This window comes from Sturnira hondurensis, unplaced genomic scaffold (genome assembly GCF_014824575.4).
Source record: "Sturnira hondurensis isolate 20B ecotype Veracruz unplaced genomic scaffold, ASM1482457v3 Scaffold0013511, whole genome shotgun sequence".
Taxonomy (NCBI): domain Eukaryota; kingdom Metazoa; phylum Chordata; class Mammalia; order Chiroptera; family Phyllostomidae; genus Sturnira; species Sturnira hondurensis.
Genome location: NW_028086142.1, coordinates 816,793 through 960,971, shown reverse-complemented (window position 1 = coordinate 960,971; position 144,179 = coordinate 816,793). Strand labels below are relative to the sequence as shown.

At 43.6% G+C, this 144,179-nt stretch overlaps 3 protein-coding genes and 4 pseudogenes across 4 annotated transcripts; 3 read left to right on the top strand and 4 right to left on the bottom strand.

Moving 5' to 3' along the window:
* Window positions 1-10,980: 10,980 nt before the first annotated feature.
* Window positions 10,981-11,491, bottom strand: LOC118997799 (nucleoside diphosphate kinase B-like; annotated as a pseudogene).
* A 22,559-nt stretch (window positions 11,492-34,050) lies between these two features.
* On the bottom strand, window positions 34,051-34,174 carry LOC118997805 (uncharacterized; annotated as a pseudogene).
* Window positions 34,175-40,738: 6,564 nt separating this feature from the next.
* LOC118997795 (guanine nucleotide-binding protein-like 3-like protein) lies at window positions 40,739-58,291 on the top strand. 2 transcript variants are annotated; one of them, XM_037061664.1, is made up of 6 exons: window positions 40,739-40,949; window positions 43,036-43,101; window positions 55,535-55,575; window positions 56,474-56,569; window positions 57,275-57,391; window positions 58,183-58,291. In XM_037061664.1, exons 2-6 carry the CDS (start codon window positions 43,083-43,085, stop codon window positions 58,285-58,287), a joined length of 378 nt encoding a protein of 125 aa, XP_036917559.1. In that variant the 5' UTR covers window positions 40,739-40,949; window positions 43,036-43,082; the 3' UTR covers window positions 58,288-58,291. The 2 variants fall into 2 exon arrangements, with proteins under 2 accessions (XP_036917559.1, XP_036917560.1); XM_037061665.1 differs by having other exon boundaries at window positions 40,758-40,841.
* A 1,910-nt stretch (window positions 58,292-60,201) lies between these two features.
* Window positions 60,202-79,630, bottom strand: LOC118997798 (DNA (cytosine-5)-methyltransferase 3B-like; annotated as a pseudogene).
* LOC118997803 (uncharacterized) lies at window positions 65,953-66,076 on the top strand (annotated as a pseudogene).
* FGD1 (FYVE, RhoGEF and PH domain containing 1) lies at window positions 78,859-118,195 on the top strand. The gene is made up of 18 exons (XM_037061662.1): window positions 78,859-79,935; window positions 96,812-96,985; window positions 97,297-97,474; window positions 97,587-98,028; window positions 99,318-99,407; window positions 100,095-100,243; window positions 101,760-101,916; window positions 102,017-102,155; window positions 108,769-108,827; window positions 108,955-109,101; window positions 109,493-109,585; window positions 109,754-109,833; window positions 113,786-113,816; window positions 114,536-114,637; window positions 114,981-115,106; window positions 115,283-115,444; window positions 116,505-116,648; window positions 117,187-118,195. Exons 1-18 carry the CDS (start codon window positions 79,629-79,631, stop codon window positions 117,490-117,492), a joined length of 2,886 nt encoding a protein of 961 aa, XP_036917557.1. The 5' UTR covers window positions 78,859-79,628; the 3' UTR covers window positions 117,493-118,195.
* Window positions 118,196-118,274: 79 nt separating this feature from the next.
* Window positions 118,275-123,237, bottom strand: TSR2 (TSR2 ribosome maturation factor). The gene is made up of 5 exons (XM_037061663.1): window positions 123,115-123,237; window positions 122,846-122,936; window positions 120,067-120,158; window positions 119,379-119,546; window positions 118,275-119,144 (listed from the first exon to the last, which is right to left on the bottom strand). The coding sequence occupies exons 1-5, from the start codon at window positions 123,196-123,198 to the stop codon at window positions 119,010-119,012; spliced, it is 570 nt and encodes a 189-aa protein (XP_036917558.1). The 5' UTR covers window positions 123,199-123,237; the 3' UTR covers window positions 118,275-119,009.
* Between the last annotated feature and the right edge of the window lie 20,942 nt (window positions 123,238-144,179).

Sequence of the window (144,179 nt, the reverse complement as noted above, 5' to 3'; positions counted from 1 at the left end):
AAATGAGTGTTTTGGGTTTCTTTGCATATATTCCTAGAATTGGAATACTGGGTCATAAGGGAGTTCCATTTTTAATATTTTGAGGTAACCCCATACTGCTTTCCACACTGGCTGCACCAATCTGCATTCCCTATTTCCTCCATGCCTAATCTTTCTTTGCAAAGAAATTTTCCTGAATACAGATTGTGGAAGGAGGCCTCAAGCATCTGACCACAGGTCTTGGAACCAGTGCTAGACACATATCCCAACCTAAGCCAATTAGGTTATTCTGAGAACTGGAAATGGCATTCTGAGGGACTGGTCAGGAAGACAGCTCTAGGCATTTTGAACAGAGAGGTCATATAGAAGCCATGCGGACTCAGGTTGGGAGACCCTAGCATTGTAAACCTGCAAACTGAAACTATGGTGGAGCAGTGGGGCTCTGAGAGAGAGGAAGAAACTGATTTGCAGAAAGAAGCAGGAGAATGGAGTATATCCAGAAGAAGAAGGAAAGAAAAACAATGATGTATTTTCCTGTTCTTGATTATCTAAAGAGGCTGCCTGTTGTTTTTGTTTTATAAGACCCCCTTTTTGAGGGAGGCGGGGAGCATGGGGTGGGGGGCGGGCAGGGTTGGGATTATAAGACAGAAACCTGTACTTGAACAAGAATTAAATAAAAATTATATTTAAAAAAAAAGACCCCCTTTTTAATCATTTTTGTGTGTTTTTTCTGTATTAGTTCATATATTTTTTGGTTGCAAGTAGCAGAAACAAACTCAGATTAGCTTATGCAAGAAGCAGAATGTTTTATGAAGATATGAGTGGCTTGAAAAATCCAAAGGCAGGAAGAAACTGGGCCTCAGGAAGGAATCAAAGTCTCAAACACCCAGGAAGTCCTCTCTTTCCATATCTAATCTCTGTTTCTCAACATACATTTGCTGCATTCCTTTCTCTCTTACTGAGCATTGATTCTTGCTGCTTCCTGGTCCACAGGGTGAAAAATGATTACCAACAGCTGTAGAGTTTCCATCTCCTCCTTTGTTTAAGAGAGCTGTTAAACTGAGACTGGAAAGAGTCTCAATTCCAAGAGCTACAGAGAAAAGGCTTATTAGTTCTGTGAGGATCAGATGACCACTCTCAGTCCAATTATCTGTGTCCAGAGAACAGGGTCATAATTACAAACTTCGTGTCTGGAATCTCACACTTGTATATCCAGCATGGTTCCCAAAGTCCTCCTAAAAGATGTCTATCGACAATTTAAATTACAAAAATAAGTTCATTGGACAATAACAAATGTTGGTGAGGACATGGAGAAATCAGAGCCATCATACATTACTAGTGGGAATGTAAATGGTGCAACTGCTTTGGAAAAAATTTGTCAATTCCTTCAATAGTGAAACATAGAGTTACCATATGACCCAGCAATTCCACACCTAGGAATAAGCTCAAAAAAATTAAAACATGTCCACGTAATTGCTTGTATGCAGATATTCATAGCAACATTATTTATAATAGCTCCAAAGTAGAAACAACTAAAATGTTTGTCAATTAATGAGTTTATAAACAAATTGTGGTGTATCCATACAGTTGAATATTACTCACCCATAAAAAAGAATGAAGTACTGATATACGGCACAACTTGGATAAATCTTGGAAAGTGCTAAGTAAAAGAAGCCAATATGCAAAGCCAAGGCAACCCTAGTACACTGTTGGTAGAAAGAAGACTAGTACAGCCACTGTGGAAAACAGTATGGAATTTCCTCAAAAAACTAAAGGTGAAACTGCCTTTCAATCCAGTGATCCCACTGCTGGGACTATACCCTAACAATCCTGAATCACCAATTCAAAAGAACCTATCCACCCCAATGTTCATAGCAGTATTATTTTCAATAGCCAAGTGCTAGAAATAGCCTAAGTGCCCATCAGTAAATGGGTAAAAAAACTTGGTACATTTACACAATGGAATATTACGCAGGAGAAAGAAAGAAGGAGCTTCTACACTTCGTGACAGCATGGATGGAACTGGAGAGCATTATGCTAAGTGAAATAAGCCAGATGGTAAAAAATAAACACCATATGATCTCACCTATAAGTGGAACATAATCACCAAAACAAACAAGCAAGCAAAATAAAACCAGAGACTTGGAAATAAAGAACAAACTGACAGTAACCAGAGGGGAGGTGGGGGAAGGGTAATGGGGAAAAACAGGGGAAGGGTCATCAAGGAACTTGTGTAAAGGACTCATCGACAAAGCCAAAGGGAGTAGGATTGAGAGCGGGAGGCAGGTATGAGTGAGATGGGGAGGAGTGACAGGGGGAAATGGAGACAACTGTACTTGAACAACAATAAAAATAAATAAATGAAAAATTAAAATAAAAAAAGTTTAAAAAAGAAGACATGCTATCCCCCAAATCTACATAATAAAAACTCCATAAAGCAAAGTGTGAAAGCAGTTTTCTGGTCACATCTAAGGAATAACTATTAATTGATTGCTGTATGTTTTTCCAGAGCCTTTTTATGCATATAAAATATATATTCACTCTTTATAAATAGATTTGGTGAGTTTTCTTTTCCACAAAGATCAAATAAATGGAATCATCAGATATGCTGATTTGAACCTTGCATGAGTATTATGTTAACCATAATACTGTACTCAGTACTTGCTGCTGAACAGAGTGCATTTGTAGGTAGTCTTCTATAAGGTATATTCCTTCTATAAGGAAGGTAGGAGAATTCCTTGCCTTCCAAGAGCCCTTGCTTCTGCAGTCCAAGGACTTCTCACACAGCTGCCTTTGTTTCATCCTTCAAATAATCACCCTTGGCTATCTTGCTACAAGTTTCTATTATCTCTACTCTTGGAATACTCCCTCCTCCAAGAGGATTTAAACTTTTGTAGCTTTTTTTATTGCTTGCTTGTGTGATTCAAGGTTTGGTTTCCTTTATCCTTCCAGTCACATTTGTCTTTCCTCTTCCACAGAGAATTCCTCATAATTCTAGATCTATTGAAAGTACCTCTTCTAGTTTTCAAGCAACATACTTATTTCTTTTTTGCTATTTGTAATGGCTATTCTTTCATTAAAAATTGTTGTTCTATTACAGTTGTCCCAACTTTCCCCCATCGCTTTCTCCTTCCCCATGCACCCGTAGCTATTTCTTTTAAAAATAGATCATTTTGGGGGGCGGGGGGCGGGCAGGGTTGAGAATATAAGACAGAAACCTGTACTTGAACAAGAATTAAATAAAAATTATATTAAAAAAATAAATAAAATAAAATAAAATAAAATTACTGAAACAGAAAAAAAATAAAAATAGATCATTTTTGTGATTTTCAAATATTTAAAGTAGAAGCAGGATGCTGGAGCATGTACTCAGTCCTGTACTCTCCATACTGTTTTGTGACTTGTTTTATTCATTAAGCAGTATATGAGGTATCAGTCAGGGTCCCTTAATTGCAAGCAATGAAATCTGATTTACTCTAACAAAAGAATAAAAGAAATTTACTGGAAGAAGAATGATAGAATTCATAGAATCAAGGAAAAAACTGAACATAACCTCAGAAAAGACAAGAATCAGGTCAACTTCTAAGATCTAGGTAATCACTTGGACAGGATGCCATTGTTGAGATTTTTTCCAGCAATATTTTTCTGTTATTATACTAAAAAAAAAACCCTCATAGACACAGACAAAAGTATGGTGATTACCAGAGAGAAAGGGGGTTAAGGAGGGAGATAGAAGAGGGTAAAGGGAGGATAAATGATGATGAAAGGAGACTTGACTTTTGTGGAGAACACACAATACAATATACAGATAATGTATTATGAAATTGTGCATCTGAAACCTATATAATTTTATGAACGAATGTCATTAAAATCAATTCAATAAAATATAAAAATATTTATAGAGTCCTGGCTGGTGTAGCTCAGTGGATTGAGCGCAGACCTGAGAAACACATGATCGAGGTTCAATTCCCAGTCAGGGCACATGCCTCGGTTGCTGGCCAGTTCCCAGCAGGGGACGCACAAGAGGCAACCATACATTGATATTTCTCTCCTTCTCTCCTTCCCTTCCCCTCTAAAGATAAATAAATAAAATCTTTAAAAAATATTTATAGATATACATACATGTGTGTAACATATAAAGCAAGGATGTGCAAATGGAAATCTTTACTTCTACAACCAATCAGAAGACTGTGACTGGTATTTATTTTTGTTTGTTTGTTTGTTGTTGTTTATTATTAATTTTTATTGCATTTTCTATTATCATTTATCCCTCTTATGCCTCCTTCCCCACCCCTCAGTTACCACACTGTTGTCTGTGTCCATGAGTCTTTATTCCTTTTATCTGGATCCCTCTACCCCTTAACCACCCACCAAACGCTGTCATCTGCTCTCTATGAGTTGGTCTCTATTTTGCTTGTTAGTTTACAGTTTGTTCATTTGATTCCATATGTGAATGAAATCATATGGTATTTGTCTTCTCTGATTGGCTTATTTTGCTTAGCATAATGTTCTCCGAGTCCATCTATGCTGTTGTAAAGGTAAATTTTTTTATGGCCAAGTAGTATTCCATTGTGCAAATGTCCTGTAGTTGTTTTATCCATTCATCTACTGATGGACACTTTATCCATTCATCTACTGATGGACACTATGCTGCTTTCATATCTTGGAAATTGTAAATGACTCTGCAATGAACATAGGGGTGCTTATGTTCTTTCAAATTGGTGTTTCTAATCAGTGATATCTCCTTCCAGTTTTTTAATTTTTTAAAAATATTTTATTTATTTATCTTTAGAGGGGAAGGAAAGGAGAGAGGGAGAGAAATATCAATGTATGGTTGCCTCTCATGTGTCCCCTCCTGGAAATTGGCCTGCAACCCAGGCATGTGCCCTGACTGGAAATCAAACCACAATCCTTTGGTTCACAGGCCTGCACTCAATCCACTGAGCTACACCAGCCAGGGCTCCTTGCAGTTTTAATTTGCATTTTCCTGGTGATTAATGACGTTGAGCATCTTTTTACATGTCTGTATGTCCTCTTTGGAAAAGTGATTATTCAGGTCCTTTGCCCATTTTTAAATTGGATTGTTTGGGGGTTTTTTGGTATTGAGTTTTGTAAGTTCTTTATAAATTTTGGATATTAACCCCTTATCAGATGTATCGGTGAATATGTTTTCCCATTCAGTGGGTTGTCTTTTTATTTTGTCGATGGTTTCTTTTGCTGTGCAAAATGTGCAAAAACTTTTGAGTTTAATGTAGTCTCATTTGTTTATTTTTTCTTTTGTTTCCCTTGCCTGGGGAGATCCATCAGGAAAAATATTGCTATGAGCAATGTCTGAGATTTTATTGCCTATGTTTTCTTCTAGGATTTTTATAGTTTTGGGTCTAACATTTAAGACTTTGATCCATTTTGAATTTATTGTTGTGTGTGGCATAAGATGGTGGACTGGTTTCATTTTTCTGCATGTATCTGTCCAATTTTCCCAATACCATTTATTCAATAAACTATCTTTAGCCCACTGTATGTGCTTGTTTCCTCTGTCAAATATTAATTTACTATAAAGATGAGGGTTTACTTCTGGCTCTCTATTCTGTTCCATTAATCTATGTGTTTGTTTTTATGCCACTACCAGGCTATTTTAATTACTATGGCCTTGTAATATAGTTTGATATTAGGCAGCATGATTCCTCCAACTTTGTTCTTCTTTCTCAGGATTACTGTTGCTATGCAGGGCCTTTTGTGGTTCCATATACATTTTTGAAATATTTGTTCTAGTTCTGCGAAATATGTCATTAGAATCTTGATAGGAATTACATTGAATCTATAGATTTCTTGGGGTAGTATGGACATTTTCATGATGCTAATTATTCCTATCCGTGAACATGGTATGTGCTTCCACTTATTTGTATCTTCTTCAATATCTTATAATATTCTTGTGACTGAGCCATTGGTGGTCCTGCCTTCATGGAGTTCCCTTAGTCTTCCACTACCTTTTACTTCTGAACATGGTGGTATCAGGAAGTGCCCAGGAGATGGTACCATCCACACTCACCTCTGCCCCACTGGGCAGCAGCAGCTCTATTTCCCCTGGCTAGAGTCAATCATGCCAGCCTAATCAGTAACTCCCTCCCTTTTTTCTGGCTTGTCTCTTCAATGGAATGAGAAGCTTGATATGGTAAAATAGTTGTCCAATAATACCTCAGGGGAAACATTCTTCTCTTCAGTATTAAAAACTTTAAACTGGAAGAGTTCAGAGTCACAAAGAAAGGAAGCAATATGTTTACAAGTGATTCATTATGTGTAATTGTGAGACAAGCCAGTCCTCTTTCCATCCCTTGATTCCTGGATCCATGTGTTCTAGCTATGCAATAAAAGCATCACATATTTATCAGTTACTGTAGAATGGTAACCCAATCTAGCAAGGTGGTGTCTCCCAACTGGTACCACTATTACCCTTCCCATTCTATAAGGCTAGTTTCCCTGGGTAATGGAATATGTGGTAAAACCTGTGAATACCAGGTCATTGACTGAGTTTTTCTGTTGTAAGATGAGTTTCTTGGTCAGAACAGTAATCTATGTGATATCATAATGGTAAGTGAGGTGTTCAATAAGTGAGATTTGCAGAAGTATAGTTGACAAAGAAGGTAAATCCATTTCCATAACAGACATTAGAGAGATAGTAAGCCACTGCCTCCTCCACAAGTGAGGGGGCAGAGTATAATCAACATGCCACTGTGTAGTTGGTTTGTCCTCTTGAGCCATAATGCTTCACTGGGAGCTTATGACAAGCAATCAGGTTTAATAAAATGTCAATCAGCAAAGACCAATTCAGTCTTATGAGGAGGAGTTGGTCCTTTGTTCATGAGTCTTCTGAGCAAGCTCTGGGTGACTGGGAAGGGAAGTTGACTGATAGTCATGGGATGAGTCATCTTATCCACCTGAATATTTAGAGCCCCTTCTGTAGTTGGGGCCTTTGGTGAGCATTCTTGGGTTGTATAAATAGTCCAATACTCTGGTACCATTTTGAGAGTTATATGTGCATGCTTCTTCCCCAGATCTCTATGCCATTATACTACCAATCTTGCTCCTTTCCAGTTCCCAACCCTCCAACTAAACTATTAGAAATTGCTTATGACTTAGTGTAGATGCACACTTCTATCTTTCCTTCCTAACAAAATGTACTACCAGTTTTATTGTTTAAAGTTCTGCTCACTGATAAGATGTTGCTTCACCACTGCCCTCCCTGAGTAGAACTATAACACTGTAGCAGTCTATTTCTAACTGGTTATAGCAACCACATCATAGAACAATCAGTAAACTAGGCCAAATAGTTTTTTTTTATTCCTCTATAATTTTGCCATAAGTAATTCTTCATAATCCCATAGGTATAGGATCCAGGGCATGTTAGCCACCTGCTCACAAAACTTACCTCTGCCCCTAGTACCTGCTTGAGTGAAATCTTGTATTTACTTTCCTTTCATTATAGAATACTTGTGGGAACACCATATTTTATTGCTTGGTAGATCAGAAATAAAAATTAATGATAAGCATCTAAGGTTGTATGCTTAGGGCTATTGTATGCTTAGGGTAATGCACTCAGTCTCTGCCAGAACAAAGCAAGATGTACTATTCAAAAGGAGATCAGTGCTTAATGAAGGGGTACAGATTTATTTCAATCTCCTAAAAATCTCAGTTATGAGTCCCCCATCAGAATCTTCCATAGGACCCCTTTCCATTGCAGATTAACCTGTTTGTTTTGAGATACGGGGAAAAGTCTGAATGAATTTTGGATTTTGTGATGTCTACAGTTCCCCTCCCCCAGTCAGTACCTAAGAGAGAAAAGGAGCTTTCCCCCAATTCTTTTGTGATAGCCTGAGGTGGAGGGATTCCTGGAGAGAAATGCAGTAATCAGTTGAGAATGTCCTTATCGCTATAGTTCCCAGGAGATCCATACTCTCGAGATAGCGCATACTTCAACAATTGCCTCCAGCAATCCATCAAAATTTCTAGTTTAAAGTTCTTACTCTCTTATATGGTATCTAGCAGTACCTGCCCCAGGGAAGCAAATGCTCAGGTCCTGTTTGTCCCTGTGGAGCTTGTCTCCCTCTAGGTCATTTGACTTGTGACTTTAAGTCTCTGAAGGGTTCATGGAGTTCTTAATTTTCACTCTGTTCAGTGTTTTTTTTTCTCATCAGGGCAGGAGTGACATCTTTCTAGCTCTTTACTTCTTCAAGTCGAAAATTGAAGGTCTTAACCCAGCAATGCCACTGCTGGGATTATATCCTAAGAACCCTAAAACACCAATCCAAAGAAGCTCTGCGCCCCAATGTTCATAGCAGCACAATTTACAATAGCCAAGAGCTGGAAGCAACCTAGATGCCCATCAGTAAATGAATGGATAAAAAAATTATGGTACATATACACAATGGAATTCTATGCAGCAGAGAGAATGAAGGAGCTACTACCCTTTGCAACAGCATGGATGGAATGGGAAAGCATTATTCTGAGTGAAATAAACCAGGTGGTGAAAGACAAATACCATATGATCTCACCTTTAACAGGAAGCTAGCAACAAAACAAACAAGCAAGCAAAATAAAAACAGACATTGAAATAGAGAATGGGGGACAGTGACTAGAGAGGAGGGAATTTCAGGGGAAAAGGGGGAAGGATTTACAGGAATAAGTATAAAGGACACATGGACAACAACTAAGGAGGGTGGAAATGAGAGGGAGGTGGAGAACACTGGAAGGGTGGGCTGGGATGAGAGTAAAGGACAGAAAACTGTACTTGAACAATAATTAAATTTTAAAAAAAGAAAATTAAAGGTCTTAAGACATTGAAATTTGAATTTCACATAATTTTCACATGTCGCAAAATATTATTCTTCTTTTGACTTTTCTATTTCTTTAAAAATGTAAAAACCATTGTTACCTCACTGGCTGTACTAAAGCAGGCAACAGGCTAGATTTGGCTCACTGGTGCTTGTATGTCAACATTTGACCTACGGGATTTAATGCTAGTTTATGAATTGTCATGTCTTATGGGAAAAAGTCTGTGGAGGCTCTTCCAAAAAAGGTTTTCTCACTCTGAGAGATACATAGAAAAGACAGTTTAGATTTTTCACTTTGATGGTGCATGTCTAAACACGATACACAAAACTTCAGCAGCCACCCTGCAACTCTGAGAGGGACTAGCCTGAAGGTAATGCCAGGAGGCTGAGGATGGCAGAGCAGAACGATGAAAAGAATTTGGTTTCTTGAGGATACTATCAAGCACCTAAATTAACAAACACTATAGCCATAGTACTTCAGAACTTTTTGTCTTTTAATTAAAAAAATTATTCATTGATTTTGAGAGAAAGAGAGAAACAACTTGTTATTCCACTTATTTATGCATTCATTAATTGATTCTTATATGTGCCCTGACTGGAGACCAAAACCACAACCTTGGCATATCTGGACAACTCTCAAAAAAACTGAGCTATCTGCCCAGGGCTCATAAATTTTTATGTGAGATAATAAAATGTCCTTATCTTTAATTATTGTTTTCTTACCAAGTTATAGTTTCTAATAGGCATCCTAACTAAAACAATGAGTCAAATATTCTAGTTTCTTTTTACATCATGAAAATAAGTATTCTGGCCATTGACAAGTACTGTTACAAGAATGAAAATACAGCCACAGAATGGGAGAAAATATTTGCAAATCATATATTTGATAAAGGACTTGAGTCCAGAATCTATAAAGAGCTCTCAAAACTCAATAATAAGAAACAAACACCATTAAAATAAATAACAGGCAAAAGATTTGAGCAGACACCTTACCACAGGAAATATATGGATTGTAATAAACAAAAAGATTCTCAACATCATTAATCATTGGGGAAATGCAAACCACAATGACATACCACCACTCCTTATTAAAATGTCTAAAATTAAAAAGGCTAACCAAACCAACTGTTGGAGACTATAAAGGAACTGGAACTCTCATACATTGCTTGTGAAATACAAAATGGTACGACCACTATGAAAAACAGTATGGAGGTTCCTCAAAGAATTGGCAGCCCCTCTTCTGCATATCTGCACAAAATATTTGAAAACATTTATTCACAAATATATGTGAACCTTAATGTTCATTACATCATTATTCATAATGGCCAAGACACGGAAATAACTGAAGTGTTCCTCAATAGATGATTGGATAGAAATGTGGTACAGATATACAATGGAATACTACTCAGCAATAAGAAAAGATAAAGCAATGCCATTTACGACAACATGGATGGATCTTGAGAATATCATGCTAAGTAAAATAAGTCATACAGAAAAAAGTCAAGAACCATATGATTTCATTCATGTGGAACATAAAACTGAAAGCAACAAATGAACAACCAAGACAAACAAAAACTTGTAGACACAGACAACAATATAGTGGTTACAAGAGGAAAAAAGAGGTGGTTAGGTTAATAAAGGGTAAATGGGGTCAAATATATGGTAAGGAAGGAGATCTGACTTTGGGTGGTAGACACACAATGCAATATACAGATGGTACATCATAGAATTGTATTTGACATGGGGTGTTGAACACACAATACAGTGTACAGATGATGTGTTGTGGAATTGTGCATCTGAAACCTGTGTAATTTTTGCTAATCAGTGGCACCCCGATGAATTCAAGAAAAGGATGAAAAGAATTGTACACTTAAAAGCTATGTAGTTTTATTAACCAATGTCACTCCAGTAAATTTAATTTTAAAATGTCAAATATATATATATATATATATATATATATATATATATATATATATATATATATGAAATGTGATTGAACCATTTTTCTTCTAGGAATTTACCCAAGAGAAATCAAAGCACATTTTTACAAAAAGACTTGTACAAGAATATTTATAGCCTTTTTTTGTTTGTTTCCAAAGGCTCGATGGTAAATATGCTTTAGAAAATAAAGATCGATCTTATTGCTTCCAAGTCAATGAATGAAGAGCTGTGTCTAGGGACACATTCTAGTTGAGTGGAAGGTGGCTGATGCTTTGTCTACCTCTTGTTCATAGATCCAGTCAAAAGAACAAGACTTATAGTCAATTAATTCTTTGGGCTTAAACCATAGCTTGAGTTCTCTCTCAGCATTTTTTACTGAATTGCTGCTGTGAATGATGTTCCTGCCAACCTGAATGCAAAAACCTCCCTGAATGGTACCTGGCTTAGAATCTGCTGGATTGGTCTCCCAAGCACCATTCTCTTTGTCTCCACCACATTCAGACCATGGCCACTGCAGGCCCTGAGTTCATGTACTTCACATTCATGTACTTCACCAGCTTGGGATAGAATAGGTGGTCTTTCAGGTCAGTGTAGTGCTGCTTAAGGAGTACCTCAAAGGCCTGAAGAAACTTCATGACCACAAGGCTGAATGCCTTCTGCTTGAAGCGGTTGAGGATGTTGCCCACTAGGCTTCACTGCATGCTATCCTTGATGGCAATGAAAGTACGCTCCAAGTTGGGCATGGTTGGAGGAGCTAGCTGGGGGTTAGGGGGATTGAGAAAGGCGACTGAAGAGACTGCTGGAGCCAGGAGTCACCCCAATAGCCACTTTTTTCTTGCTTTGTTCCCAATATCCATGCTATTTTGATATCTATCTAGATTCTTCTTTCTCTCCCCTATCCCCCTTTGGCTTGGGAATTGTGATCTCTTTCAACACTGACTTTTTTGTTCAGATAAAAATATTCTCCCATAACCAAGAATCTAGTATGTAGCATTCTCTGACATTTAAGAAACAAATATTTCTGTGTATATAGAATCCTACATAAATAATTACATATATATGTTACATACACTGAGTGTTGTCTTTTAGAATCTAGCCTGGGTAGATGGTGATATCACTAACAGAAATTAAGAGCATAGATGCCCAGGTCCATGTGTCCACACAAAAAAAAATTAAAAACACAGGAAAACCCATGTCTTTATGACCCGTTACTATTTGATAAAGGAGTCAAGAGCATAAAATGGAGCAAAGACAGTCTTTTCAATAAGTGGTGTTAGGAGAATTGGACTGGTACGTACAGAAAAAAAAAAGAATGAAACTGGGCCAGCAACTTATAACATACACAAGAATAAACTCAAAATGGATAAAAGACTGAAATATAAGTCCTGATACCATAAAAATTCTGGAGGAAAATATAGACAGTAAAATTTCAGATATTTCACATAGGAATATTTTTGCAGATACATCTCCTAGGGCAAGGGAAATAAAGGAAACATAAACAAATGGGGTGACATCAAATTAAAAAAAGCTAAAGAAACCATCATCAAAATGAAACAGAACTGACCATATTGGAGAACATATTTGCCAATGATACCTCAGACAAGGGTTTAATCTCCAAAATATATAAAGAACTCAACCCCAGGAAGACAAACACTCCAATAAAAAAATGGGCAATGGATCTGAAGAGACACTTCTCTAAGGAGGACATACAGATGGTCCACAGACATATGAAAAGATGCTCAACATCACTAGCCATAAAAAGAGATGCAAATTAAAACCACAATGAGATATCACCTCCCACAGGCCAGAATGGCTATCATTAATAAATCAACAAACAACAAGTGTTGGTGAGGATACGGAGAAAAGGGAACCCTGGTACCCTGATGGTGGGAATGCAGACTTGGACAGCTACTGTGGAAAGCAGTATGGAATTTCCTCAAAAAAACTAAAAATGTAACTACCTTTTGATCCAGCTATTTATTTTTACCAATAACTTTATTGATTTGGATATTTTGAATATGTTGGCTATCTCCTGTGTGGTATAACATTGATTGTTCTCAATTAATGTCTCATTTTGATTGTTATCAACTTCATCTGTTCTACCCAACCATGGAGCATCATCATCCAGCGAGAAATCTCCAGCACAAAACTTTGCAAACCACTTTTGACATGTTCAATTCGTCACGGCACCTTCTCATACACTGCACAAATCTCTTTTTTCACAATTCAGTTTCATTTTTACCTTTCTTGAAAAATAAGCATAATATGCTGAAAATGTTGCATATTTTCCTCCACCTTCAATATTTAAATGGCTATACAAAAATTCAATTTTGATAAGTTTTTTAAGTGCATACTGATATGCAACTTACAATACATTCTAATAATACATTCTAACAAATTGTTTCAAATGAAGTTAAAGACAATTAAGCACTGCTAGAGCCACCTTACAGAAAAAAAGCCAAATGAAATTTTTGGTCAACACAATACAATAGCCAATATTTGAAAACAACCTAGGTACCCATCAGTAGATGAGTGGATAAAAATGCTGTGGTACATCTGCACAATGGAATACTGCACAGCAGAGAGAAAGAAGGAATTCCTATGTTCTACAACAGCATGGATCGGAATGGAGACTAGTATGCTAAGTGAAATAAGCCAGTCAGTGAAAGTCAAATACCATATGATCTTACTTATAAGAAAAATGTAATAAACAAAATAAAATAATGAGCAAAATAGAACCATAGGCATAGAATCATAGAACAGAAGGACAACTGTAAGAGGGGATGGGAGGAGAGGGCTGATTGAAAGAAAGTGAAGGGATTAGTCAAAAAACACATATAAAGGACTCGTGGACATGAACAACAGTGAAGGGGCTGATTATGAAAGAGAGGGTGGGTGGAGAGGAACAAGGGGGGAAAAGTGGGATAACTGTAATAGTATAAACAAAATATAAAAAGAGCACAGGAAAAACAGTAGGTTTGGGACTTATCTACTGATAGCCACAAAAACACTGAAGCACTGTCCCAATATCTTCTCAAAACTTTTTTTTTCCATTACAGGACAGGACAGAATTCACATGTTAAGGAGAGTTGTTTTCATTGACAGCAAATTCAATGTGTGTCAATACTGAGATGTAATTGGCAAAAATAATTTTTTGCAGATTTTATTTATTTATTTCTATAGAGGGGGGAAGGAAGGGAGAAAGAGAGGGAGAGAAACATCAGTGTGTGGTTGCCTCTCTTGTGTTCCCCACTGGGGCCCTGACCCACAACCCAGGCATGTGCCCTGAATGGGAATTGAAGCAGCAGTCCTTTGGTTTACAGCCCACACTCAATCCGGCGAGCGATACCAGCCAGGGCTGCCAAAAATAATTATAAGGTTATAATCATTTTATTTGTAATAGTCTCAAAATGGTAACAATCCAAAAGTCCATCAACAAGTGAATGGATAAGCAAATTGAGATATAGCCATACAATGTAATTCTACTCAGCAATAAAGATGAGTGAACAACTGATACAACAGCATGGACGAATCTCAAAATACAGTGTGCTGTGTAGAAGAAGCCAGACCACACACCCCCCAAAAAGACTATATACTGCATGACTCCATTTATGTAGAGTTCATATGTAAAATTGATGTAGAAATTTCAAATTAATCTATAGTGATAAAAAGAAGAGCAGTGGTTGCATGGGGGGGTGTGCAGGGGGGCAAGGGTAGGTGGGAGGGATTACAAAGAGTCAAAGGGAAATTCTGAGTAGTGATGAATATATTCACTACATTGATTGAAGTGATAGTTTTACTGAATATATATATACATATATATGTATACATATATATATTCAATGAAACTATGTTCAATTTATTACATATTAATTGCACCTCAGCAAAACTCTTAAAATAAAAAATCTTTGTTTATGCAAGTTTAGGTGGGGTTTCTATTATTTCAGCTAAAATTTTTAACTGATATGGCCATCAGAGTTAGGCAAATTATGTCTAAATGATACATTTAACTGATCTCCAATTTACTTGAACAGTGGTAGAACAAAAACCAGATCATTGAAATTGAAACTAGATGAAAAGAAAAGAAAATAGCGTGCAACAATCCTTATGAGTTCAAAGTCTAGACTCTACTGGGGTAGCAAAGATTCCCTTCCCTGCTATCAGTCCTTGATCAACCAATCTATCTGCTCTTACCTGTGTGTCTGTCTTGGGAGAGTTTCTTTGGCTTGTTGTCCTCCTTGGCACCATAGAAGATACTTATTGGGGAAAACTCTTTTTCTTGGGGCTGTATCAGTTTAGTGGCCCACTTCCTATTGCCAGGTTCAGTAGGTTCAGTATTTCTGAAAGCATGTTATGTAATCTGACCAGATTAGAATCACCTATTTAAAATGCAGAGTCCTGGGCCTTACCCTTGAACTACTGAATCAGAATTACTCGGACCAGGCCTAGGAACCTACATTTTACCAAACATTCTAGGTGATTCTTAGGTATACTGTAGTTAAAAAACATTGGATTAAGTCTTTAATTGTCACCCTTATGTTATAAAAAGAAAAGTCTAATTTAGGTTTCAATATTATTTCTTTTCATATTGATAATTTCTTCTGAGACTGTCAGAAACTAATGTTTCTCAAACTAGGGTCCATGGTCTGTGAGGGGTCCAAACGTGTATTCTCAGTTGTCCATAAATTCTTCATAAAATATTTTAATTTTGTGTTTTCTTTTGGTGATAATCTAAGTACAACAATTATAATTCTAGATTTGAATGACTGCCTTACAGTGAAGTCCAGTTATATGTTATATAATTTTAGAACCCATGTTACCACTGCTTTTTATAGTAAAGTTGATACCAAGGCATATTATTTCAGTTGTCAGGTGTGTCTATCAGTATCTATGCCCCCTCTGTCCATAGCAACTGATGTGTTAACATGTCTCATTCTTGTCTCAACGTGAAGTAATAGGAGCTCCTCTCTGACACCAGTAGATGTCCAGAGTGATCTGAAAGCATACCTTTAAGTACCATTGCTAAGGGTCCTCAGACATTGGCTAGATGACTGTGGTACAAGGTCTCAGGGCCCAGACAGGATCTTATTTCCATTCCTGTTACAGGAGGGCAGTGAGAAGGTGAGGTCCTGGGATACAGGCAGGATAACTGTTCTCAGATAGATGCTTATGTGGCAAGATCTCCAAGCAAAAATAAGGCAATGCTTTCATTCATGGGATGAACACTCTTGAGACTTAGCCCCTGGCCATGATTCTGGGTTCTGCTCCAAATCGGTGCTTCTTGTGACAATACTGATCCATTGACCTACCTGGCCCTTCTCAGGCCAGTGACCATCTATGTAACTACGCCTAGTGGCTGCTCTCCATTACCTTGAAAGACAGGTAAATGTTTTCATTTTTCAAGATTTCAGCATACCCCTTAGAAGGACTTCTTGCTACAGAGTGTGTGTCACAACCTGAGCTTTCATATTTTCCCAGTTAAACAAACAAACAAACAAACAAAAAACCTTGTTCCTTCACAAGGAAAACTCACTCCCTATCCCACAGCCCTCTCCAAGAGAAAAAAGAGTGGGTCACTTTCTAGAACTGGTTCAAAAATTCCTATGTGGTAGTTTCAGGGTTGATTTGATCACTCATCAGATGACATCATCAAAGGCACAGAGGCTTCTTCTTTTACTAATCTTTTTTTTAAAATCTTCTTCTACTGACAGCAGATCTTTCTTCCTGGTTCCTGACTATAGCAGTTCTAGCACTGCATGCAGGCACAGCAACATCCTATTAAGAGGGGAGTTTCCCTCTATACATCTTTTATTACTGAGGAAAATATTCCCAAAAGTAGCCCCAGTAGACTTCCTCTCAGACCCTAGGACTGGGTCACATATCTGTACCTAAACTACTCTCTAACAGGAGAATAAACCCATCAATGATGGGCATTAACTATCCAAGATCCCACCATCACCTCAACACAGGGCTGGGGTAGAGCCCCTTTCCTAAACACGTGACTACTTCAGGACCATGCCAGAAAGGAAAAAAGGGGGAGAAATAGATTTGGGCAAACAAGTAACATTGTCTTCTTTACCCACCTACTTCCAGATTCCCCACATATGGACAGTTTGGTTCAGAAGGTGCTGCACAGGATTCCCCAGGACTATTAAATAGGTGGGCAGCTTGATAAGCTGTCTCCATCTTCCTTGATGGACTGTCGCATCTCCCTACTCAAAGTCACCACTCAAATCCCTCATTCTCTGATGGTTAGGTGTTGTTTTCCTCAATTTCATACAAAACTGAATCCCTCAAAGGATTTGTTCTTGCCTTCTATTCTGGGTATGGAGAAATTGTACACTGTCTACACTGGGGTATGTGAGGGTAGTATTCCTAACCAATTCCTTTATGAGAAACAAATTATTTTAATAGACCACTTTCTCTAGACTTGCCCTACTTCTGACTGTACTTTGTACAAAGTATAGAGGGACTCAAATTTCTTTACCACATGCTAGGACTAGCTGTCTAGTGATGGTTCACTTGGCAGCCCCAAATTTCACAGCAGTATCTGGGCCCCTTATCCTGTCTTTTTTCTCTTCTTATGCTGTGAAGCATTAGTGGTTACCTTAGCAGCCTCTAATAAGAATACTAATGGTGGGAAAAGGCAGAAAACTGTACTTGAACAACAATCAAACTTAAAAGTATTTTTAAAAAGAATACTAACGGTAGGCGAACACTGAATGGAGTTTCCTGGAGTCTTTCCTCCCTTGCCCATTCCAAATCAGAGATCAGTGAGCAGCCAAGTGTATTGCAAACAACAAAAAGCAGTGGTAAAACCTACTGCATTAATTCATCCTGGTGGCATTCATTCATCCTGGTGGAATTTCAGACCTGTGCCAAGAATGCCTCATATTGGTTTCACTGTCTTTTCTAACAAGGCCTGAGCATCCCAAATATACTTAATAAAAGTCAATTAAACCCCTCTGGTTGTGGGTGTCCCCAGGGACAGTGCTCAGCCCTGAACTTCTAATTGAAGTCCTGTTGTCAGCAAATGTAAAACTAGGGGAGAGTTTATATGCTGAGAATTTTAGAGCAGAAATTCCCTAGAGTTGTTATACATAGACTTCATATCTTTGGAATCCAATAGCTGCAATCAGAAAATACACTATGGTGCCTGATTTTGTCCCCAGGTATGTCCAGGTGCATGCCATCGAGGGATCAAAGGAAATGGCTAGTTGAGAAAAATTCTCTAAATGATCTCCCTCTACCTACTACAACGACCCACTTGCTCCTAGATCACCCAAGTCATCATGCCAGCGTCTCTAGACGAGGAAAGTACATTCTGAGGAGAACACCTACTGCTTTCTCTGCCTTGAACAAGGCTCTGAAGTTCCCAGCACAGCCCCACCCCCAACCATTAGGCAGTTCTCCTTCCCTCAAATTTTGCAGCAAAATGTTCGGGCCCTGAGGGAAAGAGCCCTTGTTTCTCTCTTTGATCACTTTCCTAAGCTCAGAGTCCTCTATTCTGTCCCCAAATGAAGTAGCAAAGACTAACTTTGTGCCATGTGATACCAAGTAGCCCTCAACCGTCAGCCTGTGTTGGGTCTTTTGCTACTCTTTTTGGGTGTGCATTTGAACCCACTTCCTCTGGTTAGGGACTTCCCCATCTCATGATTCTTGGAAGGAGACAGAGCCCGCCTACCTCTACAGACTTAAGAATGCCACATTTAGCCTCACTCCTAGGGTGTTGGCACAATAACTTAGACCAGTCTTCCTATACTTTGTCTCAGGAGTTAGAGACAAATAATTAGGGACCCAGGCAGTCTCTCTCTCTCTCTCTCTCTCTCTCTCTCTCTCTCTCCCCCTCTCTCTCTCTCTCTCTCTCTCTCTCTCTCTCTTTCTCTCTCTCTCTCTCTCTCTCTTCCTCTCTCTCCCCCACCCCCCTCTCTCTCTCTGCCCCTCAGGCAGCACTGCCATTCATATTAAGATAGAGGTCTCTGCAGGGCAGGGCCACAATGGTGAAAGCTGCATCGGAGGAGTACTGCAGTAGGCTCCTCACCAGACCAGTTCTGCGACGTGCTTTGAGTTTTGTTCCTGCCTGCAAACCTGTCTCTTCAACCCTCCTGCTGATTCTGGGAGCTGCCCAATATCCTTTTTTTTTTCCAATATCCTTTTAATGAATTGTTTTCTACCTAATTCATCCAGAGTCCAATTCTATTGCTTGCAATCAAGGATCTGGACTGATACACAGCTGTATCTCCTTCAGGAATTTGTCCTACTTCTGAGAAATTCCAAAGGGCTTTCTTTGCCTTGAGGGACAGTTGAAGGGGATTCTTTGTAAATGTCCACTCTGTTATGCATACTAAAATTAGAAACAGTAGGTCTACCCACCATTGTCACCAGTATCTAGTTTAGTATCAGTGAGCACTTATGTTCTGAGCAATGCTGGAAAGCCCCTTGTGAAGAGATTTTGCCCTGGCAAAAAGACTTCATAATGTTTCCAGAAATAATTAGTTTCATGGTGTCCTTTATATAGTAGACCTGATCTCTGTGAACGTATTATTTTGAAATTGGGGTTTTAAATGAGTCTTGGCAAGAGTTGAATATTCAAATGTAAAAAGTTTAATTGATTGTAAGAGTGTGTCTTTTGAGATGATGCAATGTGCGCCTCATATTGAGTCTGCTGCTTTGCTGTGTGCTGGCAGGAAGGCTTTCAGAGTTTATCTTGGTACATTTGAAATCTGGTAGGCTATTGGTTCTCTCTAGGCTCTGGTTACAGACTCTAGCCTTAAATGATAAGCACTAGCAATGCCCCAAAGCCTGACGAAGATAAGGCCACCCCTTGCTGAAACTTTGAATTTCAGCCATGTGGATCTGTCTGGGAAGACCATGGGGCCATCCTCCCTCTGATGGCTGCCAGGACTCACATTTTCCTCTTATCTCCATCTGCTGTGCCTGGTTCAGGAGGGCCAAAAGTGGACTGCATTGGGGTTATGCCAAAAATGTCCACAGAGGTCCTAAGCTTCTGGGGCTTGTGGAGATAGATGAAGAATGTCTGCATGTCAGGCATGTATGTGCTGGTAAGGGGATTTGGGAGTGTGATAAAACTATTCTATATCTTGATTGTAGTGGTGACTGTATGACTCTACGCTCTATCTAGACCCATAGAACTACATACACTAGTAATAGTGATTTTTATTGTATGTAAATTAAAAATCAATTTTACAAAATGTGAAGAACTTTGGTGCTGTAATATCTATTTCCCCTGAAGGAACTGTAGCTGCGCAGTGGTGTGACACGTAGGCACAGGACAGTGTCTCCAGCTAATCTAAAAGCACAATGTGCCGGTCAGGTGACATTTCAATAGCCACCTCAAATATGAAAGTCTAAACTTTGTGAGTGACTGCCCATTTTAAGGGCCAGAAATTCAAATTTGTAAGGAAGTTATTGGGTGTGGCTTTCTTTTAGGTTCCTGCTGAAGGCCGAAAGAATCTGTTCCCCTTTTATCTTGATACAGTATGATTTATTTCCAGACACTAAAAACTGGCATTTGCGTGCATAATAGTAGAATCACTAAATGATGAGAAAGCAATTTACACTGTATAGTCAATGGGGTCCAAATTCCCAGTAATAGGACCAACTTTCCCTAAAAGTTTTGCAGGGTGGCTGGATACTTACAATTCCCCTGCTTTGTTGGTGAAGCCCTGGTATCAATTATCTTCAGCTGCTATACCACACAACTCTTTTCTTAAAAAGATTTTATTTATTTATCTTTACAGGGGAAGGGAAGGAGAAAAGGAGAGAAATATCAGTGTGTGGTTGCCTCTTGTGTGTCCCCTGCTGGGAACTGGCCTTCAACCCAGGCATGTGCTCTGACTGGGAATCGAACCACAATCGTGTAGTTTGCAGGCCCGTGCTCAATCCACTGAGCTACACCAGCCAGGGCATATACCACACAACTCTTGAATAATCTCCTATCCCAGCAGTTCTCAACCTTGGTTATACTTTAAAATCACCTGATACCCAGGTCACAACCCAGACCAATTGGATAAGAGTCTCTGGGGTGTGGGGCCCAAACATCAGTATTTACTTAAAACCCCTCAGGTGATGTCTATAATTCTAAAAGGGGCAATGTTTCTACTTTATAGACAAGCAGGAACACAGGAAGTGGGATGCATTAGTCTTCTTAGGCTGCCATAACAAAATGCCAGAGTGAGGGGCTTAAACAATAGAAATTAATTTTTTCACAGTTCTGGAGGCTGAAAGTCCAACATCAAGGTGTCTTCAGAGTCAGTTTCCTGAGGCCTCTCTCCCTGGCTTGCACGTAGATACCCGCTTGATACCTCTTCACAGTTAGCCCTCTGGGAAAACAGGCCCTTGATGTCTTTTTCTCTGTCTTACTCTCCTCTACTTGTATAGACACTAGTCAGATTAGAGTAGAGCCCCTTTAACAGCCTCATTTTATTTAATCTCCTCTTGAAATTCCCTATCTCCAAATACAGTCACCTTCTGAGGTACTGAGGGTTAGGGGTTCAACATATGAAGAAGGGAGAACACAATTCAGCCCATAACAAAGACGATTAAGTTGCCTCTAACACTCCTCAACAGTTTTGTCATCTTAACCTATTGGGTTTAACAGCTAACCTCATGGTCTTTTGGGAGTGTGGCTGTCCGAATTAGAGGTAGGAGATAAGAGTTCAAAGGGGCAGTCCAGGTTCCACCTTCAGGAGACCATTCACTGGCACCACTGTTCCTCTTAGGACCAACCTCGGGCACTTCTGGTTTGTCTCCAGAGGGCTCTGAGTGCATCAGAGCAGAACACCAATCAACTCAGCTCCAAGTTTCCTGCTGCATCCTAGGCTATACAGTCTATCCATATTGTATTTCCCATCGTAAAGTATGCTTGGCCACGTTGTCCAATCATGGTTGACCAGAAGTTGCATGTTCAGCCCAAATTATAGCATAAAATGTCCCAAATAATGTACATATGTCCAAAATATGAACAATGTGAAATTCTTTGGAGGAAAATAAATCCCAAAACTCCGAAGAAATTTAAGTTCAGAAGTATTTCCTCCCTCATTTGTTTCTGCTGACTCTCAGTTATAAGGGTCTCACTCTGAGGTAGCAACTGGAACCTGGACTGGTGTTACTGAAACAGGTGAAGTTCATGCATGACCTCCAGAAAAGAATTAATCCAACTCTAAGATTCTCATATGTCCCACTGTCTAAGAGTTCAAGTTAACTGGACACAAGATTTCCCTGGCACCAATGCCACATGGACAAAAGTTTAGAAGAAAATACTGCAAAGAAAGAAGCAGACAAATCCATTAAGTGCAATATTCTGCAGGACTATTGGCCCGGTATCTTCAGCAAATCAATATCATTAAAAATGGTGTCTGTGCTAGATTAAGAGACTTAAGGGACATAAGAACCAGATGCAATGCATGGTCTGGATTGAGTACTGCTTCAGATGAAGCAACTGCAAGGGCCATTTTTAGGTCATTTGGGGAAATATGAATATGATCTGGGTGTTAAATGAGTGAAAATTTTACTGAAATAGCAAAATAGAGGTTGACGACGGAGAAAAAACAGGCTACAGAACAGTATGGGTAGTAAGATCTCAGTTTGGTAATGAAACAAAATCATGTATAGACAGATGGGGTCGGGGGAGAAAGAGAGATCCTACCGGTTATGCAATAGGATCTTACAGTGGTGATTTCTGGGTAGTAGAAATTTTACTTGTTTAATTATTTATTGTATTTCCACTGTTTATATTGTTTAATTTTTTACAATGCTTCTGTATTGATATAAAGTTATTTAAAAGAATATTTTTCCTGTTATTTTATAACACCAAAGTACTACTTTATTACATGAGTTATTTTAAGTAATATGAACATCAATATAATCACATATACATAATTTTTAAAAATATATTTCATTGATTATGCCATTACATTTGTCCCATTCCCCCCTTTCATTCCCCTCTACTCTGAACACCCCCTCCCCCCACATTCCCCTCCTTTAGTTCATGTCCATGTGTCATAAGTTCTTTAGCTTCTACATTTCCCACACTACTCTTGCCCTCCCCCATTTTCTCCCCACCATCTATACTACTTATACTCCGCACCTTCTCCTCCACTCTCCTCCTCTCACTACACTGTTGCTAACCCTCCATATGTTCTTCATTTCTATGGTTCCGCTTCTGATCTAGCTGTCCTTTTGGTTTGCTTTTGTTTTAGGTGTGGTTGTTGATAACTGTGAGTTTGCTGTCCTTTCACTGTTCATATTTTTTATCTTCTTTTTCTTAGATAAGTCCCTTTAACATTTCATAGAATAAAGGCTTGGTGATGATGGACTCCTTGAACTTGACCGTATCTGAGAAGTGCTTTATCTGCCCTTCCATTCTAAATGAAAGCTTTGCTGGATAGAGCAATCTTGGATGTAGGTCCTTGCTTTTCGTGACTTGGAATACTTCTTTCCAGCCCCTTCTTGCCTGTAAGGTCGCTTTTAAGAAATCAACTTGTCCAACTTGCTTTTTGGCATTTTCTGCTGAGACTGAATCTCCTGCTGCCCAGGAGCCATATCCAGGCCTGGGCTGTTTTTTTGTCTAGTATTGGAGGTTACATGCAGTGTGAAGGTGGCGGGGGCAGGGGTGAGGAAGGGGAGAGTGTGCCCAGCACCACTTAAGCTTCCTCCACCCACCACAGAGGGGAAAGAGGAAAAAGAAAAAATTCTTAGTCACTATCAAACCTCAACCCTAAAGCAATTATCCCAAGCAAAATCATGTGGCTAGAAACTAGTATGTAATACAGTCCAGCCTCACACTGCCATCAGAATGCAGAGCTTATACCAGAGACAACAATATTTGGTGGAAAGAAAAGTAAACATAGAAAACGTGAGAGAAAGAGGAAATCACCTTTCATGCAGCTTCAACGGTAGGCAAGTTAGATGGTGCTGGTTGTCTATGGCCCATAACTTCTCAGTTTAAACTCTACTGCCTCTTGCTCTGGAGTTTCTTGGTTGTATGAAGCCTGTCTCTTCAGGTGGTTTTCTCTCTCTCTCTCTCTCTCATTTATTTTTTTCATGAATTACCCTCAGTAGTTTCCTAAAACAGGCATTCAGAAGCTTGTCTTCTTGGGTGCTGATGAGGAAAAATCCATCTTCCCTGGGTTTGTTACCCTTAAGAAAACCCTATGACTTTTCCAGGCCTTAAATACCACTTTACCCATGCAGAAAGAGTTCTTTCTCTCTACTCTTATGGCTTGCTTTCTCTGAGGCAGACTCAACTGAGTTTCTTCTTTTTTTAATTGTGAGAAATGCAAAACCTATACAAAAGAAGTACAAAGAATATTGTAACAAAATCCACATTCCTCTCACCCAGAATTGTAGATATTTTGCCATATCTGCTTCCTGCAATTAAAAGACATTAGAGATATAGCTGATTTTCCTTTTAAACATCACCTGCATTGCCATTCCCCTCTGAGGCAACCACTGCAGTCTGAAGTGTATTCTTATCCATTTTCATGCTTTATAAGCATATTTACACCCATAAACTGTATATGGCATTTTTGTACCTATCCACTTATATAATTGTTTCATTTTTAGTTAGTATTATATTTTTTGAGACTCATATTGCTATGTGGAGGTCTAGCACCATTTCTGTGCAGTATTCCATTGTATAACATCACCACATTTTATTTTTCGGACAGCATTTTGATGTATTGCTCTCCAAATTTGTTGAAGCAGTTGATGTTCCCACCAGCAGTGTAGGATTAAGCCTATTTCCCCACATTTTCCCAACATTTGAAATAGCCAGATTTTAAAGTATTTGTCTGCCTAATGGTAAGAAACAATACCTCATTTTTCTTTTTATGCTCCTCTATGAAGTGCTGCTTGCTCTAGGCTGATTTCCTGACTCAGGTAGGGCTAACTTGGCTTCTCAGCTTCACCAGGAACTGATACTCTAGCCCCTACAGCCTGTGTCAGTCCTGGCTCCCTTGTAACATACAGGCATGTCCATCTCACCTTTAGGGAGTCTCACTCTGTTTCTGGCTCCTGGAGAGCTCCTTATTTGTTTGTTTTTTTGTTCGTTTGTTTGCTTCCTTGCTTGTTTTCAAGCTCAGATGTCCATTTTTAACTTTAAAAATATTTTATGAAAACATGCAACAACTGTTTCAAATTCAAACAAACTAAACACATGAAGTACGATGCATAAAACTTAACTGAATAATGGCTATTTTAAATATTTTCTTTATTTATTTTTAGAGAGAGAGGAAGAGAGGGAGAAAGACAGGGAGAGAAACATCAATGTGCAAGAGAAACAGCAATCGGCTACCTCTTCCATGGACCCCAACTGGGGACCAAACCTGAAACCCAGGCATATGCCCTAACTGGGAATTAAACCAGTGACTTTTCACTTTGAAGGATGACGCCCAATACCAACTGAGTCACACAGGTCAGGGCTGAATCCTAAATTTTTAAAATGCTTTGAAAAGACATTTTAAGCACAGCTAGGGAAATCTTAATATGGCCTGATATTAGATGACATTAAAGTGTTATTGCAAGAATATTATTGTTCATTTCCTTAGGTGTGGTAAAGGCTTTGTAATTAAGTAGGAGCATGTCTTTTTAAGATGTGCATTGAAGTTTAGGGATGATGTAAGACAACTCACTTTCAGATGAATAGATAAATAGACAGGTAGACAGATAGACAGATGATAGACAAAGCAAATATAGAGAAATGTTAACAGTTGAAACTGAGTGGGGGGCATAATGATATTCATTGTACTAATTTGAACTTTCTATATATTTGAGATTTTTTACAATAAGAAGACTGGAAATATTTTACACTAGGTTTCTAGGTATTTGAGACAGGGATAATGGCAGGTTTTAACAAATGCTTAAGTCACCATCTTGATCTAGAAGCTCAGCTAAATTTTTCACATTTTAATCTGCTTCATAAGAGACTTCTGGCCAAGATGGAGGCATAGGTGGAATTACTTGCATAGCTCAGTGGATTGAGCGCGGGCCTGTGAACCACACGATCGCGGTTCAATTCCCAGTCAGGGCACATGCCTGGATTGCAGGTCAGTTCCCAGCAGGGGACTCACAGGAGGCAACCATACATTGAGACTTCTCTCCTTCTCTCCTTCCCTTCCCCTCTAAAGATAAATAAATTTAAAAACCTTAAAAAAAAGATTTAGAAACAAAAACACAACCAGAAGAGACAGAAAACTGAACTGTACCGAAGTCCGACAACAACAAATCATTCATCCAGACTGGTAAGAGGGGTGGAATCAGTGGCCAGAAGAGAGAGGTCCCGGTAGGAAAAGGTGGTGGTTGGTGACCCGGGTGTGGGGAGAAAACCAGCAAACCCAGTAAGGTACACAAGGAGGTTGGCTGACTGTGGACACACATTTGCACACAGATAAACCAGGCAGGTTTAAAAACAGTCAGTGAGATAGACTGTACAACCCAGGGCCCCAGTGATGGGAAATAAAGCCTAAAAGCACCAATTGAGAAGGTGTCGGCTTCCGGGAAGTAGCAGAGGGGACTGAAATCTGAGAGAGCACAGAACAAACGCCACCCCCACATATATTGTCACAGCCCAGCCACGTGCATAGCCCCACCCTTGTGAACACCTAAGGCTCCACCTCTCAATGTAACAGGTGCGACCTGACCAAAAATGGCTCAATCAGAAGGACAAATCAAAGCCCCAGAGCCAATACTGCTAAGCCACAAAGAGGTAGCTAAAGTATCAGATGCATAGTTCAAAACACTGGTGATCAGGATTCTCAAAGAACTGGTTGATTTTCGTCGCAAATTAGATTTAAAAAAATGAAGGCTACATTAAGTGAAATAAAGGGAAATGCACAGGGAACCAATAGTGATGGAAAGAAAATTGGGACTCAAATCAATGGAGTAGACCAGAAGGAAGAAGGAAACAACCAAACAGAAAAGAATGAAGAAACAAGAATCTAAAACAATGAGGAGAGGCTTAGGAACCTCCAGGACATCTTTAAATGTTCCGACATCCGAATTATAGGGGTACCAGAAAGGGAAGAGCAAGAGCAACAAGTGGAAAACTTATTTGAACAAATAATAAAGGAGAACTTCCCTACTCTGACAAAGGAAATAGATTTCCAGGAAGTGCAGGAAGCTCAGAGAGTCCCAAAGAAGTTGGACCCAAGAAGGAACACACCAAGGCACATCATAATTACATTAGCCAAGATTAAAATGAAGGAGAGAGTTCTAGAAACAGCAAGATATAAGGGGACAGTCACCTACAAAGGACTTCCCATCAGACTGTCGGCTGATTTCTCAAAAGAGACCTTACAGGCAAGAAGGGGCTGGAAAGAAGTATTCCAAGTCATGAAATCCAAAGACCTACATCTGAGATTGCTCTATCCAGCAAAGCTTTCATTTAGAATGGAAGGACAGATAAAGCACCTTTCCAAGGTCAAGTTCAAAAAGTTCATCATCACCAAGGCCTTACTATACGAAATGTTAAAGGGACTTATCTAAGAAAAAGAAGATAAAAATATGAACAGTGAATGGACAGCAAACTCAGTTATTAACAACCACACCTAAAACAAAAGCAAACTAAGTGGACTCCTAAAACAGGAGCAGAGCCACAGAAATGGAGATCATATGGAAGGTTAGAAACAGGGGAGTGGGAGGAGGAGAAGGGGGGAGAAGGTACAGAGAATACGTAGCATAGATGGTGGGGAGAAAATAGGGGGAGGGCAAGAGTAGTTTGAGAAATGTAGGAGCTAAAGAACTTATGACACATGGACATGAACTAAAGGAAGGGAATGTGGGGGGAGGGGGTGTTCAGGGTAGACGGGGGAAAGGGGGGAAATGGAACAACTGTAATGGCATGATCACTAAAATATATTTTAAAAAACATACTGCATAGAAACCAGAAAAAAAATCTGCTTCATAGGTTGGTTACCTTTCTTTTTCTAATGCATGCATGGCTATATTAGTTAGGATATAGGTCTAGCTTCTTGTAACAGAGACCTAAATTAACAGAGGCTTAAATAAAGCAAAATGTATTTCCCTCCGATGTAATAGACCAGAAGAAAGCAGTCCAGGACTGTATGGTAGCTGTTCTATGAGGTTATTCAGAAATTCAATTTCCTTGTCATCACCAGAATGGTGCTCCCATCCATGTGCTACAAAATAGCTACCATTTTAGCCAGTAGGGTGGAGAAGAAAAGGGCTTTCATGTTAAGGACTGGATCTAAAAGTTGTACACATCCTTTTCAGTCACATTTCATTGACTAATATTTAGTCACACCTAGCTGCAATGGTGAATGGGAAATGCAATCTTTAGCTGGGCAGGTATGTGCATACCTAAAAATGTAATTATTTTGAAAGAAGGTTAGAACATATATTAAAGGACAATTAGCAGTGTCTGATACAATGGTTACTACTTTTTAAATTGCAGTGTGTTCCTTCCTTTTTCTTTGATTTTGTTTTCAGATGCAGCCACTTCTTTTTGTAACAACCTCTTCAGTATTTTGTCTTGTGAGGTCCATCATATGGAAAAAGATACACTCAAAAAAATCTAGTTAATTAAACCTATATGGTGATTATTTTGTAATATATACATATATCAAATTGTTATGATGTACACCTTAGGCTAATACGATATTATATGTCAATTATATCTAAATAAGACTGGGGAAGGACAGAAATTCTAGATCTGGCAAAAGCATCCATGGTTCAACAATTCTTGTCTACTTTGACCTCATAGAATTGGGTCATTTCACCAGAAGGCATTCTCCTATTAAAATCACTATCTAGTCTAGGCTTAACTCAATCTATTATTGTCTTACCTGATTCTCCTGTTGTTTGTCTCATCTTCCCTGATTTCTTTTTCTTGGAGTCTTAATCCCATACCTATTCTGAGCATGTGCCCATGAGAACATGTCCTACCAGCTTCCACACCCATAATTGTGTTGCCTAGGAGCACACCTTAAATACCTGAAGTATTTTACAATCGTCTTTTTAGTCTCCCTTTTATAAATCTGTCCAAATTTTTGTACCCACTTTAGATCATGGCATATAGTAGTTTTCTACTGCCTTTTTAAAAAAAAAAAACAAGTTACCACAAATTCCAAGACTGAACAATACAAATTTCTTATCTCACTGTTCTGTGGACCAACAGTCCAGATTGGCTGAACTGGTTTCTCTGCTCCCAGTTTCCCAAGGCTATAATCAAGGTATCAGCCAGCTAGGCTCCTATTGGGAGGCTCCAATTCTTTTAGGTTGCTGTTACAATCTAGTTACTTCCATGAATAGACCTGAGGACTGTGTTTTCTTATTGGCTGTCAGTTGGGGGTTGCCCCTACATCTTACACTTGGAATCCCTCTGACTTCTTCTGCCATATCTCTCTTGCTGCCAGCCAGGGTAGGTTCTCTGCTTTTAAGGGCTCATGCTATTAGATTGGGCCTATCTGGAAAATCCAGAATAATCCCCTTATTTTTAAGTCTGTACCCTTAAGTTATACCTGCAAAGTTGCTTTTTGTCATGTAATATATCATATTCATAGGTTCTAAGGATTAGAGGATGAACATCTTTGGCAGGGTATTGAATTTTGCCTACTATGTTTTTTTTTTTCATTTGCTCTAAATACAGACTCTCTAAAATAAGCTTTCTGAAAACACCTTTATATTTGAATACCTGCTCTGAGCATTGTAGTTCTGGATTCTCACTGGTAGAGTAATTGCAGTGCACTTTAATTTCTCTTATCCCTTGATTTCTTTGGAATCCAGACAACCTTGCTGACCTAGTAACAATGAAAATATCTCCCTGTGTTTAGTAATGTTTTTTAAAAATCTTTTTAATGCTGTTTTTTTAAAATTATTGATTGATTTTAGAGAGAGAGAGGAAGGTGAGAGAGAAACATCAACTTGTTGTTCCACTTATTTAGGCATTCATTGGTTGTTTCTTGCATGTGCCATGACTAGAGATTGGACCAGCAACGCTGGTGTATCCAGGTGAAGTTCTAACCAACCGAGCTACCTGGCCAGGACCATTCTAAAGAATCTTTATATTTGAGCATATCTTCTTTTTCCCTTTTATCTGTTTAATTAGTTCTCCAAGAGCACATTTTCCTAAGAGAAGCCCTCTTTCTCCAGCTTAAGTATCGTATCTTCTTGGATATTTTTCTTTTTTAAAAAAATTTTTGTTCAAGTACACCTGCCTCCATTTTCCCACCACCACTTTCCCCTTCCCCACCCACCCCCACTCTCAATCCTTCCCCACTTTAGTTTTGTCCATGGGTCCTTTATACATGTTCCTCGATGACTCTTCCCCTTCTTTCTCCCATCCCCCCTTCCAGTTACTGTCAGTTTGTTCTTTATTTCAGTGTCTCTGGTTATATTTTGCTTGCTTGTTTGTTTTGTTGATTAGGTTCCACTTACAGGTGAAATCATATAGTGTTTGTGTTTCACTGTCTGGTTTATTTCACTTAGCATAATGCTTTCCAGTTCCATCCATGCTGTTGCAAAAGGTAGGAGTTCCTTCTTTCTTTCTGCTGCCCAGTACCCCATTGTATAAATGTACCATGGTTTTTTGATCCACTCATTTACTGATGAGCACTTAGGCTGTTTCCAGCACTTGGCTATTGTAAGTAAAGCCAAAGCTTATTTTTATTTTTCATGTGTTATTATGGGAATCTTCAAACATACACAAAATCAGAAAGAACACTATAGCAAACCCCTATGAATAATATAATTAATTACTCAGCTTCAACAATTATCAACACTTTGCCAATTTTAACTTCTCTATTCATACATTTTTCTGGAATATATTTTAGCAAATCTCAGACATCATGTCATATCACTCACAAATAAATTAGTATGAAGCATTATTTTGAAAGAAATCCTGTACCTCCTTTATTATGTGAGCAAACCATTCTCATAGAAGGTGGCCTTTAAAGCTTTGTTCTTTAGCTTTAGAATTTTAATAATTTTAAGATATTTCTCCACTGTAATACAAGAAGATGCTATGTCCTATATATGATGATGGCTACCATTTCTCTATCTGTATCTTGACAAATATCACCTGCCTTCCTAGGTTAAACTCATAGTCTGGGTCTTTAAAATCCAAAATCATAATTATATCTTGTATAATTAATAAATCCAGAGCAAGCCTGAGACCATGAAAAGACAGCGATTGGAGCAGAGGAGGAGTGAGTCTAGGAGTCTGTGGATGTACCACAAAAATTCAAGAGGGCTCTTCCATAGTTTTTTCCTTGTCTCTGGAACAGGATGCAATTCAAATCCAGGTAGAACAGCAATGAGAGAATGCTACCTACTAAATATAAAAGATATCATCACACTCTGTAGGAATTTGTGGTTCGCATGGAATTTAGCTACTATTGCAGTTAAAAGCCCCAACTTATAGTCCTGGCTGAGAAATAGGAAAAGTGGAGCAAACATTTTTCTGTCCTCTAGTATTGAAAAAGCCTGATTATTGAAGCTGTTTTGAGGTAAACCTTAACCAGGACCAAAATATTATTTTTCTGATACTCTGACCCCTGTCTCAGCCACAGAATCATGCGCTGTCTGTTTTTACTAGGGCCCACTTGGGTCCACCAGCTTTTAAAGACCAGCCACAGCTGTAAAGTCAAAAATGTACGAGGCCTGTACTTTCTAAGGCTGCTGTCTATTAAAAGCAATTGAGTGCAACAGACACCCATCATAATATAAACTGCTGCAAACTTCCAAAGTCAATGATGCACATGTCCAGTGCTTTTTAAGATATGCCCTTATGGAGAAAAAAGGCAGCTGCAATACCTGTGCATACCCGCCACCACTTTCCCATAAAGAGAACTGACTCCCTCAAATGTTACTTCAGATGGCAAATGTTAGTCATTGTTTCCATTTCTCAAGGTTTCTCAACCCATATACCATGGGGGTCTCTCTAAAGGTCATATAATCACACCACTATCTCCCTTAAATTCTGAACTAATTAAGATTTACACACAGGAGACAAAGAGTGATCAGAATATGGAGATTTATTGTTGACAAGATTGGTTTAAAGAATGGGTCTGTGGTCTGCAGCCTGAATCAGGTTTTCAAATTTTTGTTCCCAAGCCTAGAGTTCTGCACCTTCCTGAGGGAACAGATGGGTTTGCACGGCAGCCCCTCACCCAGCTGAGCTCTCTCTAGTGGGACTGACCACATGGAGGACCAAAGAGGAAGACATAAACATGCAAGGGAGCTCTTAAAAGTGAAAAGCAGGTACCTCAAAGGGGTTAAGCAATAAGCCCTCAATTACCTTTTGGAATCTCACCAATCAGTCCCTATAGGGAGGAGGTAATGAGTGAAAGGGGGCTGGGTGGTGGTGGTGATGGGAAATTCTTTCTTTTTAAAAAAAATGTTTTATTGATTGATTTTGGGGACAGAGAGAGGAAAGAGGAGAAAGAGAAACGTCAATTTTGTTGTTCCATTTATGTATGCATTCATTGGTTGATTCTTGTATGTGCCCTGAGTGGGGATTGAACCCGCAACCTTGGCATATCATGATGATGCTCTAATCAAAGGTATCTGGGGTATCTGGGATACTGAGGTATCTGGCCAGGCCTTAACAGTATTTCTTTACATTAATAATAAACAACTAGAAAAAAGTAATAAAAAGATACCTAAAATTAATCACTAGACCAAATTAAAAACTTTCTAAATGTCAGGATAACTAAAAACAAACAGAACAGACTGCATAGTAAACTGCTTTTGATATGTAAATATATAACTAAAAAAGAAAAATACTTAAAATAATATGACTATATGAACACCAAAATATCTTTTGTATTAGTAAGTATAAATAGCTAAAGAAAAACATTTTCCATTGGATCACTGAGCAAAGCCCAACTGCTGTATTCAAGAGAGTCAACTAAAACAAATCTATTCAGAAATGTTAAAAATATAAGGAAGGGCAAAGGTACACTAGTCAAATGCCGACAAATAAAGCAGGGGTTGCAGTCTTAATGATCAGACAAGTTGAAACCTCAGAATGAAAGGCATCAGTTAACTGTCAAGGTCCTTATAAACAAGGAAAGACTGAGGAACTGTCACAGATGGGAGTAGATGTGATGACTAAATGCAATGTGGGATCCTAGGTTGGATCTTGAAACAGAAAAAAGAAAGCAAAAATCTGAATAAAGTCTGGTGTTTAGTTAATAGCAATGTACCAATGTTAATCTGTTAGGTTTTTAAAAAATATTTTACTTATTTATTTTTAGAGAGAGAGGAAGGGAGGGAGAAAGAGAGGGAAACATCAATGTGTGGCTGCCTCTTGCACACCCACTGCTGGGGGCCTGGCCCACAACCCAGGCATGTGCCCTGACTAGAAATTGAACCAGTGACCCTTTGGTTCACAGGCCGGCACACAATTCACTGGGCCACACCAGCCAGCGCCTAGTCTCTTAGTTTTGAAAATGAAGTTACATATTTACATGATGGGCAACTAGGTGATGGGTATCTTTGCAACTGTTCTGTAAATCTAAGATTATTCCAAAATAAAAAGATTATTGAAAAAGCATTAATCAAAAAAAAAAAGAAAAAAAGAAGAAAAAGCATTAATTGAGGCAAAAAGGCCACGATTCACAATGAGAATATAGAGTTATGCCTTTTTTTGTACCAAATAACATCAGTCTTACAAATCTGAAATGTTAAAAGGTATGAGGAAAAATAGAGAATGGATTGAAATAAACTAAAAACAGGAGAAATTTAACTCATCTTTCTCATTCCAGGACAGGTCCAATCAACAACAAGAACAAACCAGTGAGAATGTAGAAAACCCAAACAACAAAATCAACATTAAGAAGTAAATCTCAGTAAATTTCAAAAGTGGAACTAATACAATGTTTTCTGATGACAATTGGATAAACCTAGAAATCAATGTGAAATGGATCTTCCATCTGAATATGTTCAAAACTCTATCAAACAACTCTTGGGTCAATAGGGAAACTCAAACCAAAGTTGCTGAATTTCTAGACAATAATGATAATGATAATTAATAATAATTTCTAGACACTACATAGCAGAATCTGTGGATACACTAGTGGTCAGAGGAAAGTCCAGAGCCTTAAAACACTTACATTAAAAATGAGGGGAAAAGAAAAAGCAAGCATCTGACTCAAAAAGTTAGAAAAAGAAAAACAAAATAAATTTAAGGGGAATAGAAGGAAAGAATTAACAAAGAAAAGATCAAATAAAGGAGTTAGAAAACATAACAGTAGAACTAATAGATGAGCCAATTCTGTGAAAAAGAAATATATAAGCCATTAAACACCATAATCAATAAAAGGAGAAAGCACAACTATACAAATTTGGAAATGAAAAGCTGGACATAGCCAGAGTACGAGGACATATTAAACTGATAAGAACAGATACTACACTTGATCTTAGCCAAAAGGCTGAGAAGCGATAGGACATTTTAAACAGCATAAATGACGTCCTCATATGACTCTATACAAATTGTTTTAAAGACCTAGAAGAAATGGAAAACATCCTAGGAAAATACACCAAAACCAAATCTTTAAAATTTTTTTTATTTATTTAAAAAGTCCTCACACAAGGTTATGTTTATTGATTTTAGAGAGAGAGAGGGAGTGAGGGAGGGGGAGAGAAAGAGGGCAAGAGAGAACATTGTGTTGTTGCACTTATTTATGCACTCATTGGTTCATTCTTGTATGTGCCTTGCCTGGGAAGGGGATCAAACCCACACCCTTAGTGTATCCAGATGATGCTCTCACCAACTGGGCAACCTGGCCAGGGCCAAAAGTAATTCTAAAAGAGAGAAGCTCATATCAATTAATTTCCAAGGAAGAAATAGAGATAGTTCTAAAGAGTTACCTTCCCCCAAAGTACCAGACCATGATGCTCTTACAGGAGAGGTCTATTAATGCTGAAAAGCAGATAATCTGCATGCTATTTTTATTTTCCTAAGCCTAGATAAATAAGGAACATTTTCAAATTCTTTTTAAAAAGATTTTATTTATTCATCTTTAGAGGGGAAGGGAAGGAGAGGGAGAGAGATATCAATGTATGGTTGCCTCTCATGTGTCCCCTGCTGGGAACTGGCCTGCAACCCAGGCATGTGCCCTAACTGGGAATCAAACCACGATACTCTGGTTCTCAGCCCACGCTCAGTCCACTGAGCTATACCAGCCAGGTCAAATTCTTTTTTATAAAATGAGTATAACATTGATACCAAAATCTGACAGGTTTCACAAGAGAAAGAAAATGATAGAGCAATCTTCACTTATAAGTAATAATACAAAATCCTCCATAAAATATTAGCAAACAAAATCCATGACTATGTGGGGTTAATTCCAAGAATGCAAGAAGCAGTCCATATTGAAACTAATATATCACCCTGGCTGGTGTGGCTCAGTGGATTGAGTGCTGGCCTGCAAACCAAAGGGTTGCTAGTTCAATTCCCAGTCAGGGCACATGCCTGGTTTGCAGGCCAGATCCCCAGTGTGGGTCACATGAGAGGCAACCACACATTGATATTTCTCTCCCTCTCTATCTCTCACCCTCTTCCCCTCTCTGTAAATAAAAATAAGTAAAATAAAAAAGAACCTGATATAAAATAATATTTAATGTCAACTGTAATTGAAAGTAAATAAGTAAATCCCCCCAAAAGAATCATGCAATATTAGGAAATTCATTAATGATGTCTAACATTTTAAATCTGAGGAGAAAATCTTATTTTGAGAGATGCAAAACAATCAGTTGACAAAATTCAACACCCATTCTTTACTTAAAAATGTGCAATTACCCTGACTGGTGTGGGTCAGTTGGTTGGGCATTGAACTGCAGGGTGGAAAGTTGCCAGTTTGATTCCTGGTCAGGGCACATGCCTGAATTGCAGGTTTGGTGCTGGTCTGGATGCATACAAGAGGCAGCTAATCCATGTTTCTGTCCTTCTCTTTCTCCCTCCCTTCCCCTCTGTAGAAATTAAATAAGTAAATAAATCTTTGAAATATTCAATAGAAGAGGAACATATGGTTTTTCCCTTGATATAATTACATCTGTGCGTGCATGTTTTTATGTGTCCCCAAATCCAGCTATCCACCATTTCACTTAACCAGAAAACACTTGCAGCGTTCATATACTAAAATCAGACGCCAGGTATGGGTATATACCCATATACCCATATACCCTCTCCACTACAGTTTAACATTCCTATTGGAATGATGAGTAAGCATTGTAACTAGAAAAGACAAAGAAATTAGAAGTGTATACCATTGGAATGAATGAGGTAAAGCTATCATTATTCATAGATAAGATTGTATAGCCAGAAAACACAAGCAAACCAACTGAAAAATTACTATGAACAAGAGAATTCAGTAAGGTAGAAGGCTATAAAATTAATATATAGAACTCATGGAAGAGAAAGCTCCATTTATTAGAGCAACAAATAAGATAAAATACTATCTTAGTCCATTGGGGCTGCTGTAACAGAGAACCACAGACAGTGGTTTATGAACAACAGATATTTATTTCTCACAGTTCTAGAGGCTGGGAAGTCCAAGATCAAGGCATGGGCAGAATCAATGTCTGTTGAGAGCCTGCTTCCTGATTCACAGACTGCCTTCTAGCTGTATCCTCACATGGTGGAAGGGCAAGAGAGCTCTCAGGGACATCTTTTCTAAGGGTATACTAATCCCATTCATGAGGGCTCCACCCTCATGACCTCATCACCTTACAAAGGTCCCACTTCTTATTACCATCACATTGGGGGTTAGATTTCAAAATATAAATTTTGGGACTTTACAAACATTCAGTGTATAGAAAATACTTAGAAAAAAACTTGAAAAGAAATCTCCAAAATCTTTTAAAAATATTTTATTTATTTATTTTTAGAGAGGGGAATGGAGGGAGACAGAGAGGGACAGAAACATCAATGTGTGATTGCCTCCTGCGTGCCCCCAACTAGGGGCCTGGCCTGCAACCCAGGCATATGCCGTGACGAGGAATTGAACCAGTGACCCTTTGGGTTGCAGGCCAGCACTCAATCCATTGAGCCACACCAGCCAGGGCGAAATGTCCAAAATCTTTATGAGAAAACTTTTATAAAACTCTAGAGGAACAAATGGAAAGGCATCCCACATTCTTAAACAGGAAGACTCAAAGTTATGAAGATATCAAAATAATTCATAAGTTTAATATAAGCTCATTAAAATATAATTTTCTCTTTAAACTAGACAAGCTGAATTCAATTTTGAGTGGAAAAATAACAACCAAGCATAGCCAGGATAGCTCTGAAAAGGAAGAACAGTGATGGAAGACTATTGCCACAATATGCTGTGTAAAAAAACAAAATGAACATTTTTATAAGTCTTCCGGTCACTTGGGAGGTTCTACAATCTGGATCTGGCTCTGCTGATCTCAAGTGGGCTATATCCTGAGTTGGTGGCTTGGCTGGAGACTGGCTGCTATAGGATGCCTTGGCTGGGAGGACCAGGCTCATTCGTACATGTGTCTCACGGATATCCCTCCAGCAGGCTAGCCTGCAGGTTCTCATAGCAGTAGCAGGGGTCCAAGAGAGGAAGCAGAATATGCAAGAGCTTTTTCAAGTCTCTGCGTATATCAAGTTTGATATTATCTTGTTTGTTAAAGCAAGTTATATGGTCAAACTCAGAGTTAGTATGGGAGAGAAATACCAAAGGGTGTGGATACAGAAACACATGACAAATTGCATTAATGCAATGCATTGCAAAACTATCTCCTCAAAATCTAGAATTCATAAAAGAAAGTACAGATAATTTTTTACATAAAAATAAAATTTGCTTGGAAAAATTCATTAGCAAAGAAAAAGAATGACAAACTGGGAGAAAATGGTGAGAGTGATATCATTCACAGTTTAACATTCATATTGCAGGTAGTAAGCATTGTAATTATTATTATTTTTAAAGATTTTATTTATTTATCTTTAGAGGGGAAGGAGAGAAGGAGAGAAGGAAAGAAATATCAGTGTATGGTTGCCTCTCATAAGTCCCCTGCTGAGAACTGGCCTGCAACCCAGGCATGTGCCCTGACTGGGAATCGAACCGCGATCGTGTGGTTCACAGGCCTGCGCTCAGTCCACTGAGCTACACCAGCCAGGGCGTAAGCATTGTAATTATATAACGAGATTCAAGAAATCAAAGAAAGGCCAACAATCTGACAGAAAAATAGAAGAAGTCTTTAAGAATACACTTTGTTGGCGAGGCTTTGGTGAAACAAATAACCTCATACAAGGATGGTGAATGCAAAATGGTACATCAATGGTAGGAAATTTTTGGCAATATCCACCAAAGGTACCCGACAGAAATATGTGTGTATGAAATGTTTAATGTACCCGAGCATTCATCAATAGGGGACTGCAGTCATTAAATAAAATATTGTACATCAACATAATATAACATTTTGAGGAAGTACTCCACCCACTTTCATACAATGACTTTCTATATGTACTGGCAGCTCTCTACTGCTCTGATATGAAAAGATCTCCAGGAAGTATTATCAAGTGGAAAAAGCAACATGTATAATAGTATGTTTAGTATCTCACCATTTGTGTAAAAACATGAGGGAAATAAGAATGGGAAGTAAGAAAAAAAGAATGGGAAGTAAGAGTTGAAACAGAATTTAAAAAATAGAAAACACCTCCCTAAAGTAATAGCTATTCATCGAGTATGTGAAAACACAGAAGCCCTGGCTGGTGTTGCTCAGTGGATTCAGTGCCGACCTGTGAACCAAATGGTCACAGGTTCAATTCCCAGTCAGGGAACATGCTGGGGTTGCAGGCCAGGCCAGGCCCCCAGTAGGGGGCACACAAGAGGCAACCACACATTGATGTGTCTCTTTCTCTTTCTCCTTCTCTTCCCCTCTCGACAAATAAATAAATAAAATATTAGAAAAATACTTTATGTATCCTTTTACAACTTGTATTTTATCTCAGCATTGTGATTTTAAAATTTATCTGAATTGATACATGCAACTCTCATTTTTCACTGCTGCATATTACTCCCTTGGGGCTATACCACTATTTTTTTTTGAAGATTTTATTTATTTATTTCTCTTTAGAGGGAAAGGAGAGAGGGAGAGAAACATCAATGTATGGTTGCCTTTCGTGCGTCCCCTGCTGGGAGTTGGCCTGCAGGGAACCGGCCTGCAACCCAGGCATGTGCCCTGACTGAGAATTGAACCGCGATCCTCTGGTTCACGGTTCAATCCACTGAGCTACACCAGCCAGGGCTTATACCACTATTTTTTTTATTAATTCTCCCGTTGGTGAACTTTTAGATTGTTCAGAATTTTTTCTCTATTACAAACAGTTCTGCAATGAATATTATTGCACATGCCTCTTTGCACATATGTATAAGAATTTCTCTAGGACTTAAAAGTCTAGGGGATGGATATACACACATACACACATCTATGACAGTAGAATTGCTGGGTCCTAGGGCTACCTTCAACTATTTTGGATACTTTCTAATTGTCTTCCAAAGTAATAAAATCAATTTTCACTTCCACGAAAAATTTCATCACGAGTTTTTTCCTTATGGTTTGTGCATTTGAAACTTTGTTTAAAAATACATACCTGTCCTAGGTTACAAAAATATTCTCAACCCTCTTATATGAAAATATACTAGGGATCCAGTTTTATTTTTTTCCTTAGGGTGAGCCAAATTTCCCAATGGTATTCACCAAAATATCCATTTTCCTATTGGTTTGTGGTGTAGGCCTATAATTTCACTCATTTAACAAACATTTGCTTAAGTCTGCCTTGTACCAGTCTTGTGCAGGGTCTTGTTGAGGGTTCAAAGATATATAGCCCTTTGTCTTAAGGATTTCACTCTCCTGTAGAGATTCAGCTATGTAAATGTTTCTAGTATTAAGTGATTAAGTGCAACAAAGTGCCTTGGGTTTCTAAGTGCGTTGTGAAAATTCTTAGTAGTGACAAGGGTAAGGTATTAAAGAAACAGGTTTGCTAACCCCGGGGTAAAGGTGAAGGTGACCAGGGCTGGTTTGGGGTCCACAGGAGTTTTGTGTGTTGTCTATGGTCAAAGATTAGAATTCTGCCTTCCATCGATGTTGAAGCAGTTGAGTCCTGTGTATGTAAGGCAAGGCGTATAACTAGGCAGAGGGTGTCAATTTCCGCCTGGATTTGGTGGAGGTTGAGGGCACAAAACTTGGTGTTAGAGGGGCTTGGCCCCACCTCAAAGTTTAGGCTAGAGGAAAAGGAGGAGCTGGAATTAAATTGTCAGAAATACATTTTCAACCTTATATTTATGGTTTTTAGGGGGAGACCTCATTCTACAGCCAGGTCAGGAACTTCTTCAGATAGTTGGAAGAAACCCTTACTTGCGGAGATACAAAATTCATTCCCTTCTGAAGGCACTCCTCCGGGTCCTAAGAGGAGTGAGGAGGAGGGGGAGAGGGCAAACGGGTGGGAGAGGCTTCCAGGTGTTCAGCTCCTGGGCCTGGCCACGGATCTTAAGATACTGCAGAATGCGCAGGAAGTGACCGCCTAATGGTTTGTCTGGGGCTCTGGAAGCCAGGAAGGTTGCTGGGAACAGCTAACCAACCCACTTCAGGTGAGGAATACTCGGCAAGACATGTGACTCAGGCGGCCATTTTCTCACACCCTGCCCGTCGCCATCTTCCAATATAGACAAAGACACTGATCCCCATTCTTGTCTGATGCGGTCATGGTTGTGTCCTGGGGTTAAAATGTCGGGAACACGCGTATTTAGGCCTAAGTAGAGGACAGCAGAGAAGGTTTTGGTTTATAATAGGTTATAGGACCACACCAGTCACAACGCCGTTAACCCTTCTCCCATCCCCACCTCTCTCCTCCCTCCTCGACTGTTTCCTACCTTAAGGGCCAGCTAGGAAGGCGGGGTGATCGTGACTGCGGGGAAGGGACAGGCGGGCGTGAGCTGTCAATCCGAAGCTCCACCTCCAGGAGCGCAAGGCGGGCGGAGATGCCCCTGGGAGGCTGGGTTCCGGAAGTTGGAACACGGCGGCTCGAGCTCTTGCTTCCGGGCTAAGAGTGTTGTGTCGCTGCTTTCTCCGCTCAGATCCCCGCCGGAAGTGGAGGTAAGCGATGACTCTTTTTTAGCGGTGAGCACTGAGCCAGCCGGCCGCGCCAGGGGGGTCGTCTATTCAAGGTGAAACAAGAGGTGCACTCCACTCGGGAATAGGGAGGTAAAGAGCCAGCTCCCTTCCAGGGTAAAGGGCCCAGATGAAGAGCAGGGATCGTCGCGCACGTGGACTTGTGCCCAGATGCACTCTCGGGGTAGAGGGGCATAGCCCCATCCCATTTAGACAGCTGTAGATCCGGTACACAATGTAGAGTGTTAGACCCCTGCTTGTGTGGAGAAGTGTCGAGTGACCCCCCTTCATGATAGTGAGGCTCCATTACGCACTCTCCGGGTGTAGACGCCCCCCCGCCCTGTCCGAAGGTGTGGCGATGTCGACCCCACTCGTGTCTCTTCTGCAGGAGGCTGACAGGTGCAGACCTCTGCGGCAGCTAAGGTGTACACAGATCCGCCGTGACGCACCTCTTCTCTTAGCTTAGGACAAGAGGCTTTGATGTATTTCCCTCTGCACCTGCCCTTAGCCGACCACCAATATAGTGGAGCTCAGTGATTTAATATACAGAGGGAGGAAAAGGAACATCTTCCCTTCGTATGAAGACCTAGACACCTCTTAGCCTCGTTCAGGTGTAACTAATAGAAGCCCTACCCCCGCTCCAGCAGAGACGGTTGATCACACCTCCCCAAGTGATTGGAGGCACAAGCCTCAGTCTACCCAAAACCGTAGAGATTTACTCCTCCTCCTAGTCTAAGAGTGAGTACCCATTGTGGAAAATCAAACCACTCCTTAAGGAGGTGCTGGTTTACTGAATTTGTACGGGCTCAACTCCCAAAATACCCCACACCAAAATGCAATAGACCCACAAAGAGGCTGTCAGATCTGCCTTGTGGGACTCTCAGGGTAGAGGGGTTTAGATTTGTTCTCCTGTTTTGAGGTAGACAGAGATCATCCCCTCGGCAAGGATTTAGAATCATCAGATGTAGCAAAGAGGAGACTGCAAGGGAACAGAGAGCTCTCCCTCTCCTTAGTGTTGAGAGGCAGTGACATCAGTGATAACTCACAGTTCATGCCTATGGGCTCCCCAGTTACTCAAGGTAGGGGAACTTAGTTCTCTTTCTCAACATCCAGGCTAAAAACACAGGACCCCTCCACCCCACCCTGCAAGTGTAAGAATCAATCCATTGAATTTATAGCTGGGTTGCCCCACCCCCACCCCCCAATTCAACCAGGCAGAGGTCTTATTCCCTTCATTATTAGTACAGTGCTGACTTCAACCCATATTAAAGATGAATAGACCTTCCCCATCCCACCTCCCATGGAAGAGTCTAGAATAGCCCACAGCAGGCAAGGTGCAGACCTTAATCATGCAAAACTGTAATTCTCCCCTTTGTTAGTGTGGTACTAATGTTACCTTGTAGTAAAGACAGGCATATCAGTTCCACCTCACAGACCACCTCAGGGTAAAGAAAGAGTCCTAAGACCATCCTCTGTATAACTTAGGGAAGGACAGACCCACCCTTCTCCCCTATGCAGCAGAGATGCACACAACCACTGTACCAGTTTCCCCAGTTCCTCTGCACTCCAGAGTAGAGGGACAGAAGGCATCCTGTCCTTCCCAGTCACCAGGAACAGACCTCAACCCTACATGCAAGCACAGATTTTCTCCCCTCCCCCAAGATTTTGCATTGACATCAGTCCACATAGACACAGATAAATACACCTTGTTCTGAGGTTCCTTTTCCTGGGATTTCTCTTTACCTCCTTTTAGGGTAGGTGAGACACAAGCCCTTACTTAGGAAAAGGTAGGGACTTACAATCTATTTCTACATTAGGTATTAACCTAATGTAGAAATAGATTGTCCTTGCATACTCCCCTCAGCATAGAGAAGTTCAGTGCTATTCTCTTACCTACAGGGTGGAGAATTGAGGACCCATGGCCCCATATGATAATGCATTGTGGCATTGACTCCACCCAGGAAGAGAGGTTTAGACCTAGCCTCCCTTTGGGTGGTGTGACACTGCCTTCCCTGTGTACCCCAGCTTCAGTGTAGTCCCCTCTCTCAGTCTGTGTAATTGTTAGGGCTTCCTTATCATGTTATTTAACATTTTATTTTGCCTTTTGGGGGTTTAGAGGATTGTGGCATTGTGGTTTCCCACTCGTGTCTTTAAATTGGTTCTTTTTCCATTCTGACAGGAAGAAAGCCTGCAGATTTGAACCTATATCCTTTTAAGCTGGTCATCATGATGAAACTTAGACACAGTGAGTTTCTTTTACCACCCCCTCCCAATTCTAAGCTTTAATGAATATTCATAGTAGTTCATGGCAACTTTAAAAAATTGCTCAGAATGTGCCAGGTCACTCTGTCTGTATTCTATATGTGGTATCATTGTTGTCTTCCCAATTTCTTGTGAGGTAATGCTCCCTTTACCCCTCATTCTCATTTTACAGATGAGAAACTGAGGCTCAGCAAGGTTAAGTGACTTGATCTGAGGTGAAGAGCAGTAAATACTATTATCACACTGCCTAGAACCCTAACACATTCTACCATTTTTCTTTTGGTGCCATAAATTGAACTGATGGCTAAGAGCACGGACTCTGGAGCCAGACTGAGTTTGAATCTTAGGTCTTCCACTTACTAGTTGTGTGGTCTTGTTCAAGTTACCTAACCTCAGTCTCTACTTACAAAACGGGGTAATAATAGTACTTACGTAATAGCATAATAGTATCTGCCTAATAGTGTTCTGAGGATTTAATGAGTTAAAATAGGTAAGATATTTAGAACAGTGCCTGGCACTGTGGGTTTCACACTGGGTAGACTGGATGGGAATCAGATAACCCCAGTAGTCCTGTATTCTTTATGAATAGTGGCCCTGTGTATGTAGGGCTTGATGAAAAAAGTCAATACATTTACTTATTATATAATCATAAAAAATATCATGAGTCAGACTTTGGTATGTTAATACCAAAAGCAAATAATCATTTTTTTCAGGTAATACAAGAAAAATGAACAAAATCAACTATAAGAACATCCAACACTGGGTGATAATAAAATTATTGATAGTGATAAAGGAGACCCTAATTACTTGGTTAAATAGAGTATATGCATACAAAAGAACCCTGGCAATTTAATGAGGAAGTATTATATGGGAATATTATATGGAAAGGCTGTATTGTATGGAAACACTGTTAGATGGAAAGATCTCCAGGAAAAAAGCAAGTTGCTAATAACAGTACATAGTATGTTACCTTTAGCAGGAGAAAATAAGGGGAAATAAGAGTATATATTTACATTTGTATAAAGAAACTGAATGATGCATAATAAACTAATAAGTGGTTTCCTTTAAAAATTTTCTTATTTATTGATTTTAGAGAGATGGAAACATCGATTTGTTGTTCCACTTATTTATGTGTTCATTGATGGACTTTTGTATATGCCCTGACCAGGGATTGAACCTGCAACCTTGGCACATTGGTTCGATGCTCCAACCAACTGAGCTACCGGCCAGGGCACAAAGTGATTTCTTATTGTTGTGAGGGGACTACTATGGCTAGGGACAGCGTGGGAAGGGAGACTTCTCAAAGTACACCTTTTTATTTTGGAACCCTGTGATCTGTTAAAGAACAATCATGCACATTTACATTAGTGGTGAAAATGGTGAACATTAAGTTGAATAGGACAATTTTACTTGTGCACACAAAACAGGTTTTCACTGGTGAATTGCAACTAAGTATGTAATGAGTGACTGTAATGATTGCAGTGGTAGCTGGGGGCAATAAATACTGTGTGGTGCAGCTACAGATACCTTGGACCCAAATGGTAAGGATAGTGATTAAATCTGGGAATGTTACTGAGGACCCTTACAAAGAGTGTTCAGATACAATTTCAACTGTTGTACATTGTTTTGTTTTTGTGTTTATGTTCTATTTCTGTTGTACATTTTTGAATGGCTAATAAAAAAGAGGATGTGCTTTATCACTTAAAACATTTATACCAATCTGCCCTGGCTGGTGTGACTCAGTGGTTGAGCACTGGCCCATGTACTACAGGGTTGCCGGTTTGAGTCCTGGTCAGGGCACATGCTTGGGTTGCGGGCCAGGTCCCCAGTAGTGGGTATGCGAGAGGCAACCACACATTGATGTTTCTCTCTCTCTCTTTCTCCCTCCCTTCCCCTTTGTCTAGAAATGAAATCTTAAAAAAAAGATTTACACTGATCAGTGATTGGTGGTATAGGTATATAATCCATTGTAGTGGCAGACTGTAAATGTACACTTGTGCACAGAGAGGAAGGGGGCGGCTGATGAATAAGAAACACAATGGAGGCTTCAGTGTTTTTGAAGTTTCTAGGAGGTTAAACAAATGAGGGGTGCCTGAGACTGCTCTCTGAAGTACAAGGAATTAGATATGATGATCATAGAAGTCACATAGCAGTGGGTGGGCTGCATGGAGTAAGGGGTCCCTGGAGGTGAGGATATTGAGGAAGTGGGAAACTGGAGTGTTGGAAGGGGCTCAGAGATCACCAGAGTTATCCAGGTTGATGGTGACAGGAGTTGGGTTGAAATTAAACCTCTGAGCCAGGAGCTTCCATAAATGAGGAAAAGTGACTCATAGATGACAGGCATAGAAGCGGTCTCAGAAAGCAGAATTTTCCTCCCTGTTTATTTTTATTTTTGGTTTCATTTTTAAAATTATATTTTATTGTTTATGGTATTACAGTTGTCCCAATTTTTTAGCCTTTACCACTCTCTACCCAGCTCTCTGACTCCCTGAGGCAATCCCCACACTGTTGACCATGTCCATGGGTCATATAAGTTCTTTGGCTGCTCTGTTTCCTATGCTGTACTTTACATCCCCATGGCAATTCTGTAGCTATCAATTTGTACGTCTTGATCCCTTCACCTTTTTCGCCCATCCCCCTGATTCTTCTCACATCTGATAATCATCAGACATTCTTTGTATGTATGATTCTGTTTGTGTTCTGCTTGGTTGTTTGTTTTTTAGATTCAATTGTTGATAGATATGTATTTATTGCCATTATATTGTTCATATTTTTTATCTTCTTTTTAAAGATTTATTTATTTATTTATTTTTAGAGAGAGGGGAAGGGAAAGAGAAAGAGGAAGAGAAACATCAATACGTGGCCGCCCTTCGCACGCCCCCCCACTGGGGACCCTGCCCACAACTTAGGCATGTGCCCTGACTGGGAACTGAACTGGCAACCTTTTGGTTCACAGGCCCATGCTCAGTCTGCTGAGCTACACCAGCCAGGGCTCAGCTTCTTAAAGAAGACCCTTTACATTTCATATAATAATGGTTTGGTGGTGATGAACTCCTTTAGCTTTTTCTTGTCTGGGAAGCTCTTTATTGGTACTTCAGTTATATACTATAGCTTTGCTAGGTAATATTGGTTGTAGGTCATGGCTTTTCATCACTCTGAATATTTCTTGCCAATCCCTTCTAGCTGCAAAGTTTGTTTTGAAGAAATCAGCTGATAGTCTTATGGGAGCTCCCTTGTAGGTAACTAACTACTTTTCTGTTGCTGCTTTTGAGATTGTCTCTTTATCTTTCACCTCTGCCATTTCAATTATGATGTCTTTTGGTTGGCACCTCTTTGGGCTCGTTTTGATTGGGACTGTCTGTGCTTCCTGGGCTTGTTATGTCTTATTTCCTTCACCAAGTTATGGAAGTTTTGTTCATTATTTTTTGAAATAGGTTTGCAATTTCTTGCTCTCTCTCCTCCTGGCACCCCCATGATGCGAATGTTGGTGTCCTTGAAGTTTTCCTACAGGCTTCTTACACTACCCTTATTGTTTTGGATTCTTTTTTCTTCTTGCTATACTGATTGGTTCTTTACATTCCAAATGATCTGTTTGATTCTTGGCTTCATCTATTCTACTGTTGATTTCCTGTAAATTGTTCTTTATTTCAACTAGTGTATCCTTCATTTCTGTCTGGTTCTTTTTCATGGTTTCTATGTTTTTTTTTAAGCTGTTGAAGTTCTCTGTGAGTTTATCTGCTCTTCCCCTAGCAGTGAGCATCCTTATAACCTGTGTTTTGAACTCTGCATGTAGTAGATTGCTCTCCATTTTGTTTAGATCTCTTTCTGGAGTTTAGTTCTGTTCTTTCCTTTGGGCAATGCTTCTTTGTCTCCGTATTTTGGCAGCCTCCCCATGTTTGTTTCTATGTATTAGGTGGAGCTGCTACCACTCTTTGGGTTGGTAGAGTAGCCTAATGTAGTAGGTGTCCTGTAGGGGCCAGTGGTATAGCCTCCCCTATCACCCATACTGGGTAGTCAAGGTGTGCCCACTGTGTGGGCTGTGTACACCCTCTTGTAGTTGAGTCTTGATTGCTGTTGGCAGGTCAATGGGAGGGTTTTATCCTGGCTGATCAGCTGCTAGGACTGGCTATGACCGGTGACCACCTACTTCTGACTATTGTGGAGGATCAGCTCTGCAGAGGCCCACTTCACATAGCATGACTGCAGGGCTCTGGTACCATCTGAGTCCACCCCCTGAGTGTGCTGCTTGTAGAGGTAGTGGATAATGGTGTTCGACATGGTCTGTAGCTGTCTACTGGGTATGCAGGTTTGGGACTTCCTGAGAGGTGCATGCCAAGGTAAACCACCGCCTGTGTTCTGTCCAGGGCCACCTAGCACAAGCCAGAAAGCGATCTGGAGATAGCTGCTACTTGTGTTGGACTTGGAGGTGCCCAAGAGAAGCCAAGCTGTGAACCAAGGCCAGCTCTGCCAGTGCCAGGTCTGGGGCTGCTTAGCAAGAGGTATGGGACTTGTTAATGCCAGATGCTGCTTGTTTGAGAGGATTTAGGAAAATCTGAAGCATGAACCAAGAGAAGTTATTCATATGGAAAAGCCACTGGAAACAGCTTGGGTGAGCATGAAGGTTAGGTGGGGTGGAGCCTCAGGGACTCACCAGGGCAGGGCAAACAGAGTGAGCCAGGTTGATAGAGTCTCAGATATAGCGCCTGCATGCTGACTCTGGGAAAGAGCTCAGAAAAGGAGCAGTGGCCTATGCCAGCTTTCTGTCTGGGAGAAAGTGGCCCTCAGATCTTGCCCTGGTGCCAGACACTTCACTTCCTCTTTGTATACCTCTGGTGCCTTTCAAGCTGCTGCCCAACCCTGGAGCTAAGAGAAAGTCCAAGTAAGTCCATGTGTGGGTTCTTTAAGAGGGACTGCTTGGGACTCCAGAAGTTTCTGTCTTTCATAGCCTCATTTTCCTCTTATTTTCACAAACAGAAGTTATGGGGACTTGCCCACCTGGCACTGGAACCCTGGGCAGGGGTCCTGGTGTGGGGCTGGGACCCCTCGCTCCCAAGATATCTCCCCCAATTTTCGTCTGCCATAGGTAGGTGTGGGACCAGCTGGTTCTGTGTCTCCACCCCTCCTACCAGTCTTGATGTGCTTTTTCTTTAATTCCATAGTTGTTGGACTTTCGTTCAGCTCAATTTCTGGCATTTCTGAATAATGGTTGTTCTGTAGTTTAATTGTAATTTTAATGTGGTGGTGTGAGGAGATGAGCTGTTTTCCTATGCTGCCATCTTTGGCTTTCTCCTATTTTACTTTATTTTTAAGGTATATTTTATTCATTATGCTATTACAGTTGCCCCTTTTTCTTTCTCCTCTTTGTTCCCTCCACCTTGCTCCCACCCCTCCTACCAGCATTCCCCACCTTTAGTTCATGTTCATGGGTCATACATGTTAAGTTGTTTGGCTTCTCCATTTCCTACACTATTAATCTCCCCCTGTCTATTTTATACCTACTATTTATGCTTCTTTTTAAAAAGATTTTATTTATTTATTTATTTTTACAGAGAGGGGGAAGGAAGGAGAAAGAGAGGGAATGAAACATCAATGTGTGATTGCCTCTCGTTCCCCCCTACTGGGGACCTGGCCAGCAACCCAGGCATGTGCCCTGACTAGGAATTTAACTGACAACACTTTGGTTCACACGCCCATGCTCAATCCACTGAGCTACACCAGCCAGGGCCCATTTATGCTTCTTATTCCCTGTACCTTTCCCCCCATTCTCTCCCCTTCCCACTGATAACTGTCCATGTGATCTCCATTTCTGTGATTCTGTTCCTGTTCTAGTTGTTTGCTTAGTTTTTGTTTTTGTTTCAGGTTCAGTTGTTGATAGTTGTGAATTTGTTGTCATTTTGCTGTTCATAGTTTTGATCTTCTTTTCCTTAGATAAGTCCCTTTAACATTTCATACAATAAGGGCTTGGTGATGATGAACTCCTTTAACTTGATCTTATCTGGGAAGCACTTTATCTGCCCTTTCATTCTAAATGATAGCTTTGTTGGATAGAATAATCCTGGATGTAGGTCCTTGCCCTTCATGACCCCCGAATACTTTTTTCAGCCCATTTTGCCTGCAAGGTCTCCTTTGAGATATCAATTATAGTTTTATGGGCACTCCTTTGTAGGTAACTGTCTCCTTTTCTCTTGCTGCTTTTAAGATTCTCTCATTTTTAATCTTGGGTAATGTAATTACTATGTGCCTTGGTGTGTGTTCTTGGGCTATTTGGGACTCTCTGAGCTTCCTGGACTTCCTAGAAGTCTGTTTCTTTTGCCTGATTGGGGAAGTTCTTCATTAGTTTTTCAAATAAGTTTTTAATTTCTTGCTCTTCCTCTTCTCCTTCTGGCACCCCTATGATTTGGATGTTGGAATGTTTAAAGTGGTCCTGGAGGTTCCTAATCCTCTCCTCATTTTTCTCAATTCGTGTTTCTTCATTCTGCTCTGGTTGAATGGTTATTTCTTCCTTCTCCTCCAAATGGTTGACTTGAGTCCCAGTTTCCTTCCCTTCACTGGTTGGTTCCCTGTGTATTGTACTCTATTTGATTTTGCATAGCCTTCACTTTTTCTTCTGTTTTGTGACCATACTCAACCATTTCTGTGAGCATCTTGATTACCAGTGTTTTGAATTCTGCATCTGGAGATAGGTTGAAGATGAAGAGACCTATCAATGAAGAGATAGGTTGGCTATCTCTTCATTGCTTAGTTTTGTTTTTGGAGCTTTGATTTGTTCTTTCATTTGGGATGTATTTTTTGTCTTGTTGCACCTGTTACATTATGTTGTAAGGGGCGGAGCCTTAGGTATTCCCCACAGTGAACAAGTTACTGTGCTGTGGCCATGTATGTGGGGGAGGGGTCCAAGAGGGTCCACTGCTGCTTGCTTGGCTCTCACCCCATTTTCAATAACTTCCTCCACTACCAATAAGCAAATTGGGTCCTGCTGGAGCTGAGTTCTGGGTGGGTGCATTTGTATAGTCCTAGGACCCTCTGGGCCTCTCCAACAAACTCTCCTGTGAGTCTGGGAGTTTCTCCTGTTGCCACAACCCCCATAGGTTTTTTTCAGCCAGAGGTTTTGAGGCTTTCTTTTCCTGTGCTGGAACCCTGGGTTGCGGGGTCTGTCTCACTCCCCAGTTGTTCCTCCCAGTTTATGCACACACAAATATGGGGCCACAAGCTTCTCCCTTCCTGTGCATCTTCTCTGCCCTGGCTGCTTGTCTCCACCCCTCCTACCCATCTGGATGAATATTTCTTCTTTAACTGCTTGGTTTTTGGACTTCCATATAGTTTGATTTTCTTGCAGTTCTGGTTATTTTTTGTTTTTAAATTTGTTGTTCTTGCCCTGGCTGGTGTAGCTTGGTGGAGTGAGTGCTGACTGGGTTTGATTCCCAGTCAGGGCACTTTCCTGGGCTGTGGGCCAGGTCCCCATTGGGAAACACAAGAAAAGCAGCCACATATTGATGTTTCTAAAAAAAGAAGAAAAGAAAAAAAAGTAAATTTGTTGTTCTTCTTGTGGTTGTGTGTGGAGGCAAAACGTATCTACCTATGCCTCCATCTTGTCCGGAAGTCTCTCTTATTTTATTCTTTAACAAGAGAGTGAAATGGTATTTGTTTGGTGATGGTAAATCCAGAGTTTACCTCCTGTACCTACTGGACCCAAGGTGTTTGTGTGCTGGAGAAAACAATATCCACCTTTCTAGAGGCCTGCAGGTGAAGCAGTATCCTCAGAGCTATCTCTATTAAGGCAAGAGGCTGGGCAATTATTTCTGAGGAGAGATGGAAGAAGTAGGAGAGTGCTGAATTCCCAAATGGGAGATTCACGGAGTATAGAGGGAAATTTGAAGCAGAGGCTGAAGGAGGATGTTGATGGTGGAGTTACTTGCAGGCTGAGTATATTGGAATGTAGTGGGGCAAGAGTATGGGAGATGATAGGTAAATGGGGATCTGTGCCTTTGACTATTGGTTGATGTCAGAGTTGGTAGGTAGAGACTTTGAAACTCAGAGAAATTTGAGAAAATTCTTCCAGGTCATATAGCTAGGCAGTTATTATGCTAGAATAGGACTTAGGTGTGGCTTGCTACAAAATGATAGCTGTTTTCTGTCTGAGCTGTTAAAAAAATAGATTTCCCTGACCAGTGTGGTTCAGTTGGTTGGGTGTCATCCCTCAAAGCGAAAGGTTGTGGGTTTGATTCCCAGTTGGGGCACATGCCTGGGTGGCAGGTTCAGTCTGTGGTCGGGGGACATGCGAGAGGCAAGCAGGGTTGTTTTTGTCTCACATCGATGTTTCTCTCCATCTTTCCCTCCTCTTTTCCCTCTCTTTAGAAAATAAATAAAATATTTTTTAAAAGCATTAAAAAATAAAAATTGTATTAAGTTTTTAGAGAGAAGGGAAGGGAGGGAGGAAGGGAGGTAGAAAGGGATGAGGAGAAACATCAATGTGTTATTGCCTTTTATGCACCCCCCACTGAGGACCTGGCCTGCAATCCAGGCATGTGCCCTGACAGGGAATCAAATCGGTGATCCTTTGGGTCGCAGGCCTGCACTCAATCCACTGAGCTACACCAGCCAGGGCTACAAATAAAATCTTTAAAAGTAAAACGATTAACAGTGGCTCTTGAGTGCTGTAATGCCATGAGTGATGACTGCACCCTTCCTCTCTTGTCTTCTTCCCCTTTTCTCCTCCATTCTCTTCTGAAGCAGATGTTTTCCTCCTCTCTACATGATGTATTGGGTTGGTTAACAAGTCTGTTACATCTCTAGTAGTGCTTAGTTGTCTTTAATGTCATTCAAAACAATTTTGTTATGTTGTAAAATGCAGCGTATCAGTGTGCATTTAAAAAGAAGTAGCAAAATGGGTGAATTTTTGTGCAGCTTTTTAATATGAAAGGTGGAAGAAAGTATGCAACATTTTCAGCATATTATGCTTTATTATTTTAAGAAAGGTAAAAACACAACTGAAATGCAAAAAACAATTTGTGCATTGCATGGAGATGGTGCTGTGACTGATCAAACATATCAAAAGTAGTTTGCGAGGTTTTTTGGTACTATTGACATTTTGGCCAAATATTCTTTGCTGTGGGGCTTCTGTATTACAATATGTTTAGCAGCACCCCTGGCCTTTATACACTAGAATCCAATAGCGGGAGATAGATAGCCGACATACTCAAAATATCCAAATCAATATAGTTATTGGTGGAAATGAAAAATGTGTCTTTTATTTTATAGCAAAAATGTAACAGACTTTTTGGCCAATGCAATATTTTCTTTCATTGTGTGCCTGTATCCAGCCCAGGCTCTCTGTTTCCGTGGAAGCTAGTCAGATGGAAATTGTTGAGTAAAATGTCCAGATCTGGTTCATTCCAAACCTCACATTCTTTTCATTGCAACATGAATACTTTGGAAGAAAAGGAGACTTGGTGGTCTTTTTTTTGTTGTTGTTACAGGGAAATTCGAACCATTCACATTCGTTGTGATATGTTTGGTCTAATTTCTACCACCTTATTTTATGTTTTTGTTTATTTCTTCTTATTCCCATATTTATTTACTTTTAAAGAATTGATCAAGTTTTAAAAAATCCTCCACCAGTAATTATAGTTATGTTGGTAATTACATTTATATTGATAGCAAGTGTAATTAAATTTAAATTTCTCTATCACTTTACCAGGTTAAATAATAACTATTTTTATCTTACTCATTCAAAGTAAGACTTTTAGCATACTTTCATACTTTGGCTTTTCCAACCCCTATTACTTGATTCCTGGATTTTGTTGAAATAATTTGGCATTTTAGTTCTGAGCTATTTTCTTATGATATTCTTCCTGGATTTTAAAAATCCTTTTTTAATATGTATCATAGTTCTTAGCTACATTGCTAGAATTTTTTAAAGGTTTAATGATAAGTTTTGATAGATTTCCTCCCCACCATTGTTTCTTTAGCTTGAAATGCTTATTCTGATTTAATTTTTATTTTTGCTAGTATACTTCCTCAAGTAGTTTTACCAGAAAGTGAATGGAGGTAGTAATCTTCACACATCTGAAAATGTCTTTCTTTGGTTTGCAGCCTGTGCTCAGTCCACTGAGCTACACCAGCCAGGGCGAAAATGTCTTTCTTTGCAACTTCATGTAAGAGTGATCTATTGGTCAGGTATAGGAATTTAGCCCGGAACGTAGTCCCTTGTCTCAGAACTTGTAATGGTTAGTCTGCTGTCTTCAGTGTTCAGAGATGCAGATTTGAGAAGGCTGTCCACTTTTCTTGCCTTTGCTGGAAATTTGTTCTGTTTGGAAGTTTATAAGATTTTTCTCTTTGTCCTTGGAGTTCAGTAATTTCAGTCAGGCTCTCTCTAGAGCATGCCCATGCCTTTATTTTCTCTTAGGTGTGCATTTTTACTTTTCTCCCCTTGCAAGCAGGTGAGCAGCAGGCAGTGGTAGCTCATCCTGGGCTTACCCCTGAAACTGTCTCCCAGGCCCCCTTTCCTCTGACTTTTCAGTGAGCTAACAGCAGCCCCCCCCACCCCCCACCCCCCCGCTCCCTTTCACTATAACTTCTCAGTGAGTCCATGGCAACCCACTGTGGCTCACTCCTTTCCTATAATGTTCCTAGAGATCTAAAGCAGAGCACCGCCTAGGCTCTCTCGTGTTACTCTGCTGTTGTTTGTACCCTAAGTCCTTTCTTTTTTTCACTGTCACCAGCTTTTAATAAACATACTCTCAGAATTAAAAAAAAATTCTTTACTAGGATATGCCAAGGATATGTCTTTTGTGTTAATCTTGGTGCTACATGAGCATTTCTAATCTGAAACCTCAAGCCTCTTTTCAACTAAAGGAACTTTTATTTATTTAAAAAAAATGTTTCTCCATTTGTACCTTTTTTTCTTTTCAGGAACTTCTGTTATTTACATAATAGCTCTCCTGGGTCTATTCATTTTATAAGTTTACTCCTAATATCCATTTTTAATTTTTTTTGTTTTATGCAAGCACTCCTTTGATTTTCTAACTTGCTAATTTTATTGTTAGTAATGTCCTATTTTTACTTCATTTGTTGAATTTTTATTCAATATCAGGTTTGGGGAATCTTTATGTCACATGGTTCCTTTGCAGTATCTTGAATCTCCTTAAGAATTTACAGTTCAGTGGTCCTCTCTTATCCACGGTTTTGCTTTCTGCAGTTTCAGTTACTTGCAGTCAACTGCAGTCTGAAAATAATAGTGGAAAACTCCAGAAATAAACAATTCATAAGTTTTAAATTGCACACCATTCTGAGTAGCATAGTGAAATCTTGTGCCACCAGTTTTGTCCCACCTGAGAAGTGAATCATTCTTTGGTCCAGAGTATCCACACTGTAGATGTTTCCTACCCATTAGTCACTTAGTAACTGTCTCTGTTATCAGATCGACTGCTCTGGTCTCACAGTCCTTGTGTTTAAGTAACCATTATTTTATTTAATAATGGCCCCAACAGTGATTCCTTTAAGTGAAAAAGTATGTCTGTATAGGGAAAAACATAGTACAGTATATATAGGGGTTGGTACTATTTGCAGTACTATAAATAGTGGGGGTCTTGGAATGAATATCTTGCAGATAAGGGGGAACTACTGTATTATTTAAATTCTCTTGTTTCCTACATTAACTGGTGTGAACCACATGAAGTGATTAGGGAGCCTGTTCTGGTAATCTCAGTATGGCCCTATGTTTGTTTATACCCTGAACTTCCAGAATCTTCCCCTCTAAGAATTCCTTTAGCCCCCTTGCAAGTTGTGAGAATTAAGGAAAGCCATTCTTCCCTAAGAGGCCAACCGTGAAGGGATTGACAGATGGGACTTCTCATTGAAGGTGGAGAGACCTCTTAAATTTCTAGGCTTTGTTAAGGTTTGACTGGAGAAAGTGAGCTCTCTCCTTCTTGTATCCAAGGGAGGCCACAGTTTAGCTGAATAGGGCAAGTCCTTTTGGAGGCAATGGCCTGAGCAGGGTTGGCAGGAAGGGGCAGTTCTCTCCCCATCTGCTGAGGGCATCTACACTGGCTTAGTCAGCTGGGACTCCTCAGATCACCTTCCCATGCTGCCAACCCCCCACCTCAGCCTGGTGCTGAAATTGTCGAGTTGCCTCCTGCCAGAAGTTGGGGCATAGAGAAGAGTCCTAAGAAGATATTCAGGTCACTCTCTTTATAGGATTCCTTGAGAATCATTTCAGTTAGCATTGAAATAATGCCCCAAGCATGACAACTAGTACTTCTGCTAATAGTGTCGATGCTATGTCTCTGTTGGTCTTCTCCTGGGCCTAGACAGACGTGGTGTCAGAAGCGTCCTTAGGTCCTAGTGTGGTTTGGCCTTGATTAAAGTGTCAACAAATGTTGGGTAGGTGATGACGGCTCTTTATTTTTTCCCCCCAGAAAATAAAAAGCCAGGAAAAGGTTCCAAAGGCTGCAAGAAGGTAAGTTGGCCGCATCCTCAGGTAAGGTGTGCCCATTGTTGGGGTAAGCTAGGAACACGTTTTCTGCTTTAGAAGAGGCCCACAGATGTTGGGTGACTCTAGACAGTATCACATTGGACTCAGTGGATCTGGTTTTTCTTCCCTCTCTGGGTGACTGCAGCAGAGCATCAGCAGCATTTATTAAGTTTATAACACAGGCCACACACTACATGTTTTAGATGAAGAAACTGAGCCTTAGTGAGAAAGTTCCTAGGTGCAAGGTAGTGTAGCTGGGACTTGAGTCTGTCTGAGTCCCAAGTCCGTATCACTTGTGGAGAGGAGAAGGGCCAGAATATAATCTTTGGTTCCAGCTCCTGGATCTCCTGGTCCTGCTACAAGAGATGACAAGTAAGACTGGGGCCAGAGCAGTGGTCCTCAAATTTTAGCATGGTTAAAGTTCTCACACTTCAACCAGGGCTCCAGAATTACCTGGAGGGCTGGTTAAAACAGATTGCTGGGCCCTACCCCTGGGTTTCTGGTTTACTGGTTTTTCATGACACCCAAGAATTTGTATTTCTAAGTTCCCAGGTGTTGTTGGTTCTAATCCAAGGACCACACTTTGAGAACTACGTAGCTTTTCCTTTGGCCTTTACTTGGGAAACCTTCCCTGTTGCAACCCCCTATTTCCTGGGATCCTTCAGTCCCTGCCTGGCTAGGGGAGGGATGGTGTCTCTCTAGCCAGATGGGATTCCTCTGGGGCAGAGCCCCTCTTTTTGCTTGCTCTTTTTCTTCCTTTCCCCCAACAACTACACTTCTGAGAAGCTTTAATGCCCCCACCCCAGGAAAGGTGATTTCCATGGCTTCATTAGCTCTGTTTGATTTTTTTTCCCTATTGTGTGGTGACCAACCTACAAAGCAGCATGGGAAGAAAACAGCCTCCAAGGTGGCCCCTGTTCCCCAGTCTGTTCACTCCAATGACCGTGCTGTCTGGGAGGCTGGATTAAAGAAGAAGAGGGTAAGCCCTTTACCATGGGAGAGAGATGGGGCTTGGCTTGACTGCCAGATCCACAGGAAGGGTAAATGGAAGAGCAAAGGCCAGAGTGGTTTCGGGTGTAGGGGCTGTTGTGGGAGGGGGAATGGAGGGTGTTGTTTTGATACTTGATTTAGTATTTGCATTTGCATACTTTCCAGTCCATTGCTGCCTGGCCTATGTTCCCTTGGCTCCACTGAAATGCCTCCCTCCCCCAGCCTCGTCAGAGCATTCTTTTACATCAGACTGATGGATAGTTTTCATCTCATCTGATCTGAATTCTCTGCATTTGAAAGATGCTTTCCTTGAAACACTCTCACTTGCACTGTCTTGTCACCTCACTCTCCTAAATGTCCTTTTTCCTCTCTTTCAACCTCTCTCTGCTCTCTAAATGGTGGGGCAACCCACAACTTTGTTATCTTTCCCCTCTGGTCTTTAGGGATTCCCTCTGCCAGGAACACATTCTCGCTCAGCTGCCCATACCCCCCTTTCCCTCCTGCATCTCTGTCTTTTTCTTTTTCTCAAACCCCCTATCTCCTGCTATCATATCCGCTTTGTCCCTATATCCTTGCTCCTCCCACCTCTGCCACGTCGCACTGTTTCCTCCTTCTGTCACCTGCTATTACACTCAGTCTCCCAACCCTCCCTTAGGCTGCAGACCTAGTCAGCTGCTGTGTGTTCACTTGTTAGGTTGAGGAAATGAGGGAAAAGCAGCAGGCTGCCCGGGAGCAGGAGAGACACAGACGCAGGACCCTCGAGAGCTACTGTCAGGATGTCCTGCGACGCCAGGAGGAGTTTGAAAGCAAGGTAAGAGAGCAGCCTTTGCCCCTGGGCAGGACTGGTGTGGGTTTGGTCAAGAGCATCTTTCCCTGTTTGGTCTATGAAAAGGAAAGCGAAAGGGTGTGAGGTGGTTGGAAGGGAAGTAGGGAATCAGTGCAGAGAGAATGGGAAGACAGTGAGGATGGAGGGAGGAAGAAGGGTGAGAGGGAGGTAAAGGGCTATTTTGAGCCTTTTGTGTGACTGAACAACCCTGGATAGGTCCTTTCTCCCAAGCTGGATCCCACAGATGGGTGAGGGAGAAGGCGGTTGGGAATGGGGGTAGGGAGATATAGGATTAGGGGAAGTGGGAGAGAGGAGAGGGACTGAAGATGAGAGAGGAGTGTATATGTGAGGGAGATGTCCTCTACCTTCTAGGGCTTCTTATTGCCTTTTTGGCACATAATGTGTCACAGAATATGCACTTTCCAACTCATTGTCTCTTTTCTAACATAAAGTACATATTTTTCCTTCCCCATTCCATGTCTGCTATAGCTTGTTTTTCTCACACCTTCCTCTCACATTCCTCACTACACACCCATGTGCACACTCACGCCTCTGTCTGGTGCTTGAACACCACTTACACACAGGCACCATGTGGGTCTGTCTCTTCTTGTAGTTTCCAGCTTTGTTGACTGGTCAAAGCTACTCTTCTGAGTCAAAGCTAGGACTCACATGGCTCCCCAGGCTCACGTTTTTTAAGCCCTGGCTCTTACTCTCTATTTCTGTCCCCCTTGCCCCGACCCTGGACCATTCTGTGTCTCTCTTTTTTTTTCCTTCAGGAGGAAGTTCTGCAGGAATTAAATATGTTTCCTCAGCTGGATGATGAGGCCACAAGGAAGGCTTATTATAAGGAGTTCCGTAAGGTATGGGGACCCATTTTTTAAAAAAGATTTTATTTATTTATTTTTAGAGAGAGGGGAGGAAGGGAAGGAGAGAGGGCTAGAAGCATCAGTGTGTGGTTGCCTCTTACGTGCTCCTAAATGGGGACCTGGCCTGCAACCCAGGCATGTGCTCTAGACTGGGAATCGAACTGGTGACCCTCTGGTTTGCAGGTTGGCACTCAGTTCACTGAGCCACAGCAGCCAGGGCTATCCCCATTCATGTTCCATGGCTCCAGTTACAAAAAGAATTTTTTCATGAAAATGGTAAAACAAAAATAAAAGTCAGATTTTGAAAAAAAGTATACTAAAAAATTTCCACGAGACTCATCAAAGTTATTCCTTATTCTACGCAATAGCACCAGTAGGATGATCAAAAGGTGTTAAAAACCATTACAGTGGCACTTCTGAGGTGCAGCTTGTCATCTCTAAAAATGATTTATCATGGAGTAAAACAGGAAAGATTTTAAAATATATGGAGGGAGGGTTGATCTTTTATTGCAGTTTCCCCCCAGCAATCTCTTAGATAGGGGCAAGGTGTGAGAAATGTGCTTCTGCCCCTGGCTGTCACTGCTTCTGAGTTCAGAGAAAGGCTGAGGAATAAGTCTGGAGGATACATTTGGGGGGGAGCCCTCACCAAAACCTCCCCCTTTAGTCCCCTTACATAGGGAAGAGATAGCAAGAAGCCATTCCTGCCTATATAATATATGTCAGCTTGTGACCCAATCCACCCCCACCCCTTCCTGAGCTTCCAGGAGGGTTCTATTGCAGTTAGTGGGAAGGATTTAGCTAAGGTTGGCCCTGACTTTCAGTCTATGGGAAGAAATAGCCCTGAATGTGAGGATAAGGTCATCCCTGCTGAAATCATCATTAGTGTGGAAAATACTCAGTGGGCCCCCAACAGTGAATCCCAGCCCTTTATATTGGGTCCAGGGGAACATGCTGGGTAACAGTCAAGCATGATAGACATCATTTCCTCTTCTGCCCTAGAAAAAAGCATCCTGGACTTTTATTATGTCCCTTAGCTACATGTCTACTACTGTACACTCCTGGAAGCAAGTTGCCACAGATGTTTAAAAAAAAAGTCTGCCAGTAACTGTCTCAGGTGACTTTCAGCCTTAACCTGAGTGTTGGAGAGCTGTTGGCACTGTGGTATTGGCATATTAGCCATTTATTGAGTGGTAAACCCAGGAGGGGGCAAAAAGCCATTTTTTTACTACTTCCAAGCTTCAGGGATTTGGAAGACAAAATGAGCACTGTGTTTGGCTACTCTAAGCAGCTAAGTTGAATTGCGCACAAGAAGGTGGCTCCTTGGGCTCCCCTTGCCAGGAGGGCATCAGGTTGTTCTGGTGAGGTACATGATGTGACCCCACACAGCTGAGCTGAGAAAGGGCAAATCCTGGGATGCATCTTCTGGGTTCTGGTTCTGCTCCATACACCCCAGTGCCCCAGAGTGCCTGCCGGACTATTTAAGAAAAAGTAGTCCTTCAGGGATATAAAGAGGTGTCAGGTGACAGGCATACTCCAGGACTTCCTGAGCAGCTTCTGGTGGGCACCATGGCCCATGTGGGACATGTCTGTGTAGTGTACAGGGAAGCTGAAGATACTTTCTAGCTTAGTGTACCATAGAACGTCTTCTTTGCCATTCAGGACAACAGGGAAAAGTTGTTTTTTTTCCCGTCTGATCGAGTTTGACTTGGTGGTTATTGTCTGTACTTTCTTCTTCTTTTTTTTTTAAAGATTTTATTTAGTTTTAGAAAGAGAGGAAGGGAGGGAAAAAGAGAGGGAGAGAAACATCAGTGTATGGTTGCCTCTCATGTGGCCCCCACTGGGGAGGTGGCCTGAAACCCAGGCATGTGCCCTGATGGGCAATTGAATAGGCAACCCTTTGGGTCCCAAGTCTTCACTCAATCCACTGAGCTACACCAGCCAGGACTGTCTGCACTTTAACTTTGCTGTCCTCTTGAACTCGAAGCAGTCTTGCAGCTGGAGTTTCTCATTCCTTGATGCTATCAAGGGCCTGTTCATCCAAGGCAGGTTGTCCCAGAAGTATCGGGCCCAGTGAGCAGCAGACACTTTGATGGTATCAGTTATCACTGGATTACACTCCAGGAGCCAAGAGGTGTCCCTCTTGTTGCCAGCCTTCATGGCTACCACATTCTCAAACATCCAGAAGAAGGTCTTCCTCACTGTTCTTGGGGCATGAGTAATTCAGGAGGTGGTAGAACTCGAAGAAAGGTCAGCCTGTGCCCTCATACAGGCCTTTCCTGGCAGGGTTCACATTTGAGAGATCATTACATAGGCTTCCACCAATGACCAAGTCAAAGCAGCCCCATTTTTCATTATTTTTCTTTGTGATGTTGCTGACGTCATTCACATATTTGATAGTGCCTTCATGCTTAACGGTGCCAATGGAGAGGGATTCTTCACGTATTTCAGAGGTGACATACTTCTGTACTTTGATGTCCAGTTCTTTGAGGACCAAGTACCCTTTGGCAGTTCCATCAAACAGGGACAAGACTCAAATGGGCTGCATGAATTGAAGGGTATAACCTGGGGCTTCATATTTGAGACCGGTGTCACTGGTGAAGAAGGACTGCAGGTGCACATTCCTGTCCCTCCTGCACTGTAAGACCCTGTGACAGTGCTGAGGGAGGCATATGTAGCAACCCCAGGGCTCCTGCAACTTGGCTGTGCTGCTGTGCCTGTGCTCCCTAGCACCTCCAGGCACTCCACAAAGAAGTACTGGCAGCAGCTCATGTTGCCCTCACAGCACATGTGGTGCAGTAGGACTGGTAGCCATCATCATCATTCATGTAGAACGGCTCGAGAAACAAGTCCCGGCATGTCTGGCAGAGCTCACCCTCAAAAAGGTGGAAGGACACAGGTGTTTTTTGTTTTTTTTTTTACCACAGGAAAAACAGCTGTCTTCCAGACTATTTGTGTTTGTTGGCAATGTCCAAAGCCATTTGCTCTCAACTCTGGTCCTCTTGTTCTCTGCCATTGTTGTAGCAATTTGTCTTGAGGTGCTTGGATGGGGGGCAGTAGTCAGGGGATGTGACCAAGTAGTCAGGTGTGCATCTTTGAGCCTTGTTCTTGTATTTCCTTGATTCTCAGTCCCCATTGCCTGAATGATGCACCTTCGACTTACTAACCTCTGGTTGCTTGTTGTTAGGTGTGAGGCTCTGGATCCTGATGAACTTGAAGCTTCCATGGCCCTACTCCAGCATGGGCTTCAGCTATCCCTCAAATGCATCTCTGGGGCTGTTGGGGAAGGTCTTGCCAGCCCCCACCCTGGCTTTCTCCAGAGCATAGTACATGGCCTTCCTATAAGAGACCAGCTTATTGAAGGTTGCCAGATCAAAGTGCTGGCTGAATAGCCCCAAGGCCACCAGCTTATCTGTGGAGAAGTTGGAGATCTTGCCATCACCAAAGCGCTAGACCCACTACATGCCATTCATGGCCTGGCGCTTGGAGGTAGACTTTCAAGACACCACTATGGCAGGACACCAGGAGAAGCCCTTTATCTTTCCCCACATGAGGTCCCCTATTCCAGACTCCTTTCCACCCTGATACTTGGTGCCCTCTGTATCTTTGCCCTCTGTATCAACCTGTGGGAAGTCCAAGTTCTCCTTTTGGCTATCCTGGGCCAGGCAGGTGTAAGGGGTACTGCTGCTCTGGGGCACTACACTGTCGTCTGTGAGGTCGATGGTGAGGTAGGGGCTGTCCAGGGGATACCCATCATGCACCTACTGAGGAGGCTGCCTGCCGCCTCACAGACCTGGTAAGAACTCCACCAGGGACTCTTCCACGTGATGTGATTGCAGCCCTGCCAGCCTCTGATGGAATGTAGGGAGAGGCTGTGCTTCTGTTGGCTAGAAGAACTGTTGTTACTTGGGGTTCTGACACCTGGGATTTAAGACTGAGTCCTGGTTTCACGAAGAGTTTTGGCATCACTTGCATGGCGGAGCCATCTCCATCTTCCCCTTCATCTCCATCACCCATTAGATCCTGAGTATAACTTAGTAGGCTGGAGACCTCCCTCTTGGACAGTTGTGAACTTGATTTATGGTGTCTCATGTCTGGGGTGCTGACAGCCTCCAGGATTGGGTGTGAGGGTGTGTCCTTGGAGTTGCAAGACTGGTCGCTGCAGCCCTCATTGGTGATGATGGAGTCCTCCCTCCTTCTAGTGTCCTCCTCTGTTGAGTTGTTTGGTGTTTCCTCCCTTCATTATTTCCTGCCAAGAGCCTGACTCCAGCATGGCTCCCATGGAGCCATGGTCCTGACAGCCCGGCACGAGACCAGTGGGAAGCTATGCACAGTGCTTGGCTTAAGAATCTCCAGGGATCACCTTTTACTGGGGCCAATTAACCCCTACGCTGCTGGCCGGGCATGGCCGCTTCCTTGTCAGTCTGCCAGTGGACTGGTGGTGTAGGTCAGGGATGCTTGGAGTGTTGTACCTGTAGGCTGTGGCCAGTGGGGTGGGGGGCAGCTGTTGCAAAGAAGTAGTGCAGGCCAGACAGGGCAGAGGGAGAGGGTTGGATACCCATTTCTTTTTTTTTAAATTTATTTAATTATTGTTCAAGTAGTTTTCTTTTCTTTTTTTAAAATATTTTATTTATTTATCTTTAGAGGGGAAGGGAAGGAGAAAGGGAGAGNGTCTCCAGCCAAGCCACCAACTCAGGATATAGCCCACTTGAGATCAGCAGAGCCAGATCCAGATTGTAGAACCTCCCAAGTGACCGGAAGACTTATAAAAATGTTCATTTTGTTTTTTTACACAGCATATTGTGGCAATAGTCTTCCATCACTGTTCTTCCTTTTCAGAGCTATCCTGGCTATGCTTGGTTGTTATTTTTCCACTCAAAATTGAATTCAGCTTGTCTAGTTTAAAGAGAAAATTATATTTTAATGAGCTTATATTAAACTTATGAATTATTTTGATATCTTCATAACTTTGAGTCTTCCTGTTTAAGAATGTGGGATGCCTTTCCATTTGTTCCTCTAGAGTTTTATAAAAGTTTTCTCATAAAGATTTTGGACATTTCGCCCTGGCTGGTGTGGCTCAATGGATTGAGTGCTGGCCTGCAACCCAAAGGGTCACTGGTTCAATTCCTCGTCACGGCATATGCCTGGGTTGCAGGCCAGGCCCCTAGTTGGGGGCACGCAGGAGGCAATCACACATTGATGTTTCTGTCCCTCTCTGTCTCCCTCCATTCCCCTCTCTAAAAATAAATAAATAAAATATTTTTAAAAGATTTTGGAGATTTCTTTTCAAGTTTTTTTCTAAGTATTTTCTATACACTGAATGTTTGTAAAGTCCCAAAATTTATATTTTGAAATCTAACCCCCAATGTGATGGTAATAAGAAGTGGGACCTTTGTAAGGTGATGAGGTCATGAGGGTGGAGCCCTCATGAATGGGATTAGTATACCCTTAGAAAAGATGTCCCTGAGAGCTCTCTTGCCCTTCCACCATGTGAGGATACAGCTAGAAGGCAGTCTGTGAATCAGGAAGCAGGCTCTCAACAGACATTGATTCTGCCCATGCCTTGATCTTGGACTTCCCAGCCTCTAGAACTGTGAGAAATAAATATCTGTTGTTCATAAACCACTGTCTGTGGTTCTCTGTTACAGCAGCCCCAATGGACTAAGATAGTATTTTATCTTATTTGTTGCTCTAATAAATGGAGCTTTCTCTTCCATGAGTTCTATATATTAATTTTATAGCCTTCTACCTTACTGAATTCTCTTGTTCATAGTAATTTTTCAGTTGGTTTGCTTGTGTTTTCTGGCTATACAATCTTATCTATGAATAATGATAGCTTTACCTCATTCATTCCAATGGTATACACTTCTAATTTCTTTGTCTTTTCTAGTTACAATGCTTACTCATCATTCCAATAGGAATGTTAAACTGTAGTGGAGAGGGTATATGGGTATATGGGTATATACCCATACCTGGCGTCTGATTTTAGTATATGAACGCTGCAAGTGTTTTCTGGTTAAGTGAAATGGTGGATAGCTGGATTTGGGGACACATAAAAACATGCACGCACAGATGTAATTATATCAAGGGAAAAACCATATGTTCCTCTTCTATTGAATATTTCAAAGATTTATTTACTTATTTAATTTCTACAGAGGGGAAGGGAGGGAGAAAGAGAAGGACAGAAACATGGATTAGCTGCCTCTTGTATGCATCCAGACCAGCACCAAACCTGCAATTCAGGCATGTGCCCTGACCAGGAATCAAACTGGCAACTTTCCACCCTGCAGTTCAATGCCCAACCAACTGACCCACACCAGTCAGGGTAATTGCACATTTTTAAGTAAAGAATGGGTGTTGAATTTTGTCAACTGATTGTTTTGCATCTCTCAAAATAAGATTTTCTCCTCAGATTTAAAATGTTAGACATCATTAATGAATTTCCTAATATTGCATGATTCTTTTGGGGGGATTTACTTATTTACTTTCAATTACAGTTGACATTAAATATTATTTTATATCAGGTTCTTTTTTATTTTACTTATTTTTATTTACAGAGAGGGGAAGAGGGTGAGAGATAGAGAGGGAGAGAAATATCAATGTGTGGTTGCCTCTCATGTGACCCACACTGGGGATCTGGCCTGCAAACCAGGCATGTGCCCTGACTGGGAATTGAACTAGCAACCCTTTGGTTTGCAGGCCAGCACTCAATCCACTGAGCCACACCAGCCAGGGTGATATATTAGTTTCAATATGGACTGCTTCTTGCATTCTTGGAATTAACCCCACATAGTCATGGATTTTGTTTGCTAATATTTTATGGAGGATTTTGTATTATTACTTATAAGTGAAGATTGCTCTATCATTTTCTTTCTCTTGTGAAACCTGTCAGATTTTGGTATCAATGTTATACTCATTTTATAAAAAAGAATTTGACCTGGCTGGTATAGCTCAGTGGACTGAGCGTGGGCTGAGAACCAGAGTATCGTGGTTTGATTCCCAGTTAGGGCACATGCCTGGGTTGCAGGCCAGTTCCCAGCAGGGGACACATGAGAGGCAACCATACATTGATATCTCTCTCCCTCTCCTTCCCTTCCCCTCTAAAGATGAATAAATAAAATCTTTTTAAAAAGAATTTGAAAATGTTCCTTATTTATCTAGGCTTAGGAAAATAAAAATAGCATGCAGATTATCTGCTTTTCAGCATTAATAGACCTCTCCTGTAAGAGCATCATGGTCTGGTACTTTGGGGGAAGGTAACTCTTTAGAACTATCTCTATTTCTTCCTTGGAAATTAATTGATATGAGCTTCTCTCTTTTAGAATTACTTTTGGCCCTGGCCAGGTTGCCCAGTTGGTGAGAGCATCATCTGGATACACTAAGGGTGTGGGTTTGATCCCCTTCCCAGGCAAGGCACATACAAGAATGAACCAATGAGTGCATAAATAAGTGCAACAACACAATGTTCTCTCTTGCCCTCTTTCTCTCCCCCTCCCTCACTCCCTCTCTCTCTCTAAAATCAATAAACATAACCTTGTGTGAGGACTTTTTAAATAAATAAAAAAAATTTTAAAGATTTGGTTTTGGTGTATTTTCCTAGGATGTTTTCCATTTCTTCTAGGTCTTTAAAACAATTTGTATAGAGTCATATGAGGACGTCATTTATGCTGTTTAAAATGTCCTATCGCTTCTCAGCCTTTTGGCTAAGATCAAGTGTAGTATCTGTTCTTATCAGTTTAATATGTCCTCGTACTCTGGCTATGTCCAGCTTTTCATTTCCAAATTTGTATAGTTGTGCTTTCTCCTTTTATTGATTATGGTGTTTAATGGCTTATATATTTCTTTTTCACAGAATTGGCTCATCTATTAGTTCTACTGTTATGTTTTCTAACTCCTTTATTTGATCTTTTCTTTGTTAATTCTTTCCTTCTATTCCCCTTAAATTTATTTTGTTTTTCTTTTTCTAACTTTTTGAGTCAGATGCTTGCTTTTTCTTTTCCCCTCATTTTTAATGTAAGTGTTTTAAGGCTCTGGACTTTCCTCTGACCACTAGTGTATCCACAGATTCTGCTATGTAGTGTCTAGAAATTATTATTAATTATCATTATCATTATTGTCTAGAAATTCAGCAACTTTGGTTTGAGTTTCCCTATTGACCCAAGAGTTGTTTGATAGAGTTTTGAACATATTCAGATGGAAGATCCATTTCACATTGATTTCTAGGTTTATCCAATTGTCATCAGAAAACATTGTATTAGTTCCACTTTTGAAATTTACTGAGATTTACTTCTTAATGTTGATTTTGTTGTTTGGGTTTTCTACATTCTCACTGGTTTGTTCTTGTTGTTGATTGGACCTGTCCTGGAATGAGAAAGATGAGTTAAATTTCTCCTGTTTTTAGTTTATTTCAATCCATTCTCTATTTTTCCTCATACCTTTTAACATTTCAGATTTGTAAGACTGATGTTATTTGGTACAAAAAAAGGCATAACTCTATATTCTCATTGTGAATCGTGGCCTTTTTGCCTCAATTAATGCTTTTTCTTCTTTTTTTCTTTTTTTTTTTGATTAATGCTTTTTCAATAATCTTTTTATTTTGGAATAATCTTAGATTTACAGAACAGTTGCAAAGATACCCATCACCTAGTTGCCCATCATGTAAATATGTAACTTCATTTTCAAAACTAAGAGACTAGGCGCTGGCTGGTGTGGCCCAGTGAATTGTGTGCCGGCCTGTGAACCAAAGGGTCACTGGTTCAATTTCTAGTCAGGGCACATGCCTGGGTTGTGGGCCAGGCCCCCAGCAGTGGGTGTGCAAGAGGCAGCCACACATTGATGTTTCCCTCTCTTTCTCCCTCCCTTCCTCTCTCTCTAAAAATAAATAAGTAAAATATTTTTTAAAAACCTAACAGATTAACATTGGTACATTGCTATTAACTAAACACCAGACTTTATTCAGATTTTTGCTTTCTTTTTTCTGTTTCAAGATCCAACCTAGGATCCCACATTGCATTTAGTCATCACATCTACTCCCATCTGTGACAGTTCCTCAGTCTTTCCTTGTTTATAAGGACCTTGACAGTTAACTGATGCCTTTCATTCTGAGGTTTCAACTTGTCTGATCATTAAGACTGCAACCCCTGCTTTATTTGTCGGCATTTGACTAGTGTACCTTTGCCCTTCCTTATATTTTTAACATTTCTGAATAGATTTGTTTTAGTTGACTCTCTTGAATACAGCAGTTGGGTTTTGCTCAGTGATCCAATGGAAAATGTTTTTCTTTATACTTACTAACACAAAAGATGTTTTGGTGTTAATATAGTCATACTATTTTAAGTATTATTCTTTTTTAGTTATATGTTTACATATTAAAGGCATTTTACCATGCATTCTGTTCTGTTTGTTTTTAGTTATCCTAACATTTCTAAAGAAAAGTTTTTATTTTGGTCTAATGATTAAATTAGGTATATTAATTTAATTAAGATGATTAATTTTAGGTATCTTATTTTTTTATTCCTTTTTTCTAGTTGTTTATTGCTAATGTAAAAAAAAAAAACATGGCTGATGCACTGGCCAGGCTCCTCACTTGGTTAGAACACCATCATGATACACCAAGGTTGCGGGTTCACTCCCCAGTCAGAGCACATACAAGAATCAACCAATGAATGCATAAATAAGTGGAGCAACAATTCAATCTCTCTCTCTCAATAAAATTTTAAAATAAGAAGAAATGCTGTTGATTCTTATAAGTTGATTTTGTACCTGGGAATCTTGCTGAACTCTTTAATTCTAATGGTCTCTGTTTAATCTGTTGGTTTTTCCTCTTCTAATCCTTACACCTCTCATTTCTTTTTCCCTCCTTATAGTATTGACCAAGACTTTCAGTTTTATGTTTAATAGTGGTTGGCAAGAGTAAATATCTAGTTTTATTCTCAATCTTCAAGGAAATATTCTTAAGTTTTCTGATTTAGTATAAAATACGCTGTAAAGTTTGGCTATGTGAACTTCACCAAGTTAAGGAATTTGCCCTCTATTCCTAGTTTACCAAGAGCTTTTATCATAAGTAGGTATATAATGTACTGTTCCTACATTAATTGAAATAATCATATGATTATTCTCCTTTAGCTATTAAGGTAAATTACATTGATTCTTCTGAGGCTGAACAAATTATCCTTGCATTCTTGGAATAAACTTCATTTGATCATGATATATTTTTAACGTGCTATTAGATTTGATTAGCTAATATTTCATTTGAGATTTCTGTGTCTATATTAGTAAGTGAAATAAGCATATAATTTTCTTTTCTTTCATTGTCCTCATCTGATTTTAGAGTCAAGATTTCAAGATTATACTAGATGAATGAGCTGGACAGCTTCCCCTCCTTTTCCATTTTATGCGATAATTTATATAAGAACAAAAGTAACTGTTCCTTGAGAGTCTGGCAAAATACACCTGTAAACCCATCTGGGCCTAGATTTGGGGGAAAACAAGGTCCTTGCCTACTATTTCAATTTCATTAATATTTAGTATTCTGTTCAAGTTCTCTACTTCTTCCTATACCAATTTTAAAAAATTTAAATACTTACTTATTTTTAGAGAGGAGGGAAGGGAAGAAACATCTATGTAAGAGAGAAACATATATCAGTTGCCTCTCACACTCCCCCAAACAGGGACCTGGCCTGTAACTCAGGCATGTGCTTTGCAAGACAACACTCAACCAACTGAGCCATACCAGCCAGGGCCTTCCTATACCATATTTGTCATTTTATATTTTTTGAGGGAAAAAATATACCTGGGTTTACAATTATTTCAGTCTAGTTCATAACAGTCAAGTTTCTAGCTTGAGTACCTGGTGGTGCCTTCACAGACAGAGGGTGCCAAAGGATGACACGTCTGTCATTTTGGAGCCAGAGGGAGATCGACTGCTTTTACACTCCCAGCAGAGAATGGCTATGAGTGGTTCTGTGTTCCTTTGGATATTTGTGATTGTATATGAATGTTCACACTCCTATAAATGTGTTTATACATAATTCTCTGGTATGTTTCTGTGTATATAAAGATATCAGAATGAAAAAGAAATGTTTTCCAAAGGGAAATCAGCTAAATGATTCTCTGTGTAGCTATTTTTCTAATCGGTTTGCCTGGGTTCCTGAGCTGTGAGGGGGTAATTCCATGGGTCTTTCAATGTCCTTGTGGACATCTGCATCTCCACCAGTGGGTGATTCATTCTGTGTGCTTTTTCATGTCTTGGAGTATCTGCAACTGTGAGGGTTTGGGATTCTTTATGTATCCAAATGTCTCTGTACATGTTTGCATCTCTAAAGGCAGAGGATTCTGTATGCATCTCTGTGTTTCACTGTAGAAATATATGCATAGACTGCACATGCTACGTGGCAAGTTCAGACTTTCCAAGTCTGGAATAAGCATTACAACAGGAAATGCTCTGGATTCCAGCTTCCGGATGGAATTTCACTCAGAAAAATACCCCTTCCTGGTCCTCCCAATAACTGCAGCATTCTTTGTCTTTCTTCAGGAGGCTGAGTTGAAGGGGTTTATGTTAACCTTGACCTCAGAGGCCACCTCTTTCAGGAGGATTTGGCAGAGCCATGAAATTCCACACCCTGCCACTCACTTCTTGCCAGGCCCACTTCTTTCTCCTAAACCTTTTTATAGCTCCACGTTATCTACCAGACCAATTCCAATCTAAATTGTCCAGAGAGGCCAGAGAAAGACACAGAGATGAGGACAAAGAAACAGAATAAACCCTGGCTGGTGTAGCTCAGTGGATTGAGCACGGGCCTGTGAACCAGATTATCGAGGTTCGATTCCCAGTCAGGGCACGTGCCTGGGTTGCAGGCCAGTTCCCAGCAGGGGATGCATGAGAGGCAACCATACATTGATATTTCTCTCCCTCTCTCCTTCCCTTCCCCTCTAAAGATAAATAAATAAATATCTTTAAAAAAAGAAACAGAATAAGACTTTTTTAAAGGAAATAGATAAATAAAGATAGATATAGGAACAGATATATTTCTCTAACAGAGAAATGAGAACAAAGACACAGAGACCAAGAAATAGGGCCTGAAAGGTGGGAGCAGACAGTCAGAAATGGGAATAAAGAAACATAGAAAGATGCAGACAGAATGATGTACAGAAAGATGGAGTGGACTATGCAGAGAAAGAGGTACTAACAAAAATAAGGCTAGAAGGTACAGAGGAAGAAGAGAAGAGATGGAACAGACAGAGATGATAACAGCCAGGTAGATAGAGCGAGAGTGACTGGGATTGGATAAAGATAGAAAAGAGGGTGATGAAGATTAGGAGGAAGAGGTTAATGATATAGAAACTAACACTTTTGAGCATTTATGTCTGAGGCATGGTTTCATAAGCTGTACATGTGTTAGCTCATGCAATGCTCATAGTCATACTGTGACGCAAATACTGTTATCCCCATTTTACAGGTGAGGACACCAAAGCACAGCAAATCAGTGGCACAACTAGGATTGGCATCCAAACCATCTACCACAAGTAACCATACTCTTGAGTACATAGTCAGTGACAGAGATAGAGACATAAGGGTAGGGAGCTGGAGACAAGATAGCAAACAGATAAAACACATGGAGGGATAGAGAGATATAGACCAGAAACAGGCACTTGAGGAGAGCACCCCAACAAGATGGTAACAAAGAAAGAAAAGGGGTGATAGAGAAAAATGAGAATCAATTTTTAGGGAAAGGGGCGCAAGAAGACCAACATAGGGGGGTGTGTGTGTGCACGTGTGCACAAGAAAGAGGCAGAAACAGAAAAAACCTAAATATTGGGAGGGGTGATAAAAACAGAGATTACAACAGAAAGGTGAGAATAGAGAGAGGTAGGTGGGGAACTGAGACAGATGAATGCAGCAACACAAATAGATGAGGACTTGGGAACAGCCAGAGATAAAATAAATAGGGAGAGAATGATGGAGACAGAAAGGCAGACAGAAAATAGGCCAAGAAGCCAAAAGAAATCAGAAGAGAAACAGAAAAGACAGAAATCCAGGAACACAGAAATTCAGAAGCAGATGAGGAAATGTATTATATATATATGAGGATGGAGACATGAACCAAATGAGAACCCTAAATTGGATGGAGACAAGGTGATCCCCCCAATGTAGGCAACATAGTGAGAGTGAAAGCAAGAGCAGGAAGGTGAGAGAGATGGAGAGACAATATTAGAGACAGGAAAGTGTAACAGCCAGAGAGATATAAACAGAAAGACAAGAGAAAGCAAAATAGAGTCAGAGATGGATGGATATCTGAGAGGTGGTGATAGTGATGGTGAACTTGGGGGAAGAGAGTAAAAAAATAAAAAGGAGAAATAGAAACAAATGATAAAGTCATTTTGATATATCAGGGCTGCACTCTTCTGTACGGTGCCCGCTAGACTATGAGCTCAGGAAGCAGGGTCTGAGCCTTTGTCATTCACTACTGTATCCTATACTGGTAACACCATCTCAATCACAGGGAGGGCTAGCTTTTATTAAACGTTAGGTACCAGGGACTGCATGCATTACATGGATTATATCATTGAAACCTCACAACTCTGATCTAGTAGGTATTATTAATATCATTCCCAGTTTATAGATGGAAAAACTGAAACTCCAAGTGATGAGAAACTTGCTGAAGGTCACACAGAAGAACTAGGAGTGAAGCCCTAGTTTGGACCAATGGTGAGAGTACCAGTATATCATGAACAGAGGATTGGAATAAATCCTACTCTGTGTGTGCACCCGAGGTACAAAATACCAAATTTCACAGTCTGCCTGACTCCTAGGCCAAGGTAAGTGTGTACTGACTCCTTGCTCTGGAGCTCCCTCCTTGTGGTGAAGGAGACTGATCAAGCTTGCTTAGAGAGAAAGGGGAAAAGTCCACTGAGTGGCAGGAGTAAAGCCCTGTGGGAGGATCTTGGCTTGAGAAAATCAGAGAATGCTTTCTGCAAAGGAGGTAGTTCTAAGAGACCAGAGGAAGATTTTTGTAGAAGTCAATGAGATTTTAGGGCCCTTCATTTGCACAGGTCCCTTCCAAGCCCCTGGTTAATGAACAGTGAAAGATCAAAGAGCACAGAAGATTTGTCACTGTACAAGAAAATTGAACTGCCCTGAAATTTAACAGCTTCTATATGAGAGGAACTAAACAGATTTTCCCAAATTTGACAACAGTCCTAAAAATGTACGTTAGTATGAAGCTGAAACTTTATTCTAAACTATCAGTAGTGAAAAACAAATTTCTATCAACCATGCTGTGAAGAAAGACTGGTTACTATTTCTGTTCTATTGAAAATGATCTTACCTCATACTTCAATGACAAAATAGAAGCCCCTAGACATAGAATTGTTACAGGGCCCTCATCTTCCCACCACTGGATCTCTACACCTCCCAGTGTCTCTGTTCATCCTGCGCCTTTTCTTCTTGTTGCAACAAGGGGCCTGAGGACCTCAACTCCTCTCTGAGGCCTAGTGTCCCAGATCCTAGCCCCTCCATCCCCTGAATTATTTCCATTTTTTCCTGTGTCTTCATCCCCTCTGTCTCTACTGGATCATTCCTAGCAGCAAACAAGCATAGTCCAGTATCTCCCATCTTTAAAAAAATGATTCTTTGACCATCCTCCTAGGATACATCCTCCACATTATGTCCCTGAGCAGTGTGCCCATTCACAACCAGCTTTCTCAAGGGCATTGCCTATACACCTAGCTGTACTTCAGTGGGGTGAAGGGAGTTGTTCTATTCTGACTTCAGAGATGGTCTTGTAATAAGCTACTCCTACCAGCACTCTATCCAATTATTCCTGTTTTTCTTTTAATTTAAAAAAATTTTTAAAGATTTTATTTATCTTTAGAGGGGAAGGGAAGGAGAGAGGGAGAGAAATATCAATGTATGGTTGCCTCTCATGTGTCCCCTGCTGGGAACTGGCCTGCAACCCAGGCATGTGCCCTGACTGGGAATCGAACCATGATCCTTTTGTTCACAGGCCCGCGCTCAATCCACTGAGCTACACCAGCCAGGGCTTATTTAAGGATATTCTTAGAACTCATTGCAGACCCCAAGGAGCTTTGGTTTTTGTGGACTATATCAATTGATACTTGTTGTATTAGAAATGAAAACTGAGAAAGCTTAAGTATATTAAGTTTAAAATAACTATAAAAAACCTATTACATTTAACATACATAATACATAACATATTTTGATGAAAAATAACTATTTTCCAAAATGAAAATAATTTAGTGAGAAGAGTGGCAGTGTTTTACATTTTTGCAAATCTCTTTACTGTATGGCTTAATAGAAGACAGCTGGATTCTCATATCTGCTTCTGCATTCAATCTATTGTGATATCACTTGTGATGTAGCCTCTAGAAAACTCCACTCTACATTCTTGAGAGAATAGGAGTAAAAGAAACAAATGACATCTTAGTAGTATTATGGTTTTGGCTCCCCACCCTACCACCCCCACCACACCCCCGGGATCACCAGACCACATTGTTGAGGACCATTGCTCTGGGATATATCCTTAAAACTGCTGGGTCATAGAATATGTGCATCATTTAGCTTTACTAAAAAGTATCCAACTTTTTCTAGAGTAAGTTGTATCAATTTACACTGTTATCAATGGTATATATGTTCACTCTTCTTTATAAAAAGATTTTATTTATTCATTTTTAGAGGGGAAGGGAGGGAGTAAGAGAGGGAGAGAAACATCAATGTGTGGTTCCTTCTCATGCACCCCCTACTGGGGATCTGGCCTTCAACCCAGGCATGTGCTCTGATTGGGAATCGAACCAGCAATCCTTTGGTTCACAGGCCCGCACTCAATCCACTGAGCCACACCAGCCAGGGCTATATGTTCACTCTTCATTCATTCTGGCGTTTACCCTTACCACTCCTTCAAAACTACTTATATCAGGGGTCCATATCCAAAGGACCCTTTTTAATCCTCATCTTGCTGACTTCTCAGCACTCTTGAAACATCACCAACACATCCCCCAGTATGTCGTTATCTCTTTACCTCTTTCTCAGTCTCTTTACCACCTCCTGCTTCTTCATCCAGCCTCTAACGTTTGATTTCCTTGGAGCTCAGTCAAAGATCCTCTTCTTTCCCTTGCTCTGTTTCAGACTAACCTCTCCTCTCATTTCTATATGGACAACTCTCATTTATATCTGAAACCCTGACCTCTCCCTCGGGATATACTGCTCTTGGCTTGACTTCTCCACTTGGCTATCTCAATAGCATGTAGAACTAAACTCTTGATCTTCTCTGAAAAACACACCCCTCTTTCTGTCTTCCTCATCTCAGTGAATGATGTGGCTCCATACAACCAGAGTTCTGGGTGGCATCCTTGGTTTCTCCTTTTCCCTCCCACCCCCAAGCTACCACACCAAGCCCTTTAAAGTCTAAATCTCTCCCAAATCTGTTTACCTCTCTCCATCCCCCCCACCAACCACCACCACCTTAGTCCACTCTCCATCATCTGATTGCAGCAGGCTCCTAATCTTGTCCACATCCAGTGCAGTCCATGGCAGCCAAAGTCATCTTTTTAAAACATTAACTATATCCTGTCAATCCCAAGCTTAAAGCCTTTCAGTGTAGTATATTCAGCATTTATCTGTAGAAGAGATACTGTTGCCCTAACTGCTGTGGCTCAGCTGGGTGGGCATCCACCCCCAAGGTGGAAGGTTGCCAGTTTCATTCCTGGTCAGAGCACATGTCTGAGTTGCAGGTTAGTCCCAGTTGGGGCAGGTACAAGAAGCTGTGTTTCTCTCTCACATCCATGTTTCTCTCCCTCTCTTCCCCTCTCTCTAAAAATAAATAAATAAATAAAACCTTTTTAAAAAGACACAGGTACTATTTCATCATGATTCAGTTCATCTGTGATACAAACTAAAACAAAGGTTTTATGAAACATACTCTTGCTACTGAGCCTAGTATGCATTATGATCTTTTCTGTTCTTTTCTCAAATCAATTTAAGTATCTTGTGCAATTTGACCACATCAGATAACAGAGTGGTGATGGCCAGAGGGAAGGGGGGCCAGGGCTGGGTGGAGGTGGGCAAAGGGGGATGAAATGGGGACATCTGTAATAGTGTCAACAATAAAAAATAAAGAAAAAAATACTTGTAAATTAACTTACTGGAGAAAAGCACATGGGTGTATATATATGTATACATACATATACATGTACATATATATACATACATACACACATACAATTATATATACATATTTGCGTACTTAATTACCTGGCTTAAATCTTTTTCTCCTTCAAAATTCAAAAGTGCCCTAGAAATAAATACTCCATTTTGTGAATGAGAAATAAATAAATAATAAAAGCATTGCTTCAATACCTTGTTTTTGCTTACAGAATAAGACTTATTCTCTTTACCACGCCAATAAAGCCCTACATAATCTGGTTCCTGCCTACCTCTTCGACCTCATTTCCCACCCCTGAGCTCAGTAGGCTCCAGCCACATCAGCCTTCCTACTGCTCCTAAGTATACCATTTGCCTTTCCCCGCCAGGGCCTTCCCAGTTGCTGTGTCCTCTGCCTGAGACATTTTTGCCTCCACTCATCATCTGCTCTTACTCCTTCCTGTCTCAGCTCAAATATCAGAGCTTGTCTGACCGCTCAAGATAAATTGCCCCCACCCATTATTGTCTTTCCTATCACCCTGTTCTGTCCCTTTACAGCCTTATCACAATTTGTAATTATGCATGTTTATGTGTTGTAATTATGTGTGTTTACTTCTATGGTCCCTCCAGCACCAGAGTATAAAATGTGAGGGCCATGTTTGCTCATCACACTCTTGTTCACATCTGTCTTATTCACTACTGTGTAACCAGTGCTTCACATAGTTCCTGGCTCATAGTGTGTACTCAAAAGACATTCATAAAATCAGTGAGATCTGAAGAACAAATGAAGTCGAATTGGGGAGATGTGGAGACAGTCTCGTGCAGAAGCAACAGCATATGCAAAGACTAGAGAGACTATAAGAAATGGTCTAAGAATTTCAGCTTTCACTTGTGTGGAGTCTTGACAGGCTGGGAGGGGCCAGATCATGCAGGGTCCAGCTTAATCTTCCCTGTTGCAGAAGGTAGGTTTCCTTTTAAGCTGATGGGGATTCATTGAAGGGTTCTAAACACAAAGACAATATGATTTGATTTACCTTTTCAAAATATCACACTGCCTACACTGTAGAAAACAGATCCCAGGGAAAATAGAAATGGGAAGGCAGTGACAGCATTGCAGGTTAGAAATGATGCTGGCCTAGACTAGGGAAGTGGCAGCAGAAATGAAGAGACTACATAAATAAATTTGGGAGATATTCAGGAGGTAAAAATGACAGGACTTGGTGGTTGCAGGGGGGTTGAAGAGTGAGAAGAATTAGGGGTGTAGCTCAGGTTTTTGCTTTGACTAAAGTCAGTCACTAAGGTAAAATACAAAGAAGGACAAACAGGTTAGGAGGACAATGCCTTGAGTTGGGAAGAAACTAAGGTTTTGGGTGTCTGTGGGATATTCAGGAAGAGCTGTCGAGTAACCAGTTAAACACAACGGTCAAGAGAAATATCTCTAAAGGAGTTCATCATCACCAAGCCCTTATTACATGTAATGTTAAAGGGACTTATCTAAGAAAAAGAAGATCAAGACTATGAACAGTAAAATGACAACGAATTCACAACTACCAACAACCGAACCTAAAAAAACAAAAACAAACCAAGCAAACAACTAGAACAGGAACAGAATCACAGAAACGGAGATTGCATGGAGGGTTATCAGCCAGGAGGGGGACAAGGAGAATGGGGGAAAAGGTACAGGAAATAAGAAGCATAAATGGTAGGTACAAAATAGGGGGAGGTTAAGAGTTGTATAGGAAATGGAGAAGGCAAAGAACTTATCTGTGTGACCCATGGACATGAACTAAGGGGGGAATGCTGGATGGAGGGGGTACAGAGAGGAGGGGGATGAAGGGGAGGGAAAGATGGGGCAACTGTAATAGCATAATCAATAAAATACACTTTTAAAAAAGAGAAATATCTGGACTTCCAGTATCAGCAAAGAGATGATAATTGAAGCCATGGGAGCAAATGTGATAATTGAAGGAAAGAGTATAGGGAAAGAAGACAAGAGAGCTCAGGCCAAAGTCCTAATGTGCACCAACATTTAAAGGTTGGACAAAGAGCCTGAAAAGTAAAAAGGAATTACCAAGAAAGTGGGAGAAAGCCCTGGCTGGTGTAGCTCAGAGGATTGAGCAAGGGCCTGCGAACCATACGATCGCAGTTCGATTCCCAGTCAGGGCACATGCCTGGGTTGCAGGTCAGTTCCCAGCAGGGGACTCATGGGAGGCAACCATAGATTGATATTTCTCCCCGTCTCTCCTTCCCTTCCCCTCTAAGAATAAATAAAATCTTCAAAAAAAAGTAGGAGAAAAATAAGAGTGTGGCATCATGGAAGTGGCTTAAGGAGGAGGGAGCAGTCACCAGGGTCAAATTCTACCAAAAACTCAAGTAAGATTACCTCTGAAAAGATTCTGTTGGATTTAGTGACACAGGCCATGGCAGACCTTGATGAGAGAGCAGTATCATCCAAGTGGTGGAGGCAGATTGGAGTGGGTTGAAAGATAAGTGGGAAGTGGGAAAATTAAGACAGTTAAGTGTAGGCGACTCTTTTGAGAAGTTTATAGAGAGAAGAGGGAGGTGACTGGAGAGGGAGACTTTTTGGTCATTGTTAATTTCCTTTTAGATGGAAGAGACCTGAGTATGTTTAGATGTCGATGGGAAAGAGCAAGTGATAGGCTCTGTACGTTCGGTGGCAAAAAGTCAAAAACTTCCTTTTCAGTGACTTGTGTTTCATCTGTGAAGTAGGAGGTGGGGTCATCTGTTGAGGATTAGGGGACAGATGGAGAAGTTGGATGTTTGAGGAGAGGGGAGGTTTAAAATGGCTGCTGTAGAACATCAGAGAGAGCTGCTTAGGGATGCATAGTAAAGTTGTAGGTCACCACTGAGGGCCTGGGAGAAGCTGGGGACCAAGAGTTTATAGTGGCATGAATCTGTGAGGTTGGACAGTTTTCTCCAGCATGTTTAGCTGCCTGGGTACAGGCATGGAAAAGGCGGATAGTTGGTCTGTATGAAGGTTGGGATGTTGCCAGGGTTATGCGACAATCCTGGGAACTGAGGCTATTGGCAAGAAAGGAGCAAAGTAAAGGACCATGAAGTCTTGTCTGAGCACAGTGAAAGAGTATCAAAGACAAGTGCTCTATGAGTCAATCCATAGGGAAACTCTGGAACATATGGAAAATCTTCTGGAAAAGAGATTGAAGGACAACTGGAGGGAGGAAGACCTCAGATGAGATAGAAAGGCACATTTAGGGAGTTGAGCCAGGAGACTAGCCTGTATGGGACCAGGAACGGATGGGGAAGGCAGGCTGAGGGGGAATTTTCAAGGGAGGGGGAGGAGGGACTTGGAGGCGGTCACAGCCAGAAGTGAGGCGGCCCCCAGTGAGGGGGCGTGGCCAAGCCCCAATCCCGGGCTAGGGGGCGGGGCCCGGGTAACTGGGTCCCAGCGCCGCTGTGCCTGCGGCTGTCTCAGAGACAGCTCTCGCCTCCCCACCCCCCTTCCCTGGGCTCCTTCCCGCCCGCCGCCGTGGAGATCCAAGCTGAGACTGGGGAGGACGGTGTAGCCGGGCCGTGGCCTCTCCCCTGCACCCACAGCTGGAGCATCGTCTGGAGGGATTGACTGAGGGCGAGCCCTGCAGTCCAAGCTCCAAGCGCACAAGCGCGCCCCCCGCCACCGCCGTCCTCTTCTCCCTCCCTCCCCTCCCCTGCCCTCCCCTCCACCCCCCAGCCTCCGCTGCGGCGGGAGGAAGAACCCTTTCCGACCAGCCTGGGGAGCCCAGATCGATTCCCATTCCGGGAGAAAGAAGAGACCCTGCTCTCCGAACGGACCGACTCGCCCCGGGGCCTCAGAAGTGGCTCGCCGCCTGTAGGAGAGCCCGTGCCCAGCGCAGCCCCCGACCCTCACCCGGCCGCTGCTGCATAGACAGCGCTCCCCAGCGGGCCCCCGGCCCCGCTGAGCCCACTCCCCGAGGGGGGCCCGGGCCGGCGATGCCTGGCACGGCAGCGGCGGTGGCCGCGGCTGCTGCTGGTACTGCCACCGCTGCCACGGCTGCTGGCCCGGGCCGGGGACTCGAGGCTCCGAAGTGGGGCCGAGCCCGCAGCCCCGCCCCCCGAGCCTGAAGCCGCTGCTTTGCCGGGCGCCGGGCCTCCTCCGCCCGCGCCTCCACCCCAGGAGCTGGAGCCAAGCGGGGAGCCCGGGCCCCGCGCCCAGGCCCGGACCATGCATGGCCACCGAGCCTTGGGGGTCGCCGGGCCTTCTGAGCCTGAACACCCGACCGTGAACCCCCCCGGCGCCGCTCCACCGGCCTGTGCCGACTCGGACCCTGGAGTCTTGGAGCCGGGACTGCCGGTGCCTAGGGACTCGGGCTTGGCTCTAGGCGGACCCCAGGATCCCCAGTTTGTCGGCCCCTCGGAGGCCATCCTCGGCGCTACTCCAGGCCCCCGGGTCTTGCCCTGCGGCCCCAGTCCACAGCACCACCGGGCCCTGCGCTTCTCCTACCACCTGGAGGGCTCGCAGCCCCGGCCTGGTGAGTGATTGAGAGAGCATGGGAGCTCGGCCACGGGCCTGGTATTGGGAAAGGGTTCTTGTTCTCGGGTTCTCCGAGCTCCACCTCGGGGCCCCTCCACCCCAACCATTCGAATCTTCTCAACCTCCGACCTCTTCCCTCCTTCCTAGGCCTTCATCCAGTCCTTTCAACCTCTGTCCCCCGTCTTTTCTATATCCTCTGTGCCCCCCCATCCCCTCCGACCCCCTTCTATCTGATGAGACTAATGGGAGAGCGAGCACTCCAAGAAAAGGGACAAGACTGCAAGGCAGTAAGGGGGATTTGGTTGGTGAAACGGTTTGTTTTAGGGGAATAGGAGAAAAGGAGTCCCCAATTTGCCAAGTGCCTACATTGTGCCAGGCACTGGGCTGGGTGCTTTACACGGGTTCTCATTTAATCTTCAGGAGCCTCCTGTGAAGTGGGTATCATTAGCCCCATTTCGTAGGGGAGGAAACTGAGGCTCAGAGAAGTTAAGTATCTTACCCAAGGTCACACAGCTAGTATGGAGTCAGGATTCAAAACCCGATCTATTTGAATCCAAAGTCTGTGGTCTGTCTGCTTCCCCCAAACTGAGGTTGGAGACCATGAAAGTAATGCCAAGCCTTCTGCTTATGTGATTTTCTCCTGTACTGGTCATCAGCTCTGGAGTAAGAGTGGAAAAAAAGAAGGATGGAGAATTGATCCAAGGTTGGGGTTTTGCCAGGTGTGTGTAGGAGGAGAACAAGGGAAGGATGGAATAGAAGGTGCTGATGAGAGAGAAAGGTGGAAGTCAGCCTTGGGAAGGCTGGAGGGGCTGGCGGGTAGAAAGACAGCAGAAGGGTCAGGCCAGGTAGAAGCCAGTTGTAGCGGAACTGGAGAGCTACATGGCTACATGGTTGTGAGGAGAAATCAGGATGCTTGAACTTGGATTTGCAGAGATGGAGCAGCTCTTGGTCAGGATACAGACCACTGCTTGGAGAGGCCTTTGCACTGCACAGACCTGAGTGTCTGAGGAGCCCAGCAGGGCCTCTCCCACCTGCAGACATCCCCTTAGGTTAACCTGAGCTTAGTATCATAAAGGAAAAGCAGTGCATGTCTACTGGGCTACACTGATGGAGTTGTTAAGCCTCTGGGGGCCCTCAGGGCTTACATCCCAGGCTCCACAGGTTTGGGGGATTGTAGCCCAGCACCAGGTAGCAGTAGTGAAGTATAAAATGCAAACAAGATAGATCCTTTTCTGCTGTTATAACCTTGGTTAGTCATAGAACCTCTAGTAGTTTTCAGGGGTTCCCTCAGTGTGGTTTAGAGATATCCTGCTGACAACAGACCTTTAACCCCCTGACCTACATGTTGCTCCTATCATTTTCCAAACTCCCCCTGATAGACACTATGTGGAGCAGACTCATCCACTTTATTATTACAGCACTTGCTTTCAGATCCCCAAACATGTCACATCCCACCTCAGGACCTTTGCATCTGCTTTTCCACTATACCTGGCAGCTCCTCCCCCTGCTTTCCACCTGCATCGTTCCTCATCTTTCAGGTCTCAGCTCACATGTCACCTCCTCCAAGAGACCTTCCCTGACCACTTTAGGTAGGGCCACTTGTGGATCTCCATTGCAGTTACCAGTGTGCTACCATCCTTGTACTTTGTACAGTCTGTACTGATCTCATTGTATGTGTCTTCTGGTTTATTGCCCATCTCCCTCCACTAGAATGCAAGCTCTGTGAGGGCAAGGGGGTTGGATCTGCTTTGTTCATTCTTGTATCCCCAAGACTAGTGCAGTGCCTAACAAACAGAAGGTGCTCAATGAATCCTGGTTGAACAGATGACTGAACAAATTCAGAGGGAGCACATGGGAGTCTAAGAGAAGGACAACTGAACTCCTACCCTCCAAATGCTCTTAGTCTGCAGCTCAGTAGCTAGGCGGCGTCTACAGCACAGGTCCCTGGGCTCTGATCAGTACATGGTGCTAATTCTGAGTTGCCTTCCCACTCCACCAATCCTTCCCGATTACCCATCACAATACCCACCCTGAACCACTCCCCTCCTCCCTGAAAAAGTTTCCAGGATCCTTTTCCCAATGGAGTCCCTGCCTATGTAATTGGTGGTTGTCTTTTTTTTTTTTTTAACTCCAAGATGAGGATTGGGACTAAGAAGGTTGTCAGGGAAAGATCTGGCCTCCCATCCAGCCATTCATAACTGACTCACTGTGTGACCCTGGGTGAGTGATTTCCTTTGTCTGAGCCTCAATTTCTTCATCTAGAGAATGCCATGAGGCATCTGTGAGATACTGGTTGCAAAGCCTGCAGAATGAAATAATTTTTAAAAATATATGAGAAAAACCTTCTGAAGAGGAGGTGAAGGAATTACTCAGGCCTGGCAAGGCGGGTGCTGGGCCATGTGATTCACAGCAGCATGGGACATGAGAGGCCTGCCTCCCCCACTGCCCAGCCAGCCCAGGAGAAGGCACAAGTGACTTGCTCCTCTCTCCACAGCACTCGCCTATAATTGGCCTGGAGAGGGCAGGGTTGGTGGTTGTAAGGGGTGTGTGTGTGTGTGTGTGTGTGTGTGTGAGAGAGAGAGAGAGAGAGAGAGAGAGAGAGACCTGAGCTTCAAGTATTGAAACATTTTAGTCCACATGGAAAGACTTCAGTGTGCCTGCCGACTTCCTCTCTCAGACTGCTGATGCCTTACTGAATCGTCATCCTTAGGACTAAGTGGCGCATCCTGGGCAGAGGGACTCTTTAAAATCTTTGTATCTTATCCATGTAAAGAGCCTTGAATTGATTTGAAGTGCTTTCTCTTTTAGTTACCCTGATTCCTGGTGTGGTGGGGGTAATCATTTATGTGCCCATTTCCCAGATTGACAAAGCCTACAGCCTCATTGGGTTCCTGAGATAACGCAGTGAGATGCCAGAGAGGGCTTTGTGGGAGTCAGAAAGGACTTCTCAGGTGTAGGCTTGCTCACACAGATTTTCGGGGAACCCTACTCTATTCCTCAGAGTTGAAGCCTAGAATATCCTACCAGATGTTAGGTGAAGGGGTTCCTTTGGGTCTGACCTTACCAGTCAAGAAAAAAAAAAGCGTTGCTCCTGATGTTTTTTCATGGGTAGCGAAAGGACTGAGCCAGTTGAAGGGTGCAGCAACAGCGGCTGGCTCCTCTCATTGGAGCTGGGGGCATTCTCAGAAACTGCAGGAGTTAGAATTGGAACTGGAAAAGCCCTAGACACCTTCTGGTTTTGGGTTTCCCAAACTGGGTGAACATCAGAATCACTTGTTGGCTATGAAAAAATAAATGTGATTCCCAGACTCCACCCCAGAGCTCCAGAATTTTGGAGTTGCAGCCCAGGAACATATTTTCAAAGCTCAGGTGATTCTGGTGTACAGCGTAGAGTAGGAACCACTGGTCAAGCCCACTTCCCAGTTGGAACGCTGGAGGCTCTGAGAGGTAGTTTACCCATGGTCCTACAGTGAGTCAATATCATTAGGACCCAGAGAATGCATTGGGCTCCCTTCCAAGGCCCTCTCTGTGGGGCCCTTTGTGGGCCTTACTCACCCCCAACCCCAAAAGGAGGCATGGGATCTAAGCTACAGAAAGTGAGTCAGTCCCTAACCTGCATACACACAAACACTGGCCTCCTCGGTTTACCCTCTAGGCCCAGCTCTCATGAATGGCTACCATTTGGCAGTTCAAGCTGGAAGGCAGTTGTGGTTCTGGAACTCTAGGCAGAGGAAGCCCTGGCATCAGCAGTGCCCAGAACAGAGCCTAGTCCTAAAGAAGGGCTCTGGGGGCAGGGGTCGGGGGGCGCATCAGCTAGGTTTATAGAGCTAAGAGGAACATGGAGGGCAGTTTAAGTAGGAAGTTTGGCGGGAGCTGAGGCACTGAGACACAGGATGTCCTGGGGACTGGGGCTAGCACTGGGAGGAGTGGAGAGATAAGGCTGGCAAAGGCACTTCATGTTGAGAGCAACGGGGAACCCTTGAAGGGTTTATTAAGCAGGGGAATGACATGCTCAGATGTCTGTTTGAGAGATTCTGATAGCTGCATGTGGAGATTGGATGGTAGGGGTGCGAGAATGGGACCAGGGTTGGGGGGGCGGTGCAGTCATCTCAGTAACAAATGACGGTAGCCTTGGTCTCAGCAGTGGCAGGTGAGGAGGGTAATATCTGAGAGATGTTTAGGTGCTAACCTGGGTGGCCCTTGGTGTGGTGGCTTGGATATAGAGGCTGAGGCAGAGGGAGAAGTCCAGAATCAATCTGATGGGTAGTGACGGGGCCATCTACATGTAAGAGGAGGAGCAGGTTTGAGGAAAGATACTGAGTTGTATTTGAGACATGTTGAGTTTGAGAGGCATGGGGAGGAAATCCAGGCGGAGGTGGCCAGTAGGTTTGAAAAGTTCAGAAAAGAGGTGTTGGCCAGAGATATTGGGAGCTCTCACCACACAGCCAATCATGGGGACCCACCACCCATGCATGCCATGGGGAGAGCTTGCATGGTTCTGGGAGCCAGTCCTATCCTTGAAGACTTGGATAGCGAGGTAGCAGTCACCCTTGCTTGGATGAATCATTCATTACCTGCCCATAGTTTGCCTTAGAAATGCCTTGGGGGACAGTTTTTAAAGGATATTTTCGCAAAGAAGAGGCCCATTTCACATACAGCTGGGGTAGTGGCTGTTGCAAAGAACTGAGGGAGTACTCCTGGAAACCAAGTCACACATTGATAAGGTAAATTCCTGTGGCTCCCTAGATGTTCTCTCTGTTGAGAGCATCCTGAGAGGCCATAGAGGGAGGCTGCTCAAGGTAAGGAGAAGAGGGGACTCATAACAGGAGGGGAATCTGCTGGGGATTTTTTTGGAGAGCAGCAGTTTGAGATTCCAGGGGAGTGTCAGAGAAAAGACCTAAATTTGGTTTCTTGTCAGGTGGGGCCTTCTAGACAAACACAACAAAATGTAAAGACTCTGGGAAGCTGGGAAAAGAACCTCCCCAGGCAGGACAAAAAGAATTGAAGTTTCCAAGTTGCAGATGGTTGGCACCCCCATTCCTAGGTGCGTCTGTGCCTGGGTCAGGGCCCAGCTGGTGCTACCTGGTGCCTCAAGGGGGAGTGGCAGCTAACAGTTCCCCAGACTGACTCAAACCATGCCTTTCCGGGGGCCAGTTAGCTAAATGCCTTAGGCAGATGTGGAGCTGGCCAGACACTGGGGGTGGGGCTAAGACCTGTCTGGATGGAGGGCAGGAAGCACAATCTGCCATTGGCCAACCCCACAGAATTAAGTTCCCTCATCTGGTGAGAGCAGACATCCTTGAATCAGTGAGTCCAGCCTCTCCAGTCTCCAGTACCCAGTTCCTTAGACCTAGAAGGTTATCACACCTCCAAAAGGTGTCTGGAAACACACACAGGGCTGCAGACAAAGCTGCAGGGCAGCAGCAGAATAAGCCTCAACCCTCCTGGCTCTGCCATTGATTCACTGAGGCTTCCTTTGTCCCCGCAGGGCCTTAGTTTCCCCATTGTAAGTCGTGCATCCCATTTACCTGGCATAACAGAATGTCAATAAATACTTGGTGAACACTTCAGTAAGAGTGACAGAGAGGTCCTGGCTGGTGTGGCTCAGTTGGTTGGAGCTTTGTCCAATAACTAAACAGAAAGGTCACAGGCTAGATTCCCAGTGAGGGCACAGGCCTAGGTTGCGTGTTGTTTCTCCCATCAATCTTTCTCTCCCTGTTCTCTCTCTCTCTCCCTTTCCCTCTCTCTAAAATCAAGAAGTATGTCCTCAGGTGAGGGTTTAAGAAAAAAAAAGAATGACAGAGGGAAGAAAGGAGGGCATTTCTTCATTTAACAAATGTTTATCGAGAACCTAGTATTTGCTTGGCCCTGTGAGAGGTAATGAATGGGCACTGAGGCAGGCACCATCCCTATCCTGGTAGAGCTCCTTTCTAGCAGGGGAGGCAACCAAGGCCAAGCGCAAATGCTGCAGGAACATATGAGGAGGGGGCGGGTAAGGAAATGAGGACACTTGCATTGAGACCTGAAGGAAAAATGGGAGTCTGGAGGTAAGGAGAAGCAGAAAAGCCGTTTGGGGTTTGGGGCACTGAAACGACATGTGCCAAAGCCCCAGGCGGAAGAGAGCACTTTCGAGGAACAGACAAGAGGCCATTGTGGCTGGAGGGTGGGGGTGGGGACGTGTTCCTGAGCTGGGCCTTACTTGTCCCCATGTTCGGGAGTTTGGAGTTCACCCTGGAGCCGGAGCAAAGGGAGCCCTTCACAGGGCTTGCAGGAATTGAAGGGGACTGTGTTGTCACAAGCTGGTTGTGGTGTTGAGAGTGCCTTGTAGAGGGCTCCAAGGATGGCAGGGAAACCAGTTAGGCTGGAGTAGAAAAAAATTGATATGGATTATAGAGCTATTAAGAAGTCAAGTCTGCAGGATTGGGGCTGCCTGTATTCCCTTGTGTTTGTATGGTGTGCACGTGTGTGTGCATGAATGCACACATGTGCCTGGCTGGATGTATGAGTTGAGTTGGAGGGAGGAGTGGTGGAGAAAGCCACTCTGGCTTGGGGAGCTGGGCAGATGGTGGAGGTGCCATTCCTAGTTGGGGGAGGTAGGGGTGTGGTTTAGGGTGCAGACTCTGAGGAGCCTAAAGACAGGGCATCTAGGTGTCCAATAGGCATCAGCTGTGCCCATGCTGGCCCCACGGTAAGGCAGGGAGGGGTGTGAAGGGCACAGGTGTGTGACTGAGGCCCAGAGAGGGAGGGAGCAGTAGGTTCTGCCCAGTGCTGGAAGCTTCCAGTCTTCCAGGCGCTTCCCTATGGCCTGTGCATGGAAGGGGTTAAGTCATGGACGGAAGGAGCCTGGAGAAAGCGGGAAAGGCAGGACTGGCAGGGCTGGCCCCAAGGAGCTGCAGCTGGCATAGAAGCCCTTCCTCTGGGCCTCCTAGGCCTGCACCGCCGCCCACACCACCGCCTTAGCTTTACCTTCACCTTCCCTGCTTCCCCTGCAGCTTCAGCGGGCTCCCCTAGGCGGGGCCTCCCCGCCTAATGTGTTCCAGGTGTGGACACAGCCCCTCCCCCCAACCCTGGGGCTGCCGGGAGCTGGCAGGGGGGGTGTGGGTCTCTCATTGTGCATCTCTTAGGGGCTCCAGCCTACAGATCATCTGACTGCTGTCTCCGGAGACTTTCTTCAGAGATCTCTGTACCCCATGGCTCTGGCAGGGTCAGGCAGTGGTGAGAGCCCCCCAGATCCAGCCCTAACACTTTCTAGTTTCATGTAATCTCGGGCCAGTCACCTCACCTCTCTGAGCCTCAGTTTTCTCATCCAGAAAATGGGGTCATTTTCCCACCACCTAGGGTCATTGTAAGAAATAAATGCCACAGGTAAAGCCCTCAGCACTCATCATGGCACACTGTAGCCGTGGTCAACAAATGGCCCTGCCCTTTTGGTCCCTGCCCCTTTGCCTCTCTGGGCCTGCATTTCTCTGACTGTCTCCCTTCCTGTCTTCTCCCTCCTTGTCTTTGTCTCAGCGTCTCTCTCTTTCCTTCATAATCTCTGTTTAACCAACCCTGTATTTTGACCAGGCCTCTGGTGAGAGAAGAAGGGAGATGGGTGGGTGTTGGGGTCCCTGGGGTTACACACAGCAGGGGTCACAGGAGCCATCTCAAAGTGGCTTTGTCCTCAACCGGAGGAAAATCCCAGCCAGCGTGGCAGTCCCAGCACTGGATAATTACTGCCCCCAGTGCTCCCAGCTGCAGCTCCACTCCCTTCTCTTCCTGTCCTCTGAAGTCCCCAGCCCCTCCCGGGGGTGGAGCAACCACCCCCATCCTTCTCTGGCCTTAGGTTCAGAGACACAGGGAGGAGGTAGCCCAGCCCTCAAGGCAATCAAGCAACCAGAAGAGGGAAGGGCTGCCTGTATTCCCTTGTGTTTGTATGGTGTGTACGTGTGTGTGCATGAATGCACACATGTGCCTGGCTGCCTGGCTGTCTTTTTCCCTGTGGGTCAGGTTTTTTTATACCTTCACGTTCTTGTTTGTTTGTCCTTGTGTGTTTGAGTGTGTCTGTATATCCATGTGTGTCTTTGAGTCTGTATGTGTTGTATGTTCCCGTATGCCTAGGTGTGTGTCCCCTCGGCTCTGTCTAAGCCCCTGGAGGTTTCTAGATATGTCTTTGTATGTAGATGCTGTGTATGTGTGTGTGTCTCTGTGCTGTAGTCCATCTCTGTATACTCCTGAATATCTTGGCGGTGGTGGTCAATATGTGCGGGGGGACAGTGCCTGCCTGTCTTTTGGCCTTTCCCGACCCTTCCTGCTATGGAAACTTCTTGCAAGTCCAGGCTATTTGTTCACTGTGCCCCCAGACACACCGTTCACCTCCCCATGTCCAGTGTCCACACTTTTGCTAACTTTTCTTCCCTTGCCTGCGGGACCATGCTCAGTCAGTCCATATCTGTAAAAACACACCCATCCTGAACAGCTCAATTCAAAAACCACCTCCTGTAGAAAGTCCTTTCCCCATCCCCCAATGTGATTCCCACCCCACCCCACCCCCGCCAACTCAGCAAAGATTGACTGAGGATGTGCTCCGTGACTCTGGGCGCAGGCAGACTTGGGATCAAGTCTCAGCTCACCCACTTTTAGCTGTGTATCCCCAGGCCATTGATTTTGCTTCTCTGTGCCTCAGTTTCATTAGCCGTACAATGGAGCTAAGAGCGCACAGGCTTGTCAGCAGGATGCCGTACAGGAAAGCATCAACACAATGCCTGGCACAGAGTAGGTGCTCAACAAACAGTTGAATCCCCATACCTTATATTCTCCATTAAAAAGTGAACACCTTAAGTTCCAGAGAGTTCTGAAAGTTCTTGTAATCCCCTGCTCTCTTCTCCAGGTGTCCTGCCCAGGGCAGACCATGAAATGGACCAGATAGAACAAAAGGCAGATTCTAGTTCAGGAAACTGCTGAGAAGTATTGCATGAGCTACCTCCCTGGGCCTTCTCTGATCCAGAGGAGACTGTGTCTTCCAGGGGTTGGAAGAGGGGGCCTCCAAGGCTGCCACCCAAGAGGTACAGCCCATAAGATAGGACAGGAGGTAAATGGCAGAGGTGGAAAGGGCTTTAAGGGCCATGTAATTAAGATATTGCAAAATAGTGGCCTACAAGTGGCATTTGACTCACATGTTTCATTGGGTCTATTCACTGTTTTTTTTTAGATTGGGGGATTTCACATTAAACTCTGGATTTCTCATTCTCTCAAAGTATTGAAAGATCTGAAAATAAATACAGGGCCCTGTTACTTCAGTGCAACAATTAGATGGGGGGGGGGAGCTGCAGTGCATATTTTAGGAGAGGCATGTGCTCTCCAGTTGACCCTAATCCTCACCGTTCCCTCTTGCCTTACTGTCCCATTTGACAGAAGGGTCCTCACTTTACAAAAGGGTCCACACTCTACAGAAACACCCCTGATTTTACAGAAGGTGTCTCGCTTTGCAAAAATGAGTTCCTCCATTTTATAAAACACTTTTCTATTTTGTCAAGGAGTCTTCTATTTACAAACAGGTCACCCATTTTACAAAAGGGCCTTTATAGAACTCTTCCTCACTTTATAGACTGTCCCCCTGCTTTGAAGAAAGTGCCTGCATTTTGTAGAAACTTCTACCCTTCACAGAAGGCACCTTCTCTTTATCAAAGAGACCTTCGTCTTAAAGAAAATTTCTCCATTTTGCAGAAGGGAACACTCTGGGCAGCTCCTTACTGGCCAGAATGGCTCCCACTTTCCAAAAAGTGCCTTCACTCTATAGAAGGCAGCACTCTATTTTTCTGCAGAGTCCTTATGTTTCAGAAGACTGGTCTGCTTCAGGGAAGGAACCCTCCAGCTACCCACAGGGTACCCCTGCACTTTTCAAACTTGACAGAGCTTGGTGTCTGAACTTTTAGAGAACATCTGCCAGGTCAACAAGGTCTGGGAGCAGTCTGGCCACAAAGGTGTAATGGTGCAGCTGGACTGGACCTCATGTTCAAAGGGTAGATGGGAAGAGGTGGAGGTGCTATGCCTTTATCGCTTCTTTTCTTCATCAAGCTGAGGGACTCCCCTGCCCCCCATAGAGCTGGCTTCCCACAAGGCACTTTCTTATTTGCTGTTGTTCTTTCTTCTCCACACCCTCTGTTCCCTTTCCCCAACCCCACCCCACCCCCAGGAATTCCAGCAGTCCCTGGGGCCTACCTCTCAGCCTGAAGAGGCAGAGATCTGGGCATGCACTGGGGATCGGGAAGCCTGAGTGCTGGGACGGGCTTCATCCCACATTAGCAGCTCACCATTTCCTCACACTGAGGAGGAGCACATACATTCTCTTTATTTTGCAAATGGAGAAATTGGGGTCCAGAGCTGTGAAGTGACTCCCCAGATTCACTCAGGAAGTTAATGGCCTGGCTGAGGTCCAGTCTGAGGCCCTATTAGCTGCCTTGAGATTAAGCCAAGCCTACAGCTGGGAAAAAAAGAGAGGGGGTGCTTCTGGCTGGGGAGGGGAAAAGCGAGGAGCTGAAATTCCCAGAAAGAGCTGAGGGAGAAGCAAGGGCTGTTTCCTTTGGGAATGGGCCACCAGAGGAGTCCTTGTCCTCAAACCAAGTTACAGGGTAGACCTGCTCTGCCAATAAGCCCAGAAGCATGTGCTCAGGGGGCCTACCAAGCAGGGACTTGCAGCAACCAGAAACAATTTTGGGAATGATTTTGCTATTTCACTAACAATAAGGTGTCATGGGAAAATTCAAAATTTTGTTGTCTTTTTAACACTACTTTCACAATTTTGTATGGTTTATAGCTTGGACTGAATTTGAACAGGGGTCGGGGAGAAGGAGATGAGGCACCATTGTCTTTTCACTGCCACCTGACTCTAGTAGGAACTCCTCCCCAATGTGAGGAGCTGTCTCTGGACAGTGAGACTGCATTCAGTGTCCGTCTCTAGGTGGCTTGCTTGTGTGTCTCAGTGTCAATGGCTTCATGTTGTGTTGTGGCCTGTGGGTTTACATGTCTGTGTGAGTGTATCTGTGTGAGTAGTTTCATGTCTTTGTGGATGTGCAGTTCTGCTGGCTTTCAAATTTAACCCACATTGCTCTGTGGATAGGGGGATCCTATGCCCTTTCCCTTCATTGTCTCATGTACTCCCCAAACCAGGGAGCTGTGATTACTACCCTATGTTCCAGACAAGGAAAGTGATGCTCAGATAGCTGGAGAGGCTTGCCCAGGGTCACACAGGTAGTAAGTACGGGTGTTGGGATTTAACTGCCATCTGTGTGACTCCCGAACCAGCAATTCCTAATGAAGGTGCTGCAACACCTTAACCCAGGCAGTGCAGTCAGCAACTGTGATCTCGCCATTCATCTTTGGAATAGCCAAGTACCACCAGTTTTTAATCATTGACTTTGTTTATGTTTCATTTTATGTTTTAATCCTCACCCAAGGATATGTTTATTGATTTTAGAGAGAGGAGGAGGGAGGGAGGGAGAAACATTGATATGAGAGAGAAACATCAATCAGTTGCCTCCACATGTGCCCCAACTGGGGATTTAACCTGAAACCTTTTGGTGTACAGGACAATGCTCCAACCAACTGAGCTACCCAGGGCTATTAACTTTATTTTTAAAAATATTTTATTTATTTATTTGTAGAGAGAGGGGAAAGGAAGGAGAAAGAGTGGGACAGAAACATATATGTGTGCTTGCCTCCCATGTGTCGCCTGCTGGGGACCTGGCCTACAACCCAGACATGTGCTCTGACTGGGAATCGAACTGGCGACCCTTTGCTTCATAGGCTCGTGCTCAGTGCCCTGAGCTACACCAGCCAGGGCATATTAACTTTATTTTTTAATAAATAAGACCAGAGTCAAGGTTATCCCTAAAATAAATGTCACCCTCGTGAGTATTCAGAAGCACACAGTGCAGGGTAATAGCATCGAGGCCACAGTTTGCCTGAGGCTTAAATGGACAAATGTCCAGGCAGCCCTGGCTCTGCTTCATTCACTTAAAGCCCTCATTTACTAGAGTTGCTGGAATTCACCCAAAAAAGTAGTGTTAGATTTGAATTTCAGATATAATTTTTAGTATAGCATAGTAAGTTTTTAGTATAAGTATACATGAGACATGCTTACACTAAAAAATTATTCATTGTTTTCCTGAAATTCAAATTTAACTGGGTAGCCTGTATTTTATCTGGCCAATCTGCGGCTGCTTCTCCCCCACCCTCCTGAGCTTCCCTAGGCCCTGATGTGCTGACGCTTTGCACTTACTGAGCCACACTAAGCTTCTGCTGAATGAGAGCCTCTTGTCTGAGATTGGGAGCTCACTGAAGGTCAGGGTCGAGATTGCCCTCTGGCCTGCTGAGGGCGTGTCAGAGTGGAAACATGCACCTCCACCCCACAGAAGTGCTGGGGACAGTGCCCCGGGTGTGCTTCCAGTGGAAGAGGAGAGATGCCCCTAGTGACAGTGGTGGTTGTGTGTATTACATCATTTGCCATTTAATCTTTTTTTTATTTTTCAGTTACAGTTGACATATATTATTATATCAGTTTCAGTGATTAGACATTACATAACTTACTAAGTGATCATCCCGATAAATCTCGTACCCATCTGACACCACACATACTATTAGAATATTATTGACTATATTTCCTATGCTGTGCTTTACGTCCCCATGACTATTTTGTAATTACCAATTTGTACTTCTTAATCCCTTCACCTTCTTTTTGACTTTATTTATTTTTATTTTTAGAGGGAGGAGAAGGGAGGAAGAAAGAGAGGGGGAGAAACATCAATGTGTGAGAGAAACATCGATCGGTTGCCTCCCACATGCCCCCAACTGGGGGCCTGGCCCATAACCCAGGCACGTGCCCTGACTGGGAATCAAATCAGCAATCTTTTGGTTCACAGGCTGGCACTCGATCCACTGAGCCACACCAGCCAGGGCTATTTGCCATTTTATTGTTTATATTTTTGATCTTTTTTTCTTCTTCTGTCAGGGTACGAACCCATACCTGCACCCTATGGCAGTGCTGGGGCAGTGCCCAGGGTGTGCGTCCCATGGATGATGGGAAATGCCCTAGTTGTAGTAGTGGCTGTGTGTGTATGCATTGTGCCAGGAGGTTCTCACTAAGTCTTCCAGGACTGCAGAGTTGGTGTATGTCTGGGTATATTTGCACAAAGTGTTATGAGGTTTGGTGGTGTGACTTTATGAGAGTGGGGCGGGATGGGGACTCTACTCCAGAGGGCACTGGGCACTCTGGTGACCCCAGTGGTGGGGGGCAGTCCTGGTGGAGGACATTGTCAGGCATGTAGATGTGTGCATGCTTATGTGTGAGAGAGAGAGAGACTTGTGGATTATCAGCCACAAAAAATGGGCTGGAGAAAACCAATGCAGGCCCTAGCTGGGTGGGAAGGAGATGGAGCAGTGGGGAGGGCTGTGGTATCTAGGGAGGGGAGGACCTCCCCAAGAGCTCCCAGAGAGCAGGGATGGGATGTTTATATTCCCCAGCACAGAGTCTACCAGGCTCAGAGCAGAGCTCAGAAATATTTGGGGGATTAAATGAACCCAAGGGAAACCAAAAAGTCCAGAAGGTCGTGAGGGGCCACAGAGGCCTAGCTGAGAAGTTCCTACTTTCCCCATGAGAGTGACAGAAGGTTTATTGTGCAGGTAAGTGGCATGACCTGAGCTGAAGGTTCAGGCCACCACCTGGAGGGAGCAAGACCTGGGGCTAAGGGCTCTACTGAGAGAAAACAGGGAAATGTAGGCAGAGGGACAGGAAGGGGGGGCACTGAAATAGAGGGAAGGATCTCGAACCTTCTTTACCTCAGTGGAGCCCCTCCTCATTCTTGGCCAGGCCTAGGCTCCTGAACAGGAGCCCTGTTGTTCATCTCCGTGGGAAGGCTTGGGGTCATTGCTCTTCCCAGCTGCACTGCAGCTCACCACTTTCTGAAACACTAAGGTCCACTCCTGCTTCTCCTGATTCCCCTTCTTTCCAGACTCCCCTTGGAGAACATGGTTAAGAAAGGAGTCCAGTCCAGGAACAATCTGCTGAAAGTCTGCCACTGACTTTACTGCAAGATCACGGGCAATACGTTACCCCTTTCTTTGTCTCCATCCCCTCATTAGAAATTGAGCTGAGAATCCCTGCCCCTGTCACACAGGGACCCAAGATATCCCAGATATATGAATTTCATTCCGCTTCCCATTCTGCAGGGCTGCTTGCACAGAGGCAGGAAGAAAGGTGAGGCAGGTCCACCTGTGGACTCCCAGGTGAGGTGGGTGAGGAGGGAACGGAGTTGGGCCCCAGCAGAGCCATTGTCACCCTATCCCCAGAATGAGCACTGAAGCAAAGGAAGAGAAGGCCCAGCTAGGGACCCTGCCACCCTGTATAGACTGGGTGGGGAGGACTTGTCCAGGGAGGCCTGCCTGCTCTGAGGCATGGAAACAGGGCCAGCTCAGCTGCCCCAGGCCTAAGGAGGCAAACAAGGAGCACCTGCGACCCCAGCACATATGTGTGTATCTCTGAGCAAGGTCTCTGCATGAAGGAGTGTCTGGCTTTACTCCCTGGATCGCTGGCCATGTCAGCTACTCTGTGTCTCTCATTTCTCTGGCCATGTGTCTCTCCAACTATGTTTCTGCATGTGCCACCCTCCAGGTGATTCATCCTCCTCAACCCCACACCCAGGGGGGAGGGCAGGGCAGGACCAGGCCAGGATGTGCTAAGCAGGGCAGAGTGAGCAGCCCAGCTAAGCTGAGAGGAACACCTCCACCCTCCCAGCCAGGGCCCTGCCTGCTCAGGTGGGAAAGGAAGTGAGGAAACTGCACCCAAAGCAAGGTACAGAGTGGGGGAAGAGGGCTCAATTTGGGGCCTGGGACACCTTGTTCCTTCAGGACTGGGAGGGAACCATGACCGAGACCCCTGAGGCCTGTCTGGCTAGAGTGTGGCCAATGTGGTGTCAGACTCAGGGAAGCTGCCAGAACCCTGGGGGTTGGGCTCCTTCTTTTTCTAGGACTAGGAGACTTAAATTTCCCTGCAACTCTTTTTTTTTTGCCTATGTGACCCTGTATGGTATTCGTGTGTGTGTTTAGTTGTGTTTTTTTTAAACACAAGATATCCCAGATATATGAATTTGTGTGTGTGTGTATAACTGAGCCCCTAAAAGCCAGGGTTATCAAGGACATGCTTGTTTTATGTGTATGACAGAGTAGTTATACCATGTGTCTATACCATCTGTTACATCTCTGTGTTTCTGATACATGGTAGTGTGTGACTTTGTGCTGAGGTTGTATCTGACATGGGATAATGACCCTGTATGGCTATAGTCTTTGTGACTGTGTGAACTGTTTACAGGTATGTGAACCTGGTACAATACTATGGCCCTGCAATTGTGAAACACAGTATAAGTGATACTGCATATCTTTGTGGGACTTAGTGGAACCATGTTTGAGGAGTATATAAGTGGGTATATGATGATAAATGGTTGGGTGATTGTTGTGTGAGAATGTTTGTGAAATGGTAGATTTGTATTGTGTGACTGTGTCTTCGCGACTGTACATTAACGTGGTTAGCAGTACATGTAACACCATGGGGCTGCATGATGATATGTGAGGTTATGACTGTGGGTCTTTCTGACTGTATAGGACCAGGTTTCCAGGAGCACGATGGCATGTGATTGAATATTCGAATGTATGTGGCTCTGCAATTGTGTAAAACACTAAATAACACCATGTGTTTCTGTGACTGAGTGGGCCCATTTGTTGCCTCTCATGTATGAGAGTGTATGTCACAGGGTAACACCCTCTGTGGCTATGAGAGGCCATGTGGCTGTGGCACAGCAAAACCAACACCGTGTGCAGGTGGGAGCTCTTGACTGCCACCAACTCTCTTGTCCTCAAACCTGTTTGCCTGCATCCTTCCCTACATGGAAGGCCTTTCATGGCTCCCTTTTGCCCACAGAATGGTCACCCTGATCCTCAGCCTGCCATCCAGGCCTTCCCCTCTCTACTCTGACCTCCATTGACTTCTTGATCATATCAGACCCCCCACAGCTTTCTGCCCAGCCCAGCCCACCCGAGCCTCACACTTCTTCACTGAGGGCATGTCATCCCTGGCAGGAGAGGGGGTCCCTTGCTGCAGCCAGACCATATCTTCTCTCCCAAGTGTGATTATCATCTCTCCCAGAACCAAAGACAGAGGTGGGTTCAGGGAGCCCACCGTGATACAAGAAGGACAGTGCAAAAAGGCCTCCCATTTTCTGAGTTTGTTGCTGTCTTAAAGCTGTTCATGTGACCTGAACTCTGGGTGTGTGTGTGTGTGTGTAGAGGAGAGTAGTTCAGATTAGTGAGAATGTGGGATTTTAAGAAGCAAAACTTTTGCTCATGAAATACAATTTTAATACTTGCCAGACATTCAGCTATATAAAATTGTTGACAAGGAAGTCCACAGAACCCCAAGGAAGTGTCCTCAGGACCCTAAGAAAAAGGGTAAAGAATGGTTTCGGCTCAGCATACCCACTTTATCTGTAGAAACAAGGCCTGTAAACACATAAGCAAACTATAGGGTATTCACTCCCAGCCCCCGCACCTGGTTAAACTCCCAAGTAAATAATGTCTAGTAACATACAAGGAATCAATGTACTGATCACAAAGAACTCTTGTCATGTTGTCAAAGGTCTTGTGTATTGATGAAAACTGCCAGCCACAGCCCTGGGCTTGACTCCTCATCCAAGGGCTGGGATAGGGGCTTCCCAGAAAGGCACTATGGCTAGAAAAGGGGCTCAGGGAAACGTGAGACGCCCCAAATACTTGTTAAGATGTGCTACTCTCCAGTCCCCTTTGCAGTAACATCCTTTGCTTCACACCAAGTTTCTCCCTTTCTGCAGGGCTGCACCAGGGAAACCGGATCCTGGTTAAAAGTTTGTCCCTTGACCCTGGCCAGAGCATTGAGCCTCATCCAGAAGGTCCCCAGAGGCTTCGCTCAGACCCCGGTCCCCCCACTGAAACCCCCAGCCAGCGTCCTTCACCACTGAAGCGGGCACCAGGCCCAAAGCCACAGGGTAAGTTGTTCCAGAGAGTGGCAGAGAAATGGCCCAGGTAAGGGGACAAAGGAAGGTAGAGATTGGCCAGTGGCAGAAGAGAAGGCATGTTAGAAGAATAGAAAGCACCAGGCAGGGTCTAGGGGCAGAAGGCTGTGGCTTGAAGCTAATGTATGCACACTGGACCTCACCTCAGGCCTGCTCTGTGCCTGCCTTGGGCAAAGGTACAGACTGGGAGTTTGTGGAAGAGCTTGTGGTTTGGTCATGACAGCCTCATCCAAATCCAGCTCATTGGGATCTCCTCTCCGTCTTTTTCCGGTCCATCTCCTCAGTGCCCCCGAAGCCCAGCTACCTGCAGATGCCCCGGATGCCCCCTCCACCTGAGCCCATCCCCCCTCCACCATCACGCCCGCTGCCTGCAGATCCCCGAGTGGCCAAGGGCCTGGCTCCCAGGGCAGAGGCCAGCCCCAGTTCAGCCGCAGTATCCTCACTGATCGAGAAATTTGAAAGGTGAGTCTGGTCCCTAGGGGTGAGGGTGGACCTGGGATAGGAAGGACAGTTGTAAGACAGACCTCAGTCAAGCTCACACCCTGCCTCCATGTGTGTCCACCACCTACCTCAGAGAGCCTGTGATTGTCGCCTCGGATAGGCCGCCAGCTCCTGGCCCCAGCCCAGGTCCCACAGAGCCAGCCATGTTGCCACAGCCACCTCTACAGCCACCAGCACCCCAGCTCCCCGAGGGTGAGGCTTCCCGCTGCCTGTTCCTGCTGGCTCCTGGGCCCCGGGACGGCGAGAAGGTGCCCAACCGAGACAGCGGCATTGACAGCATCAGCTCACCATCTAACAGTGAGGAGACCTGCTTCGTCAGTGAGGATGGGCCCCCCAGCCACAGCCTCTGCCCTGGGCCCCCTGCCCTGGCCAGTGTCCCTGTTGCTTTGGCTGACCCCCACCGGCCCAGCTCCCAGGAGGTTGATAGTGACCTGGAGGAGGAAGACGACGAGGAGGAGGATGAGAAGGACAGAGAAATCCCAGTGCCCCTGATGGAGAGACAGGAGTCTGTGGAGGTACTGACCCATGTTCACTGAGTGGCAGGACTGTGTGGAGAAACCAGGAGCCCGTCTGTTCTGCTTGGTTCTTCTCCTAGCTCAGTGCTTCTCAAAACACAGCATGTATCCACTGTGGACCTCAGGCTTCCCTGATCCCCTAGTACTAAATATGAGTAGTAAACCCCCGCACTCCCCATCACTGTGACTACCAAAGTGACCATGCACAGTTCCAAATGCCCACTTGGAAAATTGTTCTACGCTTATTGAAGAACCACTGACTGGGTCTCAGTTTTTCTACTTGAAGACGGGCATCCTGGTTGGGGATCTTTAAAGTCATGTTCTAGCTGCAAAATCCCGTGACTTAATAACTATGTGATGTTGGGCAAGTCTCTGCTCTCCCACCACAAGCCTCAGTTTCTTTATTTGTAAAATGGAAAGTCTCTCACATCCAGAGAGACTTCTCAACAGCTGGCCTCTGGAGGGACACAAGAGCTACAGTCCCCCGGAGAGTCCCCCTGAGGCTCTGGGGATAAAGGCTCTCAGCAGCAGGAACCTCTTTCTTGGCCCCAGCAGCCTAGCACTGCTTCCAAAGGCATCCTTCGGACATAGGCAGAAGTTAGGTCACAGCCAGAATGCCTGCTCCACCAGAACTCAGCTTAAATGTGGGGGCTAAGGCCAGGGTCTCAGCAAATATATTCTCAGTAAATAGGAAACTAGGCCAACAGGCAAATACATTTTTAGACTTTTGTGTCTTCCTTCCACTCCAGCTACTTAGCAAGCCTTCCCTGACAGTCAGCTGAGTGGGTGAAAAAATAACTAACATTTCTAGACTACTTAATCTGTAGTCTGCTATGTTTTATTTATATTAAATCATTTAATTGTCTCAATTACAAATGGACTTAGGCTCTATTATTATCTGAATATATAAAGGGACTTAAATACAGAACAGTTATATAATTTATGCAAGCTCATGAATGGGAGCACTAGGATGTGAATCCAGGAAGTCTGACTTTCCCACCCACACACCTAATCACTGCACTATGCTGACTGAATAGAGCAGATCGCTGGGTGAATGAGTGCCCTAGTGAAGGAGTGCACGGCATCCGAATTGAGGGGTGGCTTTTATGATACACTGGAGAGTCAGGGATGAAGCTATGGGATTTATAGGCCTAGAAGTGGAAGGTAGGGTTATCTCTGAGAGGCATTAGACTTAGAGTAGCATTTGAACTGTTCTGAGAATTCTGGGGGCTTGGTTGAGTGTTAGGGGACAAGATAATGGATCACCTGGTGCCTCTTCTCCTTCCCAGCTGACCGTGCAACAGAAGGTGTTCCATATTGCCAATGAGCTCCTGCAAACTGAGAAGGCCTATGTTTCCAGGCTCCATCTCCTGGATCAGGTGACTAGCCCCTCAGGGGTCTCGAATCCCTAGTACCTTGTAGGTGGACACTAAGAAAGAAATGATAGGGCCTGAGCCCAACTCTACCATTGGAGCCAGAATCTAGAGGTGGTAAGGCTCCTCTCTGACATTGCCCCCTATCCTGTCCCCAAAGTCAATTTTCATTATGACCCCAAGTTTGATCTTTGTACTAACCCTCATTCCTAACCCTGGGAGGGTACACCAGCCTTGACTGCAACTCTGACCCAGACCCTGAATTTACCCCTATCTGTAAACCAGACCTTGAACCTCATTTTAACCTTGACTCCAAATTCACTAGAATCCCTAAGGAGAGGGAGTTTTGTCTGCATTCTTCACTGTCCGGCTCACAGTAAGCACTCAAAAATATTTGCTAAATGAACAGATCTAAGTCCATCCTTCTTTCTGGCCCTGAATCTAATTCTGACCTTAACCCTGATCCTGACTTGTCATTGTTCCAATGACTACCTCCAGGTTCTAACCTTGACAACCTGAAATCCAACCCCACATGCAAACCTAACTCCACTCCCTCTGTCCTCAGTCTCAAGACCATGCTGATCCCAAAGGTCTACAGAGCTGCTCCCAAACACTGCCCTCACCTGCAAGCGGCCCCTTCCCTAGCCAAGCCCCAGGCTCAGCTCCACTGAGCACTCCTGCCCTGCCCCACAGGTGTTCTGTGCCCGGCTGCTGGAAGAAGCTCGGAACCGCAGTTCTTTCCCAGCTGACGTTGTCCATGGCATCTTCTCTAACATCTGCTCCATCTATTGCTTCCACCAGCAATTTCTGCTGCCTGAGCTAGAGAAGCGCATGGAAGAATGGTGAGGGGCCCCATATCTAAGCTGCTCCCCTCCTATCCATTTGCCTGTCGAGCCCAGGCTAGATATGTGCACAAGTTCATTCCTGCCTGCCCTCTCCTCTCACCACCTGTTGCAAAAAGAATCAGGCCCAAGATCTGCCTTCTAGGCCCTCCCAAACTAAAAGGAAACACAAGCTAGGACTCAGAAAAGTATTACAGTATAGCAAAGCCCTTAAGAGTATGAGGTTAAGAGCCAAATTGGCTGGCTTCACATTCCAACTCTGTCACTTGTATGTTTGTAACATTAAGTTTCTTAAATTACTGTGCTTCAGTTTCTTCTCTATAAAATAAAGGTAGTAATAATAGCCTACTTTGTAGGGATGTTTTAAGGAATGAATTAGCTCATACATATAGAAAGCATAGAATAGTACCCAGTATATTAGTGCTCCATGAATGTCAGCTGTTTTTTTTTTTTTATCAGTGCTATGATAGCTCAGAATTGGAGGCTGTGGGAATCCAGACAAATGGACTAAACTTAAAGGATCCAGGGAAGAGGTGATGCCTGAGCTTAGGCCTCAGGTAGACATGCAGGGGTGATAGGCAGTCTCCCAGCCTCCAAGCTGTCTTCTTCAATCCATCCTATAGAGTCCACACCACCTGCCAGAATGGTCTTTCTGAACAATAGTCAGACCATGTCATTTCCTGCTTAAAATTATCTCTCCACTCTCCACACCCATAAGATAAAGTATGTCCCCCTCACCAGACTGTGACCAGAGAGGGCTGGCATGAAGCCAATTCCTGCAATTTTCCAACTGACTGTGACCATTGAAGGCTGGTCCAGGCACAGTCCTGCGTGTCCTCTAGCTGATTGAGACTCCTGTGGAGTGCAGCCAGGACTGGTCACTTTGCCTTCTGTACCAGACTGTTAACCCTCTCAAGTGTTCCACTAAGTGTGACTCATTTGTGTCCCCAGAATCACCCAACACAGGACTGGGTACAGAATCAGAATATGGCCCTGGCCAGGTGGTTCAGTTGGTTGGAGTATCATTCCATACACCAGAAGATTGCAGGTTCAATCCCCAGTCAGAGCATATACAAGATGCAACCAATTGATGTTTCTCTCTCACATGAATATTTCTCTCTCTCATTCTCTCTCACCCTTCCCCTCTCTCTCTCTCTAAGATCAATAAACATATCCTTGGGTGAAGATTTAAAAATCAATCAATCAGTGTTTGAAGTAGTAGTCTTTGCAATTAGATCAGCACAGGTATCCTAAGAAGTATTACTCCTAGTGCTTGAGCAGGGCAGAGTCGGGGTAGGTGGCAGCCTAGGCAATAGTTTCTGGTCAGGCAGAGCTTCTTGGCCTAATTGGCTGGTAATATAAGCAGAATTTCCTAAGAAGTAGACTGGTGGAGAGGTAGATTTCCAGGACTAAGAGACCCTATAGGTCTCTGCCTGGGGCTGGAGATCTGTGGGGTTGGAGGGGGGCTAGGGGACAAGGATCAACAGAACCGTGTCAGCCCCTGCTTCCACCCCAGGGACCGCTACCCACGCATTGGAGACATCCTGCAAAAGTTGGCACCCTTCCTCAAGATGTATGGCGAATATGTGAAAAACTTTGACCGGGCTGTGGAGCTGGTCAACACCTGGACAGAGCGCTCCACCCAGTTTAAAGTGATCATCCATGAGGTGCAGGTAAGTGGCAAAGATTGTAGACTGGGGAGGAGAGGTCTTCAGGGACCCAGTGTGGGTTTCTGTGGCCAGACCTGAGCCCCTCTGCCTCTGCCTGTCACAGAAGGAGGAAGCCTGTGGGAACCTGACATTGCAGCACCATATGCTGGAGCCCGTACAGCGCATCCCACGCTATGAGCTGCTTCTCAAGGACTATCTATTAAAGCTGCCCCATGGCTCGCCGGACAGCAAGGACGCCCAAAGTGAGTGCACACACTTGGGCCCAGCCCCACACCAAGACTTATTTCACAGGGTCAGCCTTCTATTACACATAATTGAAATCCCAGAATAGGATCTGCAGACCAAAAGGCCCACATTGAGGCTCTAGAATAAGACCCAAGGATAAACCTCCAGGTTGAGACCACTGCCTGATGACTCAGACAGAACATTCAGGAGTTCCCCAGTCTGAAGTTTCCAAATGGAATGCCATGAGTTTGAGGGGCATGCCCAGAATGATCCCATAAAGGGAGCTACCTGTTTCCTAGGCCAAGACCCCAAGGCTGACCCTTAGACTTGTCCTCAAATAAAGTTGCCCCAAGCCCAAAGGGATTAAGCCACAAGGCAGAGAACCCAGACTGACCTCTCAGGTCAAGCCTTTTTGACCAAATCTCTACACCTAAGCTCCCCAGAAAGAGATTTATCTTACTGAGCCCCTGATTTTTCATCCTCCACATTTAGAACTCCATTTCATAACTGACAGCCTCTGCCTAGAATGAACCCGTCAAAAGAAACTCCAAGTCTAATCAAGGCCCCACAGAATCACCTCTCCAGAACTGAGTACCCCAGACTGGATTTAATATTTTCTGGCTCCAAGATATAGATATCTAGGCTGAGATACCACCTCCCCACACTTAACCACTAGAAAACTGTTTAATTCTGATTCCTCCAGTGTAAAACCCACCCTCCAGTGTCACACCCCAAAAACTGCTCCCCCGAGTCTCCCCAACTTTCTCACCCAGACTTTTATTTCAATTTATTCCTTCCTTACCATAACAATTATGTATTGAGCACCTCTATGTTCTGTGCATTGTCTTAGGCACAGGGGAAATGAAGATGAACAAGGCAGAGAAGGCCCTTGATCTCAGAGAGTGTATATTCTAGTCAGAAAGATAGACAATAAACAAAAGTACAGCAGGTCCTCGAATAATGGCATTTCCTTCGATGTCATTTCATTAGAATGCTGATGAGATGCCACAGGAATTCAACTGTTGCCTATGTCAATTAGCCTATGGTAAAACTGGCTTCATTATACATCACTTCTCTAGAGTTCCAAGAACCAATTGATGACCTTGAGGACTCACTGTAATAAATACACAGGAAAATATTAGATAGGTGCTATGTGTAATTCAGTGAATGAGAGGGTGAGGTAACTGACTGGGGGGGCCTACTCTAGATTGGGTGACCTCTCTGAAGAGAAGATATTTGAATCAAACCTGAATAACAAGAAGTGAGCCACATGTCAATTGGGGAAGAGCACTGATTCGGGAGGAGCATATATCACGCAGAAGCAATAGCAGGTGCGGAGTTCCTTAGATGGAAGTTAGGGGAGGAGGTGGCAGCTTCTGTCTCTGGACCAACAAGAGGGCCAGTGTAACACGAGCATGACAAGTGAGGATAGAAAGGTAGAAGTAGGATTGGAGAGTGAAACAAGACGTGGAAGGCAAAGATCAGTACATGGATTTTATTCTGAATGCAGAGGGTGGTCATTGATCAAGAGCAAGAGAGGGAGCCAAGACGCTACAGTTAGAGGCCTTTTTGCAAAAATTTAAGTAAGAAAAATTGGCCAAGAATAGGATGGTAGTAGTGAAAGTGGTAAGAAATGGTTAGATTCAAGATCTATTATACAGTTGACACTTGAACAATGCCAGATTAGGGGCACTGACCCTGATGTAGTCAGAAATCCACATATAACTTTTGACTCTCCAAACACTTAATAACAAATAACCGACTGTCAACTGGAAGCCTTACTGATAGATAGCATATGATAGTTGATTTACACATGTTGTATGTATTACATACAGTATTTTTACAATAAAGTAAGCTAGAGGAAAGAAAATGTCATTAAGAAACACATAAGAAAGAGAAAATGCATTGATAGATTTTATTGAATAAAATCTATGTGTAAGCGTACCCACACAGTTCAGACCCCTGTCTGAACTGCATTTGGGAGTAGCACCAAAAGAACTAGTGTGGAATGGGTGTGGGCTCGGGAGAAAGAGTCAAGAATGACTTGCAAATTTTTTGGCTGGTGGTAATAGTTCCTAAGATGCACTTAGGAGTTTGATTTTGGACTTGTTCAAAGTGAACTGCCAGTTAAATTCATGCCAAAGATGAGCATACAATCCCAGGGAGAGAGATCTGGGTGTCATTGGCACATAGACAGTATGCAAAGCCTTAAGGCTGAACGCTGTCACCAAGGGAATGAGTGCACATGGAGAAGACCGGGGCCAAGGACAAAGCTGAGGGAGGTAAAATTGGAAAAAGAGACTTAGAAAGGAGCCGCCCTAAAGGTAGGAGGAAAACTAGGAAAGTGTGGGGTCCTCGAAGCAACAAGAGTTGGAAGCAGACAGTTAGCTGTGTACACTTCCCAAAGTGAGCCCTCTCCACACCACCAGATGGGGCACTCTCCTACTAAGCCTGGACCTCTAGAAAGAAATAGAAACCTAAAGTGTTTGATAGCTAAGCTCCACAAACGTCTGCAGACTAAGTACAATATATTCCTCTCCACGAATGAGAGCCCCCACTGAGGTGCCAGGATGAACTACATATCCTGAATCTTTGAAAAAAGCTTTCCACCCTGATTCCTAATGGACAGACATCTCTAACCCCAGCCTCAGGCTGAACCAGTCTGAGGTCCCAGTTATAGATTCCCCCACACTGGTTTTCCCAAACTGAGATCCCCAGACTAGGGTCCCCAGTTAGAGCCCTCAGTCTGACGTCCCAGAGTGAGATTCCCCCAAAAGAGCCTCCCAGCCTGATCTCCTTGGCCACCATTCTTTCCGTAGATGGGTATTGCCAAAACGAGCACCCAAGATTAACCCTTCCATGTACTGTCCCTCAGACTGACGCTTCTAGCCTGAGCCCAAAAGACTTACACTCAAGACCCATACCACAGACTCAGACCACTGAGCCCCAGAGAGAACCCTGGAATTGAGCTGCCTAGACTGAGCTCCACACAGAAACTCCAGACTGTTTTCCTTAGCCCAAGTCCCGCAAATTAGGCTATCCATGCTAAGCTCCAAGTCTGATCTTCTCAGACTCAGCTCCAAGACTGACTTCCCCCAGACAAAGCCCCCCATTTTCTACCTCCCAGACTTAGATTTATGGATTGAGATTTGCAGGGTGAGCCTAGCAAATCGAGGTCTCTAGGCTGGGCCCCATACTGAGAACCTAGGATACCTCACTGCCACTAGGATCCCCACAAGAAGCTTCCCGTCTCATTTCTCCACTCTGAGCCCATGAAATCTACAGAATCACATATCCACATTGAGGTTCCAGGACTGAGTTCTGCAATTTTACTTCCATATAGAATCCCTAGCATGATATTTCCAGACTGAAACGCTCTAAATGAGCTCCTTGGATTGGACCCCTAAAGTGAGCTGCCAGTGTAGTTCCCTAGACTGAGCCCCAGGTTGAGTCCCCTTTTCCATCTGTGTGTCCCTGGGTGAGCCTCTCAGTCTCTCAGCTTCAGTTTTCCGGTACAGTGGTGATGATAATGACACCTACCCCGAAGAGTTGTCGAGAGTAAAGGACATCATCCAGGTAAAGCTTTTGGCACAATGTCTGGCACATGGTAAAGGCTCAAAAATGTTAGCTGTTTTTACTACTGAGTGCCCTGGCTGATACCCATCATACTAAGTACCCCTAAAATCAGTCCCCAGATTGAGTTCACCAGATCTAGGTTCCTGTTTTATACCAATCTCATCCCTACCTGTGTCCCTAGAAGGAACCTCATAGCGTGAGCATGGCTGACTGAGCTCCCCACATGGAGCGCAGAGGTAAGTGCCTCCCCTAAGAACTTCCCAGTCTAGTTTTCTGAGCGTCACAGAATGAGAGTCACCCCAATATATGCTCACTAAGTTCCCCAGGCTAAGATCTTAAGCTGACCTCCCTATGTTTTCCCCTTAGACTAAAACCCTCAGGTGGAGCCCCAGAAAGTGCTTCCAGGTCTGAGCCCCACTAAATCATATCTCTGGTTCCCCAGACTGACTCCCCCACTTTCTACTTCTCAGACAATTCTTGAGCCTGGACCCTAGACTGGGCTCACCAAGCCAGGTCAGCTGGAACTCCTGGCCTGAGCTGCCTACCCTGAGCCCAAGATGGAACTCCAAATAAGGTCCCAGACTTCCAAGCCCAGATCAGGCACCACCAAAGCCCCCATAAGAAGCTCCTACACCAATCTCCCCAAACTATGCTCCTTAGCCTAAACCCCCAAATGAATTCCTGAACTGAGATCCCCACACTGAACCTCCAGAAAGAGCCTGCATGCACTGGAAATGCCGGTCTCTTTCCCACACAAGACATCTCCAGACAGAGTTCCCAATAGCAAAGCTTCCAGTCAGTCCAGCAGCCTGCACAGGCCTGAGCTCATATGCCCACTGCTTGCCAGAGCCTTCTCCTGTCCCCTTCCTTACCTCTACCACCCAGCATGCACTCTTCCCTGGGATGGAGGAGATGCAGAATGTATAGGAGAAAGGGCAACTGAGAGAGCAGCTCCAGCTCTGACCTCAACTCTGCCTCCCAGGTAAACAACCTAAGGCCACCACCTCTTCTCTCTGAATCTTAGTTTCCCCATAGGACAAACAGCACAATCACACGTATAGGGTTATTGTGAGGACTGAAAAAGCTAATTTATGCAAAACATCTGTTGGGGAGCCTTGGAGAGGGTAGTGGGACCTTGACTCTATCCTAGGGGCTCCTAGCCTACTTCAGGATACAAATGTGGACATAGAGACAAACAGTGAATGTGCAGTGTGACCAGTAGGACAGAAGGTGGAGCTAAAGGGAATGTGAGAATCCAGACAAGGTCATAACCCAGCCTGGGAATTCAGGGCAGACTTACTGGAGGAGGTGAGCTGAATCCAAAAGACTAAGTGGCAGTTGGCCAGGTGAGGCAAGACAGGACATGTTGAAAGGCAAGCAGAGACCACTGGAGAGGTCATCAGAAGCCAGATCAACCAAGGGCTTTAAATGCCAGACTGAAAGGCTGGGTCCTTATCCTGTAGGCATGGGGGAGCCATTGGCACGTATGAGTAGAGGCGTGACAGCCAGCCACATATAAGAAAGCTCTCTCTGGCAGCTAGGGTTGAGGAGGGGTTGGAGATTGGAGCCCAGCACCTGAAAGGCCTGATCTGGGAAAGAAGCCATGGATCTTTAGCACCAAGATTTGGTCATGGAGGGAGGGCCTCTTAGGAGAGCAAGACTTAGTTTGCCAACCATATGCACCCACTTGAGAAGCACCTGTGCTCCTCCATTACACATATTTTCTGCGTGAGAAAACCCAGCACTGTACAGACAAGAGTGAGGTGCAGTACAAGCTGGGTGCCGTACAGCTGGGCCTCAAGCATGGTGGGCAGGATTTATTGCTGTATGGAAATGTATAGGAATTTATGTCAATTTTTTTTCCCTGATAATACCTGGTTACTACAGAAAATATGGAAATTAAAGGAAAGATTAAAGAGGTAGGGGGAAAATCACCTGTGATACAAGCCCCCAGAGAATCAGCACAAGGAACATTTTGACATATTCTTGGTGTTTTTTAATAAAGTTTGTTTAGTAGACCATCATATGAATGCACATTACTTCATTTAGCTGAACCCCTACAGTTGGCCATTTCCATTTCCAGTTTGATACTGTTATAAACACTACTGCAACCAAAATGCATTTGTACCTAGAACATTTATTTTCTTAGTATAGTACTTATAATCAGAATTACTGAGACAGCCATGGCTGGCGTGGCTCAGTAGATTGAGCGCTGGCCTGCAAACAAAACAGTTGCCAGTTCAGTTCCCAGTCACAGCACATGCCTGGGTTGCAGGCCAGGTCCCTGGTGGGGTGCATGTGAGAGTCAACCACACATTGATGTTTCTCTCCCTCTCTTTCTCCCTCCCTTCTCCTCTCTCTAAGTAAATGAAATCTAAAAAAGAAGAATTACTGAGATAAAGAATAGGATCATCTTTTTGTTTCTTTGTATGACTTTCTTTCTTTTTTTTTAAAGATTTTATTTATTTATCTTTAGAGGGGAAGGGAAGGAGAGAGGGAGAGAAATATCAATGTATGGTTGCCTCTCATGCATCCGCTGCCGGGAACCGGGAACCGGGAACTGGCCTGCAACCCAGGCATGTGCCCCGACTGGGAATCGAACCGCGATCGTGTGGTTCGCAGGCCCGCGCTCATGTATGACTTTCTGATTATAAAAATAATACATGTTCTTTATAAAAAATGTGAAACACACAGAGAAATATAAAGACAATAAAAAAGACCCATAATCTCACCACCCAGAGATAACTTGTTAAAACATGGATATGTTTCCTTCCAAGTACATTTATAACTACTATTATTGTTATTTTTAATGGTAATAATAATCTCGTTAAGCGTGGGTTTTATTGGCTGCCATCTATTCTCTGTATTATGATTCTGCTATTGTGGCATTAATTGAGACAGTTTCTGATTTTTTTGTGCTGTTGCTATGGATATCTTTGCTTCCTGGAATGGAGAGGGTGTAGTGAGGCCAGGAGAGGTATTCAGAAAGCAAAGGTGCCCCCAAGAGCATCTCTGCTAGTCCTCTTTCCAACTTCCTTCCCGCTCTGCCTGCAGAGTCTCTGGAGCTGATAGCCACAGCAGCGGAACACTCTAATGCTGCCATCCGCAAAATGGTGAGTGACTCTCCTAGCCCTGCCCTTCCTTGGCCACCCACCTCTGTCCCGGAGAGCTTGCAACTTGTGAACATCTGAGAGGAGGCCAGCACCACAACCCTGCCTTTTGCTCACTGTCTCTTACCAGGAGCGAATGCACAAGCTGCTGAAAGTATATGAGCTGCTAGGGGGTGAGGAAGACATTGTCAGCCCAACTAAAGAGCTCATAAAAGAAGGCCACATCCTTAAGCTGTCGGCAAAGAATGGGACCACTCAAGACCGATACCTCATATTAGTAAGTGCCAGGTGTGGGGTTGTGGGTAGGCCATGCCCCCCACACGTGTTGCCCTGGTACGCACTCAAGACTATATGTCCTGGTACTAAGTCTTTCCTCCATTAACTTATTGTACTTTCACTATCTACACTAGGAATGTTTTTCCCTGTACTTTGCAGATGATGTAACTAAGACTGAGAGAGAAATGACTTCACCAAGGTCACCCAACTATGAAGTGACTCTCAAGCCTAGGCTCTTTCCTTGTGACCTTTGTGTTCTGTCTAGGCTGTTTTCTCCATCTGTCGCTTTGAGTCCCCAGTACTGAAGCTTCAGGGGTCTTATAAGAGAAGAGAGCTGGCCCACAGCCCTCCTGAGTCATCCGCACATACATTCCAAACCTTTTCCTTCCTAGTTCAATGACCGCCTCCTTTACTGCGTGCCCAGGCTGCGGCTCCTTGGCCAGAAGTTTAGCGTGCGGGCACGCATTGATGTAGATGGCATGGAGGTAAGCACCAGGAGGTGGGAAATGGGGACCCTAAGTGGGGCCTTGGGGCTGAGAGGTTATAACAAAAACCTTCTGACTTCACCCCAAGTCTGTACATGCATGTGTGCAGAGGATGAGGGCCCGTGGAACACAGTAGGCCTCACAAAGCCTCCTTTTCCCTCCATTCAGCTAAAGGAAAGCTCCAACCTCAATCTGCCTCGAACCTTCCTGGTGTCAGGAAAGCAGCGCTCTCTGGAGCTCCAGGCCAGGTACCTGCCCTTGCCTATCTACGGCTTTTCTTCAGATATTCTATGGTAGGGCCATGCACGTCAGGCTACCTCCCTGGGGGAGAGATTGTTCCAGGAAAGGTTTGGGCACCTTTCCCCAAAGATATAGGCTTGTTCTTCTGGTGGGTTTTATTAGAAGAGGGGGAAGATAGTAATCTGAACATGAATAACAACAACACAAATAGTTTATTGTACATTCAGAGATTTAAGAGAAATACCAAATGCAATGCTTGATCCATAATGTGAAGCTGGTCTGAGAAAAACATCCCTAAAAGATACTGGCAAGACAATAGGGAACATCTAAATGTGAAGTGAGCTTTAGCTATTGGGGAATTACTGCTGACTTCCTCGGGTGTGGTCATTGTATAGTGGTTATATAAGAGAATGGCCTTGTTTTCTTATGATGCATGCTGAGGAGTTAGTATCATATCTGTAACTTATCTTTAAATGATTTATCTACCAAAATACATACATATATACACATATACTTACATAAATATAAAATGTATATAAATAATATATATGAAGTAAACATAGCAAAATATTTGAAAGTTTTGCATCTAGCTCTGGCTGGTGTGACTCAGTGGGTTGAGCACCAGCCTGTAAACCAAAATGTCACTGGTTTGATTCCCAGTCAGGACACACGCCTGGGTTGCGGGCCAGGTCCCCCAGGAGGTGGTATGTGAGAGGCAACCAATTAATGTTTCTGTCAACACTGATGTTTCTCTCTCTCTCTCTCTGTTCCTCCCTTCTCCTTTCTCTAAAAAAAATAAATAAAATATTTTTTAAAAAAGAAAAGTTTGCATCTATATAGTGGGTATATATTTAATGTACTGTGCTATACTGTTTGCTTTTCTGTATGCTTGAAATTTTTTATAAGAAATAATTTTAAATAGTAACAAATTTAAAAGTAATACCCAACCATTTCATGAAGAGGCTTCTTTCTTATCTCTCCTCTACTTGGATGATTATAGTAGTAGCTCAAATTTGATGAAGACATACTTGCTCTTATGCCAGGCACTGTTTTAACTTAAACAATGTAAGTATAAATTGACTAGTTCAGTGTTGGAAAACAACCCTTGAAGTAGCTACTGTTACCATCTATCCCATTTTACAGATGAGGAAACTGAGGCACAGAAGAGTTATGTACCTTGCCCAAGATCCCACAGCTAGAAAGGAACAGAGCTGGGATTGGAACTCATGCTGCCTTCTGAGGGCCCAGGGGATAGGTATCAGTCATGGTCAGGGCTGGAGAATGGATGCACATGGCTAGATGACCTGTTTCTGATAGGCTGCAAGGAAATGAGAAATAAGAGTCAGGACCCTCACTGCTGGTACTATAGAGAGGCTAGAGAGAAACAAATGTGGGCTAGAGGGTATTTGAATCTCTGGGAGACAGAGCAGCCTGGAGGCCTGCAGCCAGGAAAGGGAGAACAAAGCCAACTGGCACATCTGGGGGAGGGCAGGTATGGGGCCTAGTATGGCCTAGGATAGTCTGAGTAATAAGCCACATGGCTGTGCAGATGATAGAGGGGGCTGCTGAGGGATGCTGGACCCAGATGGGTGCACTGAGCAGTGTAAGGTTTCCTCCTAGTGGCTGAAAAAAGGAATGGAGGGTTTGCTTTGCAATGGCTTTGACTGCCCTTAAAAAATATACAGGGTCCAGCAGAAGTAACGCCATTGAGTATGGTTGTAGGGTAATAATATGGGTGTGATCATTTATAGTTATAATTTGAACATTTCACCTAAAATGTCCTATGGTGTGCTTGAGTGTGATATTGTTATGTTACAGAATGACAGGCTTATGATTTTGTAATAAAAGTTTGCAATAAAAAAGGGGTGTTATTTGCGCTGGGCCCTGTATTTTGGTGAAAACTTTCAAATACAGAGAAAAGTAGAAATGCAACAAACACCCATACACCCACCACTTAGGCAATTGGTTCTCAACCTTGGTTACAACCTCAGCTGGGAGGCTTTTTAAAAACCTGCTGTTTGGCATCCACCCCTAGAGACCCTGATTTCATTTGTGTGGGGTGTAGTCTGAATATGGGAACTTTCTAAAGCTCCCCAGCTGATTTTAATGCATGCAACAGGGTTTAGAACCACAGACTTAGAAGTCACCAACTATTGACATTTGCCATGTATACCTTTTACTGAACCATTTTAAAGTAAATTATAGACATGAAACTTCACCCCTGTATATTCAATTTGCATTGCCAAAAATACTATTGTAGTTCTTAAAAATCAAAAGCAATATTTTCTACTGTGAAGAAATTATAGAATATAAGCAAAAAAGAACTTTTTGCAAAAGAATACCATCAGAATACAGTACAATTCCCTAGAAGTGTACTACCTAGAGAGAACCAGTGCCAATATGTTGGTACACCCTCTTTGAGGCTCTCCTCTCTTTACATATTTGTACATGTGTGCATGTGTATGTGTACATACACATAAACACAATGTCTTCCTTCCATATTTCATTTATGAAAAATTTCCAATACAGAAAAGTTTAAAGAATTGTACAGTGAACACCCATAAACCCACTGTATAGATTCTGCACGTGTTAATTAACATTGTGCTATAGTTACTTTATCACAAATCTATACTTTTATCCATACACCAGTCCGTCTGATTTTTTTTTAAATGCATTTCAAAGTCAGTTGCGGACATTGCTACATCTCACCCCGACCTATGTTGGTGTGTAAATCATTAACTGAAGTTCATCATTATTTGTTTTAAGTCCTCTCCTTTTCTTGAGGCAAAATTTTCAAACAGTGAAATAAATGCATAGGCCTTAAGTGTACCAAGGATGAGTTTTGACAAATGTAAACATATCACATATATATTTTTAAGCAAAAACAGAATGCTGTGTATTTTTATGTTTTCATTTAACATAAAGTTTCGTGCCTCATTCATGTTGTGCATTACGTACCATTCAGTAGTGATGTACCAATTTTGTTTTCTGATCCCCTGTTAGACACTTCGGCCACCTCCAATTTTTTGCTAGAATAAATAGCACTGCAGTGGACATACTTATAGTTAAATATTGCCTCACATCCTTAATTTTTCATGAAGTGGTTCTAAGGGTATATACCCTTATTTTCATAGTAGAAAAATACTTTTGATGTCTGAAGTGTGGATGTGGAGGGAGATAAGAAGAGTCCAGGAGGGAATCAGCCAAGAGGCTGGGTCCAATTCCTAGTGAGCATTTGATGGGGATGCAACCAGGGCAGAGGTCTTGGAAACTGCAGAGCAGACAGGAGTCGGGGAAGAAAGGCAAAGAAAAGGGGAAATTCACACTAATTGAGCACCTAGTGTACCAAGGATTATGCTGGGCACATGCAGGTCACCTCAATTATTGCTCAGAACGACCCAGACGAATAATTGTCATCTCCATTTTACAAGTGAAGAAAAATAAACTACCCTCCTTTCTCAAACTTGACATTCCAGCAAGAGGGAACTATTTTTGGTTTGTTGTATGTTCCATACTCTTATACACACCTCCCCTCTACCTTTCTAGCTGAAGCTTAGCATCTCCTTGAGGAAACTCTTGTGTACCAGCCCCCGCCCAAACTCCGGGCTGGGGCAGGTCTCCTCTTCTGGACTCCTCAGCCCAATTTTCACTCTGTCACAATACTGATACCCTTGTATTGTCCCTGTCTCTCCCCCAATCCCAGACCATGAGTTCCTTGAGGGGAGGGACCTCTCTGAGGCCCATGTTCCTAGCACCAAGTCTGGAAGGTATTAGAAACTATTGAATAATAAAGCGCAAACAGGTTAAATGATGTGCCTGAAAGGTCACATACGTTATAAGTGAAGGAGGAGAGGGTCAAACACGGGTCTGACTCCAAAACATTTGCTCTTTACCACTCCAATTGCTTTTGCTTGGCCTGCCTAACCCAACATGTTTTGTTTTTTTTTTTTTGCCCCCAAGGACTGAGGAGGAAAAGAAAGACTGGGTCCAGGTAACATCCAAGAAGGCTTTGTGGTAGGGGGCTGGAGGAGTATTAACAGGTCCTCCCAGGGGTTGGTGAACTGTCTCTTAAAACTCACATCTCACTGGTATGAGCCTGTACAAAAAACTGGACCATCCTCATTTTACATATAAGCTCACTGAGGTCCAGAGGTTGAGCAGAAACTCACAAATTCTTCCTTTAGAGAGCTGGCTCCTCTGAGCATAACCCCAGTGAGATAAGCCCAGACAGTGGCTAGGAAGGCCTTCTGCAGTTTTTCAGCCACTGATCCCCCTCCCCCATTTCACAAATATAAGAACTGAGCCTTCCCTGGTATGGCTAAGTTGATTGGACATCATGCTGCAAGAGGAAAGATTGTGGGTTCGATTCCCCATCAGGGCACATGCCTAGGTTGTGGGTCAATCCCTGGTCAGGGCACATACGGAAGGCAACCAATTGATGTTTCTCTTTCACATCGATATTTCTCTCCCTCTTTCTACCCCTACTTCCCCTCTCTCTCTAAAAAAAAAAAGAGAGAGAGACTTGCTCAAGGTTGTACAACTAGCAAGGAGCAAGTTTGTACTTGCTAGCAAGAACTAGCAAGGTTCTAGTTCTGTACCTAGAACCCAACTTTTCTTACTCTGGGCTAGGTCATAAGATAATGAGGTGAGGTTGGAAATGGGTGGGTTGTGAGGTGATCTGACCTCTCATTTCTTATATCTTCTCCCCAGGCCATCAACTCCACCCTTCTGAAGCATGAACAGACGCTGGAGACCTTCAAACTGTTGAACTCAACAAACAGGGAAGATGAAGACACACCCCCTCATTCTCCAGTAAGAGTCCTCATCCCCTCCCTCTACAATGGGCCTCCAAGTCCCCACCTTACCTTGAGATGCTCCTCTCCCCTTCCCAGAGACAGTGCGTGACTTCAAAAGCACAGTTTTCTGTTGGTAGGGCTGCAGAAAAATCACTGGAGAAATGGAGGCCCAGTAAGTAGAAGTGACTTGTCTTTAGTAGCACAATGACGTAGGGATAGAGGCAGGACTCAAAGACAGGTCTTCTCAATGTATCTGTTGCCTCCTAATGATAAACCAAGTCTTGGGGCAGGCACAAGGGTTGGCTGAACTTGATGGGGGAGTAGGTGTCTCTGACCCTGGGACCTGGCCTTCTCTCCAGAACGTGGATCTTGGGAAGCGGGCACCTACACCCATCCGAGAAAAGGAAGTCACCATGTGCATGCGCTGCCAGGAGCCCTTCAATTCCATTACCAAGCGCAGGCACCACTGCAAGGCCTGTGGGCACGTGAGTGTTGGGAGGCAGGGGCAGAGGTAGGGAGGGGATGGGCCGGCAGCCTGAAGGCCCACTTTGAGAGGGCACAGTCCAAGTGGGGAAGAGGCCATGAGTCAGCTGTGGGAATTGGTACACTGAAGGGGAAAGCCTTCTGGAATCAGGTATCTCTTGCCCACTTGCCACTCCAGGTGGTTTGTGGGAAGTGCTCCGAGTTCCGGGCCCGCCTTATCTATGACAACAACCGCTCCAACCGTGTGTGCACTGACTGCTACGTGGCCTTGCACGGGGTGCCTGGGAGTAGCCCAGCCTGCAGCCAGCATACACCCCAGCGCCGGAGGTCCATCTTGGAGGTAAGAGCCAGGCCTATGACCACTAACCCTCACACATCAACCAATGGACCCCAGCCACCCACCCAGTGTGACTGAGGCCTGGTTATCTCTGAAACCGTATGGTGCTATGTACATCCATGGAACACCCAGGCTTGGAGTGAGTAAAGTGAATGCAAGAGTGAGTGAGTGAATGAAAGCCAGTACTTTTTATTTAAGTGCTTTAGACATTTGATCTTCACAGTAACTAATCTACCCATGCAATTACTATTTTACAAATGAGGAAACTGAGGCCCAAGGAGGTTATTAACCCATGTTACACAGCCAGTGAGTGGCACAGCCTGCATGGTTTTTTTAAACAAATTATCTTTTCTTATTATAAAGTAGAATATGTGCACTGAAGAAAATTAGACAATATAAACAAAAATAATAAAAGCACCCTATTTCTTCTACCCACTAGATAACCACTAACACTTAGGCTTCCTATCTTTCTAGGCGCGTGCACATTTTGGTTTTGTTTCTTAACCAAATCGAGGTACTTATTTTATTTAATATTTAAAGAACCTTTACTCTGTGCCAGGCACTACTCTAAGCATTTTGCATCTATGAATTCATTTAGTCCTTACAACAGCTCTACATGCTTTCTTTCCAAGTCAATACATTTTCACCTAGAGCTGGGATTCTGAGCCAGTCTGTCTTACCCATCCCCCACCCCCTTAACCACAAGGCTAGGCTGCCTCTCACTGAGAATAGGGAATGGATATGTGACAAAAGGTGACAAAAAGGTGGCATATAAATACATAAATCACTTGAGGAATAAATGGACTGATAGAAGACTGCCTGACTGGCATTCAGGTGCCCCCACTGAGAGCTGCACACCCCTCCCACCTAACTAGAAGAGGTAGCAGCCATGGCCTGAGTGACTCGCTGGGGGACATTGGGCAAGTCAGTACTGCCACCTGAATTCAGCACCCTTACCTGAAGTATGGGCATAGCAATACCTACCCTGACAGGATATTGAAGCCCGGAGGAGCCAGGTTAGGCCTTCTATCATCATTGATGCCCCCTATGTCTCTGGTCACAGAAACAGGCTTCAGTGGCTGCAGAGAACAGCGTCATCTGCAGCTTCCTGCACTACATGGAGAAGGGAGGAAAAGGCTGGCACAAGGCATGGTTTGTGGTCCCTGAAAATGAACCCTTGGTGCTGTACATCTATGGAGCCCCTCAGGTGTGCATCCTACTCCTTTGGGTCCTTTCAGCCGCCTGGCGAAACCAGGCTAACCCCCTTTCCCTTCAGTCCTTGACTCCTCCTTGGCCTTGGCACATTGGGGGAGCCTAAGTGGAAATCAGAACCCCCACCCTTGTGAGATAAAGACTGGCTAGAAACAAGCATGGTGGGCCAAAGTACGTAGGGGAAAGTGGGGTGAGTTGCGGGAGTGATCTAGCTTCCTGGAGGAAGCAAATGCAGATGGGATGCTGCTAGATCCCATTTGAACAGGGTAAGCATGTAAATGGGGGTGACAGCCTAGGCAAAGGCCTGAAAACTTTGGTATACACTGAGACTAGCCCAGCTGTTTTGGAGTATCAGAGGAAATAGGTATTTGAGCCCAACCTGCATCCTAACCCCAGTTCTGACCTTTTCCTATTGCTGTCAGTGGAGGCTTAGAAAGTTCTTGAGCAGGTAAAGGAAAAGAGGGGGTTTAGCAGGTGAAAAACTGGTGAGAAGCCAAGCCCCAAGGTGACCCTGGCTCTGTTCTTCCACCCAGGATGTGAAAGCCCAGCGCAGCCTGCCCCTCATTGGCTTTGAGGTGGGACCTCCTGAGGCAGGGGAGCGGCCTGACAGACGGCACGTCTTCAAGATCACCCAGAGCCACCTGAGCTGGTACTTCAGTCCTGAGACAGAGGAGCTGCAGCGACGCTGGATGGCTGTGCTTGGCCGGGCGGGCCGTGGGGACACGTTCTGCCCAGGGCCCACACTGTCTGAGGACAGGGAGGTGGAAGAGGCACAGGTGGCAGCTTCAGGAGCCACTGCTGAACCCTCTGAAGGCCCCCAGACCCGAGATAAGACCTAGAGGGTTTGGGAAAAACTGGGGCCCCCTGCCCTACACTCTAGCTGCCCATGTCCGATGGGGGGCCCCAGCCCTCTCCCTCCCAGCTCAGTTAATACTTGAACTCCCATCATGGGCACTTGCAATCCCAAATGCTGGGTCTTGGGTTTTTTTAAATTCATCTTTTCACAAAACGTGGGCTTTTAAAAAAAAATATTCCTAGTGATGTTAAATTTTTGTAATCCCTGTCCCCAGGGAGGGGGTGGGAATTGTTGCTAGACCTGCCTGAATTAGGCCATTTTCCCCCATCCCCTCAATACCATGCAGATCCTGCCTTCACCCAACTCGCCCCAAAGTACCAGAGGCAGGACACCTGGAGTCAAGTGCCAGTTCTTCCACTGAGTTCATGGCCCTGGCCCACCCCTGCCCCTTCAGACAGTGTCTCCACATGTATGTTAGGTGGGGCAGTGACCGGATCCTTCCTGCCTCTCCATAGCTTACAGCTTCTACCCAGCCCCAAGGCTACCCATTATTTTATCGTCCAGACCCATGGCAGGGCCACCGGGCAGGACAGGGGAACAGGGGGGAGAACAATGGATACTTTTGGTTTTGTTTTTTAAAGAAAAATACAGTTTATTTCAGGCTTACGGAAACTTTCAGAGCACTCCTGTGCTCCACTTGTCTGTTTGTTTGTCCAAAGTCCCAGGCTGCTAGGGTGGGCCCCCAAACTGCTCCCTTGCTGAGTTCTGAACCTCAGATTCCAGAAAGATGACTCCAAGGATATTTATAACAGGTCAAGCAACAGATTAAACATTAAGGTATTATTTATTCAGGTCTTAGGCCTCATCCCTGGACTTCGATGGAATTGGATGAAGAGTTTGGAAAGAGGTTGGAGGAAACAAAAAGCAAAGCCCAGGGCACCTAAGCTCACCACCTTGCCAAAGTCTTAGAATCCCTGAAGGAACCCAGGGCTGGAGACTGGGCTGCAAGAAGCGAGTGTCCCTGGGAGGTTCCAGTTCCTTGACAGGGGTACAGAGCTGCTGCTGCTGCTGCTGCTCCTGCTGTGTGTGTGCAGCAGGGAAGTGAGAGGTGTCATAACTTTCATTCACATCATCAATGACTCTCTTTCCCTGCTGCATGTTCATCTCACTATTCCTGACCCAGCAAAAGTATTGGTTCTGCTGGTCCTTTCCCTTTATAAATCTACCTGCCTGCTCTCAAACAGCATTCAGCTTCTTCAGCCACAGCCACACCCATTCATCCTTCTATCTTCCCACTGACTGCACCCAAGGCACTGCGCTGGAAAAGCAGGCCTCATCATTCTTCATTCAGATGGTAACTCATGGCCCCAGGGGGTGTGGCTAACCAGGTCCTACCACCCCAAGACCAAAGACACTAGGGCTCTTCTTCCCCTGGAGGAAGCTTGACAGGGGAAGAGGGAGAGGGTGGAGATGGAATAACCAGTCCAAAGGCCCACAAGCCTTGAAAAAAATCTCAAAAACAACTAGCCAAATAAGGGCCCAAACCATTTCCAGACCCACTCATTTCTTTCTCCGGACAATGGTCCAACCATCCTCCACTATATCCTCTTCCTTAATAGTCTGGGAGTCTGGACCAGAGGATTCAGGCTGGGGGCAGACCCCATCGGCAGCTGCCCCATCATTCGTAGCTGTGACCTGGAGGAGAAAGAAAAAACAGAGCTAAATACAGCGCCTCCCAGCTGTGGCCAATGAGACTCAGGCTCCCCCAGCTTCACAAGAATTGGCTGTGTGACCTTAGAAAAGTTCCCTGCCCTCTCTAGATAATACAACCACTACCATCCCACCCCCATCACTTCCCTATGATACTAGCTGATCTCCCAGAAAATTGAAAATATCTGCATCTCCCCACCCAAGAGGCAACCCTTTTACCTCCATGTCCTCCACGCTGTCTGCATCCTCCTCTGTCTCTCTGGCTGTCGAAAGTGTGGTGGCTCTAACCCTGCACTTTCTTTGGGTTATGCTGGAAGCCATCTCCTTCAGAGCGGTCCCATCACCCCTCTGGAAGTGGTGGAACATGGTATTCAGCTGCTGGCTCACCTACCAAGAAAACATTCGGCCAGCTGGATTTTCTATAGAACCTACAACAGCCCATGTTTGCAGCAAGAGTGGGGAAGGGTTTGGATTTTTCCAGAGGAGAATGGGGCTCTTTTCTTCCCCAAGGGGTTCACTAACGAAGGAACCACCTATGAAGGGCTCAGGTAAAGGCCTGAAACACTGAAGGAGGGCCTCCAAGCAGGGAAGGCAATCCCAGTAAGGGGGGTGATGTTAACTAGAGCAGGGGTGAAAAAGTACCTGGCCTGACCTGCCCTTGGCATGCGGATGAGGAATAGACCTGGCTGAGAATAACGTCTGAAGAGAAAAGAGAAGAGGCAGGATTTGAAAGGCCTTGGAAGACTAGATTTCCCATTAGGCAATAGGGGATCATAAAAGGCTCCTATGCAAGACTTGAGAAAAGAACGGTTAGAGCCAAGAGTCTTAGCCTAAAAAAAAAAAAAATACTTGGGGAGAAGAAAGACTGCAGGCAAAGAGATCACAGTTGTGTCCATGACATGCTCACCTGGGGCAGACTCCCATCCTCCACAACTGTATCAAACTCGTTCGTCATGAGCTCCCCAAGGAAGTCCTCCACCTCATCTAGCTCCAAGTCAGCTGAGTAGGAAAGAATAAGGCCCTCTGGTCAAAGACCAGCCAACTTCATCATTCCTGCCTGCTACTCTCCAATACCTATGTACTGGTTCACATCTGGTTGGTAGGTAAGGATCCAAACAGTGAGCCTTTTATTCGCTGAAGTGCTCTGCATTTCCAGGTTTGAACATAAAGACCCTTTATAACTGTGGCTCCACAGATACAGAAGGCCACAGGTCAATGGCATAGGTAAGAAGAAATGGACATAAGCACTTATAATGATGAAATATCATAGCCTTGACATCAACATCCTATTGTGTGACTTTGGCTAAACCTCCCTCTCAGGGCTTCAGTTACCTTATGGGCCCATATTCCTTTTCTGAATTAAAAAAAATTGCTGAAGAATGTCTTCCACAAAGCTCCTCACTCTCTTCCCTCTGGGAGACCTCATCCACCCCCTTGGCATTCCCAACCACTCTAACCTAATATCCCCCAAATCAGTCTCCAAGCCAAGCTATGCTTTACCTGTCTCACAGGTGCCTATGACCCTCCATATCCAAAGTCAGACTCATTACCTTACCCTTAAAACCTACTTCTCATCCTGCAGGGTCCCTCTGTTCCATGAAAGGCACCTGATCAACATCTACCCAGGCACTCAGACCAGAAACCTGCCTCCTTTTCCTTCCCCCTCTACAACCAAACCATCTCCAAGTCCCTAATACACCCATTCTTTTCCATGACTATCACCACTGCCCTAGTTCAGGACATCATCATTTTCTACACAGAAACAGTCTCCTTATCAGTCTTTCCCTATCCAGTCCTTGCTCCACACTGATTACTATCTGAACCTTCTAGTCAGCAAATTCCATCCTATTACTCACCTTACAACCTGCCGATTAGTTTTTCTCACCTACTGCAGTGTTCATATTGTGCTTTTGGGAAGTAACTGTCCTGCTGGGTTTTAAAGGAATCTATCTAGAAAGCTAATGAGAAACAAGGGTAAACAGGCTTCTTTTCCATTCTTATCCTTATCCAAGCCTTTACTATTGTTAATGATTCTTGTGACTCTTGAGTAAGAGCTGAAGAAAAGTGCTTTTCTTACATAATTGACTGAAGAAGCTTTTTCCTCAATGAACATCTAACAGAACTACTCTCCCATACTATGCTGTTTGGTCAACACTCGCCTAACAGACAAAATCAAAAGCACTTAAGGCCTTCCACATCCTACCCTTTTCCAGGGGCCTCCCCTCCCCTCTGCTTCACTCTCTAGCACTCCTCTCCTCCACACACCCAAAAACATGTGCACACGCACACTTAACTCTAGTACTGAGCACCCTACCACTTTCCAAATATAATACATAATCTCCTCATACCACAGAACTTATTTGAGTGTTGCTCTCCCTGCCTCCCACAACTAGTTAACTCTTTCTTGTCCCTTCTAACTCAGCTCAGCCCTGGCTGGTGTGTCTCAGTGAATTGAGCACTGGCCTGCAAACCAAAGTTTGATTCCCAGTCAGGGCACCTGCCTTGGTTGTAGGCCAAGTCCCCTGGTTGCAGGCCAAGTCCCCAGTAGGGGGCGTGCAATAGGCAACCACACATTCATGTTTCTGTCCCTCTCTTTCTCCTCCCTTCCCCTCTCTAAAAATAAATAAAATCTTAAAGAAAAACTCAGATCAATCCCCACCTTCTCTAACAATCTCCAAGAGAAACCTCCCCCCAAGTCTTATGTTACCCAAGCACCCTGAGTTCCTCTTTATTGAACACCTACTGCCCTGTGTGTAAATGCCTGTTTACTTATATGGATCCCTCACTAGATTGTAATGTTCTTGAGAAAAAGGTCTTTGCCTAATGTCATCTCCAAGACTAAAAAACTGAATGAAGAATTTTGTAAAACTAATCCTATGCAAAAGGCCCTCTGCAGGGCCCCTTATTTCTCATATGATCCTCAAGACACAACATTATGTGTAGATCTCTGTTGCTTAAATACTCAAATGTATTTACTGAGCACTTAAAATGTGGCTAGGCCAAACTGAGATGTGTTAAAACTGTAAAATACCCAGCAGGGTTTTTAAAAAATATATCTTATTTATTTATTTTTAGAGAGGCACGGAGAGGGAAAGAAACATCAATGTGTGGTTGCCTCTCGTGCGCCCCCTACTGAGGGGGGGGGCTGGCCTGCAATCCACGCATGTGCCCAGACTGGGAATAGAACCGGTGACCCTTTGGTTCACAGGCCAGCGCTCAATCGACTGAACACCCAGCAGGCTTTGAAAATGTAATGCTAAAATGTACAACATATCATTAACAGTATTTTACACTGATTACATGTGGAAGTATTTTGGATATATTGAGTTGAACACCATTCATTTCACCTGCTTCTTTTTACTTTATGAAAGCTGGTGCAGAAAATTTTTAAGTAAAATTATGTGACTCGGGGATGGATCTTATATCCATTTTAGGAATTAAGGAAGTGAGTCTCAGGGAGATAAGACGACTTCTCAAGGGTGACACCTGCCCGAAAGGCATCTGACGTCAGGGTTCTGACTCCAAGGCCAGTACTCACTCCACCTAGCCCTCAGGGTACCAAACGACTACTGCTCTAGAGTAAATGCGGACTCTCCACAACGTGCCTTCTGCTCCAGCTCCCTCGCCGCCTCGTTTCCTAACCCTACCAACCCCACACACACCAAGTCGCAGCGCCCCACACTCACCATTACGGAAGAAATACTCCTCCACCGCACCTCCCAGCCACTCGGCCTTCTCCCGGCTGTGCACTCCCCCGAAACCATTCTCCACAGCGATCTGTGAACATAGGCCCAAGTGGACCATGTCAGCCCGAGAAAGAGCTCACTTGAGGTGACGTAGGAGTTCACCACTTGTGCCGCCGAGCCTCAAGCGCCAATCCCGGCCAATTCCTATTCTGTTCCAGGCCCTAACCATTCTTGGCCCAGGCCCCGGCCCGGGCCTCGGCCCCTCTCACCTGCAAGGCAGGCCAGGCCTCCAAGGCAGCGCGGACGCCAGCTCCGAAGAGGGCTCTCAAATCTTCTCCGGCGCCCGCCATCATCTGGCCGAGCTCCACGTGATGCCCAGGCAGACCAATCCCTCCTCAGCAAGGCCCAGGCACAATCGAAAACCGAGCCTGAGAACCCAGTCTTCTTTCCGCTGACCTGGCAGCAAGACTAGAGCAGCAGAAACATTGATCGGAGCAATGGATGACACCCACAAAGTTACTAGCGTGCAGTATATAAATCAAAGAAAGTCAGAAGTGGGCGACGAGTGCGTTCATAGGTTCTGAGCTCCTGGGTTCTAGGCCACACCGCGCAGAAAAGATGTGAGGAACTTATTAACAATACAGATGCCAGTCCCTGGGGCGGAAGAATCAACCCCAGAGAACGTAGCCTAAAAATATGCATTTAAAAAATCATCGTTACATCTGTAGAACACTACACCCCAAATAGCAAAATACACACTTTTCTGAAGTGCACAAGAACATTCTCCTGTTCAGACCATATGTTAAATCACAAAACAGGCCTCAAAAGAGTTAAAAGGATTGAAGTCAATCAAAAGATGTTTTCCAACCACAGTGGGGTGAAATTAGAAATCAACAACTGAAAGAAATTTGTGAAATTCACAAATATGTGGAAATTAACGCACTTCTAAACAACAAATGGGTCAAAGAAGAAAATTACAAGGGAAATTAGAAAACATCTCGAACTGAATGAAAACATGTTTAACACAGCACACCAAAATGTCTGAGGTGCAGCTAAAGCAATGTTTAGAGAGAATTTTATAGCTATAAATGCCCATTTGATAAATCATATTAGTAACTTAACCTTCTACTTTAGGAAACTAGAAAAAGAAGAACAAAGTAATCGCAAAGCAAGCAGAAAGAAGGAAATAAAGCTTGGAGAAGAAATAAATGGGATAGAAAATAGAAAAATAATAGAGAAACTCAATGAACCAAAAAGTTGATTATTTGGAAAGATGAACATAATCAACAAACTTTTAGGTAGATTGGCTAACTAAAAGGGGCAGGGGAGACTCAAATTATTGAAATCAGGAATGAAAAAGGTGACGTCACTACTGGCTAGTCAAAAAAGACCACATGGTGCCCTGACAGGTGTGGCTCAGTGGTTTGGGTGTTGTCCAGCAAATGTCTGGGTTGCCACCACTCCCCCAGTTGGGGGCATGTGAAAGGCAATTGATCACTGTTGGATCAATGTTTCTCACTCACATCAATGTTTCTCTCCCTCTCTTTCTCCCTTCTTTCTCCTCTCTCTAAAAATAAATGAATAAATAAGTAATGTTTTTTTAAAAAGACCACATTGTATAATCCATTTCTGCTAAATGTACATAATAGGCAAATCTATACACAGAAAATAGATTAATGGTTACTCAGGGCTTGGAGAGGAAGGAAATGGTATCTGACTCCGAATGGGTACAAGATTTCTTCTGGGGGTGATGAAAATGTTCTGAAATTACATGTGATGATGGTTGTTGTAGAGGCCGAGTTTTGCCCCCTTCAATTCGTCGTATGTTGAAGCCCTAACCCCGAATACCTCAGAATGTAGAACTATATGGCAATAGAGCCTTTAAAGAGATAATTAAGGTAAACTGAGCCCATATGGGTACATCCTGATCCAATATGACTGGTGTCCTTGTAAGAAGAGGAGATTAGGACACAGACACCAAGACACATGCCTGCATGGAGAGATGACCATGTAAACATGGAGAGAAGGTGAACATCTGGAAACCCAGGAGAGAAGCATCAGAAGAAACCAAACCTGCCAACACCTTGATCTCATACCTCTAGCTTCCAGACTTTAGAGAAAATAAATTTGTACTGTTAAAGCTACCAATCTGTAGTAGTTTGTTATAGCAGCCTTTGCAAACTAAAACAGTTGCACAACTCTGAGGATATACTAAAGACCATTGAATTGTTGAATCGTACACGTTACATGAGTGAAACTTATAAATAATATGTCAATAAAGCTGTTCTTTTAAATAGTTATGTATGTATGTATGTATGTATGTATGTATTTATTTCTACAGAGGGGAAGGGAGGGAGAAAGAGGAAAAGAAACATCAATGTGTGGTTGCCTTTCACATGGCCCCTACTGGGGACCTGGCCAGCAACTCAGACATGTGCCCCAGACTGAGAAGGGAACAAGTGACCCTTTGGTCCACAGGCTAGAGATCAATCCACTGAGCCACACTAACCAGGGCTCAATAAAGCTGTTCTTCTTCTTATTATTATTATTATTAATGTTTGAATACAGTTGTCTCCATTTTCCCACCACCACTTTCCCCCACCCTACCCACCCCCACCTCCCACCCTCAATCCTAAATATAACCAGAGCCCTGGCTGGTGTAGCTCAGTGGATTGAGCATGGGCCTAGGAACCAAACAACCACAGTTCGATTCCCAGTCAGGGCACATGCCTGGGTTACAGGCCAGTTCTCAGCAAGGGATGCACGAGAGGCGACCACACATTGGTATTTCTCTCCCTCTCTCCTTCCCTTCCCCTCTAAAGATAAATAAATAAAATTTTTAATAAATAAATATAACCAGCGACATTGAAATTAAGAATAAAGCTGTTCTTAGAAAAGTATTATAGATGACTTTCTCTCACAGCAAAGTTTGCAAACTTTGGACTAGACCATTGTTAATAAACCATACTGGATTATTCTGTGCCTGGCCCTGTGCTGAATGCTGTTGGGTCCTGCGGTTTGGTCAGATGTTCAAGAAGCTCCAAGTCTGGCATGCAAAACTTGTCCAAGGACCATAGAATATGATCAGTGCTTAAGGTGAACCTGTTTTGAAAGGCCTGAAGGAGATACAAATTTGCAAGCCCTATTTAGGGAAAATAGTACAGCCCTGGCTGGTGTGGCTCAGTGGATTGAGTGCTGGTCTGTGAACCAAAGGGATGCTGTGGTGATTCCCAGTCAGGGCACATGCCTGGGTTGCATGCTGTGTCCTCAATTGGGAACATGTGAGAAGCAACTGATTGACGTATCCCTCACACATCGATGTTTCTGTCCCTCTCTTTCTCCCTCCCTTCCTCCCTCCCCCAAAATAAATAAATAAAATATTTTTTTAAAAAAATAGTACAAATTTAAGTATGACAGTGAATATTGCTTCAGATTTACAAAAGAAATCTCAAAATTTATGAATTATAATTTTTAAGCTGACAAATGCCATGAACATCCTCAAATCCAGAAAAATAAAATATTTTTATTAATTACCTGATTCACCCCTCTACTAATGTTTTCATTTTTTGATACCCTCTTGTGATATGACAATTATTCAGTAATGAATATGACAAATAAATATGACATTTAGTAATAACATTTCCTAGAGAAAATAAAATGAATTCCATCCCATTCAGTTGATCAATTTTTTTATTACTGTATTTAGAAAAGCTTCAACTTTGCAACATGTTATTAGTAGTAATGTACATTTTAAGATTGGTGTCCAATTTGGGGAAATCTCTATCTAGTTTCTTTTACATGTGAGCTGTAAAATTTCCGGTTTTTAACTGTTCTTGTGCAGTGACAAATCTTAAATGTGCTTGACCTTTATAATGCTCAATAAAATAACCTGGGACTTGGAACTGGCCTGTGTTAAGTGTAAAGCACTGAAGCTTAAACTCTATTAGTTCTCCAGCTCTGTGCAATGCCATAGCAGAAAGGAGCACAGGAGCCCAGAGAGACCAGCAGAGGGGGTCCCTGAACCAGCGGTGGGGGTTGTGACAAGGCTCTCAGAGATGATGCCTAAAGTGATACAAAATTTGAATGAAATTTTGCCAGGAGATAGGGAGTTTCTGCATGAGGGTGAGGGTGTTCTAAAACAAAGAGTCCTTCATGCTGAAGAAATAATGTATACAAAGAATCAGAGGCAGGAAACTAAGCGGTGTGAAATGAACATTGTGAGCATTCCCAAACTGATAAACTCAGGAAGCGTAAACTACCCAGCTCCAGAGACTCATTCTGGCAGACACAGCAATTTAGATTGAGTTCAAAGAGGCCCAAATGAAGAAACTGAGATTAAGCACCTCTGCCTGAGTTCCTACGGTCTGAGGCCTTAAATTTACATGGAGATTAGATTCTGGTCTCCAGTTCCAAAGCGTGTAGGTTTTTTCCCCCACACTACCAGGCAATTCTCCAACATTCAACTGGGTATGTCCTACGATTCAACTCAATTCTGACACTATCTATCTGGAGATAGTATCAGATCCCATAGGTTAAGGGCTCAATCCTACAAGACTCACCCCTATACCCACACTTCATACGCCAATTGCAAATCCAGGTTGCCACCTGTGCTTCTGACCAACAGCTATGGATCAGAGATTTCAACTACCATCTCCTTGGATTCTATTAATTTGCCAGAGCGGCCCATAGCACTCAGAGAAACATTTTACTAGCAGTGGATCACAGGTTTGTTATAAAAGGATATAATGGGAACAGCCAGATGGAAGAGATACATAGGGCACGGTATGGAGAAGGTGTACATAGATTCCATGCTCTCCAAAAGTGTCAACTCTCCCCAAATTTCCACATGATTATCAACCTGAGAGCTCTCTAAACCCTGTCTTTTTGGATTTTTGTGGAGGCTTCATCATAGGCATAATTGAATAAATCATTAGCCATTGGTGATTGAACTCAATCTCCAACTTCTCTCCCCTCCCAGGAGGTCCAGGGATAAGACTGGAAGTTCCAACCCTCCAATCATATGGTTGGCTCCCAGCCCCCATCCTTAGGTTACCTAGGAATTTCCCAAAAGTCGCATCATTAGCATAACAAAAGACACCTTTCACCACTGTCATCACTTAGGAAATTCTAAAGGGGGATTAGGGGCTCTGTGCTAGAAAAGAGGTGGAAGACCAAATTCCAAATGCTTATACCTTATTATAAATCACAATATCACAGCAGGCCTGCTAGAAATCCCCACACATGGAGCCCCCTTTTGGGCTCCAACAAGCCAAGGCTTCTGAATGAAACCTGAGATAGCCTCGAGACAGAAATTCAGGCTGACTATACTAAGTGACAGAGTGTTTTACTTATTCTGTGCCTTGAACCCATCTTGCAATCTGATGAAGCCAATATATTTCTCCCCAGAATAATGTTTTTAAATGCATAAAATAAAATATAGGATTACAAAGGAAACCAATTATATTAAAATACAGTTGCGAAAATATTACAAAAGTGAATTGTAATATGTTTCTTTATTAATGCATTAAATACTATGATCAATTAACATGTTAAGTGACTACAGTACTGCAATTTCAAATTAATGATAAATGTAAACAATATTTTAAGATATCTGCTATGAAAAATATCCGTGTGTTGGTGATAAAGTCATAGCTACTGTTAATACTACTGTGGTGGGTTGCCTACATTCATTATTATTAAAAGAAATGTCAAATTTCATTGGAGGTTAGTGAAAATAAGATATAATTTTTTTGCATTCAAATACACACACAGTCAAATTGAATTCTATGCCTGACACTTTATAAGTCCATGTATCCCAGGTTAAGTACTTCTACTCTAGACCTTACTCTAAAGTGGACATTTCAGGCTAAATGAAGCCATCAGATGAAGATGACCAGATTGACATGTCAAAGACTGAGCCCCCAGTGTAAGTGTCCCAGAATGAACTTCTAGATTATCCATTTCACTGACACTCCGAGGAAGCTCCCACACTGAGCCCCTAGACTGAGTGCCCAAGACATTATGCCAAAAATGAATCCTTAGGCAGGCACCCAGAGAGGGGGTCCTTGACAATCCAGACTAAGGATGCCACACTGACTGCCCAAAATGATGACTCAAGGCTAATCCCAAAGATTGAGCTAGCCCCCTTACACTGAGGCTCCAAAATCTGGGCCCACAAACCCAAAGACCAGAATGAAGCACCAGACTGGCAATATAAAGGCTCATCTGACCCTGCACTGAGCCCCCAGATAGAACCCCAGGAATCAGGCTCCCAGACTGAACTCTCATATTGAAATACTAGAATGATCCCCCAGTTTGGGTATCCTATAAAGAGAATACCAAGAATAGGAATCTGTAGATTAAATTTACCAGAGGGTCCACACACTCAGAAATTGAACTGGATCTTTTAGAGTAAGCTTCTAGACCAAGGTACCCCCAATTGTGATCGTAAAACTGATTCTTACAAATTGAGTTTTTCTAACCTCTCAGACTCTCAACTGCTTGACTCTCAATTCATACCCAAGAATGAGTGCTCAGACTGGTATCACAGAATCAGGGGCTCAAGCCAAGACAAGGGGTTCAAGGCTGTCAGCCCCACACTCCATCCTTTCCTTCCTCCTCTGGAACAGAACTCGTATTTTTAGCTGGGTAGACCTAAGTCTAACTGAAAGACGGTATTTCCCAGTCTCCTTTGCAACTGGGTACAACCATATGATACAATCTTTGGCCAATGAGATTTAAATGGAAGAGAGGAGCAGTTCCTTGGAATTATTTTTACATAAAGAAATAAAGCCTTCTATCTTGTTTAAACCATCATAATTTGGTGGTTTTCTGTTACATGTAATCATATCTGATGCCAGCTGAATGGGCTGATGTTTGAGCCACAATGTTTCATCACTTTAAGCCTGAATCCTGATGCTGAGCACCTAACAATGAGTGATCCAGACAGAACTCCTGAGTAACAAATACAGTGAGATTAATCCCCAGTACTAAGATAGCAGTGCCTGAGCCCCTAGAAGGCAACCATAAAGTACATGGTCCAATTTCTAGACCGAACTCCCAAAATTATATTCTCAGAATGAACACTCTGCTAGAGCCCCCTGAACAAGCTCCCCAAACTGTGCACAAGGGACTGCATTTGCAGAATGAAGTTTCAGATCTCCGTACCGAGGGCATAATCTAAGCCTCCCCAAATGAAACTCATGTCGCCAACCTCACAATGAACCCCTGGAAGAAGCACCAGCTTGTCACCTCCAGAGTGAGCCCTTTGTGCCTAGTAAGACAGACACCCAGTTGGAGGTCCCAAGCTGAGTTCTCCAGAGTAAAGTTCCTAGCTGGAGCTCCCTGAAAGTGATCTACCAAATAGAGGTCCTGAAATTGAGTTCCTCGGGCTAAGGCTCCAGACTCACTTACCTGCAATGATAGCCATTGGTGATCTCCTCATTTTGTTCAGATTGAACCCAAATATAGGCTCCCAGAGGGAATGCCTAGACTAGGATTCCAAACTGATTCCTCAGATTGTAATATTTAGATCAAGCCCCTATACCAACACTGAGATTACCAGTGACAATTCTTTATCCTCATGAGAGGATATGTTTATTGGTTTTAGAGAGAGAGCAAGGGAGAAAGAGAGAAACATGATGTGACAGAAGTGAGAGAGAAACATTGATCAGTTATTTCCCATATGTGCCCCGAGGCGGGATTGAACCCACAATCTAGGTATGCACCCTGACTAGGAATCAAACCCACAACCTTTTGGTGCATAGAACGACGCTCCAACCAACTGAGCACCCAGAAAGGGCACCAGTGACAATTTTGAAACTGTTCTGAGCCCCGTGTTTCTGAGAAACAGCCATGGTCAAAAATCCTCTCGTCCTTTTGTGCTCTGAGAGAGGGCTAACTGCAAAAGACTTTCCTGATCCCACATATTCCAAGGTAAAACACAGCTCCTCCTTTCTTCATTCCCTCAGATAAGACCTGCCTCTATCTTTCCTTACCGTATCATAAGACTCCCAAATCATCTACCCTTGTCTACTTTCCTCCATAAAATCCCAGTTTCCCTTTTCTTTGAGACACTTCTCATTAGTGTACAATCTTTCTATTGCAATAGCTTGAGTAAAATCACCCCCTAAATTGTTTAATGCATTTTGTCTTTCAGACCAATCTCAGTCTTCTCATTGAGGTACATTGGTCTCAGATCTTCAGAGAAACTGCCTCAGTCCCTCATTTACCAAATATTGATGGAGTGCTGAATGCATGCCAGACACTGCACCAAGCACTAGAGTGCTAACAGAACAGAGAAAGGCTCTACTTTTACAGGGCCTACATTTGAGTCAGCATAACAGGAGAGAAAGAAACAGTTTTTTAAATAAATATTTTATTTATTTGTTTATTTATAGAGATAGTAGAAGAGAGGGAAAGAAACACCAATGTGTGGCTGCCTCTCGTGCACCCCCTACCAGTGAACTGGGCCTGCAACCCTGGCGCATGCCCTGACTGGGAATCAAACTGGCGACCCCTTGGTTTGCAGGCCATCATTCAACCTACTGAGCCACACCAGCCAGGGTCGGAACAGTTTTTAATAGGGCTACCAGGGAAAGTGCTCCTAAGGATATAACATTTAAGCTGTACTCATAAGGAGGAAATGGAGGGCCAGAGGGAAAAGGTTCCACACACAAATACCAGGGTAACAGAACTTATGAGAGGAAAAGAGCTACAAGAGATGATGTGTGTGACACAGACAAAGGCCTTATTAGTCATGTCAAGAAACTTGGATTTTATTTGAAATATAATGGAAAAGTTCTATGCAGGGGAATGAAATGACATGGTTCACTTTTTTGAAAAACCACTCTGGCTACTGTGTGGAAAAGGAAATATAGAGGGGCAAAAGTGGAAACAGAGAGACCATTTGGGAAGCTGTTATAATAGCTCAGACAAGAGACATGGTGGTTTGGCGTAGGTTAGTGATAGTGGAGACAGGGGAGTGTAAACAAAATATAAGATAAATTTTAGAGCTAAAATCAATAATACTCTGCAATAAATACTACTGACCATGTAAGAGGTGAGGGAAGGGGATGATTCTCAGCTTTCTGATCCAATAACTACTACAGAGAAATGTGGCAGGAAGACAGACTTGGGAGAAATACCAGGACTTCTGTTTTAGACACGTTCAATTTGAGATGACAGGGGGAGATTGGGTCTACAGGTTCAGAGAATGCCAAAATTTAGAGGTGAGCAAAGGAAAAATGAGAAGAAATAGACATGTTTCAAGAAGGGCTGGTTGATTGTGTCAGATGCTACTGAGAGGACAAGTTGGATGAGAAAAGAATAGAACCTGTCTGTTTGATTTGACAACATTAAGTTTTTGGTGACTTTGGCAAGATCAGGTTGCATGGAGTTGTGTGAAACTAGACTGAAGTTAGTTGAAAAGTGACTGGAAAGGGAAGTGGAGAAAGGAATGTGTAACCTATGTCTTGAGAAGTTTTGCTGGGAAAGGAACAGAAATAAACAGTAGCAGGAAGAACTCCTGGAATTCAAAGGAGTTAATGAAGATGGTAATTAATAAAACATATGCATGCACTGGCGGAAATAGCCCAAATGAGGAGACACTGGTGATGGAGGAGAGATGCGAGCAACTGAAGGAATGAAGTCCTTAAGCAGGTGGGAGGCGCCTAAAGCAGAATTAGAGGCGCTGGTCTTCAATGTGGGGAGGAACCATTTCTCCCTGTGATAAGTCACAAGAAGAGGAAATTGGGTGCCAAGACAATTGTAGATCTGATGGTGAGATAGGGAAATTCCCATTTGAATTCATCTATCTTCTTCTTTTCGATTGAATTTATTGAGTCCTAGCTTCTTAATGAAGGGTGACATGAGGTCATCAGCTGAAGGTGAGGAGAGAAGCTGAGATGTGGCAGGTTTGAGGAGAGAGGAGAAGGTATGAAATTAACTCTGAGAGTGTGGAAGTGAGCATAGCAGGATTACTATGCTATTAATGCCCATTTGAGGTCTGCAGTCAATAATTTATAGTGAAATCAGCCCTGGCTGGTGTAGCTCGGTGGATTGAGCACAGGCCTGCGAACCAGACGATCGCGGTTTGATTCCCAGTCAGGGCACATGCCTGGGTTGCAGGCCGGTTCCCAGCAGGGGCCAGTTCCCAGCAGGGGATGCACGAGAAGCAACCATACATTGATGTTTCTATTCCTCTCTCTTTCCCTTCCCCTCTAAAGATAAATAAATAAATAAAATTTATAGTGAAATCAATTGACTTGTGTGGTTTTTGGTTTTCTCTAATACCATTTAGCTGCTCTGATACACATGTGGAATAGGTGGGGCACTGTGACTCACCTGGGTTGTGCTTGGCCAGGTCAGTATAAATGTTGCTGGAAAGGAGACCCGGTCCTTAGTGGATCTACCTAAGGTTGGCTGGTAGCGTATGTGTTCTTGACTTCATGCAGGAAAGAATTCACAACACAAGTCCAGGTGACTATAAGGGTACGTTTATTAAAGCCGGAAAAGTGAAACAAGGAAGAGCTTAACATAGAAGCAGCAGCAGGAGGGCCTAAGCAGGGCTGCCTTGACTCTCTGGAAATGTTATAGGAAAGAAATGAGCCTTGGCTGAGCTGCTTTAGCTCACTAGAAGTCAGAGAAAAAGGGGGCCTTGGGGACAGGTTCAGGGGGGTTGCCCAGGACAAACTGCCACTACCAATTGCTGGCCTGATTACAAGCCTCGTGGGGTCCCCCAGAGTTTAGGAGATGCATGTCTGCACGGAGGGGGAAGGGAGGGGAGGGAGAGGGAGGACAAGAGCCAAGTCCTCCATCCCAAAAGCTTTTAAGGCAGGGTGTCAAACTCATTGTCAACGGAGGCCACATCAGCCACAATGTTGTCTTCAAAGGGCCAAATGTAATTTTAGGACCACATAAATGTTACTACTGCTTAACCAGTGGCAAGGAACCCAGAGCTGCCTCAGGGTAGAAACAAGGTGCAAGCCAGATAAAACAAGGTGGAAGGCCAGGATTCAGCCCGAGGGCCTAGTGTTTCACACCTTTGTTTTAAAGGGAGGAATTTTAGGGGAGGCCCCAGGGGAAAATCTCAATAGAGTATTCATCAGCCTTCCAGGTGTGTTCTCTCAGGGTCAGTCTCTGGTGATTTTTGTATGTCAGGGTTGGGGGAGTGATTACTCAGTGCAACTGGTTCCTAGGTTAGCAGAGCTTAGCCTTGGATGACTTGCCTGGTTTGGCTGCTTTTGGGAGCAGGATCCTCTTTCTTAGTTTTGCCCCCTGCCAGGCACTGGGGGCTTTCTACCCTGGTGACCATCTGCACCTGGCTGTAAATGGCTCTGCCAGCTTGTTTAGCTATCTGTCTCAGTTTCCCTGTTCCACTTGCCACAGCATTTTTCTAGCTTGTTAATGTCAGGGTGGGCGGGGTAGGACAAAGTGGCGGCTGAACTACAACCTGGAAAAGACAGCTGACGTCAAACCAGAAAGCCGAAAGGACAGGCTTTATCCGCCTAGCAACCTGACCCTGAGGAGAACCACCAATGATGTATTGCCACTTTGCTCGAAGGGGACCAATCCCCAGTCCCACAAACAGAGCCAACCAAAATAAAGCCCTGCCACATTCCCTGCTTGGGTGCGACTTCCCCGGCCCCACTCTTTGGACCGGGGAACCTCGCCCGGGCACACAAACCCCAATAAAGCTCTATGCTGCATAACTTTTTGGCTGATTGGCTTTCTTCCTCGGCAGAGCCTAAGAAAACCTTTCAGTTAATATCCTGCCTCATAAAGATGGGAGACGGAGCTGTATTAATTTTCTATACTATATAACAAATTACCACAAACTTAGAGGGTTAAAACAACTTGCATTTATTTTCTTGCAATTTCTATGAGAAGTATAGGAACAAATTAGCTGGGCATTTTCCTTCAGGCTCTCATCAGACTTACTACGTCTACTGGTGCTGCATTCTCATCAGTCTTTTTTTTTCCCCATTGATTTTAGAGAGAGAGGAAGGGAGAAAGAAAGAGAGTGAGAAATATCAATTTCTTGTACCACTTATTCATGCATTCATTGTTGATTCTTGTATGTGCCCTGACAGGGGATCGAACCCGCAATCTTGGCATATCAACAGGATGCTCTAACCAACAGAATCTACCTGGCCAGAGCTCATCAGAATCTTGACTAGGTAAAATAGATCCACTTCCAAGCTCACTCATGGATTGAAAGACTTCAACTCCTTAAGACTGTTGGACTGAGGTCCTCAGTTTCTTGCTAGCTTTCAGACAAGGATGGATCTCAGCTGCTAAAAGCCAAGTTCATTGTCACAGAGCCTGCTCCATAGGCTCTTTCACAAAATGGCAGTTTACTTCTTCCAAGCCAGCAAGGGAGAACCTCTCTAACTCTAGTATGCTAAGATGGACATATCATCTTAAAGAGAGTGACAGCTCATCACTCTTGTCATTTTCTCTTGGCTAGAAGAAAGTCACAGGTTCTACTCACAATTAAGGAGAAGGTATTACACAGGGCATGAACACAAGGTGCTGGGGATCACTGGCGGTCACTTTAGTTTCTGCCAGCTACAAGGGCTAGAATAGTAAGCATGTTAGCAAGGGAGTAATTATAATGATGAATAATGAAATCTAAACTGAGAGTATTAGTTTTCTATTGCTACGTAACAAATTATCACAAACTTAGTCATTTAAAACAATGCATGTTTATTGTCTCATAGTTTCCATGTATTAGAAATCCAATTACAGCTTAGCTGGGTTCTCTGTTCAGGGTCTCACAGGCTTCAATCAAGATTATTGACCAGACACTTCCGCCAAGACGGAGGCATCGGTGGAAACACTGTGCCTTCTCCCACAACCAAGTTTGAATACAACAAAAGTTTTGGAGAACTAGGACACACCCAAAGACCAGAAAACGGAATTATACGGAAGTCTGACAGCTACGAACCATTCAATGGGGAAGGTAAGAGAGGCGGAGCCAGCAGCGGAGCTGGGTCGGGCAGGACAGATCCCCTGACCTAGGCGCTAGGCGCGTGGGCAGCCTGGAGCCAGTCGGGGTGCGGGGCAGATTGACCAAGGTCGCACATTTGCGCACAGTGAGACGGACCACGCAGGCCCCAGGGGACGAACCCAGTGGTGGGGGGCTGACAGCGGTGGCACACTCGCATGCAGTGGAACGAACACGTGGGCCTGGTGACGGTGGTGGCTGCACTGCTGGTGGGGGTTGCGGTGGCGGGCGCCAGAGGGAAGCCATTGTCCCTCTTTGACCCCGCCCCCACATACAACGTCACAACCCAGCGACTGAGTTGCCCTGCTCTGGTGAAAACCTAGGGCTCTGTTCCTGCTACTTAACAGGCACGAACAGCCCAAAAGATCGTGCAAGAACTCAAAGTCCCAGAGCCAATAACTCTAAGCGACCAACAGATTGCCAGCCTCTCAGAAGCCCAATTTAAGACACTATTTATCAGGATGCTCACAGAACTGGTTGATTATAGTCACAAATTAGAGGAACATATGAAGGCTAAACTAATTGAAATGAAGGGAGATGTCCAGGAAACCAATAGCGATGGAAAGGAAACTGGGACTCAAATCAATGGAATGGATCAGGAAGAACAAAACATCCCACCAGAAAGGAATGAAGAAGTGAGAATTCAAAACAATGAGGAGAGGCTTAGGAACCTCCAAGACATCTTTAAACGTTCCAACATCCAGATTATAGGGGTACCAGAAGGGGGAAGGAAACAGCCACGAGTGGAAAATGTATTTGAACAAATAATAAAGGAGAACTTCCCCAGTCTGGCAAAGGAAATAGACTTCCAGGAAACCCAGGAAGCTCAGAGAGTGCCAAAGAAGTTGGACCCAAGAAGGAACACACCAAGGCACATCATCATTACATTAGCCAAGACTAAAATGAAGGAGAGACTCCTAGAAGCAGCAAGGGATAAGGGGACAGTCACCTACAAAGGAGTACCCATCAGACTGTCAGCGGATTTCTCAAAAGAGACCTTACAGGCAAGAAGGGGCTGGAAAGAAGTATTCCAAGTCATGAAAGGCAAGGACCTCTATCCAAGATTGCTCTATCCAGCAAAACTTTCATTTAGAATGGAAGGACAGATAAAGTGCTTCTCAGACAAGGTCAAGTTCAAGGAGTTCATCATCACCAAGCCCTTATTATATGAAATGCTAAAGGGACTTATATAAGAAAAGGATGATGAAAAATATGAACAGTGAAAGGACAGCAAACACACAGTTATTAACAACCACACCTAAAACAAAAGCAAACCAAGAGGACAGCTAGATCAGGAGTGGAACCATAGAAATGAAGAACACATGGAGGGTTAGAAACAGGGGGGTGGGAGGAGGAGAAGGGGGGAGAAGGCAACGAAAATAGCATAGATGGTAGGTAGAAAATAGATAGGGGGAGGGCGAGAATAGTGGGGGAAATATAGAATCTAAAGAAGTTGAGACACGTGGTTATAAACTAAGGGGGGAGAAGGGTGGGGGAGGGAGTGTGCAGGTGGAGGGGAATGAAGGGGGGGAATAGAACAACTGTAATGGTATAATCAATAAAATATATTTTAAAATATTTTTAAAAAGATTATTGACCAGAGCTGCAGTCTCATACAAGGCCATATATTAGTTCACATTCTCTTCCAAGCTCATGTGGTTGTTGGCAGAATTTAGTTATTTGTGACTGCAGAACTGAGCCTCTCAGATTCTGGGGTTTGCCTCAAGTGTCCTACCATGTGGCCCTTTCCATAAGCAGCTCACACAGCATAGCAGCTTGCCTCCTCAAGGCTACTAGTTAAGTGACTTGTGTACTAGCAAGATGTAACCAGATAGATAGATAGATAGATAGATAGATAATCTTCCATCATCTTTGGCATATTCTACTGGTTAGAAGCAAGTCACAAGTCCTGCTCGTACTCCAAGAAAGGGGATTACATAGGGCATAACACTAGGGGTGGAGATCACAGGGGCCATCCTAGAATTCTACCTATCACACTAGATTGGAAGGAAAGTGAGATCAGGAGGGGAGTGAGGGGCAGTGAAAAGGTTGTGGGGTGAAAGGATTAAGGGTTGAGATAAAGTTGAAAAATTCTTAGGCAGAGCAGATACGACAGTAACTCAGCTAGAGGACCAGGAAAGGATTATTAAAGAGTGGTATGTTTGAATTTGAGATTTGGAGAAGAGCTTCTATTTTTGCTAAAGTCAAGGTCTAGGCTGTGACCATGGAACTGGGAGGCTGAGGTGGCTGGAGGACAAGATTTGAGATGAGGGGGTCAGAGAACTGAGAGACCTGGATGTTCGAGTCATCTACATCCAAGAACTAGCCATGCAGAAGAGCCTCATAAACTGGGCCCCTTTAAATGCAGCTCTCAAACTGAAATCCTGAGATGCAGCCCCACAAATTATCTTCCCCCAAAATCAAGCCTCCAGATTGAACCAAGAAGCTCACATAGGCCTGAGAAAGTTCCCAGGGACAGCCTGTGCCTCTAGCATGTCCTTTTTCTTCCTGCAGTGTTCCACCTAGTTTCCTCCCACCTCTGTCAAGCTAACAGCCTTTTTCATCCCGTGTTGTCTCTTTCTTAACCAGCCACCCCCTCCATATGCCTACCTCAGAGACATACAGCAGGTTAGGCTGTTACTAGCCCACACAGTGCCATTTTCTGAATGTAGTGCAAAAGGCACTCCCCTGGATAGACAATTTTTAAAAAATGATCCCCTTTTGCCCTGACTGGTGTGGCTCAGTGGATTGAACGCCAACCTGGGAACTGAAAGATCGGTGATTCAATTCCTGGTTAAGGCACATGCCTGGATTATGGGCCAGGTCTCTGGTTGTGGGTGTGAGAGAGGCAACATATTGATGCATATCTCACACATCAATGTTTGTCTCCCTCTCTTTCTCTCTTCCCCTCATTCTAAAAATAAATAAATAAATAAATTGTAAAAGAAAGCTTACATATATCAACAATAAGTACATTCATATATGTGTACCTACATACACATACCTCACTAACCTCCAAAAATAAAAAAAAATAGAAATGAACCACTTTTGCATAGACACAGTTCAGAAAGGGGCAGTTGAGTGGATCACACACTAGATTTCAGCTCAGTTCCCACTCATCCTCTAAACTGCACAACCGTTTATAGCAACCAAGGCGGTATGTATAGGGGAAATAACCAGTATGAGGTCAGCCTCACTTTGCCACCTCCTAGCTAGACAACCTAGGGCCAGCCATATCCCTTCTCTGAGCCTTAGTTTCTTTGTTGAACAAATGGGGCATAATCATACCTATTTTGTCACAGTTTACTATAACACTCATTCCTCCACTGTATTTCCTTTTCTGTGGATGGACCGTTCGTATCCCATCACTATTTTTTTTAAATATCTTATTTATTTATTTAGAGAGAGAGAGGAGAAGGAAGGGAGAAAGAGAGGGAGAGAAACACCAGTGTGTGGTTGCCTCTTGCCCACCCCCCGCTGGAGACCTGGCCTGCAACCCAGTCATGTGCCCTGACTGGGAATTGAACTGGCAACTCTTTGGGTCACAGCCCAAGCTCAATCCACTGAGCTACACCAGCCAGCGCCCATCATTTTTTTTTAATTGGGATGTCAGAGCTTTGTATCCAGCGATGCAAAGACAGAAATATTGATATTCATTCATTCATTCATTCATTCACTCCAGGAGTGATATGTGGGAGAACCTGTTAATAACTTTCTGCTATTAGCAAGTTCCTTGTGAGCTGAAGGACTTCTGTCTATCCAGCCTTCCTTTCAATCTTATGAGTTCTCCCCCAGTCTTGACATAATTCCTTTTTTGCTTAAGGTAGACAGGGCCACTTTCTATTACTTACAACCAAAGAATATTGATCAAAACCTACAGTTATAAGTAAGGTGATAAGGTTGATCTTCCGCCAACCTCATAAAAATGATTTTGAAGGGATACCATCAAATAGCATTCTGAATACTAATGAATAGTCTTAGGGAATCAAGTTTTGTTCCCTATGGGGAGACTTTAATAAATTACTATGTCATAATAAGCCTATTGTAAACCAAAGTGCCAGTGGAAATAATAACTCAAGCTATTAGCTGCTGAAAAATTCCTGGAGCCTTGGAGACACAGTCATTTGGTCAAAATGTTGGGCAGGCCGGGACCATTGCTTGTGAGAATAGTGTGGACAAGCAAAGCTCACTCAAATTTTTGCTTCCTCCAGTATGGAATCTGCTCCATACCAAATATGACCCTGGCTGGAAATCCCATAAGAGTGTTTCATTACCTTGCCTGGGAGAAACCAGAGCTGAATAGTTCCTGGAATTCCCAGCTGCTGGGCCTCATCCATAATAATGACTACGTCCTCAGGAGTTCATTCCATCTCTGGGAACCAGGGCTTCGTATGAGGGCTTTATCCAAAGATTAACCCTCACAGAGATCAGTCCTTTTTTCAGTTTTTTGTTCATAAGGAGGACCTTTCTGAATTGTCCTTATCAGCCTGGTGACAATCCTTCAGGCACACACTGAGAAACTTGTACTTTGTCATTCATTTGTAACTGAGAGAACAGGGAGTTTGGGACATTGAGTTCAGATCACCCCATAACCATATCTCTCTCCTGCCTCATAGCCTTTAACAAGATTCTGCTTTTGTAATGCCAAATCTTTTGAGCCTGGCATTCTAGCAACATGATGAACCAGAATAATTATTAGAGGAAACTTTGACATCAATGCAGAAAATCACAGTGATGTGCAGACCTTCTTTCTTTATGAGAATAGTTAAACTAGATGAACAGTCAAGAATCTATGCACATAGCTCCCCAAAGCTTTCTTCCAGTTGTTTCTGGACAAAGAAACTTTCTATCACTTTGAAGATGCCCAAGAGCCTTAATAGTCTCACAAAGTAACACACAAAATAGGATGTCTTTGATGACATCAGCAGCACATAAAAGCTAAAAACTAGCTGCTAGCTATATGGAGAGAGAGATAATAGTACAGTGAAGCATTAGAAGTCAAGTCTGTCACCTTGCATATAAAACATAATTTACTGTAAGTATATAGGGAACTTATACAATGGAAGGAAAGGGTAAAGATTCTCGTCAGAGCCCCGGCTGTTGTAACTCGGTGGATTGAGCGCGGGCCTGTGAAGCAAGGGGTTGCTGGTTCGATTCCCAGTCAGGCACATGCCTGGGTTGCAGGCCAGGTCCCCAGTGGAGGACACATGAGAGGCAACCACACATTGATGTTCCTCTCCCACTCTTTCTCCTTCCCTTCCCCTCTCTCTGAAAATAAATTTTAAAAAAAGATTCTGGTCAGAGAGGACAGGATTGAGAGCAGCTCTGGACTGATAGTCATTTAAGATTGTGACATCGGAATGGAAGTATTCTAGCTGTTTGCTCACTTTATTCCCTTCATAATAAGAGGGTGGTGGTCTGTGTCCCAGCAGCATTGGCATCATCCAGGAAGTTTTTTTTTAGAAATACAGGATTTTCGGCCCCACTGACTCAGAGTCTGCATTGCACAAGAATCCCAGGTGATTCATAAATATGCACAGAGTTTAGAGAAGCACTGCCTTACCTATTCAAGATCCAGCTGGTCTAGTTTGTGTCATGTGCCCATCCCTTGACTAGGGGAGGATATGATATCATCATTGACAGTCCTGCCAGACTATACCCGATGGGGGAAGTTATAACTCAAGTCTCATAAATCAGGGTGTTATTACCAAAAGAATGGAGAATGAATACTGAGTGGCCAAATATCAAATAAATATCTGCTTCCACCCTTGGTCATCTTTGGAAAGATGAGATTTGGAAGGTATTTTGCCCCAGGAAGGGTTAACAAAACTCTATGGATTCATTAGATCTGGGCCCTCCTTTGAGGCAATGGGGTTATTTAGCCCATGAAAGTGAATTTCAGGGGTTGAAGAGGAAAGCCTCTCAAATCCTGGGATAAACCCATAGGGAACGCAAAGAAGGAAGGTCTGTGATGGGCAAATATCTGATTCAATATGAACCCAGAGCCTCTGAAAAAGTGAGGTCTGCCCTGGCTGGTGTGGATTGAGCGTGGACTGTGAACCAAAGAGTTGCCAGTTCGATTCCCAGTCAGGGCACAGGTCTGGGTTGCAGGCCAGGTCCCCAGTGTGGGCCACATGAGAGGCAACCACACATTGATGTTTCTCTCCCTCTCACCCTTCCCCTCTCTCTAAAAATAAATAAATAAAATCTTTAAAAAATGTTTTTAAAAAGTGACATCTATAAAGAGAAGAGCAGGGTGTATGCCTAGAAACATTGGTCGCTTAGAGCTGCAATTTGGTAAACCTTGAAGGACCACAATGACACATGCTGGAAGGTGGAGTCAGGAAAGCTTTGCCTTGAAATGGACCAGCAGGGCCAGATGGAAGCTGGCCAGTATTTAATAGTGACACACTGTGGCAATGACACATATTGGCAGGCACGGAAGTGGAGGCTTCCCTCTACTGAGATGTGGCCATCAGGTCAACCTCCTTTGTGGACTATGTAAACTCCTGGATAAGCCATAGGAAGAAAAGAGCCAAAGAAGGTGGTATTGAATTTCTTGTTAATCTGGTCCATGAAGGCTCAAGCCAGTTTTGATATAATTTTGAGAAGTACAAAAGATGTGACTGTACTTCCACCTTAACAGTTGTAAAGTTCACAACTCTATTTCCCACACTGTAGTGGAGCCTCTCTCTTCTCTTCCTGTACTAAGTGCTTTGGGAACAGTGGCTTCAGTGCACATATGATCAAATCCAAGAACCACGCCAGGCATAACCGGTCCTGAAAAAGAACCAGACACAGCATCAAGAAACCGTGATCACAAAGTTACAGACTTCTAGTCAAGATGGAGGTATACCTAGACACATGTCACCTCCTTGCTGAACTACAAGAAGGATCACGCCTAACCTCAAAACACAAAACACCCAGAACTGCCATAAAATTGAACTGTATGGAAGTCCAACAGATTTAACGAAGCCATATTCATTCAGATAGGCAGGAGGGGTGGAGATGGGGAGCTGGAGTGGAGAGGACTTGGTGTGGTGGCAGCAAGCTGGCAGCAGTGAGGCAACGGCAGTGGCAGAGTGGGAGGGATAACTTGGGAGAGAGTTATCCCAGCCCCAGGCCAGACCAAGGAGCCCAGGATTCCAGCCCTGGGAAAATAAAGATTCACAACTTCTGGCTATAAAAACCAGTGGGGATTAAAGTAGTGGGAGAAACTGTGGGTCTCTCAGGAGAGTCTGTTTAAAGGGCCTACACAGTCATAGAATGTATGTAAACCCACACACTCTGGGAACCACCACCAGGGCAAGAGCTACAAGAGCAGCAGTAGCATAGAGGAAGTGGATGAAGTAACTGGAAACAGGGCAAGTGTCAAACAAGCCACCAGCAGCAAGGCAGCAGCATTGTCCCCTTTCCAACCCCTTGCTCACATACAGAGCCACAAATCACTGCTGTGCACTCCCTGGCACGGCAACCTAAGGCACTGCCCCATAGAACTTAACAGGTGAGCTAAGGCAGGAAGCCAAAGCAGCTCTATCTAATACACGGAAACAAATACAGGGAGGCAGACAAGTTGAGGAGACAAAGAAATATGGCCCAGCCCTGACTGGCGTAGCTCAGTGGATTGAGCGCGGGCCTGTGAACCAGACGATCGCAGTTCGATTCCCAGTCAGGGCACATGCCTGGGTTGCAGGCCGGTTCTTTGCAGGCTAACTACCAGCAGGGGACGCACAAAAGGCAACCATACATTGATGTTTCTCTCCCTCTCTCCTTCCCCTCTAAAGATAAATAAACAAATAAAATATTTTAAAAAAAAAAAGAAATATGGCCCAAATGAAAGAGCAGAACAAAACCCTTGGAAAAAGAATTAAACAAAAAAGGAAAGAGAGCCAACTGATCACATGCAGAGTTCCAAATACTGATGATAAGGACGCTCAGAGAACTCACTGACTATGGCAAATGCATAAGGGAAGAAATGAAGGCTACAGTAAGTGAAATAAAGAAAAAGGCACAGGGAACCAACACTGAACAGAAGGAAGGCAGGAATCAAATCAAAGATTTAGAACATAAGGAAGAAATAAACATTCAACCAGAACAGAATGAAAAAACAAGCACTCAGGAATAGAGAACAGTTTAAGAAGACTCTGGGATATCTCCATATCTCCAAAAGAGCCAACATCTGAATCATAGAGGTGCTAGAAGGAGAAGAGGAAGACCAAGAAATGGAAAACTAATTTGAAAAAATATGAAAGAAAACTTCCCTAATTTGGTAAAGGAAATACACATGCAAGTCCAGGGAAGAACAGAGAGTCCCAAAGAAATTGG

Bases quoted from the DNA above. Each gene is read 5' to 3' on its own strand.
- FGD1 (XM_037061662.1), top strand. From the start codon at position 79,629: ATGCATGGCCACCGAGCCTTGGGGGTCGCCGGGCCTTCTGAGCCTGAA. The intron at 102,156-108,768 runs GTGAGTGCACAC...CTCTGCCTGCAG, and splicing joins GGACAGCAAGGACGCCCAAA to AGTCTCTGGAGCTGATAGCC. The intron at 114,638-114,980 runs GTAAGAGTCCTC...CCTTCTCTCCAG, and splicing joins ACACACCCCCTCATTCTCCA to AACGTGGATCTTGGGAAGCG.
- LOC118997795 (XM_037061664.1), top strand. The intron at 56,570-57,274 runs GTAAGCCCTTTA...TTCACTTGTTAG, and splicing joins CTGGATTAAAGAAGAAGAGG to GTTGAGGAAATGAGGGAAAA. The intron at 57,392-58,182 runs GTAAGAGAGCAG...TTTTTCCTTCAG, and splicing joins AGGAGGAGTTTGAAAGCAAG to GAGGAAGTTCTGCAGGAATT.
- TSR2 (XM_037061663.1), bottom strand. From the start codon at position 123,198: ATGATGGCGGGCGCCGGAGAAGATTTGAGAGCCCTCTTCGGAGCTGGC. The intron at 122,937-123,114 runs GTGAGAGGGGCC...CTATGTTCACAG, and splicing joins AGGCCTGGCCTGCCTTGCAG to ATCGCTGTGGAGAATGGTTT. The intron at 119,547-120,066 runs GTGAGCATGTCA...TTTTCTTGGTAG, and splicing joins AGGATGGGAGTCTGCCCCAG to GTGAGCCAGCAGCTGAATAC.